General features: G+C 48.5%; 1 protein-coding gene and 1 pseudogene across 1 annotated transcript; one reads left to right on the top strand and one right to left on the bottom strand.

Annotated features, from left to right (window-relative positions):
* Nucleotides 1-1,092: 1,092 nt before the first annotated feature.
* On the bottom strand, nt 1,093-57,295 carry LOC149329009 (steroid hormone receptor ERR1-like). The gene is made up of 9 exons (XM_089560063.1): nt 56,706-57,295; nt 42,333-42,584; nt 39,646-39,840; nt 32,182-32,298; nt 24,715-24,819; nt 22,748-22,918; nt 21,310-21,394; nt 16,228-16,418; nt 1,093-14,042 (listed from the first exon to the last, which is right to left on the bottom strand). The coding sequence occupies exons 2-9, from the start codon at nt 42,574-42,576 to the stop codon at nt 13,663-13,665; spliced, it is 1,488 nt and encodes a 495-aa protein (XP_089416189.1). The 5' UTR covers nt 42,577-42,584; nt 56,706-57,295; the 3' UTR covers nt 1,093-13,662.
* LOC149329010 (uncharacterized) lies at nt 33,782-36,617 on the top strand (annotated as a pseudogene).
* Nucleotides 57,296-109,551: the final 52,256 nt, after the last annotated feature.

Below are 109,551 nucleotides of genomic sequence, written 5' to 3'. Positions count from 1 at the left end.
AAAGGCTGCGCGATCTGGGCCAATCAGAACGGCGTGCGCTGCAGAATGTGTTCCTCCACGCCCCTCACCCCACAACTGGTGGCTCCATCACGGGAAGGAAAGGGCACTTAAGTCCAGCTTCTTCGCACAGGAGACCGGGCCGCATTGAGGAAGGAAAGAACTCACGCGAGGCGGTTATGTCATATTTCTTGAAGCAGGCTCCCCACTGCTCCTCTACTTGCCCACCGCCTCAACGCGCATGCGCAGCAGATGACGCCACTGCACCCAGCTTTACTATTGCCTGCGCCGTCAGGCAAACACTTCCGGATTTTCTTAGCACATTTTCGGCGGACGCCACGTTTACGAAAGGCGGTGCACCACCTCATAGCAAGCCTATGCAGTGCTGTGTTCGTGCGGACTTTTTCTGTCAACCTGTGAATGAAACGCCCACTGTACTGTACTTTCAGAACCTCATCCTGAACTACCTTTTCAGTTGCTGCAGTAATTGTTTAGAAAATAGTCACAACACTGCTCAACTATTTCAGGGACTGTGTTATCTTCCTTGGCCCTAACTGGAGAGAGCTCTTCCTTTCGCAGTGCTGCAAACGACTTGAAGAGATTTTACTCCCTAGATCGAAGACACTCTTCATGGGATTCCCCCAGTCATTGGAGTGTTCTGCTGCAGAAATGCATGTTTTATATATGTAGTATATATATAGTTCTAAGGAAGACCACACCAAGTTCTAAACGTCGACAATAAATGTGTTTGAGAACAATGGAACTTACTTTCCTTTTCATACAAGAAAACCCCAGCAAAAAAAAAGAACTTTTAAAAACACCTTCCCTAGTGGATGATATAAGAATACTTATTCCTTTTCATACAAGAAAACCCAAGCAAAAAAAAAAGAACTTTTAAAAACACCTTCCCTAGTGGATGATATAAGAATACTTACTCCCGTCACTGCAGTATATTCCTCTTTGGGAATTTCGCTAAACCGACAAATTGAAGGGGGAATTTTGTAGCACAATCAAAATGTTTACTCGCCACACGCCACTTCATATCGCAAAGTTTAGGCAAGTCAAAGCGCCCAGTAAAAAACAGCGACCAAGACAAGAAGTATAATATATTTTTTATTTACTTCCAACAGTTTTCTTTCGTCTCTTCCAGTTTCTTATTCTTTCTCTTCCATTTGCTGCACATATCTGACCAATTATTATATAACAACAAACATGTGTCACCGTGACCTGGCGGAACACGCAGGAAACTGCGCGGTTCCCAACAGAAGGGGAAAAAAATAAAGAAAGAAAACTAACTTCGCTGGGCACATACCATCATGCACACTTATGTACACGGCAGGCACTGAAGAAAACAGAACGCACACACACTTTTTTTTCCACCCTCGTTGACAAGACAGCAGCACCCCGCAAGATGCGGCCTACAGGGTGTGGCGACCACACTGATAAATGTGCATTCCTCCTATGCCGCAACATGTGTCTGCGCTAGGCCAAGTATGTGACACCCCCGCAATGTGAAATATGTGCGTACTAAATCACAAAAGGAAACATTTGGACAAAACGAAGCGTAGAGAGAAAAACAATAAAATAAATGGTTCTCAGTAATGGCGACCATAAGGGGCTCTTGTACAAAGAAAAAAATTCTAAACGTCACTGGAACCAACAGACCGTACATGCATAGTGCAATGACGGTCCAACTAGGCCTCGTGTGTACTGAAGTACAGGAAAATTCGGAAAAGAAATTCTCTTCAGTGCAAGGGAACGACGATCAGACGGAGAGACAGAGCAATCCACGCACAACACGGCCGGCAGACGAGGATGCAATTGCCTCCCAGGTTTTCCAGAGACAAAGAGAAATGAAAATGAGAAAAAGAACAAGACTAACTGTGCGGACAGGTACTCAGCTCATTTTCCAAAGGGACACCACTACAATCTCAGCCACCGGGAACTCTGACCTAACCCGCATGCGGCCGACGAAATCTCCGTTTCCTTGTCTTTTTAATAGAGTCCACTAGATCCTCCAGCACCATGCACCCTAGCCGCAGGCAATGCAAGAGCACAGCATTTCGCTGTCGGCAACACCTGAATTCAGTGCGTGTTGCGCAAAACTGACATCGAAGCAAAGAGAGAACTTTTCCACGTGAGAGCACGAGACACAGTGCACGTTTCTTCCCAAGGTGTCCTGCCCACTAACTAATCTTGACTGCATGTACCGCTAACACCGAACGCTAGTCATTTCCTTCTGTGAGGTAGTGCCGCATAAAAGGGTGTTCCGTATTCATCCGTCCGGGTTCTAAAAAACTCCTGCGCAAACTACTGGCTAAACCACCGAACAAAAGGTAGTTTGTTATCACCTGCGTAGCTCGATAAATAATTCAATATTAGAACTTGCTTGGATTGTCAGGGAATTGGCGAAAAACTGCAGTCGTCTGTGCATAGAAGTTTCGTCAAGGTAAGTGGAATAGCCAATTTGACAGCCTGCGCCATCTGGGGAACTGCGAGACCTACCCCAGCTCCTCGCAGGGACATTGATTCGGTCACTGTTTCCCAGATGGCGCCGCTGTCAAATCGGTTATTCCGCTCACCACGACGAAAATTTGCACGCAGACTGCAGTTTTTTACCGATTCCAGACAATCTAGTCAGGTCGCAATTTTGAATTACTTATTGAAAAACATAGACGTCATAACCCACCTTGTGGTCAGTGGTTGAGCCGAAATAGGCCAGTAGTTCTCGCAGGGGAGTTTTTTTAGAACTCGGACAGATAAATACAAAACACACGGCATTTAGTGCCACTGCCGAAGCGGCGAAAGTGCCGCAGCAGGCGACCACCAACAACGACAGCATCAGCAGCTGTAACTTCAGTTTTTTGGCGCAAGCTATTTCACAGGGGGCGCTGACGGCCGTCAGGCTCCTTGAGATCAATTCACTCAGCAGTCCAGAGCGCAAGCGGCGAGCATATTGCCACAACGCGACGAAGAAAAGTTAGGCTCCGCTTTTGGTAGATGACGCCACGTTTGCTCGCTAAGCCTTGCCGACTGAACTACACATGCGACGCGGGAAACTCGTACGGCCTCTCTCTCTCTCTTTCTCACCATGAATGATGCAAACAAATAAAAATTCACACTTCTCTAGCTCATAGGCAAACAAAAAAAAGTAACACAGGGCATGGATTTAACTCTTTCACGGCAGGGGATTTACACGGACTGTGTGCAGAACATGCCACGGCTGTGGTAGCTGCGATATGGCGCACATATCATAAGCGATCAGAAGGCCGCAGCAGCATGCTCCTTGGGCAGCAGCGATCGCGGTAACACACTCGTTTCTAGAGCTCGCATACCACCTATTCAAATGAGTGCGATAAGAATGGCGTGCATGGTTCTCCTTCGACCCTGACGTAACGGATTGCAGAGCATTCGAAATTTCTTAGCAAGCATGCCCTGTTTCTAAATGGCAGTGTAATGAATAAAAATGACGAAGGAAATACATGCGCAGCTTTAGAGGCCAGTCGAACTTCAAATGAACCACAGTCTACGTGCCAATGAATGACTAAGACTGGCCGCTGCACGCATGGTGAAGACTAGTGTAACAAAAAGAGCTTGTCGCATGCAAACACGGCCATGCAGGCTAAATCACAATGTGTGGGAAGAAAGCTGCATACATTGAGCTTGGGAAGCAGCTTGGAAAGCTGCTTTCTGAACCTAAGCAATGTCCAGCCATATGGTGCCAAAGTGATGACGAAAAAGGAAGATGTCTTCACCCGATAAATCCATTTAGCAGGACGCGGTGGCAATGTCATGATTCTGAGGGACAGGTGACAGGTGTTTCCCAATATCTGCTGCTATGTACAATGCATGCTGTCTTGAGAAACAAAATACCTTCATGATAAAAATAAACAGCATGTCCCAGCGTGCGAAACTCTCTCAGAGTGACTGACAAAAGAGGCACGTCAACATCGACAGCGAGAAATGGGACAAGTGAGTGTACAATGCAGTATTGCTATGGAAAATTTTCACAGGACCATGAATGAAAGAAACACAAATGCTTATGGCCTATACTGAGGCAACAAAATTAAAAGAATCATAGCAAGCAAACAACCTTCAACGACTTTAGAAAAAGAAAAAAACCTCCTAGTGCATCAGTGTTTCAAACATCATTTACAAATTAGGACACCTAACACGCTCAACATTACCCAACCTCATCCACCTCGACACAGGCCGCAGACAAATCTATTGCTAATGCTTGCCATGCAAGCTTTGGAGGGTGTCGCACAATTCCAACAGGTGGCCCATGAGACTTGGTGCGAATATGACCACTTCGTGCCCAGCACACTTTAAGAAAATCACGGTCTCGCAACATGCATCCAAGTGACGTTATGACATGTTTCGTTGCTGAGGGTAGTGTGCACCGGTGTGCACCGGTAGTGTGCACCGGGTTGCTGTTGTAGTAATTTGCCTCATCCTCTGGAAATCACACACGCTTGACTCTTACAATGGCTGTACGCCTTAATCTCCTCCTCAGGAGCCAAAGGCATAGCCCATCACAGCTGCCTATCACCACTAAAACGCAAACTGTAAAAAAACTTGCATAGCCAATCACACTGGCCAAGTTTCACACAGGTTTCAAAAATGGAAGTACTACACTCTGTAGACAAGAAGTTCTCCCGTATGGTAGCAAGCATCAAATAAGAGCCACAAACCCATGACCAAAAATTGCAACAAGTACAAGTTTGCTTCTGCCTATCAACACCAATTCCATGCAAATGCGATCACAAATCATTCTCCAAGTGAACACCTGCAGTGAACTAATTGTCATCCATAACCGTTGAAATTTTACACTCCACGATCAGCTTTAGCCAACTGACACATTGTGCAAAGATTGTGAGTCACTCGCTACAAAAACACTACAAGCACAAACCGAACCACGACAGTGAGGTGCAATTCAGAGCCACTAAAGTGAGACACATCACCATCCGTTAGGCTGTAGTCTCCCAGTGCAGTACAACAGCGAATGGCAGTGGACCCCACAATGCTTGCTGTCGGAATCCTTCGGCCGAGCTCAGTGCAACGCCCCATTGCATTTTCTGTCATTCCTTCTCTTATCTGTGTCATCAGCGCAGTAGGCATTCAAGTACAGCAACACATTGACTACGGCGAACAATGTACAATGGCTTCAACTGAACAGGTCGGTCAAGCTCGAAGATGTACATCAACTGTTGCACCACTAATGGAGACAGGTCTGTGGGCCTCTTTTGCCACAACACCTTGTTACTTTAGGAAAAAACACCTCACAAGGGTTGCATTTTGCTGCATGCCTCGACTACTCCCTAGGCAAATTAAAACAATCATAATTCGCCCCAATCTTTGCATGAAATGAATGCTACATAGTATTTTCTTTGAGGAAAGAAACATGGCACTGCCCTTCACAAAGACAGTGAACAATTCGCCAAAAATGCGAACAAAGAAGGTGTTCAGCATTCTCAGCAGTCAACTTTTCTTGGCAGCATACGATTTCATTGTAGAACATCAAAATTCTATGTCTTTTGTTTGGCATAAGTACTGAAACTGAGTTAAAATTTTTAGCACAGAAGACACAGCAGTTTGCAAGAGAGGAGGATTTATCTTTTCCCCATTAGCAGTGCAGCAGCAGGTATACTGAGACATCAGTTATCAGCCCAATGGCCACTAAGACTTCCTCGGACATCTTGTAGACGTCTTGAATGTCCACAGGACGTCTATGGGAGTTTTAATGTCCACTGGGAGGAGCCAACACAAGATACCACTAGTGCAACGGCTCTCTGGAAGCCGCTTGGACACATCCGATCCAGAAAAGCGGGGTGCAGTAAACCTCTACTGATCAACACAAGAATCACGCAGATGGCCTCCACAATCAAAGATAAACCCAGCAAGACTTTTAAGAACCCCAGTTCAGTACTTCACGCGGTATGCGCGGTATGCGAGACCACACAAGCCCACCATATCAGAGACAAGTGATCGATGAGAAAACTTCTGAAACACATGCACAGCAATGAACATCTCGCACATGAACACTGAAAGCATCATGAACATTTAAATATATTCTGAAATCCCTGTTGTCATGCCTGGAAAGGCAGTTTGAAACACCAGCTTGTAGAATCAGTCGTTCACGCTACATGCATTAAACCGTTCAAGGATTATTTGTACTCCATGGTTGATAATATTGCTCTGCCCTATTGCCAGGGTCGGAAAATACTGCCCCGAAAAAAAAAAAAAAAGTCCATTCAAGTTCCCTGGCAGTGCTAAAAATTAGGCTTAAAGCACGTAACTCAAGCCTTCTTACCAGCACAAACAATATGAACAGCTTTTTCGTGTAATACACTGCCCAAAACGCCATCCACCATGACCGCCAAAACCTACAATGTACAACTGCATGTCCAACTATGCTCAAAGATTTTAATGGTAACCTGTATAAATAAAAATTATAACTTCCATAAACGGGGGAAGGCGACTGCTGCACTTGCATTACTTGCTATTCCATTTATTTCTGCAACCAGTTTCACTATATCTTGCAGACATCTTAGAGGTGACTGCTATGAACACTGCAGCACGAATATTTGCACACAACACAACTACCATATTTACTCTCTTAATGAACCACTTTTGTTTTCACATAATGTGACGTCAATTTTGGGTGAGGGTTCATCACACGGAGAAAAAAATTTTGGCAGTTTTTTGTAAGAATTGAAATTTCATATACATCTGTCCATCCATCCGCCAGCCTGTCCGTCTATCAATAGAAGTGCAAGGTTGACAAGTTGGGTCAATCACTCGCATTCGTGTGTAACCGGTGTTTTCCACCGTTAGCTTCAAAAAATGTTTGCTGTTTTGCTGTATCATGGCGCGATCCGACAATTTTGCGAGTCGACCGCAGCTGCAAATCGTGGTGCGATTAAGCGAGCATGCTGAACACTGGCCCTAATGGTCAGATGCGCATTTTTTAAGCGAGGTCAGAAACAGTAAATCCTCAATGACAAAATTTGGGGGGGGGGTGGGTTTATTTATGTGAGTAAATATGGTAATACCTTCCTCTAGTTAAACTGACGGCAGAAATCGGAGTGAGGGTTAACACCAGCATAACATAACTGCCAAGCAGTACAATGACACAAAACCTTCTTCTTGTAACCGCTACATTAAATGTTACACTGATCACCTGCAATGTCAATTTGAGGGTACTTGTGCATCCCATGCGATACAGGGTGCCAGAAGCTTAAGTTTCCCCCTAAGGTTTTCTAGTTTTTTTGCAGTCAAGTTCACAAATGCATGCACAGAAGCATGTCATTCTTTTTTTCCATTTAACCATGACACAGCCAACAGCGATACCTTCCGCCGGCATTTGATTCTGTGTTGGCACCCCTAAGCCTAGAGGAAGAAGCTATTGGCTTTCTTTAAAAAGTGTTTTGCTTGACATGGGGCTGTGATTTAAGTAGACACCAGATGCAGCAACTCTCTTTAGTGTACTAACATTTCTCCTCGTGGAACCCCACCACAAATAAAAGGCCATGCCAGTTTTTAAGGTTCGCCTTACCCGTCTCAAAAGTTAAGCAACTGTTTCCTGAGAAGGCTGCCGAGTGTCAGCCTGTAGAAGCTACCAGTAAAGAATACAAAGAATAAGAGGCTTGAAATTACCCTGGAGCCACAGCTTCCTCTCAATGCGCTGGCTGAGAACCGTCAAAGGTGTGGCTTTGAGTCTAGCTGCTTTTTAACGAGCGATGAAGTTTATGCGAAAAGGCGATTCTGTGTACGAGCACAAACGTCAGATGGCCACCTGTAGTATGCTGTCCTGTGGTGTGAAATCGTGATCGCATGCAGCACATGATAGAGTTCTGATGCAGCCACACACGAGGCGAATGCACATGTGCCCTTGCACAGCTGCACTTGTGGTGCACACACACGTGTATGTGTGCACCTGTGCATGCACAGTTGCACATGTTGCACCTGCACACATACACACACCCATGTATGCATGCATGCATATATGCAGTTTTTTGCATGTGTACATGCACATGTCTGTGTATGCACAGCTGCACATGTGACGCAGCTACATATGCAACACAGCTTCACACGCACCTGTAAATGTGTGCACTTGTGCATGTACAGTTACACATGTTGCACCTGCACACAAACACATACACATTCATGTGTATATGCGTGCATGCATATATGCAGTTTTTTGCATGTGTACATGCACATGTCTGTGTATGCACAGCTGCACATGTCTGTGTATGCACAGCTGCACATGTGACACAGCTACATATGCAACACAGCTTCACACGCACCTGCAAATGTGTGCACTTGTGCATGCACAGTTGCACATGTTGAACCTGCACACAAACACATACACATCCATGTGTATATGCGTGCATACACATATGTAGTTTTTGCATGCATACATGCACATGCGTGTGCATGCACGCTGCACATGTGACACAGCTGCACATGCAATGCAGCTGTACATTCGGAATTGTCCAAACTGCCTCTAGCCTCTGGTGGAAGTGACTGAAGAGCATGTGCACAGCACAACGAAGACGAAGTTCAAAGGGAGAATGTGATGCACAGAAGGCATTGACTTCTGATATCTTTTTTTTGTAAGCGAGCAAATGGAACGAAAGTGCCAATGAAGCAAGGACAGAGAAGAGATGGACAAAATATTCAACGAGGAAACACATGTCCTCGTTTCCTGACGCTAACGGATCTGTGCCATTCCTACCGTACAGAATCTGTAACAAATCCTTAACATTTACCTCAAATTTCGGAGTTGGCAAAATTGTGTTCCTTCTGTTTTCTTTAGACACCGTGTAAGCAGATTGCATCCATTGCTGGAGCCAGCTACTTTTCTTGTCAGATGTGATAGATGTCCAGCAAAAAATAATACAAGAAAAAGATAACTGTGTTGCATTAACTGTTTTTTTTTTCTTCCATGCACTTTGTCAATGTTTAGAAAAATATCAGTTGGAAGTCAGTGCTTTGCAAGTGAAAAAGTCTCCTTTTGCAAGCCTATCTTAGATGTGCTGAACAGCTCCTTCAATACAGACCGCCAATGTGCCCAAACCCACACCTTGTCAACATTGAAGGGGCAAGAGAGTTTCCTTTTACCTCTTTCAGGTTCCATTCGTTATTTTAATTCAAAACATACTACTATTTTGCAAGCACTGCTTGAAATGAACAGTCCAGTCAGTACTTGCCTATACCTGTCCGTATAACCAACACGGAATGTTTATTAATTCTAGCAGTGAAGAAGTTACCTTAACATCTCTTATGTTTCGTGAACTTATATAGCTGACAGTACATAAACCAAATCAGACCTGCCCAGCTATCGTGGTGTTTGTTTAGGAACAATTATCGCTCGAGGATTGCACCTTCAAGGTGGCAGCAAGCTCGCAGAGGCTGTGTGTAGGGATGCCACACTACAGAGACAAACCCAGGGCTCGCAAATTACTAAGAAGGCCAAATGTAGTCTTATTCATGCTTAACTGCACACAAGCCCAGGCCAGTGTTATAAGCCAAAGCGCATCACTGCCAAACGTGACTATCCGTAGCGCCATCTCTTGCAAGCTTTGACAAGCGATGATAATCGGGCTGCCATGCCACAAGATGCACGCTTGGAAGCCATTCCAAGATCTCCAAACTGTGCGCTTCAAAGTATGGTCAGACCACAATAAATCGAGCACAAAGAGGACCGAAGATTTCACTTCGCAAAAACATATCAGTTCAAAAAAAACCAGATGTTCAAATTAAGCAACTTCAAATTAATGAGATTTCACTGTACTTATTACTGGTGGATTGCGCCACACTGTGGGAGGCATGAAAGCTCAGAAACACTGGTTTGTGACAGATGCATTAGATGGCGCCGCATGACGTATTCTACCTGATAGAAGTCGCAACATAAAAGCCCAACAGTCATGGCAGTCAAGCAAGAAGCAAGTTGTGTAAGTACCCCCCTCCCAAACACTAGCAGCAGCCAATGAAAACAACATCTAGTTGTCGACCGTGATGAGTAACCAATTGTTAATGCTCATCTGAATGAAAACCCCTCCCCCCAAGCACTGTCGCACATACAGCCATAACAAAAAGCAGCATGACAACTGACTAACCTAGGATGAATCGCGTCATAAAATGCAAACCTACGCACGTTTTCACAGTCCAAAAGTGCCTTCTCCCGCTAACCAAACCTCCACCTTCACCAAATCCAAAGACTTCCACGATTTGACGCAGGAACAACAAACAATGGGAGGGGAAACAAAAAACAAAGAAAAACGAGCAAAACAATGACAAAAATGCCCTTCCCCCTTCGACGCTTTTCCATGCGCGAAGCGAGAAGAATAGTCAATGCCAAAAGTCTCAACAAGGTCATCAGCCCATTGGCACTCGAAAAGATAGGAAGCATGACTCCCATATTTGTGCTCCATTTTGCAGGGTGACGACATCCGAAGAAGACGGAAAAAAGAACGCTCACTACAGCACAATATGGATTCGCAAAAGACTTGTGAAGAGGCAACAAAGGTCAATAGAAATGCAGAAGAAAATATCAAACAAGGATGTGACAGTCTACAGTGGGGAAAAAAAACAACAATGAACAAAAAAAACTCTGCACTGAAGAAAATGCAAGATGGCTACAACAATAAACATCATGGCTAGGAAAAAAAAAGAGGTAAACAGTCACTCACACGATGAAAAGGGGCAAGGAACTGAAATGCACAGTAAGGTGCAGCGGGTTCACTTCATGGCACACCACAACAGCCAGGCACAAGACACGGCGGTCTTGGTTCAAGTCACGCGTGGCTCGCTGTGATGCTGTACACCGTTCTTCACCCGTTGACGACCCCGTCCGCAGCCACATCAACATCCGCAGTTGTCCGCTTTGGTGTGCAACGTCAGCCAGCTTGGGAACCTCTCCGCAGGGCATCTCGAAAGGAGTCAGTTGCTCACGCCCGACGCTCCTGGCTTCATTAACGCGTCTTCAACCAGAAACGCCGAAGCCAGAATCGCAACAGCAGTTTGCGGCAGCCATCTCGGCATACAGGTGCACAGTATTCGATGGTGTTGCTGCAGAATGTAATGTGTGTCCCACATATCGGCTGTGCTCATTGACAAGCCGACATTCGTACCACCTTTCCTACGATGACCCAATGGTACGCCAACACTTTCGTGACACACAAACGACATCACTTCCCAGCTCCAATGACCCCGTGCTGTCCTGATGCGAGTGAGCAGCACGGCCTTGTGGGTGACCCAACCTTGCCTCTCTCAACCCTCTCCACATGATCACGCACACAGTTTCAAAAACGCGACACACACAGGCACACACACTTTAACTACAACACGTAACAACAATCTGCCTCGGTAACACTAACAGTCAACAAAACAAGGCTTCCGAACCTAAAAACAGTAAGTCGCCCCGGCAACCCCCTCCCCCAAAACACAACATGGCAAACCCGGCCCCATGCTCCACGAGGGCCAGGCCAGGAGCGCGAAAAACAACGCCCACACTGCGAGTCGACTGGCAGTTACTAGACGAACCGGGCAACGCTGCCTCAACGACGATTTATGCGCGCTGCTGAATGTCCACACGTTTCACTGCCTCGCTCTGCAGCAGCACAGGTCTTGCAACTAAACAAGAGGTGGCCCCCACACATTTCTATCCTAGGGCACGTTTCCGTATCCTCGCTAGGTGCTCTCTCTAAAGTGCGGATGCTACGTAGCTGTGTCGAGTGCCCGCCCACAAAGACGTTCTAACAAGCTGTGCTAGAAACAACTGTCGACCTAACGGCTACCCAAGGACATTCGCTACGATCCTCGTCTAGTTTTCAATGGGTAACTGCTGTGAGCTGCTGCTGACAGGTTCACCAGGAGGGCTCTGGTAGCTCCAGATTCAAATGCATTTCGAGGGGCCCGCTCAAGAAATCGAAGCTGAACACAGACCTCTGCATCAGCACATTTCTCCAGCAAGCCAGTCCATACACTCATAAGTCTAGAAGACTTGCGCCACGATGTCGAAAGTCGGGGAATACTTGCAGCGAGATACATGCCTACTTGGCAGGTCATGCTCATCTCAAAAACGGATGGCAAACTGCCACCTCACCAACTACCGCCAGTTGCATGCACCAGCCAGCCAATGTGTCAGCCTGCCTTGCCAAAAAGAGTCAAGTTCTCCAGCTTACTGCAGAAAGCTCAAGTTTTCTTGCGCCTAGCATGTCCTGAAAAATAATTTCAATCTTTGATGACCTGTGGTGTACTGCCAATCTCAACTTGCCTTTCCTAAGAGGAGTGAGGGACTGACTAGTACTGAAGCTTCAGTACCTTTCTATCTACTGCCTCCTAGCAGGCATTTAGATTTCATAGCGAGAGATGATGCTAGCTCGCTTTGCGTTTTTTTCTGCCTGCTAACAAGAACAGCATGCTTATAACAACTTTAGGTAAAGAAAAAAAAAATTTCCCAACAAACTGCAGCATTAAGCAAAACCTACCTCAAACTGCTGCCTTTATGCCAAGTTTTAGCACAAAATACCTAGCTGTATTATTCACAGAATCAATGTCACGCTCAGTACAAGCTATGCCCATCGTTCCTTCTGTCACTAAAATGCCCGGAGCAAGACAGTCCGGTCGACATGCAACAAATTTTTCTGTGGGTAGGCTATGTCGTACTACTTGTATTACTTCTCCAAGGGTTTGCAGCACTGGCATCAGAAATAGCGCAAAGCTGCTGACACCAGATCTGCCAACTAAGCATAAGTCATCCACTACAAGAACTCCCACCAACTAGACAAATGACCGACAAGCGGATTGAATGTGGCACAACCTCCTTGCAGGCGCTCGTCAAGGGGTACCCAGCCAGTACTTACAGCATTTCCTGATGTGACCTCTTCCCGGAGCTTGACGCAATCCTACCAGCCGACCTCCACAATGACGTGGCAAGCTTCTGACGTGGAGCTGGCAGCAACCATGAGCAATCTCTAACTAGAATGCTCCGTGTTACGATACATCCAGACTGAAACTGTGCATCTCTTGTACCACCGTTCCGGCCTCTTCCTTTGTCTAGATCTTGAGCAAGCCGTCGCCGACATCTCGACAGCCAAGGAACCGGCCGATTCCAGGAGCCGCGGACTCAGCAGTTCGGAAACAGCAGCTCAAAGCAGTTGCCCAGAAGCCACTTGACACTGCCTACGAAGCAACACCTCCCTGTCAGCCTCCTCTACCCGCCCCCTCGGAACTAGAACAACTTTCTACAAGCTACCACACAACCTCCCCCTCTCTCTAGGACTGCTGTCTACTCCAGCTCTAACTCCGTAGAGTACTGCAGAAGGTTAACGCTAGCAGAAGCAGCCGACTCGGAGCTCCTTCGAGGCAGCCGTGCACCGAGACAGCATTTCTAACAAGTGGCTCTTCACTTCGGACCCGCGGAATTTGAAACATTATCGCTGTCAAGCCTCGACGAGACCGCAAGAACTCACGGATTCCGAGGCATCGAAGCCGGGGGGGCGCATGGTCTCCAAGCTCGCCTCGCACCCCGGCCATGCCGTCACAATCTGCGGTTACTGCACGGAAGCTAAGGAAGGAACGGGGCCACACGCAACCTCATCAACCTAGCAACACACAAAGCTCCTCCACTAAGAGGGGGGGAGGCAGGGCCCCTCCTCACCGCACCAGCGAGTGCGACTCGAGCATCTCCACAAAGAGCTTGTTCATGGGCACTGTGCCGTCCCGTCGGACACCGTTCCAGAAGCGCCGCACCACTGTGTCCAGCTGCCGGAGCAAGGGTAGGCACAGCAGCAGCTGCCCCGAGTGGGTGGCCACCGCCGACGCGGAGGCTGCTTGCTGCGCGGCTGCACCGTTGGCGCTGTTGGCGGAGCTCGTCGTTGTTGACACGGGCGTTGAGTTGGGCGAGGAGGCCGAGCCCCCGGACGAGGACGACGAGGCTGCGGAAGAGCTGCGCTGCGCGGCCACGCAGTCGTGCAGGCCCTGGAGAACGGCGTCGCGCAGCTTATGCACCGACGAGGCATCCTCCAGGTGGATGTCTGCGGGCGACATGCAAAACAAGAAAAAAGAAAAAGGAATGTTTCGATGCCTTAAAGACTCCCTAAGCTTGGATGCTACAGTCGCATGCAACTTAAGTCTGCAGTGAAGCTCCGCCCACATTCAGCCTCCGCGCACATAATTCCTCCACGACGAAAACGTAGTTCGCTGCCTAAACGTTTCTTGTTACGTAAACAAGAAGTTCTATCACAACAAAAAAATTCCGAGCTCTAGAATTCTGATACAGGGATTGTCTGATATAGTCAAACATTAAAAAGCTGATTTCGTTTACAGTTCCGATTGGTCAGCGTAGTAATACAGGACGCCGCGCACCACGGCCCAGTGTTAGCAACTGCTGTTTTCTTAAGTTGTATCCTACTATAGTAACATCTACAAGTCGTCATCATCATCATCATCATCTGACTATGCCCACTGCAGGGTAAACGCCTCTCCACTCAAGCGTCAATAGTTCTTGTTTTGCTTTTGCGTCAAGGCAGGAAACTGGGCTAGTTGGTCGTTCATTGTTAATTAAAAAGGATATAGTAGGATACAACTTTAAAAAAAAACAGCAGTTGCTAACAATGAGCCACGGTCTGCAGCATTCTTTGTGAAAGCATGAAATCGGCTTTGTAATGTATGACTATATTAAACAAGCGACGTATCAAAACTCTAGAGCTTATAATTTTTTGTGTTGTGCTAAGCTTCTTGCTTAGGTAACAAGAAAAGTTTCAACAACGGACTACTTTTTCCGTCGTGCAGGAACCCAGTGTGGCATTCGTAAATGTGGGTGGAGCTTCACTGCAGACTTAAGTTCTTTTTTTTTTAACATCTCCTTCGGGAAAACGGAGTGCAGCCGATACACCGGTGCGGCCCTTACACGCGTTTATAAGGTAGTTCATTAGTGGCGGAAGCTCGTTACCTCAAAGGCGTTTACTCATGCACCAGTTAATTGGGACAACCCCGGAGAGGGCTATCGCAACTCCCGGCTTTCAGCTGCGCGATACTCGGCAGATCAGAGGCACACCCCCACATGACGTATCCGACGGTAAGGCCGGAGGGTCGGAGAAACCGAAACCGAACATGAGGCCGTATCAGGGGCGTGAGAGCGGTAATCTTAACTTATCTGCGGTAATCTCGAATCACGGTTCACTGTTGTTGCAAGGCTTGCCACCATTCTGGGTTGCGGTGCAACGAAGTGACGCGGTGATCCGGCTAAACTTTATAGTTCTCGTAAATAATAAGCCCTGGGATACGGGAACATCAAAAATGAATCCTCCTTGAGGATCCCTGGCCTGTACCGAGTTACTGGTAGGAGTAATAACTGCGATACAAGCTAGTTTTACGTTCGCAGCCGCGTAGCAGCTGCCGCCTTTGCAGTGCGAGTGACCCGATCTGCTTGCACGCCAGCTCCGCTGCTAAGGCATCGTTGAAATCGATCGTATATATTTCTTTTAATACGAAACAATTAGGTTGTCAGTAAGGCAGCATTATAAGTAGAACATTCATTATATCGTTGGTCAGTTCAAAAGCACCGTCCACTGTGGCTTCGATATGAAACAAGTTAGGCCTAGCGACGACTAGGGAGTACAGAGCGCCGTTGTCTGCCGCGCTCGCGGGCGGCATCATTGCGGTAAGCTCGCGGAATCTGGTGCTGCGAGCGTTCGGAATTTGTCGCCTACTTTAACGATGCGGCAGGGACCGGACATTTTTTGTCATAACGGCGGTAAAATGCATAGCTTGAGCACCACGGGACGTTGCTGTTGTACGCTGTTGCTGCGCCATCGAACGAGACCGAAGGCTGCCTATTTCGATGCGCTGCTCTTGGAACGTGATTTATTTCGAAGAAACTACGTTGTTGAAGTGGGCCAGCCCATGCACTTGTCGCACTCTATCTTCTCGGTTAACGAAGTAAGCCGAGATCACCGAGCTCGGTTCGTGATAACCGCGTTTAGCGGCGTAACCGCGAGTAGCGCGCCCAAGTGACAAGGATAGTCTGACCTGGAACTTGATTGCGTTTTCGGGGCTCAAAAATTTTTGTTAAATATTTACCCTGCGTAATGATCGCACCCCTAAATTTGCGTCAATTTTTTGGAAAAAAAAAAAGTGCGATCATTATGCGAGTAAATACGGTAGTGACCGAAGCTGGACTGCTGAGTCGTAACTCTCCTCTCCGCTGAAAGCACTGACCAGCATTGGTGAGCAGCAGGGCCTTGAGGGCGAGGAACTCCTCGCGCGACACTGAGAGGGCCTCGAGCCGCTTCACCAGGTGGGCTGTGTGTAGGAAGAGCTCCTCCGCTCGGCACTCGGACGCCTGCCGCTCGTCAACCAGCAGGTCCGAGGCAAACATGAGCCGCGTCGGGGGGCTCAGGTGGCAAGACCTGCGTCACGAACCACGCACAGCAGTCAGGGTGCTCTGGTTCTGCTTTGTGGGGGTTCAACATCCCAAAGCGACTCAGGCTGTGAAGTTTGTAGTTGGTGAGAGTTTAAGGTTCCAAAGTGACTCTGGCTATGAAGTTTGTAGTTTGTGGGGTTTAACGTCCCAAAGCATCTCAGGCTATTGGGACGCCGTAGTGAAGGGCTCCGGAAATTTCGACCACCTGGAGCGATGACCCCTCTTATTCTGATCAAGGGACACTTTTTCCTCTCGGCATTCCTTCAAACAGAAAACACTATGCTGCAGGTTGGGCTCGTTCATACACAGCACTCTGTCAATGAACGGAAGACTTACCTCACATACGAAGCATGCCCAATTAAACATCGCCAGCAAAAAGTTTTTCCCTCTGTGCATTTCTTAAAGTATGCTTTTATGCCAGTTTCTTCGAAACACTCAATTAAAGGCCTCTTTACGACTGTTACATAAAACTTAACCGTATTTACTTAAACGTTGCAAGACGATGGATGTAGTGAGAGGGTAACTCCTGCCAGCATGGGACAGTAATACAGTAGAACCTCGTTAATCCGAAGTCCTTTGGACCGCAAGAAAATCTTTGAATTAACCAGGTTTTCACATTATAAAAACAGACGAAAAAATTGGCAGTGGCTTAGCTCAGCTATGCCACGATGTACGTAGCGTGAGCTGTGACGTCACGTGGCTCTGCGCCGGCGGCAGCGGCGAGAGCGCGCGGCGATGGCAAACACGCACAGCGAGGCGCGCCAGCTGTGCGCGTAGTGACATCACTTGCTCCTCGCGCATGTGCACTATGGTCGACGGAGGGAGCACGCGAAACGGCGAGACTGTGGCCAATGTAGCTCACACTACAAAACGAGAAATAAACGTGCTAAACATGGCTGTATCAACACTGCACCTTTATTTCACCTGAAAGACGTTCACTCGAAGTAGTCATCGATGCGTCTTGGCTCAGTAGCTAGTGACACCATAAGTCGCGTCCTCCAGTTGGCTAACAATATGCAGCATTTCGCCGTTATCACCAATGCACTCCATAAAACTGCACAGCATTCACCCACTCAACGAATGCAGCTAAAGCTGGTGCTTGGGTGGACTCAACATCACCTTCATCTTTCTTGGAAGGCCCACTGTCGCATGTCCAAGTCGCCATAAGACGTTTGCACGTCAAATTCGGTGCTCAAATAGTTCACGAAGTTAAATCCGTTGCTCCCACCGCCATTTCTTTCGCCGAAGTCGGTCATGCGTGCACACAATACCTCTCCTTCACCATCCAGTGCACAAATGCCATCAGATACATCATCGGAACCATCATCTTGTTGCTTGGAAAACCCAGCGTGCTTGAAGCAACGCCTAATCATCTCTCCCTCCGCCTGCTTCCAGGCATGCATGATAGGCAAGTGGCACCCAGAAAGTCCACAGAATATTGTTTGTAATCACCATAGCACAACAAGAGTCCTTTCAGCAAATAGCAGCGATAAATCTTCCTCGCTTGCAGAATAACGCCTTGGTCCATAGGCTGCACTACAGCTGTAGGATTCGGGGGCAAGAAGACAAGTCTAACTGCTTTCACGTTCTGGATGTCAGTGTGGGCTGGACAGTTGTCCACAACGAAAACGGCCAGCAGCAGCAAGCTTACGGTCAAGGTTCCTCACCTACTCCTCGAACAGAACTGCCGTCATCCAAGCCTTCTTGTTAATTCTGTACAGCACGTCATCCTAATGAGGTAGCTGCGAATTCTTGAAGCACTGAGGTTTCTCCACATTTCCAATGATCAGCAGAGGGAGTTTCTGACTACTGGTCGTATTCCCGCCAAACAAAATGTTTATCCTGTCCTTGGGTTGTTTATTTCCGGTGACAACCACATCCTTTGAGGGCAAACGTCTTCGTTGCTAGCAGTTTATAGAATAATAGAGCCTCATCCAAGTTGTAAACATCGTCCTCCACGTACTGCTGAAGCAGCAGAGCCAACTTATACTTTTTGCAATGCCGATGTTGTCGAGCACAACAATCTTTGTCTTGTTTCTCAATATCGTCAAAAGGCATTGATAAAGGTGCCTTGTGCTTTTCTGCTGCGCTTTTGGAGCTCCTCGATTTCTCAACCTCCTCAATTTGGGCACACTTTCTGCCAGAGATCCAGAGTTTTGTACTTGGGCATTTTCTTAACACCAAAACCATGCACGTGCTCAAGAACAAAGTAGCCTGCAGAGCACAGAGCATGTCTGGTCGCGGCATACAACAATCAAACGCCACGGCAGCAAAGCTGGACCAGGAAACAGCGGAAACGGAAGCACAAAAATTGTGACCTACAGGCACCTGGTGGTAGCGCTGCCAACTAAAAGCTAGCCTCCAAGACTGGCAGCTGGCGTGACGCGGATCACAGATGTGCACAAAACCTCGGAGGCCATGGTCAAAATCAATGAATTATACGGGTAGGGGAGTGCTGGCTGTTCAAATCATCCAGCAAAATTTGCATGGCAAATGTTTAAACCCGCTCTGTAATGCGAAAGCCCTGAGGGTAAAATAAATGAAATGAAATGAAAAAACCTTTGAATTAAGCTGGATTTGTAATAAACCTAGTTTAAATTGAAGAGGTTTTACCGTACAGATTAATTTACAATGCGAGGAGTGTAAAGTACTCCCTGGATATGTAACATAAAAGCCCACACTTAAAGGCTCCTATAAAACTTAAAAAATTAGTTCAGTCAATTGTCATCAAACCTTCAACAACCAACAACCGTTCCCCGTGCTATACCAACTACTAGTGTGCAAGCTCTGAAGCCATTCATCATGTGAGACTGCGCCAAGTGACGTCCAACAACACAAAAAGACGCCCAAACAAAAGGTGTTCCTGCACACCCCCAGACAACCCAATGAAAGGGTGTTTCTTAAAGGGACAGTGAGGAGAGCTCTATTTATTTATTTATTTATTTATTTATTTATTTCGAATACCCTCAGGGCCCGGGTCGGGCGTTACAGAGGGGAGTGGAATACTCAACATAATTAAGATAAAAGCACAGGCACATATATATATATATATACAAATATATACACATATATATAGGGGTGTCAAAAACAGTGCAAAAATAGTAAGGAACACCAGAAGGTAACAATAAACATCCAAGAATTCAATACAAGTACTACAAGTAAGGAACACCAAAATATAACTGTAGAACACAATACAAGTAGTAATACGGGGGTAAAAAATAAATAAGCAGTGCGTAACGATTAATCAGGAACACCAAAATGAGCTTTTAAGGCATTTTTGAACAATGTAACATCAGTAATAGACACAAGATCTTCGGGAAGGTGGTTCCACTCTGTTATTGAGCGCGGGAGAAATGAATTATGAAAGGTATTCGTGTGGCATGCGAAAGATCCAATTTTATGACGATGGTCCACGCGATGTGACACATAAGAGGGCCGGTGGAGTAAAAGATTGTGAAGTGTGTCGTGGTAGTATATTTTATGGAGCAAACAAAGTCGCTGTATCTGACGTCTCAAGGAGAGTGGAGGTAGGTGTAATGTGTTTTTCATGTTAGTTGTGCTGGCAGTACGATGATAATTACTGAGAATGTAGCGAGCAGACCGATTCTGAAGAGCTTCGATGGTTGTTACCAGATGATCAAGGCCGGGATCCCATACAGAAGCAGCATACTCAAGCTTTGGACGGATAAGTGTTTTATAAAATTGTAATTTAAGAGATGAAGAAATGTTCGCAAAATTACGTTTCAGATAGCCTAGAGATCTGTTAGCGTTGCTAGTTATATAGTTGATGTGCTGTTCCCATGATAATTTGGATGAAAATAAGACGCCCAAGTATTTGTAAGATGTTACCTGTTCAAGCGGGGAATCCTGAAGAATATAAGAAGAAACATTAGAGTTAATTCGAGATACATGCATTAAGTTACACTTGTTAGAGTTAATATTTTTATTTATTATTTATTATTTTTATTAATATTTTTTTATAGCAAAATCCAATAGTTCGGAATTTCATGGCTTTGTTGCCACTTGGCCGGCAGCGAAAGATGCATTTATTTCTAAGAAATTTGGATTTGAAGTTGAAAAGTTTTACCCGCTGCTCTGATGCAAACTTGGGATTCTCTTATGACGACACAGGACTAAGTGATGTGAAACATGGCGTGCACATGACGTATCGCAGACTCCGTGATTTCTGGCGGCCAGCAGTGCGGCCTAGCAGCAGCCGAAAAGAAAGCTACCGCCGGCTGCACGTTGAAAGCATTTATCGGCTATTGCGGCCGTCGCTACCGTCGCTTCGTTCCCGTTTGCACCGCCGTTTTTCCCACGTTACGATGGATGCCGTTCTCGAAGTCGTCAACGAAGTTCTCGCAAATAGACACCTTTAGCATACTGTGTACCTTGTTACCGTTAGCGGAATACCGGGAGCCCGCCTACCGCCGGTGAGCAGGCACTGATTGGTCCCGATGTTGCAGGCACGCGCGTAGCTGCCGGGTACGTGGCACCATTCGGCGACGTCAAGGAGATTTGCGCATGCATTGGCTGCGCCTCAGTGATTTGTAGCTTCTCATGTCCCAGTGCTGCTAGAGCCATTGGTTCTAGCAACACTGTCTTGTCCTATGACGTCATCATGCTTGTACTTGCGAGTTTGGCCTGTGGTGGCGATACCTGTATTCTGGTTCTTGCTCTTTTCTACGTTACAAGAGCTTTGTAGTCACTATGAGTGGCGTTTTTGCAATCAGGAGCTGGTATTCTGTCGATACAAGCCAACTTCAATTTCTCCTCAGTGTCCCTTTAAACACAAAACACACTCCCAAGTAAAGGCGTGTTCCAAACGTGTTCCTGAGACATGTTCTTCAAGCACACTAAGAGAAGGTGTGCCTCACCTGTAGGCCAATGCCAGGGAGAGGATCTCGGCCCAGGTGGTCTGTAGAAGGCGCATCTGGTCGTTGAGCGTCAGGTCAGTGAAGCCTGGATTCCAGCAAAAGGGCAGAGAAATGAAACGGAATCCTTCTTAGCATCATAACCCCTTCAAGAAAGGCAAGGAAAGTGGAGCAGACTTTAAACGAAGGAACAGGAGATTGCTACCCCGGTGCTCTCTGAACTCGCAATCACATCAGACAAAGCAGGATGGCAGCCGTCGAGAGTGACACAACCTTTGTTTAAAATGGCTATCCAAAGACAATGCGAAACAACGGGCAGCAAAAGTGGTTTTACAAGTTTTTCGGTAATGTGGAAAAAGCGCACACTATAAGCCGCATGTTTGCTTTCAGGACGTCTTGCTCTTAATCAGAAACAAACAAGAAAAACACGAAGCAGGAAAGATGCTTCACATTTACGTTACTTTTTGGCAAAAGTCACCTAAAAATGCCTAATGGGCAATTAATAATGCGAAAGCATTAGAAGGCTATGTCGCGTCATCAAAACTTGTCTGCATGATTGTGTCGTCCAATAAAGACAAATGTGCAAAAGTTTGATTGTGTTAGATAGTGCGTGATGAGATCTTGCTCATCACATAGCACCTATGGGGCAGAAACGTTGAGGCTAACAAAGAGGGTTCAGCTTAAGTTAAGAACAACGCAGCGATCTATGGAAAGGAAAATGATAGGTGTAACGTTAAGAGATTGGAAGCGGGCAGAGTGGGTGAGGGAACAAACGCGGGTTAATGACATCCTAGTCGAAATCAAGAGGAAGAAGTGGTCTTGGGCAGGGCATGTAATGCGAAGGCAAGATAACCGGTGGTCCTTAAGGGTAACTGAGTGAATTCCAAGAGAAAGCAAGCGTAGCAGGGGCGGCAAAAAGTTAGGTGGGCGGATAAGATTAAGAAATTTGTGGGAATACGGTGGCCGCAACTGGCGAAGGACAGGGTTGATTGGAGAGACATGGGAGAAGCCTTTGCCCCGCAGTGGGCGCAGTCAGGCTGATGATGATGATGATGAGATCTTGCTGTAGGAAAAAATTTGGTTCATGAGTTTTGTAATTACTTAATTACACGTGAAAATTACAGAAGTGTGTGACGAGAGGCTAGTTGGTAAGACATACTGAAGACATAAAACTACGCAGGAGACAGGACACAGAAAAGATGCAGACAGGACGAGCGTAGACTAACAACTCGCGTTGTTAGTCTACGCTCGTCCTGTCTGCATCTTTTCTGTGTCCTGTCTCCTGCGTAGTTTTATGTCTTCAGTATGAAAATTACACTTGGACGTCAATAGCCATGGACGTCGATATAGTATGTGGACATCTTGCTTTCGCATTGCTCCAATGCGGGTTGCCGCAGTGATCTTAAAGTCTTCTTTTTTCATCTCGTTATTGGTCACCCACCGGGTATCTGCTTGGCCCAGGAGATGGTGGCCACCAGTTCCCGGTCGACCAGCTCGCTCAGGACGCTGACCGTCTTGTAGTGGGTGTCCAGGGGTGGCGACGACGACCCATTGGTGATCGCCAGCAGCGGCTCCGGCTCACAGTGTACCAGCGCCGAGATTATCACATTGTCTGCAGTGATCGTCAGAGATCCACAACGCCATCAGCCACTTGATGCTGAAGTTGCAAAAGATAGCACACGTCCTAGTGACTCGAACAGGCCACAGCATTTTGCGACCCCCACAGACATTTTACGGCTGTTTCCGTTGCCAGCAGGCCTATATTCTGACGTCTTAACGAAGTTTCGCAGGGTCACTGAAACTGTCACTGTATTGCAAAAACGTTTCAGAAAGGTCAGTTCCCGGAGATCACCATTACAATAAGCTGCCTGCCCATTTCCTCCCCTCCACCTCCACTTTGCAGCTGTGCACATGCATGCACTGGCAAGGTACAGATGCTGCCACCAGCACCTTGCCCCTAAGCCTAATAATTATTATTTTGAGGAAAGAAAAACAGAATCTGGTGAGGTTTAACCCTTCTAAACCTAGTTATACAGAACGAAAGTTGTGTTGGGCTTGGTGAGCCAATTCTAATTTAATTCTGATTAGCAGCGGCAGCCTCCGCCGTGCTAGCCATTTGGCCTTTCCCTCCCGGAGATGCTTCAGTTGCTTCGCAAGTCTAGCTTCTCGCTGCTCCTTGTTTTCAGCGGCTCGTTTAGATCGTGTCCTCTGCAGTACACCTTCTCGGTGAGCTATATCGACTGGGTGATCGGTCGCGGCTCGACGACGACGCCAAAGAGTTGACACACTCGGGCCATCGCGCGCCTCATCCACGGCAAAACTGAAGGAGAAACTGCCGACGCAACAACTGTTTCACTCTCTCCTAGTAAAGTGGTATCACAACGGCGAAGCCGGCTAACGCGCGCAGTTGCCCCTCTCCCAGCCTGCCCTCTCCTAATCACGTAGTATCACAGCTGCACAGCCGACGAGTACGCACAAGTGCGTCTCTACTAGGTGAGTCACATGGTTTACCTGTGCTCCGGGGCCTCAAGGTCAAATGCGCATCAAGACTGACCTTGGGAGACGTGGTAATAGAGCTTTCACTCTAAAAAAATTACCAGACGGCTTAGCATGGCTGAGCGCGGAATAACGTGCGGTAGCACTAGTTACACTGGGCGCTTAAGGTCCTTACATGCCAAAGGCATTTGACCTAAAGGTTTTTACCATTAAGGCCTTCTACCTAACGGCCTTTACTCAGAAAGCATTTACCATGAAGCTCCTCACCCTAAAGGCCTTTGCCATAAAGGCATTTGCTCCGAAGGCCTTTACCCTGAAAGCATTTACCTTGAAGGCCTTCACCCAGGTGTACCCTTCACACCTGGCGACCTGCCCACAATCCAGGGGCAGATGGGCTGCCTGCCGCAAAGCACATTTCAGGGACATATGTGCGTATGTATGCCTGTAATCAGAAAATGCGCCTAGTAGAGCTACCACACTAAAAACTCTCAGGATTAGTTACCAGTGTGTAAAATTAGATTCAGCGACAGCTATTTGCTGTGCTGAATATAATCTGTTCATTCTTCTCTGGCAGAGTGCACGTGATGTCAATATGCTGTCACTCAGTGTAGTGCCCTACCATGGCATGGTACAGCGATGTCATGCATGACACCATTGCATGCTGGCCCATCATTGTGGCACTGTGTAACGCCGACAACGTCAACACCAACTCTGCAGAACTGTGCAATATGCCTTTAACAGCTGTCGCTGTATAAGAGGCTCAATGTTGTGAGCCTTCAGCTTCGCAATCAGTGAGGTTAAGCCTTTACGAGGACGGAGCAGCCGCAAGGCCTACACTGTACCACAACAGCCCCGTTCTTCAGCAAGGAAGAAGCAGTATGGCGTTGATGTTCCCTTAATGGATCGACTGACCTTCGAGGGAGACCTTCTTTGGGGTGAGCGCCTGGACATGGTAGGGGCCATCGGTGCTGCGCCGGTACTTCTGGCGGCCACCACGAACCCTGTCTAACCGGACCCCTGCAAAAGGTTGGACAGAGAGGTTTTCAGCTCCAGTCAGTCACTACTACACTCAATAACACAACGCATCACTACTTCACACAATCGACCTTCCTGTTTGTAATGACAGAAACCAGAGGGAGGTTTAAGTACAATGCTCAACAGCCCAACGTATCACTACTTCACAATCGAACTTCCTATCTGCAACGACACAAACCAGAGGGAGGCTGAGGAAGCAAGGATGAGAATGCAATAGTTATTGGCAAATGCAACAAGCTGCGTGCCCTAAAAACATGGTCCCTATAGATTTTTACACAGTGCTGACGTTACCGTTACATGCACTGAAATCTATCAGCGTTGGTTTACTTTGCACACTGAAGTAATGGCCACATTTGTCCGAAACAGAACACAAATTTGATGCTCATATGTGCTTTTGACGCCTGAAACAGTGCACGCTCATGGCAGTTGCAAATCAAGAACACATCCAACAAATTCAGAAAAAATTATGAAACGGTTCAGTTGGCATGTTGTCAAAGGGCAAAACTGAAGATGGAACTGACAGAAGAAAGCAAATAGGGTAAGATACGATGAACAAAAATTGATTTTGTCCACTGTTTCTTTTTGCACAATAACATTAATGCAACGAGGCAAACCTCTGAACATGTTCTGCTGATATATAGGTATAGTTAGGTGAGCAGATGCGATTAATTAACTCTTTCGCTACCGCGCCATAGGCCATCGTTCGCATATGATCGATTCAAATCGCCCGCGCAAAAAAGCTCCTCTTGGAGCGTCGTGGACGTGCTCCGCCATCTAGTTAGCAAGCCTCAACAACAGCTCTTTCGAATGCAGCCTTGGTTTCAGTGTTTTGACATGAGGGGGCGCCGTGAAAAATAAAACTTTGAACAGCCGCAGCAGCGTCAGCCGGAGAAAATGGCGTCCGTATTGCCGCGCGCTCCTCGAAAGCGAAAGTTGACACCGAGCACATCAGCCGGTTTCAGTTTCGTTTTTTGCGACGAAAGCAGCGGTTATTAGTCGGGCAACAATGTACAAACGCCGGATTTCGGTTCCGACAGCGAGACTTCACCTCGGGCGCCTGGAACGTCAGCGCAGTTTGTAATTGATGACAGTGGTTTATTTTTGTGCTTCAGGGTCTTCACAACGTATGGCGAAGACAGTTTGCCAAATGCTCAAGGTCATGTCGCGTTTTTCAGCCAAGACGACGGCTAGGTGTCCATATCGGCACATCGCTGCGGAGCGACGCTCGGAGATTCGCTCGACCTCTCGACTTTTTTTTGATGCTCTTCATGGCGGAAATGATGAAGACCATGTGCGGAAACACTAATAAGTATGCATGGATGAAGATTTTGAGCAAGCAAACATACGCTCAGCGTGACAGCTCATGGGAAGACGTGAATCTGTTCGAGATGCTGATGTTCATTGGAATCATCATATACATTGGAATTGTTGACCTGCCACGACTATATCTCTACTGAAATACCAGAATAATCTATTCTGGCCCTCTGCCATCAAAAATCATTTCTCAAAATTGGTTTTTCGCTTTCTTTGCTTTTTTGAACGTAATGGACCCGGGTCATTCAGTGGCGGCAGCATCTATTGGCGAGACTTGGAAAGTGTCCTGGCTTTCGAACCACATCGATAAAACTTATTTCATCGCTCCTGATGTTTTAGAGCTTGCCTAAAATGCCAAATTTTATCAGCTGGCTTTCAGGGAGCAGCTCATTCAAGAAATCTTCGGGTATGATGAGGGAAAAGAAGTCCACGCCCCCAATCCTCCCATGGAATCCATTCAACACCAACCGAAAAAACTGAAAAAAAAAGAAGAAACTGCAAGCTCGGCTATCAGAGAACAAGGGAGGAACAAAGATAAAACCTTAAGTGAAGCACCTGTCAGTCTACCTCTGCTTCACATCTTCACCCCTGATTGCTCTTCACAGTGGCACCACAGTCATGACCCCTGACTTGACAGGCCATGAAAAGTGCAGTAATTTTTTCTCATAGCTGAAACTGTGAATAATGAGAGCTATAAACATGTGCAACAGTTTGTATATTTCAGTTTTCCTCTAATCAAGTTCTGGCTTAGTGCAGCCGGTAATTTTTGTTTTTCCTATATACTTTTTTTGTGTTTTTAGCAAATTTCACAAATAAATGTTAATTTACTTTTGCACACACAACTATTCTGTTAGTTTCATTCAGAAGTACTATAACTAATAAGCTACAATTTCATGCATTGCAATATGTGCTGGGTGTGTTAGTTCTTGTGAAAAAAATTTTTCTTTCAATACACTCCAAATCGTCCATTTTTCCGTGGTAGCGAAAGAGTTAAGAAGTTTGCGGGGATACGGCGGCCGCAACTGGCAAAGGACAGCGTTAGTTGGAGAGACGTGGGGGAGGCCTTTGCCCTGCAGCGGGAATAGTCATGATGATGATGATGATGATGGGTATTTCTGACTGCTGCAAAGCATGAAATGAGTCATCATTCAAATTGCTAAACACTGGAGCTGGCTAGTGCTGTTAACTGACGCACCTGCACTCCATCTTGCCTTTGCCAAGTTCAGTGTAAGCGAGGTCAAACGTGTGCTCTTACTTCGCCGCTTATCCACCTCAGCAGTCCACATCAGTACTCATCTCAAAGGGGGCATCGAGAGGACAACTCCATGCAACTTTTGTTCTTAGTAAAACTTTAGTGTATGTTTCTTTTGGCTAAGTACATGTTTTGTTGGCACCAAAAGACACACTTATTTCTGAGAAAATTATATTAAAAATTGGGACATTCTTGTCCCCGCCATTCAATTTAAATTCATGACATCAAGACCAAAAATGATTCCATGATAGCCTCTTGAAAGTGAACAACGCTGTAGCCCAGCTTACTGACGTCACCGCAGCTTGCTTTCAAACACGGCGCGTGACGGATATGCCTGTGCTTCGTTTCATGAGCCCTTGACTAGCTTATGAAAGCTCCATTTTTAGTGAAAGCAGCGCGTCTGTCATCAGAACACTGGAACCTATTGGTACAGGCCAACTGCAATTCGTCATCAGTGTCCCTTTATGGAGATAAAAAAAAACAAAGGTACTTCCAGACTTTCTGCACTTTCCTCAGAGCGAACAAGCAAGATTGACAGCTGTACAATCCCAAGCAGCGTTGGTAATTGGCCCAATATTAGAAATGATTGGTGTCACCCTGGTCGTTTGTAGGACTGGTTTTTACCAATACATTTCCAATATTGGGCCAACTAGCTGTGTTGCTGGGGATGCCCACTCATCCATCCACCATCTGAGAGCGCAACTTTACAAAGCATCTTGCCGAGGTCACCCCTGTGCAACCTAGAGAACACTTTCGTCAACTAGCAGGTTAGCATTAGAGTTTCTGGTCATGACTTACGACAATGTCGTCCTCGCTTACCTCCCGAGATAGTCCCACGTCCAGCTACAACTATAAGAGAAAGCAATAAATTGTCACCGATTTCGGAGTGAGAGCGTTCCTGCCACAGGCCCGTGCTCATTTGTATACTGTGCCATTTCCCATTTCACTCCAGTCCATTAATTTACCACTTTCCAAACTTTTGCCGTCGTTCCAGTCCCAGCTTGGCAAAGAGAGAAGACGAATGGAATCATTCCAAATCCGGCAGCGCCAGCAGCCCTCACAGGAGCAAGGCGGCCAACTCTGGTGGCTCGCTGCGACAACAGCAGCAACTAAAACGGGCCCCATCGGTGCTGTTCCAGGAGACAAGGCCAGAAGCATGACAAGTGGCCGCAAACCCCTCAACAGCGATGTACGAAGGGTTAGGAAGAACAAATAAACAAACAGATCGAAAGAGAAGAACCAAAGGCGAGCCTCACGGGACAACAAGATGCATTGAAGCAGCTGAGTCCCCCCCCACCCCCCCCAAACTGTCGCTGAGGGCCAGCGGTTTAAAGCAGGGACCAAAAACGACAAAGGAACGAGCGAGGGGGTGCAAGGAGAGAGGAAGAGAGAGGTAGTATAAGAGGCGGCATCGTTCTGTTTGCGGAACCAACAACCAGCTGCCGAAAAACAAGCTGCTGGCGCTGCGCCAGCTCGAAACCCTTCGAGCCCCCAGCTCATTTCCCTTCTCCCTCCCTGGCACTGCAGGGAGAGAGGGAAAAGGGGAGAGAGTGCAGCAGACACCAACAAACCCTTCCCTCACTGTGCCACAGTGCGTGCGGAGAAGAAGTGGCCCTCGGAAGATGCATCGGTCCCATTCCAAAATCGCAGCTGTTGTCGCTGAGGCTGCAGCAGGTATAAATATTCGGACGGGTTCTCCAAGGCCCACCCCGCCACCTCATCACTTTCCAAGGCAAGTCTCCTCCTCCTCTTCTTCGCACTGCAATGCGTGCAGTTCTCAAGATGGCAGCGGGCTCCTCTTTGGCAAGTCACGAGCCGAAGAGACCTTCCCGTCGGTTGCGAAAGATGTCTGCCGGGCACAAGCTTTTCATCGGCTCTGCCCCGATAGCTTTCCGAGGATATGCACGGAGATGTTTCCTGAAAGGGGTTCTAAACAGATGCAACATCTAAGAGAGCTCCAAATCCTGCCATCAGTGCTGACCCACTGCCTGTTTTCTGCATGACAGGCCGCAAGCAAGACTAAGGTCAGAAGACTATGTTACTCAGCCGTCAGCTTACACACGCTGCTTCCATTACTGAGACCTGCAGTCATAAACTGTGGAAGCACGATAGCAACAGCAAGGCCAAATTCCCTAACAAGACCTTTCACGAAGAGCCAATGGGATCATCCTCAAAACACACGATCATTAGGCAAGATGGGAGCGGCATAAAATGCACCCAGGAATAAGGGAACAGCAAGGTTTAAAGAAGAAAAAGGATAACAGAATGAAAAGAATGAAAAGTTAAGCGCCTGAAAGTGAGAAAACTCTATGAATGCTCCTTGCAAATACAACGCCCCATCTTCTTTCATTGGGCCTTCCTCCCTTGTTTGCATTTGTAATTACATTCTACAAAGTTCTTCTTTCCATCTGACAAACTTGGTGCACTACAGAATGAAGACAGATTACTGGCCAGCGGCCAGGCTGTTCTCACCCATAGAGTTTCTTACTATTACCCAGAGGGAAAGCTGGCGGCGCTGCCCTTCAGCCACCATGGACGCTCAAAGCATCATGGGGCGGTGAGCTACTTGTTGCGGAACAGTCATAGTTTTTCGGGAACATGGAGTGTCACTACTAAGACGTTTCATTCCGAAAACGCTGTTCGTGTGTGTGCGCAGATGACTTTCGCGCGAACGCAGTGTGCAAAAACCATAGCAGTGAAAACGCGACGACATACGACGCCAATAAAAGGTTTTACTCTTCCGAAATTCCATTAAAGAACCTCTTAAAGTATCTAAGCAACAACATTTTTTTTAAAACATATTTACTTTTAAAAGTGCGCCTGTTAAGTACGAAATATTAGTTTTTATAGTGTTCATTACTAGGCCAATAGGAGAGCGAGTCATCTCTTATTTTGGGCAAACTTTGCACTTAAATGCTTTTCTGCTCGTTTGTTGCAATCATTAGACAAGATTTTCAATGTTAGGACATTTGTAGTTATCAAACAGCTTTATTTTTTCATTATTTTTTGGCCAAAAGTTGCAGTTCCGCAACAAGTAGCTCACCGCCCCATGATGCTTTGAGCGCCCATGGTGGCTGAAGTGGTCTCGAGGGGTCGCCATGCAAACTCCCATAGACGGGCCGCCAGCTTTCCCTCTAGGTAATAGTAAGAAACTCTATGGTTCTCCCGGACCCATTTTTTGCATTTTGTTCAGTCGGTCATCTCCGGCTAGCTACTGCATTCCGACATCCTAAAGGCAGCTTCTTTCCCCTTTGTCCTAGACCACAACATACAAGCTTACTCCTAAATGACATGCCCGTGCTTATGTAGGTCACGCCCTGTCTGGACCAGTATATGAACTTGCTTTTAATGGCAGGAAGTGATATAATAGTCACAGGGTTTGTATAATTAGTTTCTGTGATGATTTTGAGCAGAGCCAAGACAAGACTACCCTGCATTGGTGTGCCCTGTTCTTTGCACAACACACAGATGGCGAAGCAGATGCACCTAAGCTCAAGTGCAGTGATGGTCGGGTCGTACAAATGTACAATCACAGTCAAACACTTGAGGAATGCAGATATGCATAAAAAAATTTATTTCCGCAATGCCTCACTAGTCAGTCAGCCAGTATTATTCCAGTGGACAGAGCACACATGTCCCTTTGTGATTCAATGCTTTTCGTTGACCTGCTTTGCATGGAAAGAACTTTTTTTATTTCCTCAAACATTATCCTGAAAACTTTTTTCCATTACTGCACTACACAAGGTCATGTGATTCAGGTAGGGCTGGCCTATGTAAGCCTCAAAAGGCTCATTTACACGAACCCAAAAAGAGTGGGTCTAATCTGCACTGGGCTAAGCAAGGTTGCCCAGACCCAACCAGTGCACATTTTGCATAAACTTCACATTAACGAGTAAGGCCAGAAACACTGTACTCCCAAACATGCAACCGGCTTCTGTTCCTGCTATCACCTGGCAATAAATCGATTCCCATGCGCGAAGATGATTAAGTACAACTTGCTGAGGAAGTCCAGTGATCATGTCTATACACAACCCCATATAAGCAAACTACCTTGACACATCCCAGCAGCTGCCTTTGCTGATCCCCTATTAGGGAGTTTTAGAATAGGGTGACCCTACCAATTAGGGAGCTAGGGCAACAGCGGGGAGCCAGTGGACATGTGCAGGACAATAACCCGAGGGTCGTTACTGTTCTGCGCATGCACACTGGTGTCTTGCTATTTTCCTAGCCTGCCAATTGATAGGGCCACCCTATTCTAAAGCTCCTTATTATTTAAGTCAGCTCTAGAACTGGTACTGCACTTGATAGATGGGCTTAATCCAACCCTAACGAGTTTCCGTAAGTGCGCTCTTAACACTAAGGTGCAGCGTACAGTTATCACTGTCACTCCTTTGCCCTAAAGGTGAAAAGAGAAGTATGGGGGTTTTTATTTTTCTCGTCCGTGCCCTTTTACATCAAAAAAAAGTTGGCAGTGGCTTAGCTCTGCTATGCCAGGATATACGTAGCGTGTGAGCAGTGACGTCACGTGGCTCTGCATCGGCAAACATGCGTGGTGAGGGCAAACGTGCGTGGCGAGGCACGCCAGCTGTGCGCAGTATGGTCGATGGAGGGAGCACGCGAAGCGGCAAGACTGTGGCCAATGTAGTTCATGCTACAAAACATAAATAGTATGCCCCAACTTGGCCAGTCTTCCATCGCTCTGCAGAGGTGACACAAACAACAAGAGGAAGAGAACACTCAGTCCGCTGCATACGGACACGGCCCATCGGGATGCTCACCTTCCTTGAGCATGCCCATCTTGAGGCACTTTTGGAACCGGCAGGCCTGGCACGCCTTGCGCCGCCGCTTGTTGATCTCGCAGTCACTCGACGCGGGACACGTGTACTCGATGTTGCCTGCAGGAGAGGCAGAGCCAAGGAGGAAGCGATTCAGACAACAAGCAGGCTGTGACCGATCTGCGCAAGCCACAGACACACGCACATACAAACCGGCTGCGGTAAATCACGGCCTCCGGGCTAATCTCGCGCCGAGATGCGAGAGATTAGCGGAACGTTGCATGCACGCGGAGGAAAGCGGCCGTAACGCGGGGCCAAGGCCAAACCCAAAGGAAACCAGCCCTGACGCAACTCTGGCTCCGAGCCGGGTTGAACCTGGGGTCCTCCCTGTGACAGCGCGTCAAAACGGCTCATCCTCCAGGTGCCTGGATGCCCCAACAATTCTGTGCAGTTTGTCCACGAGCCACAGTAAGCAGCACAAGCCTAGTGCGGATGAAGACCAAGTTGTTTCAGGAAGGTAAAGTTAACATGATGCAAGGACAATACTATCAGAAAAGGCAGCATTCTTTGCTTTCGAAGCACCTTTGCTAACCACGAAACCTGATGCAGTGAAAGGTCCACAAATATGTGGTCTTTGGACACTTAAAGCTCACCAAGAAGTTCGTTCTTGTGTGCACGAAATTATGATTTCGTGCACACTCTCACTTTTTCCGTCTCTCATCATAGATTTCCTCCAAATTTCTGAATGCATAAATTTTCCTTTTTTTTTTTGTCAGTAGGAAGTAATTGGAGGCATGTCTGGGTAGTCACTGTGTTAAAATTTCATTCCAGATGTTTGGCATTGTTTTCATTGCGGTGGGCATGACAGCGCCAATCAGGGTGCAGGCAAGAAATTGTTGGGAACAATGAACAGCGTGTGCCAGTAAATGTGCCGTGAGTGTCAATGCGTGGAAGCATGAATTGCCGAAAGCATCCGTCAAAGCCATAATGTTTCCAACATCGCTAGCTACCTAATGAACATTTGGTAAATAGGTTCAAACTGAAACAAAGAGTTTGTGTATCTGCTGAAATAAAGAAACAGAAAGCCTTAACACACATGTGAAAAGCAAAGCTGGCATTATACGTCATCAACATTAGTTATCCCAGTTCATTGCCTAAGGAACTCAGAGATCTAAAAACACATGTAAAAAATTCACAGGGACATTAATTGCGTCACGTACTGACAAAGCCTTCACCTCAAGTGATGTCACTTCTGGTCTGGTTACATCACATCCTGTGTGTTGATGTCGTTTCCCTCCAGCCAATAGGAATGCTCCTGTCTGTTAACATCACTCTGCTCCAGCCAATGGGTGAATTTTACGACTGAAGATGCACCTTGGTCCCATGGGGCTGCTACAAAAATTTCTGACGAGCAACGTCTTGAAAACTGCGTTTTCTAACTCAAGAGTCTCCAAGTATTATCCAGGAATGTCAGCATGCCCTGTGCCGTTCAGTACTGTGCACATTTGTCCTCCTGACACACAAAAAAATACTTAGCAGAACTATAACATATATCAGCACCACCTCACCGCAAGTCATCATTGGGCACGGCAGCAACAGCGGCATGCGGATGCATAATCCTTTCGTCTATCTTGTGCAGCTGATTGCCACAACGCTGGTGATATCGACGCCACACCACAACCCTGGCCTCGTGACACAGACCGTACTACTGCAGCCGAGGAACCACTCCTGCTGTTTCCGGCCTGTGACAGCGGTGGTCAACGACACCTTCGGCTACCTACGAGAGACGTCAACGACGCTGTGCATCGACGGGCCCTCCAGCTCTCCCCAGATGGCGCACTGGAGCCCATTCTGCATAAAGCGAGGACAGACCAGCGCGAACATCATTGGGCACGGCAGCAACAGCGGCATGCGGATGCATAATCCTTTCGTCTATCTTGTGCAGCTGATTGCCACAACGCTGGTGATATCGACGCCACACCACAACCCTGGCCTCGTGACACAGACCGTACTACTGCAGCCGAGGAACCACTCCTGCTGTTTCCGGCCTGTGACAGCGGTGGTCAACGACACCTTCGGCTACCTACGAGAGACGTCAACGACGCTGTGCATCGACGGGCCCTCCAGCTCTCCCCAGATGGCGCACTGGAGCCCATTCTGCATAAAGCGAGGACAGACCAGCGCGAACATCATTGGGCACGGCAGCAACAGCGGCATGCGGATGCATAATCCTTTCGTCTATCTTGTGCAGCTGATTGCCACAACGCTGGTGATATCGACGCCACACCACAACCCTGGCCTCGTGACACAGACCGTACTACTGCAGCCGAGGAACCACTCCTGCTGTTTCCGGCCTGTGACAGCGGTGGTCAACGACACCTTCGGCTACCTACGAGAGACGTCAACGACGCTGTGCATCGACGGGCCCTCCAGCTCTCCCCAGATGGCGCACTGGAGCCCATTCTGCATAAAGCGAGGACAGACCAGCGCGAACATCATTGGGCACGGCAGCAACAGCGGCATGCGGATGCATAATCCTTTCGTCTATCTTGTGCAGCTGATTGCCACAACGCTGGTGATATCGACGCCACACCACAACCCTGGCCTCGTGACACAGACCGTACTACTGCAGCCGAGGAACCACTCCTGCTGTTTCCGGCCTGTGACAGCGGTGGTCAACGACACCTTCGGCTACCTACGAGAGACGTCAACGACGCTGTGCATCGACGGGCCCTCCAGCTCTCCCCAGATGGCGCACTGGAGCCCATTCTGCATAAAGCGAGGACAGACCAGCGCGAACATCATTGGGCACGGCGGCAACAGCGGCATGCGGATGCATAATCCTTTCGTCTATCTTGTGCAGGTAAGAAGACGTTACGGCAAATGTTTTCGCTCAAATGATCCGTTTCTTCTTGTGCTGCCGTGCCCAATGCAGCTATGTCCTTTACTGTGTGATCTGGCAATGAATGTGGCGGAATTGCTGTTGTTGGCCGGGGACATCGAGATGAACCCCGGTCCAGATCTCGCTCAGATTTCCAAGCAGCTAGAGGCAATTGCCGGAGACATAAAAAGCATCAAAGAGGAACGACTAGCATCAATTGAAGCTAAATTGGAAAACGTGGCTGCCCTTGACAGAAAAATATTGGACTGCATAGACCAGGTCGCCACCATGCAAAAAGTCGTTGCCTCGCTGGAACTAAAGCTTGATGACTTGGAAAACCGATCGAGGCGGAGTAACCTTTTAGTATACGGCATTACAGAAGATCCTGATGAAAACAGTGAGTTCTTAGAACAGATTTTTAATGAAGACATTGCTAAGGATATCCTTAAAATTCAACCTGTAGCCATTGAACGCATACATAGGTTGGGAAAGCCTTCAGCTGAAAAAAACCAGGCCTGTAATACTAAAACTTCTTGACTATCGCGAAAAGACACTTGTGCTAAAAAACTGTAGTAAACTCAAAGGTAGTGAATATGCGATCAGTGAAGATTTCTCAGCCCGAGTACGTGACGTAAGGAAAAAGTTGTGGACTAGTGCGAAAGCAATGAAAGATTCCGGGGCAAAGGTTGCACTAGTGTTCGATAAAATACGCATAAACGGTGAAATGTTCCACTGGGATGAAGAAAACAACTGCCGAGTACCCGTAAAAGCACAGACAAACGCGACAACTAACTCGTGTCCCGAGACAAACGCGAGTACTAGCCAAAAAAACGAACATGGCAAAGCACCAAACCTACGCCCCCGTCATCCCACAAAACGAAACAGATAACTTTTGCAAATGTAAATGCGCGAAGTATTCTTAATAAACTTGAGTCACTAGAATCTCTTCTTATCGGCCTCGAACCTGACTTCATAGCGATCACAGAAACTTGGCTTACTAACGATATCAATGACAAAGAAATTGCCCCACCAAACTATGCTATCGTCCGAAAAGACAGGTTAACACGTGGAGGAGGTGTGGCTATACTAATAAACAAAAAAATTCCCTTCGCAATGTTACCAGAAGTTGAGGGTGCCGAGGCACTCTTTTGTAAGTTGATATTTGGAAAGAACACTGTCACTGTAGGTTGTGTTTACCACAGTCCTTCGGCAGATCAGCCTGCATTGGTCTCGCTATATGAATATATGCATCAACATGTTCAAAAATCCAGACTGATCCTTCTTGGGGACTTCAACCTACCAGATATAGATTGGCAAAGCATGTCGTATCGCTCCCCGTGTTCTGAAACCCTTTTTGATATTATGCTTAGTTTTGACCTGTTCCAAGTTATCAACGAGCCCACACGTGTTCAAGGTAGTGCATCTAACATTCTTGACCTCATCTTCCTCAGCAATCACTTCGCGATCGATCAAACCAACGTAGCAGTCCTCGATGGCATATCAGATCATAAGCTAACATTGTGCACCACACCCATTCAAGCAACAGCAGCTCGTACTATCTCGACAACTACTTACCCAGACTTCACAAACGCTGATGATTCAAGCATACTTAATTACCTAATTTCGGAGTACGAATCGTTTGAAGAACTCGCTGGTTATCAAGGTACAAATATAGATACGCTGTGGGAAAGCTTCAAGGCCATTGTATCGCACTGCATCAAAAACTTTGTACCATTGAAGACCAAACGAACAAATACACGTAATCCCTGGATAACACGTGATATCATTCACGGGAAACGCAAAGTAAAACGACTAAGGAAATCACTAAAGTCAAAAAATGACTATCAGGTAAAACATAAGCTCACGAACGCCATCCGTGAAATGAAAGCAAAAATTATGGCAGCGAAAACAAACTACTTCTCAGTTACGCTTCCTAATTTTTTAAAACACTCCCCTGGAAAATTTTGGAAATACCTCAGCCCCAAAACACAAAAAGACACCTTCAGTTGCCAAGGACAAAATCAAAACTTCGCAAATTCCTTAAATACATACTTCCAATCTGTGTTCACAGATGACGATGGCCGCACACCGGAGAGTATTCACCGCAATCAAACACCGCTAGACATGCCAACAATAACCGAGACAGGCGTTCTGAACCTACTTTTATCAATAGATACAAAAAAAGCAAATGGTCCTGATAATATTCCAAACACTTTTTTGCAAAGATATGCCGAAGTCAACGCGAAATATTTACATTTAATGTTCAATAAATCTTTATCAACCTGTAGTCTAGCTAATGAATGGAAAATCGCGAAAGTTATTCCTATACACAAAACAGGAGGCAAAGATGACGTTTCAAATTACAGACCAATATCACTAACGTGCACGGTAGGAAAATTATTGGAACACATTATACTAAAGCATATCACCAGTTATGTTGAGCAACATAACATTTTATCGCCTGTTCAACATGGATTTCGAAGGGGACTTTCAACTATCACCCAATTACTCGAACTAACACATGATTTATTCCAGAGCATTGATACCCAAAAGCAAGTTGACTTGATTGCACTTGATTTCTCTAAGGCATTTGACAGAGTAAGCCATAAAAAACTAATTAGCAAACTTAGATCAACTTTAGGTGACGGCCCTATTATCAACTGGATCGAGGACTACTTAACTAACCGATCTCAGTATGTTGTAGTTAACAATGATATTTCTTCTATTGCGCTCGTTACGTCGGGAGTACCCCAAGGATGCGTCCTTGCTCCACTTTTATTTCTCATCTTCATTAATGATCTGCCCTCTAACATACATGTTAAAATTAAACTTTTTGCCGATGACTGCATCCTTTACAACGAAATTAACTCTATAAATGACCACGATGATTTAAACAGCGCCCTTCAAGAAGTGGTAATATGGTGTCACAAATGGCAAATGGAACTGAACATTAAAAAAACAGCCTTCTTATCTGTAACCCGTAAAAAACAAAGGTCCGAATATGTGTACAGCATCAATAACATACCGCTCACCCGAGTTCACGAACACAAATACCTTGGATTAATCATTTCACATGATCTAAGGTGGGAATCACATATTAACAGCATAGTATCATCTGCTTTAAAACGATTGTTCTTCCTTAGAAGACGGCTTCGAGAAGCACCACCGGAGACCAAACTGTTAGCATATAACACATTTATACGATCAGTTCTCGAATATGGAAATACGATTTGGTTTCCCTACACACAACAACTCATTAACAAACTAGAAGGAGTGCAGAGAAAGGCAATTAGATTTATCTTTAACAAATACAGGAGCAGTGATTCACCATCCCAACTACTAAATCAAGCATGTATTCTTACTTTACAGAAACGCGCCCGACTAGCACGACTAAAATTATTGTTCCAATTAGTTCATAACACATTAAACATAGATACTTCGCTATATATATCTGTAGATGAATCCAGACCATCCCGGCATAAGCACCCATTAACCCTTAAAGAGTACGCATTCCGAACCGACTGTTTCAGATATTCATTTTTCCCGCTTGCCATAAAAGAATGGAATAGTTTGAACCCCTCTATTACTACTAATACATCTTTGCAGAAATTTCTAACTTTGGTAGAAGAACAGTTGAGCGATAATTAAATAGATAATTAAATCATAATTATTCAAGTACAACAGACCACTCGTATCACTGCATGTAACAGCATCTTTATGAACATATTACTTACAATGTATAAAATTGCACCCTTTTCTGTGAAAAATATTCTCTCGTTATGTGTTTTATTTTCTGTTATCTGTTTTTTTTCCCATACTCATGTAATTACTTGCAAATAACAGTGTTTTTAATGTATGCCATTCCATTTGTATTCGCTTTGTACCTTCTTACTATATGCCCATCCTGTAAAAATCCCAATGGGATTGACAGTATGTGAAATAAATAAATAAATAAAATCCTGCTATGATATCAGTCTAGATGGCTTGTGATAGAAGAAATAAACGCAGCTATCTTGTTCTGTCACCTCTGCCACCTTATGAGCATTACTCAAGATATGCACATGACTGTGGACTGGGACATTTGTGGTAATAAAGCTACTCTTGAAATGCTTCGAGAACAAGGGCCTTCTAGGGCAGAGGTAGAACTCCATTTCTTTTACAACTAGGCGACACAAGCAAAGAAATTCCCACCATAACTAGAGTAAGGCTACTACCACCTGTATTTTAGCATCAGCACCTCTACAACAGCTTTTCACCTCCAAACAGCATTTGTGGAGTCCTTTTTGGTGCTGACGACACAAGTTTAAATTCAATAGCAGGGACAGGAATGGCAAATATTTTGCTGTGATAGGGGTGGTGATGCATTGCTGCTGCACCGAGTCTTCAAGACAGGCAACAAGTCATGAAATAGCCCCTCAAGACGATACATTTTTGTGCACACGTCGACACATCACCACCCCACTCTTTCATATTTGTTGTCCACTTCGTATCAAGTCAGCAAATCACCACGCCACTGTTTCGCATTTGTTGTCCGCTTCGTATCAAGCCGTACAGGCGGTCGAAACATAAGCAAAGCGCAGCCTCACCCTGGATAGTCCGCTTGAAGAAAGCCTTGCAGGCCTCGCACGAGGCCACCCCGTAGTGGTAGCCCGAAGCCACGTCCCCACACACCAGACACAGCCGCCGCGGAGAGTTGCCTCCACCTCCGCCGCCACCACCACCATGGTGGTTGCTGTTGTTGTGGTGATGCCCCGACGAACCTCGCGTTGAGTGGCCACCACCTGATCAGGAGAGAGCAACGCAAGCTCTCATGAAGACGTCCAGACTAAAAACACTGCAACCTAGCCACACCGTCAAACAACGACTCCTGTCAGCAACTTCAGTCTGAATAGAAGCACCAGAGAAACAAGAAGCATAAATTTGCTGGAACTGATTCCACTGTGTCAAACCACAACACAGGGAGTAAATGCATAATGAAAAGTGAATTCGAGACCTGCAATAAAAGGTAACTGAAGTGCAGTGCTTTTTGGAAATCCACAAGAGGCCCCCTCACGCTCAGATTTACTTGACAACTCCAGGTCAGTCTTTGCACCAGCTGATTTCATCAACAGAGTGAACGAATTTTTGTACTGTTACGTTCACTAACATTGCCATTACCCTGACTAACATATATTTTAAAGGAGCAAAAATTCTTGGAATATAACTAACACTAGTCCTTAAGCGCAGGGCTGCAAGCACAGAGCTTCAAGCACATGAGCTTTAGTGAAACATAAAAGTGTGATGGCTACCAAGTTTGTGACTGAGGTGAAATGAAAATTTCTTTGCGAGGCAAAAGTGGATCGTTTATCCCAATTTGCCTTGCCAGCTCCTCCTGCGTAACTGCTGAACGCACAAAATCTGATCTGAGATTATCTCACGTCATTTCACACATGCGCTCAACAGAGGCAAGTCTCCTAGAATAGTGCTAAGTGACCGGCCAACACTTAATAGTGTACACTACACACGACCGCGTGATGTGACCGCGACGGTGACTCAGTAGTTATGGTGCTCGGCTGCTGACCCGAAAGACCGGGTTCGATCCCAGCCGTGGCGGTCGAATTTCAATGGAGGCAAAATTCTAGAGACCCATGTACTGTGCGATGTCAGTGCACGTTAAAGAACCCCAGGTGGTCGAAATTTCCTGAGCCCTTCACTACGGCGTCCCTCATAGCCTGAATCGCTTTGGGACTTTAAATCCCCATAAACCAAACCAAGCCATCAACTCCTGACGCAATTTTTACAACTGTGGCTGATTAGAAACATTCTCTGGTTTTATTGCCATTATACTTTGCCTATCTGTACAAACAAGTTATGATACTTGCATCTTCAATGCATGCGAGTCATTCTTCACAGTTTTTGCATCCACTTGAAAATGGGTCACTTCAGATAACTCCCCGCTAATTGGGAACGCACATTAGTTTAATATCTTTGCACACTTTTCCACAAGATGTTTTCAATCGGCCCCTTTCTCTGAACTTTTTCTATTGCCCTAGAACGAATAGGCGCGATTCTTACATGTGACCAGTGCAGTGCAAGAGGAGTGCAGGTGCAGTGCAGGTGCAGTAACTCCCTGCTAATTGGGAATGCACGTTAGTTTAACATCTCTGCACACTTTTCCACAAGATGTTTTCAATCGGCCCCTTTCTCTGAACTTTTTCTATTGCCCTAGAACGAATAGGCGCGATTCTTACATGTGACCAGTGCAGTGCAAGAGGAGTGCAGGTGCAGTGCAGGTGCAGTAACTCCCTGCTAATTGGGAATGCACGTTAGTTTAACATCTCTGCACACTTTTCCACAAGATGTTTTCAATCGGCCCCTTTCTCTGAACTTTTTCTATTGCCCTAGAACGAATAGGCGCGATTCTTACATGTGACCAGTGCAGTGCAAGAGGAGTGCAGGTGCAGTGCAGGTGCAGTAACTCCCTGCTAATTGGGAATGCACGTTAGTTTAACATCTCTGCACACTTTTCCACAAGATGTTTTCAATCGGCCCCTTTCTCTGAACTTTTTCTATTGCCCTAGAACGAATAGGCGCGATTCTTACATGTGACCAGTGCAGTGCAAGAGGAGTGCAGGTGCAGTGCAGGTGCAGTAACTCCCTGCTAATTGGGAATGCACGTTAGTTTAACATCTCTGCACACTTTTCCACAAGATGTTTTCAATCGGCCCCTTTCTCTGAACTTTTTCTATTGCCCTAGAACGAATAGGCGCGATTCTTACATGTGACCAGTGCAGTGCAAGAGGAGTGCAGGTGCAGTGCAGGTGCAGTAACTCCCTGCTAATTGGGAATGCACGTTAGTTTAACATCTCTGCACACTTTTCCACAAGATGTTTTCAATCGGCCCCTTTCTCTGAACTTTTTCTATTGCCCTAGAACGAATAGGCGCGATTCTTACATGTGACCAGTGCAGTGCAAGAGGAGTGCAGGTGCAGTGCAGGTGCAGTAACTCCCTGCTAATTGGGAACGCACGTTAGTTTATTATCTTTGCACACTTTTCCACAAGATGCTTTCATGGGCCCCTTTCTCTGAACTTTTTCTACTGCCCTAGGACGAATAGGCGCGATTCTTACATGTGACCAGTGCAGTGCAAGAGGAGTGCAGGTGCAGTGCAGAAGCGGGGCAAGAGCAGTGCCACTGTGCAGCCAGTGGTAACACAGCCCGCCACTCGCATACAACGACCCCTAAATGCAAGGAGAGCCAGTGAGGTGGACAAAGGGGAGGAGGGCACACTCACTGGAGTTGTGTCCCGTGCCCATGGCCGGTGGCGAGGGTGGTGCCTGGTGCGTGACGCTAGTGGTCGAGGAGCAGGAGAACTCCCGGGGGCTCAGTGGGGGCGACAGGCTGGGCGAGTGGCACTGCAGCTTGCTGCTGCTGCTGTGGTGGGGCGCCGCGTCTCCTGGTGACAGGGACGATGAGGACGAGTACATGGTCAGCTCGTACGGCTCCTCCTCCCTCTTCACCAGCCCAGAGGACGCCATCTAGGGCCCTGCACGGTAATCAATCGCCCGTCAACCACACCACAGCCTGCGGCCTCATAACACCAAACCTTGTTTACCACGCACCAAGAGAACATCCAATGATAGCCGATAGCAACGTTGCATACACACTCAAACACACTGCGTCAATCACGGGTGCCCGGTAGCGTGTAGCCCTAGATTCGTATTTCCAGCCCACTTTCCTTCACACGATGGCACACGTCAAGGCTTGAAAAGGAATCCTCGTCAACCGATAAGCGCATCTGTTACCACCTTACATTAGAATGCAACTTGCGTCAGTTACGCACTCAACTAGACACGCAAGAAATGCACTATAATTCTCGTCCTTCACACGATGGCACACGTCAAGGCTTGAAAAGGCATCCTCATGCAACTTTCATCAGTTACGCACGCAACTGGACACCCAAGAAATGTGAAGTAATTCTCGTCCTGGCTGGTGCAAATATTCTACGCTTCAAAACCGTGCGTACAGCCCTCCCACGACCTTGTTAAACCTTGTTAAACTTATGTGTGCTGCTTTATCAAGGCGTCTAAACACAAGACTTGTGAAGCTCTAAAATTCGAAATCTTGCTCAGAAACAATGGCTGTCCCGTGGGCAAGTTCGCTCACAAATAACCTTGGGACACAAATGCAGTGAACTGGTCTTCTCATGCAAAAAAAAAAAAAAATTTTTTGAAACGACACAGCATACAACCTGGCCAGAAAGGCTGTTTTCACAGGAGGAAGGGAAAAGGCCTCTTAACCTGCCAACGTTTTTAATTGTTTCAAGAACGATAAGCCTAGCAAGGTAGTGCCACAGGTCTCAGGAAGTTGATTTATGGTTTTATGGGGCTTAACATCCCAAAGCGAGGGACGCTGTAGCGCGGAGGGCTCTGGATAATTTCAACCACCTGGGGTTCTTTAACATGCATTGACATCGGACAGTACACTTTCACCTCCGTCGAAATGCTACTGCCACAGCTGGGATCAAACCCACGTCTTTCAAGTCAGCAGCTGAGCACCATAATCACTGAGCTATTCCGGCGGCTCTAAGGAAGTTGACTCGGTCGTAGATATAAATCGCTAAGAAAATAGTTTCGACAAGTACGAGCATTACAAGTCCAACAGATCGAGGCTTTTAACCTGCTGGTGCTGCACTACTTGCCTATAAATTAACCATAGCCACATTACCAACTTCCACGTAGGTGAGAACACAACACTGCAAAACTATGAAAACGCCAAATTACTCGATCGATATGAATCAACCAGCGTTCCCGGCTTGAGAAACACTAGGAGAAGTATCAGACATGAAAAGCGAGCAGAATCAACCAGTCTCATCAACCAAACTCATCAAGCAAAGCACAGTAGCACTAGGAAAGCTCGTCACTAGAAAGGCAAAGGTCACAGTGGATAGGCCACTCCGAATTCTCAGGTTCTACGCCTGTCAAATTTCACAAACATGCAAATCCCAACAGAACACCTAGACTCGACGAAAAACCTCTACGAAACACATCTTCACAAATGGCTGCCACTGTACAGCCACAGTGGCCGTGCAACGAAATGCCAAAATGTAGTGATACTATGCAGGAGGAACCCTTCCCAGTGTACCCAAAGCCACAACCTCTGGCTCCCACCCTTTCCTCTTCAGTGAACCTGGAATTCTCGGGGCGCCTTTCTCTCTGTCTTTTTCTTTTTCATTTCTTTGCTCTTTTCGTTTCATCTCCGCAGCGGCCAAATATTCCGCACCACAGAACCGCGACGCGAGTAAGTGAGCCAACCGGCGGGCGGCCTACCCGTACGTACCTCCGAAAAAGAACGCTCAAAACACTCCCGGGGCAGCCGTCGGCAACAAAGAAAGAAAGAAAAATGAAAAAAGCACTTAAGGGGCCGAAAGGGAAGGGGGGGGGGGGGGGGTCGTCTTAGCGGGGCAGCAGAGTGCCGTGCCTGTATATACGCAGAGTTGCGCGTGCGGCTTCGGTTAAAGAAAAACAAAAGAGGCCGAGGCGGCAAACCGTGGAGCTGGGCCAAGGAGTCCCGGTGCGTCAACCGCGCTGCGGCACGCTCCTCGTAAAACGGTGCGCACGGGCGGCCTGCGTCCCCCTTTTTGAGTAACACGCTGCGTAATACGCCGCCACACACACGCTTCCCTCCTTTTTTCGGCCGCGCGCATTGCATAGCCACGCGGAGCTAGCGCACATTGTTTGCCGATATATTTTCTCCCCCCCCCCCTCCCCCGCGGTTAAAAAAAATGGAGGGGACACTTCTCTGCCTTACAGGTATGACGCGACAGCGTATTAGGCTGTAATTAGACACCTTTAGCATACCGTGTACCGTGTTACCGCTACCGGAGTACCAGGAGCCCGCCCACCGGCGGTGAGTACTCGCTGATTGGTCCCGACGCTGCGGGCGCGAGCACAGCTGCCGGATATGTGGCGCCATCTGGCGACGCCAAGGAGATTTGCGCATGCGCATTGGCTGCGCGCAAGCTCTTGGTACTCCGGTAACGGTACCGGTAACACGGTATGCTAAAGGTGTCTATTCTCTGCCTCCATAGGTGGTGCTCCCAACAGTGGGCCTTGTGCGACCCGGGTTGATCTCCCTGAGCGACCAACACCTGCTACGGTAGGCAGTTCGCTCACTATATCCTCCCTATCCAGTGGGCGGGTCGTGATGACGCCGCAAGGTCACGTGACCTCGGTGGCCCGCCTGGCCCCCTAGGTTGCCAGAGCCATGCTCACGACGTTTCGCGGACGCCGACAACGCCGACGTCGGATTTCCTGGACAGCGGGACCTCTTACGCTATCGCGTTGAAATCATTTTTTTCTGAGGAAAGGAAATGGCGCAGTAACTCGCATCACGGCGGACACCTCAACCACACCGTCAGGGAAGGGAGGAAAGTGGAACCGAAAGAGGAAAGGGAGAAAGAGGTGCCGTAGTGGACGGCTCCGGAATAACTTTCGGACACCTGGGGATCTTGGTAAATTGGTTTTTGAGAAAAGGAAATGGCGCAGTATCTGTCTCACATATCTCGGCGGACACCTGAACCGCGCCGTAAGGGAAGGGAGGAAGGTGGGAGTGAAAGAAGAAAGAGAGAAAGGGGTGCCGTAGTGGAGGTCTCCGGAATAACTTTCTAACACCTGGGGATCTTTAATGTGCACTGACGTCGCACAGCACACGGGCGCCTCTTGCGCCTCGCCTCCATCGAAACATATAAAAAGGTTGTGAGGAAAAGGGTACTAGCGCATTAACTGTCTCGCCTCTCGGTGGACGCCTCAACCTTCCCCACTCAACCTCCCCACTCCGTCCTTCTCAGCACCCGACATTGACAGATTCCTATCCTGTTTCACCCACATTCCTCCCAGCAGCGGCGTCTTTTGAGCCCCCTCCTTTTGGCTCTGCAGTGGCTTCGCTTTCCATTCGCCGTTCTACCCAGCAGTTAACTCACTGCGCGTTTTCTCGCTAGCCCTGGATATCCTCACACCCCACGGAGCGCTCCGCTCCAAAGCGAACAGCGCTGCCGACAAGAAAGAAAAGAGAACAATGAAGACAGAAAACAAGCAAGAACGAACGAAACCTAAAAAAGACGGATCCGAACTGCTGACAGGAGTTGGGGACAGAAAGAAAGAAAGAAAGAGAGAGAGAGAAAGAAAGAAAGAAAGAAAGAAAGAAAGAAAGAAAGAAAGAAAGAAAGAAAGAAAGAAAGAAAGAAAGAAAGAAAGAAAGAAAGAAAGAAAGAAAGGGCACGACAAGAGACGTCTACTCGCCTCCACCCGAACCCGGAAGCGAAGACGCACGAGGCCGAGAGGCAAGACGAGCTGCGTTCTGGAGGAGCTAACTCAAAGTGTGCGAGCTTTGTCGGCACTCCTCTCTCTAACACGTGTTCTCTACTGAAATGACCGCGACGCCTCTCTGGCGTCATAGGGAACCGTCGCGAGCACTGGGCCAGTTCAGTGACCAGTTCAACCACGCCAAGAGCTGCAGCTAGTCTGCTTGTATGTGTAAAAAGAAAGCCTTTTTTTATTATCAATGTGTTTGACAAGCGCCGCAGTTTGTACTTAGCGATTCGCAAAACAAACGAAAAAACTCCACCAACACCTGTGCGGGGAGCGCCTGATGACGTCACGCGGTCGGCAAGGTGACGGCGACTTTCACGGTCACGTGACGCGATCCGCTATCATGATCGGCTTCCGCGAGGCACCACAGAGCGTGCGCGGAACGCCGTGGGGGACGCCAGATGGCGCCACGTGCCCATCCGGCTGCGTGCGCGCCCGCCGCGTCACGTGACGGTCACGTGACCGGTGGTCTACGACAGCTCGGCTGTTCTCAGTTAATGCTCACAGTTAATGCTCATTCAATTATTCGGCAAGAATCGAGTAACCTTTAAGTACTTGGAGATACACACCAAACGCTTCATCCAGAAAGCTGTGCGCTGTAAGAAGAGACCACAAACGACTCGATATCCGCAACGGTAGCTTAAGTGGCAAGACGCGCTCTGTGGCAAGTCACCGACCATAGATGTGCACCGTTTATGCGCTATTTATACCCGTGTTTTTCAACCGGCGTGCCACGCGGGTTACACCGACGCCGCAAAATCGAGAAACGTGCCTTTAACAGCTGCCGCTGCAAAACAAACACACAAAAAAGCAACGTTCGGAATAAAGCCGCCAGAAAGAAAAGCTACGACACTATGTGCAACATAGGTACTCGACCGTAGCAGTTGCGAAACTCCCCAGTTACTACCTATCGAAATCCGGCACCATGATTGGTCAAAACGCGGATGTTAGCCGACCGTCACGACGTCTTGCGGGATTCAGATGAACTACACGCCCGGCGCTGTTCAAGGCCCGAGTTCGGTGAAGAAACACACTTCCCGAAGCACCACGTATAAATAGGGTTCTGCATTTTCGAATAAATCGGGAGGAAAAAAAACAACACTCAGCCGTAAAACGTTTCCCAAAGGTCCTATTTTACCAGAATTCCGGAATGGCAGTACCCGACTTTCGCAAGCATTTCGCCACGCGCATGTCTCAAAGGGTGATATCCCCCGACACGACAATATGTGCGACAAAGAACCAAATAAAAACAAAAAAAGCTATAGATTGCTACGCAGATGCTGCGTAGAGAAAATGAAAAACGAACGCCGGGCCAGTTTCAGTTGCCCTGTTTATGACGAGCAACGCCCTCGCTAACACGACCCATCACCCAGAGAGAGAGAGAGAGAGACGGTCCAGAACGAGCCTTCAAAGGAAAAGCATCCGTCACCAGCACAGCGCTCCGAGGACGGGCTTCCTTCGGGGACAGCGGCACATACACACAAGCACGACGTACAGCAGACCGACCAGCCCGAAACCGGCGCAATACAGACGGAGGCGAAGTTCCCAACCCGATGCGCACAGGCGGACGCTGCCGAAAAGGAATCGTCCCGGTGTTCAGTCGGAAAACGAAGCGCTTATCTACCGAAATTCGTCACACAACGAGGTTCCTGCGATTGCTGTAAGGAAGATAACGAAGGAATTCGCTGCAGCTGATGTCCACCGAACAGCCGTCATGCGCGTTCAGAGATAATCGAGACTCTCTTAATGGATACTGGAGAGGGTTTCCAGATACGTTAAGCCGCAACTGACTTCCAAGAAACCGGTGATCACGGAGCCCTTATCGGCCTTGACGTCACGTCTTTGGATCGAGTGGAGGGAGAAAAAAATGCTCCAATTTGAAGTCCAATTTTCTCCGCAATGGACGCGTATTTTGCTCCCGAACAATCATCAACGGAACCGCAAGGTAGGTACGACATAGGCACACCGCACCCTAGGCACACCGTAGGCACACCGTAGGCACACCGTAGGCACACCGTAGGTACACTGTAGGTACACCGTAAGCACACCGTAGGTACAACGTAGGCATAACGTAGTAAAAAAAACAACGATTTTTATCGAGGAAAAAAGTGGATGCAGTTGTATACACAGTGTCCCTTTAAAAGTAGAAGCGCGACGGTAAATTTGCTGCAAAAAAAAAAAAACTGCGAACGCCGAAACCGCGGCTGACGCACGCACATCTCGCAACAACTACGAACTATTGAGCTTCGAGCTACCATGCGACATCGCCGTCGTCCCAGAGATGCTGGCATTGCGTAGTACACGGCGTGTTGCATTGCGTTTCATGACCCACAAACCTGAGCCCCCTAAGCCGTCCTAAAAGGTGTGTGATAACGATTATCATTGGCGGCTTCTCCTTCATAAGTGGAGTGGTGACGTTTCTTAAGCTGCCCCGGGCCGTGATAACCGCCCCGAGACAAAGCAATTACTTCTCTGGTATTGTTGACCCACTTTATAGTCCTCATTATCTACCGTATACTCCCTCCTTCTCCATCGGCAATCGTTGCATTTCCTCTAACTTATTTGTGCACCCTGGAGATTTAAGGTTCTTCAAATGAATAATAAAATTCAACTCCGCTGCTTCATGAGCCTCAATGCTTATCGGATCACCGCACTTGGCTCGAGCATTCAAAATGGAAAGAGGCCGACCGTACACACTATATACCGCCATATGCTAATCATTTCGCTGCATTTGACGCATAAACAGCAAACATTGTTCCCTTCAAACTTTTTCCTTCAATATATGCTGTATTCGAGTGTCCGTCCCTACAAAAGTAAAGCCCTTAGATCAATCAAAAGCAGCGTTTACATGAACCCGACAGCGGCGGGTCGAGTCAGGGGACCGAGATGAGCAATCAGGTCAGCCCAACACGACGACTGCGTGTTTACATGAACTCGATTTTAGCGAGTCGTGACCGCTTCAACTCCAGCGACACCAAGCGTCGAACAGCGCAAGCGGGAGAGGGCAGTGGCAGCCTCCAAGATGGCGGCACGGTACCGCTGTCTCGGAGGCGCAGGAGAAAAGCAGGTTCGCATTTATCCTCTCCCCTCCCGCTAACCCGACTCTTCCCGAATACATGCTTTTAGATAGGCGGGTCACGCGAGTTAACCTACCCCCTGCAGGCGAGTTAACTCGACTCGCTCTGCCGCTTATTTTACACGACCCGACAGCGTTTACATGAACCCGACAACTGGTTTTTTTACTCGACAAGCAAACTCGACTCGACCCCATCGAGTTCATGTAAACAGGCCTAAAGACATTTCACAATCCCGCTTTTGATCGCTTTCCCAGAATGAACGTCAACTTACCGAGCGCTTCCGGTTATCCCACAAATCTTCTCCGGAAGTGAACTATAGCGTATACCCACAGCCGGTTTGCCATACAGCATACCTTATCCTCCGCATTTGTGCCACGTATTTCCACGAACGCCACACTTCGTCCTTCTCCTCAGTAATCACGGGGACGGCGTACGCACCTAGAGACAATCGTTCGAAGTGGCATGCTGTCCAAAGGCGGGCACAGCGTCATCGCGTCGTGCGACCGATTTATCCGCGCGATCGACGATGAACTGGCTGATTTCAGCGGCAAAGCGCAAAGGGGGCACCACAGAGGACTCCGGATTGATTAATTTTTTGACAACCGGCATACCGTGAGCACGCGCTGCTAATGGAACGTTCTACAGCTTAGCGCTCCAAACCGTGCTCCTGGCATTACCGAGCGCAGCTAGCGGCCGACGGTAGCGGTATAATAAGGCGAAAGCCTTGAATGGCTCATACTGTCGTCCGTTAGCAGAGGGTGTCACACGCGTTTAACTCGGGAACTATAAAAGATAGAAGAAAACCAACGGTTGCTTCAGATAGAGGATGAAAAAATGTACATAGAAGCCAAGTTTGATGACTGTAGATTAGTTAGTTAATTAATTATAGGTAAAGATGTCAAAATTGCGTCGAAATAGCGCGGACATCGATATAGCCAAGGGAACGGTGTGACCTCACATCCACCGGAAGTCGTAACGGCATAGTGAAAATTGTCACAGAATGGTCGGAAAAACGTCCAATTTGTGTCAAATTAGATGGAAAAAAATGTGTAATTAAGCGTAATTAACACTTAAGATCCCCGAGAACGGTGCGACGTCGCATCCAACGGAAGTCTTCACGGCACAGTGTCCTCGGCTTTCGCCTCTCAACACTTTAGTTGCCAAAGTGTCCTCGCAATTCTCCAATTACCTCAGAAGCGCGCGTTCAGTTTGTGCCGCTCGTTCGACGCAGTCAATCGCGCCTACGACGTACCGAGCGCAGTGGCGGCACGCGAGCGAGAAGTCTCTCACCGCGCGGGCGTTTGGCGTGTCGTTACGTCAGCGGCTGCGCGCCGCCGTCACGGTGGCTGGCGCACGTCGACTTCCCCGAAATGCGACCACAGCCGGTGGCGCAGCTATCGTTTCCTCTCATTAGGCGCACGTACGTCACCTGCGCAAACATGCGCCAGCTGTGATAAGCGGGGGAAAGCCATAATCAGGCCATGAGCCGAGATGGAACTGAAGGTTTAGAACTAGAGATCTGAACAGAGATTGAAACAACGCGCACAAAGGCGGATAAATGAATAAAGAAAGGAAGACGAAAATTGAGAGAGAAAAAGAGAGAGAGAGAGATGGACTGAAAGGCAGGGAGGTTAACCACGCGATGCCCAGTAGGCTACCCTGCACTTTGTAGAGGGGAAAAACAAAAGGGAAAAATAGAAAAAGAGCGGCAGGTGTCCATCGACCACTATGTCAAGGGGACAGAGGTTGCGCAATAAAAACTTAAAGTTTATAGACGAGAACACAACCCCGAGTCCTTAAAAAAAATTTTGAAAGAACGAAACGACTAAAATAGTTACACCGGCACCTTTCGAGATCGTTGCACGTGACGACGACGTCACACACGGTGCTCCGCGGAAGAGTGATGTTAATTTTTCGAAAGATGCCGGCTTTTTAGTTAAGGAGGCGTTTTCTTCAAATAAAGTCTCGCCAGCGGTCCCTGGGGACCCCAGAAGCGCCAAGACGACTTGGTTAGCCAAAATTTAACAAGTCAGCTTCTTGACTATTAGAGCCAGTCGCCTCATTTCGACCGAGACTTGTATAGCTCGCCATTACTGTATACGTTGGAACGCCCCGCATACACACGTCTCGGCGCTCCGACTTCCGCCCCAAAATATCTGTGCAACCTTCCTCTCCGAAGAGCTCCGGAGAATCGGGTGTCCTTGATAACCGGACCACTGGCGTAACAGCCCCCCTTCAGCGCAATCGTATTAATCGCCACTCTGAAAATTACGCGAGACAGGAGGAAGCAACGCTCAAGGCCAAGTGAATTTCCCAAACACCACGGGTAATCGCTAGGGGTGTGCGAATATTCGAAATTTTCGAATACATTTCGAATATTATATTTTTAGTATTCGTATTCGATTCGAAGTCCAAGTATTCATGTTGTTTCGAATATTCGACACGACGCGAATATTCGGATCCAGCCGAAAAATCTATTGCGAGCACCGGCGTTCATTTCGGTCCGCAAGTCCTATCGACAGAGACATAACAACATGGCGGCGCCCAGAGCAATGCGTAACGTTGGGCCATGCAGTAGCTGACTGCACTGGTGAGCTTCTTTGTGGCTATACCTGCGAAGCTGGTATAGTCAGAGCTGTGCACGAAATACCTCGGAATACGAGCCAGTTCAGTGCCGATTGAGAGGGCATTTTCTGTGCCTGGAGAAGTCGTTTCAGCTAGAAGAAACCTCCTTCTGCCTGACCATGTGGAGCAGCCGGTTTTCCTTCACGACAACATTTTATGTTCATCCCAGCAACGCGCTTTTGTGCTTATGGCAAGCTAGCCTTGATCAATGCCGTGTACCAGCCATCTTCTATGATATTTCCACTCTTCTAAAAACAATGTTCGAGACTTTGATACTTTTTGTGCAGCCACACACACCTTTTGTGCTCATTTCATCACTGATAGTTGAACTGTGATGTTCTTGGGTGCTCAAATAAATGTTTTGTAGTGGTTAAATGCGTCTGTCCTTGATTATTCGATATTCGCTTCGATATTCGGAACCAAGTATTCGTATTCGATTCGTATTCGAAAAATTTGATATTCGCACACCCCTAGTAATCGCCCTTACAAAAAAAAGTTTGACAGTCTATAGAGTGCTATAGACTTCTGTCTATACAGTCTATAGACGGTCTATAGACAGAAGTCTATAGGCAATACAAATGCCATAGACAGTCCATAGACAATCTATACGTTTATGGCCATACACTTTTAGTAGACTGTTGTCTATAGACAGTCTATAGACTACGAATAGACAAAAACAATATCTATAGGAAGTCAATAGAGTCAATAAGAAATCTATAGACTGTCTATAGACCATTTTTATAAGGGCGGCCCGATATTAGAAGCGTATTGGCAATGGCCGGTACTACAAATGACCAGAGTGGAACTATCTATTTGCAATATTGGCCCAATTACTTGTGCTGCCTGGGATTTGCCAGCGTTCCGCGTAATCTTCAGCCTGACAACTTGCACGATGTGTACGGACAGCCTCAGTTCCAACCCACTCTCATCACCATCAGCCTGACTACGCCCACTGCAGGGCAAAGGCCTCTCCAATTAACCCTGTCCTTCACCAGTTGCGGCCACCGTATCCCGTCCCGTAAACTTCTCAATCTCATCCACCCACCGAACTTCCTTCCGCCCCCTGCTATATGAACAACCCAATTAACCCAGCCCACTCTACCCTGCGCCAATATCTGGTCCCGTTCAGTGACTACATTCACGAAAAACCAGTGAAGGAGTCCCTCTAAACTATTACTTCGTTTAGTCATGGTATCCAGGGTTTGAGATCCCGAAGCTGCGTGCAGGATATACGAGCGATGCAGTGACCCAAGCTGCACAGGTAATATCGGCCCAATAGCGGAAACACATTGACAAAGCATGGTCCTACAAAGGGCCAGACTGAAACCATCAATTACCAATATTGGGCCAATTACACCTGTGATGCCTGGGGAGAAATGCAGCCGCCGCGGTCGGGAACCCATGTGTGCCTATATATAGCAGCCGAGCGCGTTAGCACCAAATATACCACTTTTAGTGCATTCGAGAAACGCACTGTGTTCGTAAAAGAATGCTCACCTGTTTGGTCTTCTACGAGGGCACAGTACGCAATAAATATAAATAAAGAAATAAACAATACACGCGCGAATGAAAGTTCTTCCATTCGACTATCGCCCCAACGTCTGGCAAATTGAAAGCAACATCGAAATTCGTTTAGCGTCTACCGACAGAAAACGAAGAAACGACAACATTCCGAATTTCGTCACCCTTTCTATAACAGGCACCAAACGGGAGATTGCAACGAGCTTCGCAGCCGGCACACGATTGCATTGCAAACGGTGAGCGCAAATAGGCATCTGCTTATAACTGAAACCTTGCTGCACGGGGTAGATGGCACAGACACTATACTTTGTAACGTGCGATTTAAAGCATATGTCAAATCAAATCAAATCGTCTTTATTTCTCTCTCAAGGAGAAAAGGGGGTGACGGGTAAAAGCCGCATGACTGCGGCTTGACAAAGCCCGGCCCCCTCTGTCGCAGGGTTTCGCTGCGGTCACTGGCGTTTAGGACACTGAGGCTACCACGCGCCGAACACAGGCGTGTTTATTGTTATCCAACACGAGGAGAAATTCTAGAGGCCCGTGTACTGTGCGATGTCAGTGCACGTTAAAGAACCCCAGGAGGTCGAAATTTCCGGAGCCCTCCACTACGGCGTCTCTCATAGCCTTGGTCGCTTTGGGGCGTTAAACCCCATAAACCAAAACCAAACCAACCAACCTAAAGATTTCTCAGCGTTGCTCTTAAACATATATGTTTAGAAAACGCTTGCGAACCCTGAAAATTGGTTTTTTAGTAAACGAAATGGCGCGCTAACTGTCTCACTTCTCTATGGACACCACAACCGCGCCGTTTAAGGGAGGGAGGCGGGAGAGAGAGGAGGAGGTGCCGTAGTGGAGGGCTCGGGAATAATTTCGACCACCTGGGGATATTTAACACGCACTGATAAAAGCTGACGTTTCTCAATATCATCATCACCATTATCTTGCAGGCGAAATATCACCTCTGGCCTCCCAAATTCTAAGACGCGCTCTCGCCGATCCAACTCGCACAAAAGTGATCTGGGCTCCTGGCCACCAGGGTCTACGAGGCAATGAGGCCGCTGATGCGGCCGCCCGAGCGCTCACACACCGGGCTCCTCATCCTAGCTCTCATGGCTCAGAAGCTCATAAACCGCTTCTGCGGTTCCGCGAAATCCTAATTTATTATTGCGACAGCTACCGTCTCTACCCGGCACCTGCCAAGGGGCTGAGTAAGGCGGAGGAGCGAACTCTGCGGCGCCTGCAGACAGGAACCCTTCTCTGTCCTGCAATAGCAGAACACTTCGATCCGAACACAGATGGGCGCTGCCCGCACTGTGGAGAGATCTGCGATATCTTTCACATGGTGTGGGCATGTACTCAGAATCCTCACCTTCCCCCCTCCCCCACCCCCACCCGAGAGGCATGGGAGACTGCCCTCCTCAACTGCTCTACACTGGAGTCCCAAAGGGCTCTGGTCAAGCGGGCGCGAGACGGGGCCTCGTCATGCGGTGTCCCGGACTAAGGATACCGACCATGCAGCAGGGTTATTTATTTTTTTTTAACCCTCAAGCTCTCTTTGATTAAAGTTTTTCACCACCACCACCTGACTACGCCCACTGCAGGGCGAAGGCCTCTCCAATTAACCCTGTCCTTTGCCAGTTGCGGCCACCCTGTCCCCGCAAACTTCTTAATCTCATCTTCTGTCACCCCCTGCTACGCCTGCCTTCTCTTGGAATCCACTCCGTTACCCTTGAGGACCAGCGGTTATCTTGCCTTCGAATTACATGCTCTGCCCACGCTGTTGTGACCGTACTTCTAGCCACGTGGGCCAGACCAGTAGCAGCCATGAATAATCAACGAGGCCGACAACCCCGCGACGACCATGGGAAGTGGGATGCTTGGAATGCCCCTCCGAGCCTCAGCGGATTAGTGTAGCAAGAATGCCAGGGGCCATTGTCAGCAATAACCCCAGCGAAATTCCTTGATCGGAGGTATTGTCCGGGCGACCACAGAGGAGGCTACGGGCCGGCGCCGGTCACGCTGGCGGATAATTGAAGAATTCTGTGGCCCCGACTCGCGTTCTGGGAAATCGGCGGGGAAGCAAGTTTATTCACCTGCTGGAGGACTTCGGGACATTCCTTTCCCGCAGGGCTGGATGAGGCGGCAACTCCCCCTCTCATCGAACGAACTGCGAGAGAGAGTGGAAAAGCTCGCACCTGCCCAGCCGTGGGCGGTAACAAGAACGTCCTCTTCGGTCCATCGGATTGGACAGTGCTCGTCGACCATTATTCCCCAGCCAGGGATCTGGGGAAACCGGACGATATTTAACTCGGCCGTGAGTGTGGCCGAAAGAAGCCTGCTAGCTCCAGTCGACTACGGTTGACGAAGACGTTCCCCTTCCACTGAGAGCCATTCTCAGTCCTGCTTTGTAAATAATGTAAATAAGTGTATAAAGTTTTCGTTACCTTCCTGTAAACCCAGTCTCCCATACTCCTCGTCCAATCACCGGTCACCGGCCATGCTACTCGGGTCGCAACAACGCCCATTCCTTCCTCTTGGTTTCGACCAGGATGTCATTAACCCTCGTTTGTTCCCTCACCCACTCTGCCCGCTTCCGATCTCTTAACCTTACACCTATCATTTTTCTCCCCGTAGCTCGCTGCGTTGTCCTTAACTTAAGCTAAACCCTCTTTGTTAGCCTCCACGTTTCTGCCCCGTAGGCGAGTACCGGTAAGATGCAGCTGCTGTATATTTTTCTCTTGAGGGATATTGGCAACCTGCCATTCATGATCTCAAGAAGCTGAAAAATCGAGACAGCTATGCAAGCGCCTCTCCCGTAAGAAGCAAGCTGCAGAGCAAATATAGGTATATGCTGTTTATACAGAACCGTGAAAAAAGCCTCATCCTGAAGTTATTCGATTCTTCTGCCCGAAAAGAAACTGCGACCCACTCAACCACGTCTCCACAATCGTCTTAAAGCGTAGCAGAAGGCACAGCTTATCGATCAACAGACATTTGCTAAAAAAAAAATGACTGCAGATACGCAGCAGACCGATAGGACCCAGGAAAACAAAAGTATCCAGCAAAGCATCTCACAAATCTCGAGCAGACGACACCTCCCGCCCGTCGCAGACGGCGACGACGACACTTGACCGGGCATGCGCAGTAGGACGCCTTCGTGAGCGCAGCAGACGAAGCCATGTCGATGACCAAGCGGAGCAGACGACAGTTCACGACGCGCACATCACCGCCACAACCACCACCGTCGAAGTCAGCCCGGTCGGCGCACCGACAGAGGTCTACACTGACGCCTCGAGCGCGGCCCGATCCAGGGGAGGCAAGGACGAACCCGAAACCACCTTCCCAATATTCGGATGGAGAGAGGGGTGTAAGGTTGGCGTCGTCTGGTCCATTGTGCCGAGAAAAACACTTCACCCTTTCCACCCCGCCTTTGCCCCTCGCCCGGGCATAATACACCTGAATGGTGTAACCCTACCGGCCCATCACAGCGCCCCGCGGTCGAACTGCTCGCGTCTCCCATAATATGCGCGGGGTACACAATGCGCGGTGTCGCTTTAAAGGGACGCCGAGGCATTCTTCCGTTCTTCGGCGCCAGCCTTCTCAGCGCTGCGCATGTCAGCGGGAAAGGGATCTTCCGGACCGAAAATTCGGATGGGCGGCGTACCGTCGGCAATTAAACGGGGCGAGTGCAATAATAACAGGCGAGAAAGGTCCTCCCGTTTTTATAATAACGAAGTAATTACTCATTGGCATCCACCCGATCGCAGCCATACGGCTACAAAGGAAAGCTATACAGCTTTCACAGAAACTTCGTAGTTAAAGAAAAATTCGTCCTGGTCCGGGGTTCGAACCCGGGACCACCGCTTCACCGGAGCAGTCGCTCTACCAATTGAGCTAACCGAGACGGCAAGGCGAGAGCGAATTGATCAATAACTCGAAGTGGGAACAGTGTTGGTCAAATTTTTAGGGGAATCCCCCAGGGTGAAGTAAATTTGTAATAATGGAGTAAATACTCATTGACATCCCGTCAATGAGTCCCGTTTTACTCGAAATGAGCTACATACAGCTTTATAAGACAAACAAACATGAAAATGTATTTGGCAACGGCACCCAGCGGACAGACAAACACACAAGGGCTAAATGCGGGAAATGGCCACTGTATATAAGTGCTAGAGTACTAAAAGAGACCGGATCGCTGAAAAAGGAATAGAAAGTTTCTTATACGGATACACCAACAGCGAAGATAGCCAATACGGCTTCCTTTCAAATAAGGAGTCTCAAGAGCTATGACAGAACGTCAGTCACATCGGGCTGCATACACAGCTGCCGGCGACGCCCGTGACGACCGACCTTGCATCAGACGAGGATGAAAATACCGAAAGGTAAACAAAGCCTGGTATGGGAAGCGATTTCGAGCAGTTTATTGTACTTCTTTTTATATCGCCCGCGCTGTCAGTTTGCCAGATGCGCAACTCGAATCGGGAAACGGCAGCAAAACGCGTGCCGTCTGCAACGCGAGACAGGTATTGGGGCATCCCGTTCAAAAACTAGCTCGAACGACGACACGCGCGCCCCCATGCGTCACACAACGTCAACAGAATGACGTCACGCAGTAATTTTCCGAGCTCCGCCGGGGCCTTCGCATATTCCCCGTGGTTCGGGTAAATGGGCGGAGGCAACAAACTTTTGTTTTTTTATTAATACAAACAGAATTCGCCTAAGCGCCGCAAGTAATTTACAATTAAATTTCTCGTCCGGTACACCTTCGTTTCAATAACTAAACGATGGCTTTGACGACACGAATAAAGTTTAGACCACGTGAGGCACACAAAAACTGGGGTAGCACCGTTGCCTTAATAGTTTGCATTGGCTCTGACACCTGTGCGCCCTCAGGTGCCAGAATGACGAGTGAACAAACAGCTACTAACAATGCAGTTGCGTACGCCCCACGTGACCTCAACCGTACACCCGTGACGTCACAGTCATCGCTTGGCTGTTGAAACCGTATACTTGCATTCGACAAGAAATTCAATGGTAAGCTATCAGGGATCGCAGGCAAACAATCCACGTTGATCCATATTTACTAATAACTGACGCACCATTTCAAAATCCAAAAGGGACAATTAACGAAAATGTGGTCTCTCTTATAACGAATTTACTCTCCTGGTCATAGTTTAACAAAGCCCGCAAGAACACACCAAAGCTGGACTCAGGCCTATTAGTTTCTGCGTGTGAAAAATGGCAAAAGCTTCCATGGATATTTATTGATTTGTAACGCAGTGAAAAACAGGAAGCAATCATCGCAGAACAACTTGTGAATATTTAAACAAGTAACTTGTTGCAACACGAATAGATTCGGAGCCCACATCAGGTTAATTCCCAATCCGACCACGAATGCGCAGCACGGCCTATCTCCTGTCTACTCACATCTCTCTAACGGTACTGATATGAACTGCAATGCTAACTTTCCAACCAGGAATGCCGTTGGAAAATGACGATAGTCCTTGTGTTTTTCCCAACTACTATCACTGCCCCACGGAACGTCATGGTTTGTTCGCTCGTCGCCTATCGCAAAAGCATCAGTCATCCGAGAAACGTCCATACACCATCCACTCGTCCTGAAAGCCCTTCAAATTATTTCTTTTTCATCACTGCGAATGACTTACGTCAGGCTGCTCACAGATGTCGTGTCGCACTGCAGTCGCAGCCGGCTCCATTCAGCAAACGAAAAGGACAAACACGCCTCCTGACAGAGCAACTCGTCACGTGAAAGGCAGTTATATCGCATTATGAGGTAATAAAACAATATATATGGCGAAAAAGTGACAGTCGGTCACGTACAGTTGCTGAAATGTAAAAAAAAAGAACACTTATTCCCCGACATTCTAAGCGCCCGCAGCTGCGGACAATCCAACTCAGTATATTTCAATCGGAGTGGAAACTGATATGAAACCGTTTGATGTCTTTGTTGCGCAAAGTTTCGTATTCACAATTTCTCTATCTCGCCCATCTGGCTTGCCTCCCGGGACCTGTACCTGCAACGCGCCCTCGTCACCTTGGCCCATGACCTACTGAACGCCTAACATAAAGGCTGTTAATAAAAAGTGTCACAGCACCACCACCACCCTCATAGGCCGCCGTAATTATTACCGCGCGTCGCTCACGAATGTACTGACAGCTTGACAATTTTTATTTTCCCAGGCTGCCAGCTTTCGGAAGAGGTCCATTTGTGAAGACAGTGACCACCATGATCTGCATAAATTTCGCTTCAGAGCCGCGCAAACGACCGGCAAATCGATCCGGCACTTTGAATGCGTTAATTTAATACATCGACATAAAAAAAAGATGGCACTTCGCTTTCGCTTACAGGGAGTGCGCCGTTTTCAGACCTGTTCATTCCTGCCCACAACCGCGCCACCGAGTGCTTACCTCTTTTTCTCTGCTGCATTTCGACCCCCCCCCCCCCCCCCTCCGCCCTCCCCGCCCCCCATTCCCTCGCAGGCACGCAAACACACTTTTATATATCTGCCAAGGGCCTACCGCGAAGTCTGTCTTTGAGACCGAACTGGCGAATTAGACTGCCGTCTGCCGCTAGCGCTAATCGTACAATGGCAAGACACTAGAAAGAGAAATCGAAACTCTAAAACTACGAAGCATGAGTTCGACCAAACTCAAAGAACGCTTTCAGTACAAAGTCCGACCGCTTTCACTGCCAAGTGTCTAAAACGCCTCTTGCTACTCCATTCCAGTCTTATCAAGAGCCTAGTTGCTTCAATGTGAAGCCGTTGTCGCGCTGAAAACTGGTAACAAGCTAGCGCCCTCTATCTGATGCACTTCAAACTTCTGAGACTACCGCGCGAGAAAGCAGGCAAAAAAAAAATGAAAAGAAGGCAACACCTCCGCTTTTGTTCGATGTTTCCAAGATGTACCACTCCAGAGTCGAAAAAGCTTCTGGTCCTCGAAAAGGAGGTAAAACCCTTGAAAACCGCGGCGCCTTCTTGAAACCGCACTCCAACGGCGCCCAATAATCGACTTTCTCCACAGCTCCAAAGATGGCGGCACGACGCGAACGTTTTTTCCCATGCGGGAGCCGCCCGTCTGCTGCGAGCAGACGACACGGGAGAGAGCCGGAGGAGGGGAAAGCAGACGACAAACAAACCACTCGGCCCCAGAGAGCAGACGGCACAACGCAGACGGCAAGCAGAAAGCAGAAGGGCAGCTCGATTGTTTGTCGGTACCCTGCCCGAATATGTTTAAAACTCCGGAACAAACCTGCCACCACACCGAGCTAAAGCGCAGAAAAAAAAAAATGCACATATGCGGGTCTTATTTACTACCGTCACCGGCTGAAATTCTCACACGCAGCGCTGAGTGCGCAGACGCCGAGGAGTTCGCGCTAAATCGCGCAGCGACAAAGATGGAACGAAAAAAGAAAACAGAAAAGAAAAGCGGAAAAGTTGAGGAATACAAGATCCCTCAAGATCCCGCTAACAGCCCCCTCCCCCCCCCCTTCCCCTCCATCCAACTTCTTAAGGCCAGTGTGCCAAGAAGACAGGAGAGCCCATTTGTAACTGGGTTTTGGGGCCATACCCACCGCACCGCCCCGCCGCCGCGCCACCACCTTGTTCCCTCAGTTCTCCCGTTCTTCGATCCATTTGGCAGGTTATGGACGGGCGATAACATCGCTCCTAAATATGTCGCGCATAAATTACGCCACCTTCCCCCCCTTACTAAAGGAAGACAGAAAGCCAACGCCGCCCCGGCCAACCTTCCTCCTTCACATCCACCTTTCAGGCCCGCCAGCCTCTCCCACTGCTCCAAACACTTTCCCTTATTCCCCCTCCCTCCCTTTCTTTGTATCCACCTGCTAAGAGCTGACGCCGTGAAAAAGCGCCCGAGAGAGACGGCTCGAATCAGCACGGACCGATGCGTCCGCAAAATGGCGGAAGAGGCCCACTTACTGTCCTCTTCCCCTCTCCCCCCTCCCTTTTTTTCCCTTCCCGGGTTTCCCTCCCTTTCCGTCTTGCATTATTAAAGAGGCCTCGGCGCAGGACGCGAAAGTTGGCTCTTGACATCGAATCCATCCACGGCTAAGAAAGGGGGCACAGTCACCGGAAGGTCACATATGCATATATGGGCCACCGACGCTACGCCACTACGCGCCGCTCGAAGCGGTGTGGAAGGCAGCGCCACGGCGCGGCCACGACAATGGACGGGAAAAGAAGCGGACCGCTAGAGCACACACGCGTGAGAGGTCATAACGGTGGTGGTCGGTCGCAGAAAAACGCGGTAAGAGAAAGTGCGCGGGGTACGACAAAATAAAAGCTAGAAAGCGCGGGAAAAAGGGCCGAACCTGGTGGATGCATGGGCGGCCGTAATTTAAAATGCCAAGGTCGCCGAACGGGTACGCGTCGCTCCATAACGGAGTGTCCCCTTTTATCTCTCCCTTCCCACCGCACCCTTCAAGATGGTCGAAAAATTCATGCGCACATTTCACATTTCCGTCTGTTATTATTTAGCTTTTTTTTTCGGGAACACACGAAGCAGAAGACGCTCGCGCCGCCGTCTTCCCATGCAGCCTTCTGCTCTAAGAGAAAATGGCGCCCGGCACTAAGCGCAGCAAACGACATAACGGGGGCGTCGTCTGCTTCGATGTCTACGTCGCCTTATGCACTCCGGGGCGTGTGGGAACAATGCGAGGGGGGAAAAGGAGGGAAGGGAATGTTTAACGCACGCCCTCTCTCGGGCACATACACGGGAAGTCGTTCAGCGATGACAATGAAAAGAACCGTTGTCCGTACTCTGTACGCACACGGTGCTCGGGGCGAGCACTCATCTTCGATGCAAACATGGCTCTGACTGGCTGTTCCGCTCTTTCTATCTGCGGGATGGCTTCGAACGGGAAGGCAGCTTATCTCATGGTTTTTCCCTTTCTCCTTAAAAGAGGTAAGGGCCGCACTTTTGCCCATGACCTGAACCTTCTCCGGCAAGAAAGCGGCGAAGGTGAATTGCCGCGTTATGTAAGGAGGGGACCTCGTTCAAGGATGAGAAAGCCATTCGCTCGACGCCGTATACCTTCCGAGCACGGCAGCAACTCGACACGGCGGACAAGTTATGACCACACATCTGGGCGAACGGAAGCGGGATCTTATTCGGGACTCAGCGCAGAAGAATTGAGTGAATGCCGGCGCCTAATCCGACCAAGGAGTAAGCCACGTTTTATGACCCCAATGTCCTTGCCAGGACCTTGTGGAAGAAGAAAGGTTCCCGGTAGAGCTAATTTACGCCTCCCGAGCTGAGAACTTTCGACTCGTGCATGAAACTGAAAGGTCCATCGGTCGCTAAGAGCGGAAAGGGTTGTAAGCGTCACGTTCTTGCACGAGGATGCTTCGTGGAACAGCAGAGATACTGTCCTGCTCTGCAAATTCTAGCTGGCAATAAAAGGGGGGGGAGACTGACAGTAAGAGTGGCGGTCTGTTGACAAGAAAACAAAAACGGTACGCAGCTGCGCCGTTGCATGAACGAATAAAGAAATTTCAACGCTGACTATACCTCTTCAACACTGAAGCTAGGCCTAACAAGAACATTAACACAATCCAGCTTAGGCCAGGTAATTAAGCGGTAACAGAGGGTCATGGTAGCTAAAAACGAGTCATGCCACATCCTTCCACGTCCCATTTACGCACACAGCTTACGCTGATCCTCGTGTGCCGTATGTTACACGAACATCCCTCCAGCTTTTTCTTCTTTCATTTCACTTTGGTGTCTTCCGAGCTTCGCGTACGTGAGACAGGATCCAGAAGAATGACGCCCACCCTGCGGACTCGCCAGCGAGCGCTTTGTCGTCCGCGACGTCAAATTAGCAAAAAGCCTCAGCAGCAATGGAGAACAGCGTTAGGCGGAACTTTCAGAGGCCAGCGTGTCTCGATGCGCCAAGCGCTAGACTGCCGGGATGGCTTGCTGGGAGGCGCGATCGATACCTGCGCGGGAGGCGTCGGTATATTACCGCTCCTGGAAGGAAGAAGAAAAAAGAGCACGGGACACCACGGTGGCTAATCTCGTTGCAATACGCCTACAGGTTGTGCGCGCGTAGTCTGAAGCTAAGACGGTCCCCGAAAACGCGACTTCTAGCCCCGATTGATCTGCGCGCTCATCGAACCCAAAATTTGTCGGGGGTGTATACGAATCGCCTCCCCACCGCTTGTATATAGCAGTCCGATGAGGTTCTTTCTGATGGTTACTGAATTGTCAAAAGCGCGGCCGATAGCCCGCATGCATGGACGGATGATATCAGAAGCGGTGCTGCGGCGGATGTCATCACACACAACTCATGGGCGCCGACTGTGAAGGTTAGGTACAGGTTTGGTTTGGTTTGTGGGGTTTAACGTCCCAAAGCGACTCAGGCTATGAGAGACGCCGTAGTGAAGGGCTCCGGAAATTTCAACCACCTGGGGTTCTTTAAGGTGGCGGTTCCACTGCCGCCATCTTGCGAGTAGTTCATATTCTGCCACCAGGCTACGACACTGATCCATCACTGAGAAAGTGTCTACCCGTCTTGCCCCCAGCGAACCGAGACTGGTTTTGGTTGAGATGTTGAGATACGTGTCCTGTCCTTTCTTGACCCGTGCACCTGTGCTGCGTGAGGGTTCTTTTGTTGCTGCGCCTGCCTTCAGAGGATTACAAACGAACCATGGCAAGCCCGGCTGCTAGTCCTCGTCGTGCGTGGGGGGAGGTGTTGGCTGGGGTGGTTCCGCATGCTTCTTTCTCTGCCTGTCCCTTGCCAAAGCAAAAGAGAGTGGGGCGAGCCGGGGCAAAGAGGGTACCGTCTTTGTCCAAACGGCGTCAGAGGTGAGGTGATCCTTGTTCGGGATAAGGATGCCAGCACGGGAACAGAGGACCGTTTCCTTCTCTCTCTTGTTTAGCCTTGGCTAAATAGCCGCAGAAAGCTGTACCGTCGATGTTACTATCTGGAGGGCCTCCTTTGAGGGAATGTGCCGTTTCGTTCTTGAGTTTTACGCGACTACACACTTTCCTGTTTTCAATGTCGTGACATATATTAGTGGGAGCAAAGAAAAAGAAAAAAATAATGCTGCCCAGCCCGCATCGCAAAAGGCACAACGTCGACACAGTGGAAACTTGGGAGAGTTAGTGATAACTGTCGACATAATTGCACAGAGCAAATTAGTAAGTAAGCGAAAAGAGGAAGCGGACGCCAAAAATAAGGAAGGTGTGAAATAAAGAAAATTAATTATGTTTATGTCCCATGTATATATTTCTAGCGTTTTTTTTTTTTTCAATGAACCTTATAGTTGAAATCGGTGCCTTTCTTGTGTCCTTCCTTCTGCCCTCGTCTTTTGCGCGTTCAATCACTTCGTCACTGTTGACGCATAGTAATATTAGTAGTAGTCGGAACACTCCTGGTCTAGAGTGTAACCTGCTAACTATAGCGCTGAAAAAAAATATATTTTTTTATCAAATGATATTGCATCTATGATAAGAAAACTATAACAAAGACAGCTATACAATTTAGTCAACGCTCAGCGTATGCCTGTCCAACCTTATAAACTATGGTTGGTAAAGAAAAAGGCAGAGAGAAATGGGCAATTGTCAATTTCTGTTTACCCTTGAGATGAATCGACATTGCGCAAGAGACGTGAAATTGCTATTGAGAGGGTTAGCACCGCAGGGTGTCGGAATGTGTTTACCTCAGAAGCAAATATTCGTCGTACATGCGGCGGCACCTTGCAACCAATTCCGATCAACTTCGACGGAATTTTGCCAAGGCTCACAAAAATGCAGTATACAGATGCATACCATTCACGAGGTGGACTCGAGACTTTTTTATAGACATTGTACGAAGAAGAACGGGGGGGGGGGGGGGGGGCGAGGTGTGCAGGAATGCTGCCAAAAAAAAGGGGTCGGCTACAAAGCGATAGTTCTGTAGGCACTTAGGGCGACCCCCTCCCCTCTCTCGTTTGGACCCTCAACTGCGTGCTCTTATTCATTTTAGACGTACGTCTTTCTTGTATCCAGTTTGCATCATTAGGTTGCTTATTCCCTCCAGAATTTTCCATCGCGTGTTGAAATGTATATCTTTCTAACCTTGCGTCGATTTGCCTCGATTTGGTTGGGTCAAAGATTGAAAAAGTGCGCCCGCGTATGTGTGTGTGTATGCGTGCGTGTCCACGCGCGCGTACCTGGAAACTGTAGGAACAGCTGCTATTTTCACACCGTCTATTGTCAGGAAACTATAGCCTCGTTTACATGAACCCGACTTCGGCGGGTCGAGCCAGGAGATCGAGTTGAGCAAGGTCAGCCCAACTTGACTGCATGTTTACATGAACTCGATTTTAGCGAGTCGCGACCGGTTCAACAGCAGCGGCACCAAGCGTCGAACGGCGCAGCGGGAAAGGGCAGTGGCAGCCGGGAAGATTGCGGCATGCACGGCTGCCTCGCAGGCGCTACGGCGCAAGCGAATAACAGGTTCGCATTTATCACCCCTCCTTCCACTAACCCTACTCAGACCGGTTTACGTGCTGTCTGCTGTTGGGGTCGAGTGAGTCAACCCACCCCCTGCAGCGGAGTTGACTGGACTCGCTCCCTCGACTCCCGGACCCGACTCGTTTACATGAACCCAGTAACCGGTTTTCAGCTCAAATCCTCCACTCAACCCGTCATGTAAACACCGCTTATAACGTGCTTGTAATCATTTTCCGAGAATTCCTTTTCCTGCGGCGCTAGTCTACCCCGCCTGCAGGAGGGGCGCGCAGCAAGGGGAGGGGGCGGTCCTTTGTGCCAGTTCCCGAAAAGGGGACTTACAACAAAAGAACGAAGCGGCACACGCAACTCAGACGGAGCTCTCCAGCCAATCACGTCGATTTGTGTGGCTGTGCATGCAGCCAAGTCTGCGAAAGAGAACGAAGGAGTCGGCGCTTTGTCCCCGTGTCGCCGACGGTGGATGTCCTTTGTTCGGGATAAGGCTAAAAGAATAATAACGCAAAAAGAAAGGAAGAGATTTTGCTGCCCCGGCATCCGCCATCGTCTCTAGGAGCACCTGAGCAGGAGCAGGGGAAAAGACAGGGAGAAAGGCGAAGGTACTAGTAGGTGTGGTGTCCCTGTTAATTGTCTCAGCTGCACTGGCCACTAAAGGGGGAGGGGGGGGAGAGGGCTGGGCTGCCCACCTTTCGCATAGATCCGCGCGAGAGCGTCTTTTTCGCAAAAGCGCTGAATGCTACAGGTGGGGTCATATTCGGCAACAGACGGTCGTGGCAGCTTCAGTCTCCACTGCTGTCGCGGCGCACCTGTGGTGACCGAACAGAAAACTGTTCGGTCGGCGCGCTTGGCTGGGCGGTCTCCTTTGATGGGCATGTGCTGCTTCGTTCTTGAGTTGTACCCGACTTATATACCACATGGATTCATTTCAGCGGTGGAACATGGCGCCCTCTGAACCACGGCATTCGTTTGAAAGAAGTGCGAGTCTAGTTCAGGAAAACTGCACCTGCTCCATGGTTAGTGCTGAAATAGTGCAGCTGCAGCCGCCATGGAAGCAGATGATGGTTTGCGGGTTGTGATAAACGGCGGAGACTCAAGTAACTTTCACTCCTAGACAAGCTAGAACGCTGCTCGAGTTCTCCAAAGAAACGGATCGAGGCTGGTTCATGGCAACATGTTATTGTGATGTGCGGTTTGCACATTTCTTCATGAGATACGAGAGGTTGGCTGCCGCTGATGTAGGCTGTAAACAGCTGGCTCCAATTCATTGGCATCGCAAAGGCTAGCGACGACCAGGCCTGCACTCGACCATCCGTTTTGGAAGCAGACAGTGCCAAACTGCGCTCAAAGTGCCGGAACTAGCGGTACACACCCGCCGCACCGCCGCTGCCGCAGAACTTTGCCGAACTGGTGCATTGAGTGCAGGCGAATCGAGCGCTCTCCAACTTCCCCTCCACAGCGCTAGCCGGAACAACGAACAACCGGCAGCACGAAGCGAAAGCCTGTCTCTTCCCTTTCCTGTCGCTTTAGCAATGCCAAAGCTGTCCTCGAAAAATAATACGACGCCCAGAATGCGTTTCGTAGCGTCAGGTGAAAAAAATTGGCAGTGGCTTAGCTCTGCTAGGCCTGGATATACGTAGCGTCAAGTGATCCGGTGTTTCGGCCGCACGTTTCGCCTTGGCTGCTCGACGGCAAACTGCCAGGCGACAACCTCGGGATCGGAAGAATTTACATTTTCCAGTCTTCTGCGCCGTTTGGCAGCGGCTCGACTCTCCTTAGCTTACCAGAGCTTACATGTTGAGCGCGACCGTCATTTCTCCGCGCACCCTCCTCGCGCATGCGCAGTAGCGCGCGGCGCAACTGTCGTAAACACGAGGTCACGCGTCGGCGAGGAGCGCACGCCGGCGGCGCCGACAGCGAGGAGCTCGCACCGGCGGACCTGCGCCTCTCGTGACGTCACGCGGTTCTCGCGCTGCGCATAACAGACGGCGCACACTCGCGCAAAAGTCGGCTCTGACCCGCGTAGTGTGGCTTTACTAGCTTTACGCTACAAAACAATCCAGCAAAGCAATATGGCGGAAATCTGCTTGGAAGTTCGACACACACTACATAGGGCAAAATCGAGGGAAACGTGCGAACATCGTAGAGGTATCCTTCCCTCTCGTGAACACCTCCTGATTGTCAAATGTTTAGCAGCGCCACACTCGTTATTTTTTTGAACTGTGATTATTTAGTACACGTGCATGTGTGTAGATGGCGCTACTTACTAAATTTATCTACAATTATCGCATGTCGCTGCGTTATTGCTATTATTGTTTGTATTCTGCGGACTTTGTTCTTGGCAATTGTTACAAGTTGATTAAAGGAATGAGAGACCGACATTTTAAGAGTATATTTGCCAGAAAAAAAGAAGCCGCGGAACGTTTCAAGAGCTTGTGTCCTTCATGAGGAGAACAAAAAAGGTAGCTAAAATCAACTAGACATTGCGCATTCCCCAAAAGCCGTAGAGTAAAGGCGATGCTTAGCCGCGTAGAGCGAAGTATTAAGTTTCTTCACGCAAAATCTCAAAACTGCCACGCGCTGGTTACCTGAACAATTTTGCATTCCGTTTTTAACTATTTCGAAAGAACGCTAATTGTGATCAGGAATAACTTTTAAACTAAACAAGGCAGACGGATGAAATTTTCAGAATGGAAGGGCGATTAGACGATCTCAAACTGTACAAAAAGGCGCCGCAATGAAATGCATATCCCAAAAGTTATTGCAGATTACATTGTTCTGTTTTCTATGCTTTTCAAACATGTGTGGCTAATAAACTAATCTATACACGTACTTCTAAATGCTTAAATATGTTTATTAGCATCTGATCTCAAAGTATCTCGAAAGATATTTCTCTAGGTGCAAGAGGTTTTTCACAATTTTGCATTTCCTGAGACAAGTTGAGCTCAACTGCCAGTTTTTATCTTTGCGTTTTCTTTTACAGTTGAAACAAATTTGCAGCTACCGTTAAACAAAATACACCTTTTGAAAGCAGAGAAAAGTAGCTTTTCGGAGATATCTGAACCATATTTATGAAGCGAACGAGCGAGGTACAGTCGACGTACAAATATCACCAAAAATGGTTCCCGCTCACCGTCAGAGTGGGACCGCCACCTTAACGCGCACTGACATTGCACAGCACACGGGCCTCTAGAATTTCGCCTCCATAGAAATTCGACCGCCGCGGCTGGGATCGAACCCGCGTCTTTCGGGTCAGTAGCCGAGCACCATAACCACTCAGCCACCACGGCGGGCTGAAGGTCAGGTATACCTTCCGCAGACGGTCTGCTGAACGCCGCGCCTGAATTTTATAAAAGTTCAAGCTGACTGAACGAGTCAGCATGAAGTCAGTATAACCGTGACTGTGAAAGTAACGATGCGCCAAGGTCTAGTCCATGAATGCAGTAAACATAAACCAGATGAACACAGGACAAAACAAGGCGAGCACTGACTCAAGACCAACACAAAACCTTACTCGCGAAAAACTAAACAAAAGAGTTTGCACACCCACCACGCTAAAAAAACGATAAATATACAAATCATGCACGAAATTGGTGACGGAAAATGGTACTACACCTTTCAAACTTTCCAGGTAAGCATTCTTCGAAAAGGAAAAGGATATAAAGGACGCTGCGCTGCCATTTTTACGCAGCTGTCGCAAATAGCCCGTACAAAAGTCTAGAAATAAGTCCCCCACGTGAAACGGTCCCGGTCCCGCTGTATGTAGTACGCACACTACAGAGCCTCCCGAGTAGAATTAGGCGCACGCCAGTTTCTTCCCCAAGGTCTGGCAGCGACACCTGCATACCAGGGAGCCCTCATAACGAGCCCACATACACACACAACAGGAATGAAAAACCGTACGTGCCTCCCACCTGGACGAGTATACATCGCACTCACGCCGCTGTCGGCTAATCGTGGAAGCTCCGCACAAGCACCCCTCGTTGACGTGGACCCCGAGTCCTGAAGCAACCAAAGCGACTTGGTACAAAAAGACACCCTACGCTCAGTCGACGTCGATTGGAATGCCCCCCGAGCTTTGCGGCGCCAATTCCAACGACAGAGGCATGACACGCGGGTACTATTACTACGCGCGTGCGGGTGCCTCCGCGTCGGTGCTGAGACGCACATGCTGGAAGCTCCGGACTGGGAGCCGCGCCAGCGCGGCACACCTCCGCGGAGACGGAGAGAAACATGTGACAAAAGCGTACGCACGCGTGAGAAGCTGGAGCCAGTCAGCCACAGCCTTTGTTCCAAACAATCCGCTGACGAACCTGTCTCGACGTCTGGAAATGTTGTTTGCTCCGCGACGATATATACACTTCGTGCCCGCACGCTTGGACTTGATGGTTTCCGTGCCCGTTAATTATAGGGTGCGCGGTATTTACAAGGCCAATTCCTCGGCAGTATTCTAACGTCCGCTAAAGCCTCGACAGAGCACCAGTTTACTCCGGTAGGCGTCGATAGAAGGCTGCATGTAATGCTATTCGTGTGAACCTTGAAGACGAGATACTGAAGCCAGAGTGATGCAAAACTATCGGAAAACTGACTATCGATAGTATCGATAGTTTTTTTTAAACTATCGATAGTGTAAAAAACTATAGATAGTGCTACTATCGATAGACTATCATCGATAGTAATACTATCGATAGTGTTGCTATCGACAGTACTACTACCGATAGTACCGCTATCGATAGCAAGACTATCGATAGTGAAACTGTCGATGGTAAGACTATTGATAGCACCAATATTGATATTATGCATTTGTTGGCCAGCGATATAACCAAAGCATTTACGATACCTGATTGGAGGTCTCCGGGTAAACTTCGATCAGTCTTTAACGTGCAGTGGGACAGTTCGGAAAAATACGTGGAACTGCGGCCGATGACAGAACAAACAGCACAAGTTGTGCTGGCTTGCTGACGCAACCGCTGCAGAAATATTTTTCGCATACATGCTTCGCAACTAGGACATTCGCACGCGAACATTTTATCCAGCAGTTTTACGTAGGGAACGTCTGCAGAGCTCGGTGACTCGTACATTGCAAAAACGGGCGAGCCCTGCCAGTTATTCATACCATCACCTCCATGCCACACACCCGGGAAACCAAGTTTAGGATGCAGTGGGTACGCGTGGTTGATTTTATGGTATCGATAGTACTATATATAACAAGTAGTATCGACCCGGCTATAGATAGTACCATCGATAGTACTATGGATACTACTATCGATAGTAGTACTATCAATAGTTTTGCATCACTAGAAGCCAGACCAAGAAGACAGCCTTCAGAGAACACGTGGGGTTCTATATAAGATTAGTACACGAATATGAAGACATACTCCGTAAAATACACGGGCTCCTCGTTTCTGCAGAGGCAAACAATAACAGCAGCAACGTGGGGCTACTAAGGTAGCTGCCGTTCTCACTTACACGCATACATTCCTGCGTAATACGTTTGGTATAGTATAGTTAGTTTAGTATACCAATATTTCTCTGAGTAGCAGAAGCTCGCGGTGGCCCTACAGATGTCCAGGATTTGGAAACATCTAGAGCACTGTGAAGAGGTAGCCATATTTGCGCTGGGCGTTGTATACGCTTCATTATAATGCCTCGTGAACATCGACGAGACACACTGCGTGACGCATACGTCATAATGAGCACAAAAGCACAGCTGGACAGAAGCCCCTCGTAAACAATTCAAAGCGCTGTGGTACTCCTTCAGGCGGCACTGAACCTGTTGGCAAGTGTGTAGGGATACTTAAAAGCTACAGACAACTCAGCAACCCTCCCCCCCCCCCCCCCCCCCCCCCCTCCGGCTTCCAACAAGCCCAACGATTATCACCTAACCACATCAGTAAACTATCGAGAGGGCCCTCTCACAGGCACAGGCCTACTGCCGGATCAATCTCAATTTATTTTTGCCATCACGGCATAAATGGTGGCATTATTTTCAGCTAGAAGGTCAACGCTGCCCTTTCCAGCTGCGACACAGCGAACGACTCCACCCATCACAGAAAACAAAAGAAACGAATTACCTACCCACCGACCAAACACCGACCGGTAACCCGACAAACCCGGTGAACTGCCTCACCACCTTTCCGCCGGGCGCGGACCTCGGCCCAATTCCTCTGTCCGACAAACCGAGGTCGTCCCTAACATCGCCCGCGATTTTGACTCGTCCCAAAGACGACTTCGAAAGACGAATAATCGAGGAAGCGGAGAAAAAAAAAAAAACACCAGCAAAGTGGACCGACGCGAACACAGAGCACACAAACAAACGCTAGACAGAACCCGGACGCCGACGCACTGCAGGCAAATCGCCACTGTCGGGCATCGAGAAATACGGCAAAAAAAAAAAAAAAAAGCCGAGCGAAAGGAGCGCGACACCAGAAGCAGTACGTAACAAGAGAAAAATATATATATACACACGCTAGAGAAACGGAGAGATGCGAAAGAGAGAGTGAAGCCGAAGGGGAGTAAGCAGGAGACGAAGAGAGGGGAGGGGGCAACGGTCTTCTCTGGGTCAAGGCCAGGCGCCGCTAAATTTAGCGGAAGACGCGCGCGCGCAACGGCTCTGCACAAGCGGCGGCAGCAGCAGCAGCAATACCATCGCGGCGGCAAAACCAGGCCGGTTGGGTCGCCGCGTTCGCTTTGTAGATTTGCGGGCTTTGCACCGCTTTCCTCCCCTAATGCAGCCCTGTCTACGGAGGAGGAGGAGAGAGAGGGTAGAGAGGCAGGGAAGGGAGAGGGGGGTCGGGCGAAATACGTAACGGCCGCGCGGAAGGGGAGGAGGTCGCAGACAGGAAAAGAAGAAAAATCTGGAGGAGACGGGGTAAAAATGCCACCGGAACGCTGGCGCGCGCCGGAGAGCTTCGGACTGCCGGCACGCCCCGACACCGCTGTGACGCGCCAGTAAATCTCCCTGGGGCGGAGCAGGAGGCGCGCCTGAGGTTAGTTTATTTTATTTTTAGAGATATAAAATGGATATACGGCCGCCTCAGAATCGAAATAATGGAGTCGGCTTCTCACTTAGGAACTATATAAACGAGGGCGGCAAAGCAAAGAGAAAGAAAAAAGAACCGCGTGAAGCCTTCACAAAAAGCGCATGAATTTAGCAGCCGTGCACTGTCTATGAAACGCTCCTGCCTTGCACCCATCGTTCTCTTGTTCCATTCCCTTCTTTCCTTCCTTGGCATCTTCATACAGTTCTCTAGCTTTCCACCCATTCCTTTCTTTTCTTTCACTGACACTTTCAATTGTTCGTCCCTTCTTTTTTTTTCTTTCCCTCTCTCTTTCCTTCCTTCTTTATTTCTTCCCTTATTCGTCCCTCCATTCTGCCATTCTGACAGACGTGGCCCGGAGGTAGTATGAGGTATCTGTTCGACACAGCACGAATGTTACGCGGGCAGGAAAAAAAAGAAAAAAAAGATAAGATAGGACGAATGCGCGCTGCTCAGCTCAAAACAAAAGAGAAAAACTGCGGATCTCCGCACCAGAGGCAGATTTAAATCAGAAAACACGGAGAAGGAAAGGAGGGGGGGGGGGGGTAGAAGAAAGCAAGCAAATTTCGATGGGGAAAACCACATTCGCTTCAACTTCAAACTAGACTCGAGCAACCGTATAGTCAACAAGAGCCCAATTTCCAGGAATTCTCCGACGCGTTTACAGGCTACGCAGAAATGGCGACGTGGAAGTGTGCCAAATCGGCGGCCGCATCCACACACGTTAAGTACCAGAGCGTTTGCGTTTCCATACTTCAGCCGCGATCCGCTTCGCCGCACAGCCACTGGGCCGTGCGCTACCGGAGCTGATCTCGGAGGCCATGACTAGGCATGTGCAGTTCGTCTCGAGGGCGCTAGATGGCATCAGGCGCCGGCCATACGTAGTGCTCCTGTATAGGAACACTAGCCATATGAACTTCGCGAAAGCCTGCAGAGTCCGGACCAATGAGCGCCTGTGCACTGACGGCGTGCGGAAGCGGGTCGCGCTACGCCTGATATCTCTATTAACCAACACGGTTGTCCGCCGCGGTACTCAGTTAACCGCAGCATTCTGGTGACAAGAACGAGGTCGCGGGTTCGATTCCGGGAGACGTTTGGATGGTCATGAAACGCCGAAACTAAATAAAAAAAAAGTGTCGGTCGTTGTTTCACACCCCAAGCAGTCGAAATTAAACTGAAGCCCTCCACTAAGACAATTAATCCGGAGACCATACACTACAACGTCCTTTATAAACCGAATTTCTGGCACGCAAATATCCGTAACTTTTTTCTTTTTTTTTTTAAGACATGTGAAGCCAGACTGGTGCTGACTTACTCTCCTGCCTTTTATTCTTATTATTCCCTATACCGTCCTATGTTCCTGAAAGGCCCAAATAGTGTAGGCTAGAAAGCGCTATAAAAATGATATTCTACTGTTAAGAAAAACAAAACAAAAAGCACACATATGAAACTGTCCCCAATTCATGTCTGGCGCTTGATTCTCTCGTAGTTGCTGATGTGCCACACAGCCCAACATAACCAACCACCAAACAAACCACACGCCACGCGTTTTCAGTAAAAAAAAAAAAACCCTTCGTTACCTGAAGCAGCCCTCGAAATATCTTCCGATTACCTCATTCGGGCTGCGTGCCCGGAAAAAAAAAAAAATAGTTTACCAAGCCGCGGTTTACTAACTTGGCGCGCGTCAAAACAGCACGTCGTTGGGTCGTTAGCCGGCTTTTCCTTTCCTCCTTTCCACACAGCCAACAACTCGAAAAAACACCGAAGCGACCAACTTTTTTTCCCCCATTTCATTTGTTTTTTTTTTTTTCCCCCGTTCTGTCTCCTCGTTTCGCGTCGTCTCTCTCGGCGAAGAAAGACGGGACAGTACTACGCCACAGAACCCTAAGGGTGCGAGTCGCCTTCCAAACCCAAAAGACCCAACCAAGCGTTTCCCGGGCCTCCCACAGTAGCGGTCTCGGAGGCCGCCATTTTATTTATACACGGCCCGCGGAAGGCCGCATATATGTCCGCGACACGCGCTGCTTATTTATAAATGCGCGCCCCTCACTATCCCCCTCTCCCCTCCGCCTCTCACGAACCCCGCTCCCCTCGACCTCTCCCGAACCCTCTTTCCCCCTGGCGTCTCCGCCTTGTGAGGGCTGGCAGCATGCGCAAGGCAGGCAGGACAGGACAACGCGTCGGTGTCTATGTGAGTGTGTGCGTGTGTACTATATATAACACACTCCCACCAGAACGAGCCAAAGGGGTGGGGGGAGGGGGGAAGCAAGAAGACCCAGTTTCTCGCTTTGCACGCCTGCTTGGGCGAGCCAGCGCGGCGGGGACAATTAGCGAGTTTTCGCTATCGGTTACATCGTTCCGCCCGTTGCGCGGGTAGGGCTTTTAATTCGGGCACGCGCTTTTCGAGAGGCGCGCTGCTAACCATGCTCTCGCCGGGCATGCTTCAACTCGTTACTCCCGTGATGACGCCCATAGGCACGCCCACAGTGTCTATATAGGCACTTTTAGTTTGGAAGTTTCGAGTGGGCTTTGTTAATGCGAAAGCGTTACTTGGCTATGTCGACGATTTCGTTGCCCGCAAAACTTGTCGGCAGCGATTTCTCTGTTCGTGTGTGTGTTAAGCGAAAAGGAATGATTGTGTGTGATAAGAGGATGATGTGAGGATGATTCGCGTCAAAATCTGGTCGATGTGGAGTAATTAATTAATTACAGCCAAAAATATAACTTACATCTTCAAATAGTATCGGACGTCGATAAAATGGGAGTACGTGAAAACAGTACTAGACGTCAAAATTGCGGGCGGGAAACGTAACCACGTGAGAGAGGATGACAAAATGTCGTTGTGCACCAAATCTGATTGATCTGGAGTAATAAATTAATTATGGGGCGAAGAAAAGAGAGGCGACGAGTGCCAAGGAGGCACAAATGCTTTCGCATCCTCCCACGGTTGGTCGCCACAGTGACCTCTGGCGTTTTAAGGCGGAAGCCTTTTAACTGCTCACACTGTCGCCCGTTCACAAAGCGTGTCACACGCGTTTAACTCGGGAACTAAAAAGAATAGAAGAAAAGCAATGGTTGCTCCAGACAGAGGAAGAAAAAAAAAATGAACCTACAAGCCATGTTTGATGACTGTAGAGTAATTAGTTAATAATTTGTAGTCAAAAATGTCAAAAACTGCGTCGAAATAGCGAAGACGTCTAGCCACGGGAACGGTGTGACTTCACATCCACCGGACGTCGTCAAGACATAGTGTCCTCGGCTTCCGCCTCCTATGCCTCTCCACACTTTAGTTGCCAAAGTGTCCTCGCAATTTTTTTGCCTTTTGGCAACGGCTTACCCGTGACGCGCAGTGAGCTCTACATTCAAGCTGGCGACGTGAATGCGCATCTCGAATGAAAAATCCAGAGTGCAAAAGGGAAGAAGGCCCTCATTTTGACTCCTGTTATATCCTTCAATCCAGAGTTTCCCGTCAGGCTCGAATTCATCCGAACCCCACCGCTCCTATAGCCACAGCGCCTCGGACACTGCACCTAATTGGAGAGACGTATACGCGCTCCCAACGAGCGAATGGAACATGACCGATCTCGAATCCGACCCCCCTCCGGTCGCATCGAGCGATTATATACAGGGGCGAGATTTATCTCTCATATTCCTTCCTCCTCTCTTCTTTCCCGTCGGTATAGACGCTTTACAGCGGCGTATCATGGGGGCTGCCATCTTTGATCACGTGATCACGCCGCCATTACTAGCCTCCTGACCGCTCGGCGCGCGCCTCGTCGCGACGGCTGCGGCGTCTGATGGTTCGGTTCCGACAGGCAGTGTTTCGGCTGATGCGGTTGTAAAGGAGTGGCAAGACGACACTGTGGTTGGTCCGAAGCTTCGAAGGACATGTGAAAACCCTAATTGTTCATTTTAGGCGTGAAAACGTGATCGGGCTTCATGCCGCGAAGAGCCGCTGAGCTCTCCGCCTGTTCGAGGCAACGGGTGGATCGCCTGAATGCCGCTGAAGGCTTTGCTTAATATTTTTTTATTGTTATTATCTAAAACAGCAAGGTTTAATGACCCTGCGGCTGCGCAGGTTGTTGTCGTATTGTGTACATGCATGCGGAGACTGCTCTAAAACGCTCACATGCGCTTTGTGTACGCATTTGTTTACAACGTGTTAAAGGTGCTGAGGAAGCCTAAAATATTTTCTGTTGGTTTGCTAAACAAAGGAAGGCGACAAAAATAAGTAAACAAACAAATGTTACCCAATCATGTAAGCAGTACCATGCATCAAGCAGCCTTCACAAGTTTGCATGAAATCGTTTACAAATATTCCGCGATATAATTGTTATAACGCGCTCATGGCAGAGCGCTCACAACACGAAGTTCATTATTATGTCAGCCTCACATAGTATAAAATTGTGGTACGCTCCATGCTCGATATGTGGACATGAAAATGCTAGAGGTCTCGCTGGTTGTAAGTAATCAGCCGGAGTCACTTCTAGTGACCGTCTCGCATGGACCGCGAGGAAGTGACAACCGCAGAGCACAGAAGCCGTAACACAAATGCTTTATTCCGATTGTGGTCCACAAAAACCGCGCTACTTGGAGCGAAGTTCAACAGTAGCACCAAGGCGGTGTGTAATACGCGAACTGACGGTAAGCGTTGTCCGCTCGCACAGCTATGCACTGCACAATATGCACTAGCGGCATAGGAGCGTAAGTCGTTTTTTTTTTTTTGTGACGTATCGGTGGCGGGACGGCTTGTTCATGCGGCTATGTTGCGCACTTACCCTCGCAGATTTTCCAAGATCGAGACCTTTCATTCTATATTCGCTGTCTAGCGCTGGCGAACGTGTCTGTTGCGTTCACCCGTTCGGAAAGGGTGGATGTCCAACGGGCGCGAACAGGGGCAGTACGTCCTTGTGCAGTTCGGTTCCGTGAAGCTCGCAAACGATCGCATCCCGCCCCTTTAAATGTTTGTCGCACTTCTAGCAACCCACAACAGAGCATCTATTTTCTCTTTCCGCATTTCCACTGCTGCGTCGAGGCATACACGCCGGCGACTTACGAGGCAAGTAATGACGCCGTGTTCCGAGCGCACCCGTGGCGCCATCTGGTCTCAAACGGAAGAACTGCGCTCTGTAAACGGTCTATATTATATACGAGACGGGACCGAACGGACGGCGCGCACACAGGCCTTCCATCGATCTCATCGGCGACGTCGCGGTAGAGAAGGGGGGGGGGGGGGGGGGGGTCGCTATATCATGTGGACGGCGTGTCTTTGCTTAATTCCTTTCGTCTTTCTTTTTTATTCTTTTCCACGCCGAAGGAAAGGTGCAGCTGCTGCGCCGGCCACAACTGACCGCGCCCAAGCGGCGTCGCCTTTCGCTTGCTGCCCTCGCAACGGGGCAACGTGAAAAAATACTGGAAAAGCGTTCCTTTTGCACCGCGCACGCGTATTCCTGCCTTCTTGAGACCTTGGAGTGTCTCAATATAACTGGAGGGAAAGCTGATATGCCGATCCACCTCACCAACCATGGAGAGGCGAAGGAATGCCGTGGTTTCTTACTTGGCTCGCCCGTACAAAAATTTTTAGACAGTCAATAAACTGTCTATAGACTTCCGTCTATAAACTCTGCAGACTCGCTATAGACAAATCCTAGAGAACAGTCTATAGGCGATACAAATCCTATAGACAGTCTATAGACAAGCTGTAGATCTATGGCCATACACTTTTAGTAGACTTTTGTTTATAGACTATGAATAGACAAAATGAAATATCTATAGGAAGGCAATAGAGAGTCTATAGATGTCTACAGACAGTCTATAGACCACTTTTATAAGGGGCTAGAGTAGGGCATAAAACGTGGATTCAGCCGTAATAAAAAAAAATACGACTCTTCTCGAGGAGGCAAACCTCGAAGAAATGCTGTGAAAGTTTCCATGCCGGCCTAATTACACCCAACTTTCACTGGTGCTAAATGTATCGAAGGAGTGAAAAACGTGGTACTGATCTGCGCACAGGGGAGAGCATCGCGGCGCAACTATCTATACCAATTTCGAGGTGCAATCATCCCAACACTGTGTAGCCAAGCCAAGCACAAAACACCGTCTTCACGGCATTCCCGAGATGGATGAAGTGTTGAGTAAGAAATTCGCACAGACAGCGACGAGTGCGGGCGGCGATGATTGGCCGGCGCTGTCCGCGCGTCACAGTGGCGAAGGAACCAGCCAATCAACAATCGACTTCACGAGCATCCTCTCCGGACGTCGAAAGCTTAGGCAGTACACCGGCAATACGAACAAAACTGGACGCTGCCTTCAACTGCAGTGAGTAAGCTGCTGATCGAAGCAGAGAGGGAACCCGCTATCGACTTCTGAGTGCGCGGACATATACGTATTTCCTCGCCACGAGGGCGCGCTACAGCCGAAATACATTACACTCTATCGGCAATATACAGCTCGCCCTTCGTAAGGTTTTTTTTTTTCTCTCACTTTTTCTTCTCTTTCTCCCCTCAGCTAGAGAGCGGGAAAAAAAGAAAAGACGCTCCTGATAAAACCCGAGAGCTGCCGACAAATTCGGTTACGTGCTGGATCATTTATACAGCCGTTAACGCGCCTTCCAATACAAACAGTCGGAAGGGCTGTTAAAAAGAACTAGAAGGAAAACTGCCCGCCTTCCAAAAAACAACGGAAGAAAAACGGGGGCGGAAGAATTACGGCGCACGGGCAAGGGATACGAATTTGCTCTCTACTTCGAGAATTTAAAAAAAGAAAAAAGTCTGCGTATGTGGGGGAGGGCAGATCGACCTTGTAAGCCACGCGACTGCGCTTGGCAGGGACGGGATATATAATTAAAACTTCGCCGTTAAAAAATTTTCTCCAATTACCACAGCACGAAGGCGTACCGAGGTTCCGTTATAGTTAATATACCTTGGGACCTACTCTATATATTTTACTTTGCATTAAAGATAATAAACTTCGATTACAAACAAACAGCACACCTATACGGGTCAACGGGCTCTACGGCATACCATGGACCTATTGCGCACCCTATCGCCGTGGCAGGTATACATCAGCACTGTTCGTGCCCGACGGACTTTGAAACTTGCAAGAAGCAACCTCAATGATCGGTAACCACGCCGATCCCAACCTAGAAATGCAACCTAACCCCTTAGGAACACGTATACAAGGTGTGCAATGAATGTGGAACAAGCACTCCCTCCGTCAACGCATTCCAAGAGCTATCAGGGTGGGTGGGCCAAGCTATACCGGTGCCCTGAGCGAGCGGACAAGTGGCCGGGTATTTTTAAACGCCCCACCATCTCTTCCAGCGGGACGGGGTCGTCGCGGGGTCTCACACGCGCTCCTCGTTCATTCAATACGCGACCGCCTATACGGGCTGGTAACACCGGCGAGGGAATCCGGCGAAAATAATTAAAAATAAAGTGGCGAGGAAACCGAGACCACCACCGCCCGTATACTATAGGAAGTGGCCGTCGATTGGACACACTAACTTCCGACAGCGTCGATTGGTAGGAGCCCCGAACGCAGAGGTGACAGCCTGCCATCATCATCATCAGCCTGACTACACCCACTGCAGGGCTAAGGCCTCTCCCATGTCTCCGTGCTTTGCCACTTCCGGCCACAGTATCCCCGCAAATTTCTCAATCTCATCCGCCCACCTAACCTTCGGCCGCCCCCTGCTACGTTTGCCTTCTCTCGGAATCCACTCCGTTACCCTTGAAGGGAAGCTGAAACGGTTTTTTGAGAATTCGAGGTTATTCAAGAATTTGAATCTATCAAGCATCTAGATAAAGCATGCAAAGTATTTTTGCACTAGCATTTAAAATGGTGACATAATAGTCGATAAAAACCGCGACGATGTTTAGGCTTCTCCTCACTACGTTGGAGGAGTGCGGGGAAACTCGGCAGTGACGTCATTGTTGCCGAAATTTCAGATGTCCGCTGCTTACGCCTGCATGCTGCTGTGCGTCGTCAGATGGCGCCAAACAATGCATCGTGAGCTTCACCTTCGATGGCGTCGGTTTTCTTCCATGGAATAACCGTTTCTTCGCTGGAAACGTAGTGCCGTCATGCGTGACGTCATTATCTGGGCCTCTGCCGTCGCTGTGCACTTCAAAGAAGCCTGAACGCCGAACGACGACTATATTCGGCGATTACGCCATTTGAAGAGCTAGAGCAAAAAGATTTCGCAGGATTTACTTGCTCGTTTCGCACATTCGGCAACCTTAAATTCATCAAATTCTAGAACCGCTTCAGTTGCCCTTTAAAGACCAGCGGTTATCTTGCCGTCGCATTACACGCCCTGCCCAAGCCCACTTCTTCCTCTTGATTTCCAGGTAGTCAAAACTAACGAGAAAGCCTTTGATTATATATGGTGTCTCCCATAGCCCTCGTGTATATAGCTCCGGGTGTTAAATCTGACACCCCATATGCCAATACTTTAATCGCGAAGAGTAATAAAAGTTTGTACGCGAACAAAAAACCCCTTCATCTCGAACAGGTGCAGGGAACAGGTACACCCCAAGTAAAGCTGCTATGCGTAAACCGTACGTGTTGGCCGGCTGCCCCAAGGATAAACATAACACCGGAGCAGCTGTTCCTGCGTGTAGGCACGACTCGCAGCTGCTTTCTTTCTTTTTTTATTTTGTTTTTTCCCCCAACGAGCCGCATTTGCAATCCAAACCCGACGCGTTTAATTCGCTTCGTGAAATCGCGGTTAGCAGCGAGACGCTACGAAAAAAAAAATTAATAAAACAGCAGAGCACGACGTCGGCTCTATAGGCTGAAATGCCAGGTCACATCGCGACAATGCATGGATCTAAGGCCGACAAAGCCGCGATCTGCGCTGTTAATTCCGAAGACTATGCCGCCAGAGAAGCCAGCTCGCGCAATGCGTCTAGAGCTTATTTCCGCGTTCATTATTGCCATTGATTGCCATTATTGCCTTGATTTCCCATATGCAAACGCAAACGTTCATCTGCAGTCCGTTTCATCATACAAATACTTAGGCGTCACGCTGTGTAACAACTTATCATTGGCTACACACGTTACTAACATCATTTCCTCGGCTAATAAAACTCTCGGATTCTTACGACGTCATCTTCGCCACGCCCCACAACAGGTAAAATTACTAGCATATAAATCTCTTGTCAGGTCAAAGTTAGATTACGCATCGCCAGTTTGGAACCCTCATCAAGTTTAACTTATCAATGCGCTCGAGTCACTTCAAAACAGAGCAGCCAGATTCATTCATTCCTCCTATTCGTACGACATCAGTGTGACATCTTTAAAAGCGGAGTCCAGTTTAGCGTCCCTTTCACTTCGTCGTCGTATTTCTAGCCTCTGCCTATACCATAAATTTTTCCATAGCTCGCTGCGCTGCGCTCCCTACATTGCCCCGCCAGCCGGCATATCCCACCACAGTCGTCATCCTTTCCAAGTGTTTCGCCCACGTGCCCGTACTGTTACCTGTGCCGCTTCTTTTTTTTTCACCGTGTTTCTGTAGACTGGAACGACCTCTCCAATGACATCGCTACCATCTCGTGCCCATCCATATTCACCGAAGCTGATACCAATCTTTCTTCAACATAACACTTGTTCAATTGACTGTTTTGTACCCGCCCCTTATGTAATACCCCCAGTGGGCTTTAAGGTATTAAAACGAAATGAAATTAATGCGAAAGCATTTCTTGGCTCGTCAGTGAAGAGGACAGGATGTGTCGGTCATCCAGTAAGAGTGCAATCATAATAATAACTCGTTTATTTCCATCAATTATTGGGGAAACTGGGGATAAAAGCCGCTCGACAACAAGCGAATTGACTGAAGCCCGCAGCCTCCCTACAAAGCAGGCAGCGATGGAACGACAACAACAAAAAAAAAAACTTGCAGAAAGCACAACATTCAAAATTAATGCACGTACACTTGATAGTCACAAGAGGTAGACATAACAAAAGGCAAGATAACACTTTTAGTTGTTACTGTAAGCAAGGATTGTTAATGAAATGTTTTCGTAGGGATGATTTGTAATTATTAATAATGACTGAATTGACATTGAAATGACTGAATCACTAAATAGAATAATAATTAATAAGACAATTTTTTCGCTAATTAATCCCCAGCAGTTTACGACAATGAAATACTAGCAATTCCTCGAGAATTGAACGAACAATCAAAGTACTGGAATTAATGATTGTAAAGCTAATTAATATGATGAATGAATTAAACCCAACAGTTGTTTAAATTATTTCAAAATACATAATAACTAATTCAATTCCTTTTATTTCCTTTTTCAGAGGAGGAGACAGGACAAAAAGCCGTGACAACGGCTTGACGCAGGTCCTGCCCCTTTACAAATTGGCAGACATACAGATACTTTTATGGCACAAGTGTTTGACAGGTCAACAAAAAAAAAATAAATAAATAAACGAACACACAAGTATTAGCAACCCTTGAGCAGTCACTCAACACACAGCAAGTTTCGGAAATGAATGCGAATAGACGTAAACAGTAGTCATCAAAAACGTTAATTAGGAAAGGCTAAAAACATCCTACACACTTCACATAGGTAGAGACGATAGAAATAACTTAACGTTAGAATTCGGGTTAGAAAAAAGATCGAACCACTCTTGCTCCAAACGATTTAACAAAGAGGGGAGCGTGTATGACAAAGATTCTTTGCAGTAGCTCGCTCGCGGTGTGGGCACATTCCACTTTTCGCTATGACGGATACGGTGACAAGATTCGTCATAATGAAATAACTGGTAATTAATAAGCGCGCAACTGATCAATTGATAGATTCATTAAATAATTACTAGTGACGATTAATTACATTGCTAAGAAAAAAGAGGAGGCAACGGAACTCGCAATGCTTTCGAACTTCCGCACGTATGGGGACCGCACGTATGGGGACTTAAGTGCACCTTTAATCCTTTTTTTTTTCTCGCTCGCAGTAATGCGACGAGTAAGTAGATAAAGTCGTCAACGTGAAGCGGTTAACAGGAAAACGGCAGCCCTGAAAGCGCGAAAGAAACAGCAGAGGAATTAAAGGCACCGCAGCCGTTCGTTGCATGAGCCGTGCGAAGCGACCGGCGGTTCATTTCTTTCTTTTCTTTTTTTATTTCTTCATTCTCAGCAGTTATTTTTCACTTCTCTTTCTTCCATTCCTGCTCCGCACGACAGGCATGTCTGATCCTAGAGGGCGCCTGTACATGCGTGTACACACCCGCGGTGGAAAGTTCGTGGAACGTTTAATTTGAGCGAATCAAAAGAAATAAAAAAAAAACATACAGCTGCTGGCTCTTGAAAAACTTTTCAGACCACTGCGGCGACCCGCATTGAAGCAATGCGAAAGCAAAACGTCCAAGTGCTAAATCGACGTCCGTGGCTGTTCTGACGTCCATTTACTATATCGACGTCCAACGCTATTTTGACGTCAAAGCGTTTTTTTTTTTCGCGTTTAATTACAGGACTAACTAAATCCTCACGAAGCAAATTTTTCCAACGGCAACATTTTATCACACATTATATCTTGCACAATCACACTTTCACACATTTATCTTCAGAGAACGACGTAATCGTGCGGACAAAATTGAGGGCACTTTTCGCTGAGGCGACAAGAGCCGTATAATGCTCTCGCAGTAATAATCCACGAAGGAAGGCGACATTGTATACGGTCGTTCCTTTGGCAATAAGAGTTCAATCACTACGCCGCCGACCGCGACTTCTCGTTCGACCAGAGAGAAAGTTCAGGTCACGTGAGACCAGGAAAAAAAATTACATAATAGCTATACAGCTTGCCGCCCTACCATAAGCTTGCCGTGCCGGTTAGCTCAATTGGTAGAGCGACTGCTCCGGTGAAGCGGTGGTCCTGGGTTCGAACCCCGGACCAGGAACTTTAACTACGAAGTTTCTGAGAAAGCTGTATAGCTTTCCTTTGTAGCCGTATGACTGCGCTTGGGTGGATGTCAATGAGCAATTACTCCCTTTTTTACAAATCTACTCCACCTTGAGGGATTCCCCTAAACATTTGGTCAGCTATACAGCGTGTTTCACCTAAGACTGCGCAATTTTCAAAAAAATAGTCTTGGAAAAATAGGTGTGGGCAGCTGTAGTTTACGACATACATCCCGCCATGATGTCCAAGCAGGAGGCAAATACAGTTTGAAACAACGAATACTATAACGTCGGCACAAATGTAGGCTCTTTCCTCGTTGGCGTTGCATAACCCTCCTCGCAGCGCCGCCCCTCCTCCTCCGCTCTAAGAGTGTATTTCCCATCGTCGTATTTTCCCGTTTTCGTTTGTTTACTGTATGTTTCTATTGCACTGATCTGTGCACCTTGTTTGAATTATTCGTAGCGGCGACTTGGGTTTCCCAGCGTTGAACCTGCACTGACACTGCGAAACCGTTGCCACGTTCAGGAATTGCCGGATAAGTGTTGTATTCGGCATTCGAGGGAAAGGGCAAGAAATCAGTTTATGTTCTGAGCGCATGCAGCGCGAATTAAACAAACTAGATGCAGCATCACTATTCTCTCTGTAGACTTTTTCAGAGCTGTATTCATTCCTTCTAGGACAGTGGCAAGCAGTAGGTGAACTGCACACGAATTTATTTTCCTCTGGTGCAAAGTAAGGAGTGCAAACATTATAAGGAAACCCAAGTTGCCGCTACGAATAATTAAAACAAGTTGCACAGATCAGTACACTAGAAACATCCAGTAAGCAAACGAAAACGGAAAGATACGAGGAACACACTATTAAAGCGGAGGAGGAGGGGCGGCGCTGCGAGGAGGGTTATGCAACGCCAACGAGGAAAGAGCCACAAACCCAAACACGAATAATCGTTTACCGCACACATCGGAGAAAAAAAAATAAAAGTAACAATAGAATACAGAAGGACACTGGATTCGTGTCGCGTTTCGAATAATGTTAGCTCCAGTGCCGTCGGACTGCATCCAACTTTCTGCGAATCGAAATGGAAAGACTCGACTCAGTGGTGGCAGCTCCAAGCCGCCACACTCCCCTCGTGTTTACGTTGACCAGCTTAAAAAGCCCACCGCGGATGCCAAGCAGCTGAGAGAGGACAGGTAATTAACCCACTCGAAAATAGCGAAGCACGGAAGTGCCACAAATTAAAAGAACAAAAATCATCGCGGGAAACAACATCAACAAGTGAGCAACCAGACAGAGCAGGCTGTAAGGCAACGCCTGACGGGCCTAACTATATACGAGCGTGGCTGTCAAGAATTGCAAAACTCTTAACGCGACTGGCTCGGAACGAGCGATACGCATCTTGTCAGCGCGTTTCGAGGAGCCGGCGAAGAACATCATCCTGGCCGTTCTCCAACGCGCGGTCGCGCGCTGCCTGACGTAATGTTGAAACGAGAGAACCTGACATATCCACCATGAAGAATTTTTTTTTTTAATATATACCGAGTACCTACTGAGTCAGGGGAAAAAAAAACAGTAGTAGCAGTAACAATAAGAAGAAAAATTCAAGACTTGCTCGCTTGTAGGCATCGACCGGGCTAGCTTCGTGGCACAGCGACACTAAAAAGAAAACATCCTTTTCGTCTTCTGCCGGAGTGAAGCACCATGTTGACGGGAACGTGGCGCCATCTGGCGGCGCGCGCCACGCTAAATGTATCTATCTATTACGCGAAAGCATCAGGTAGAGTTCCTGTATACAGTAACTCTAGCATAAGGAACCTCGTCGGGCCATCTGGCGGTGACGCCGTATGTAGTGTAGCACTGATGAAGTCATCAAAGACATGTGATGGCATGCCATGACAAGCATCGTGTCATATGAGTCGCCATAACTGAGCGAGCGTGACGTCGTATACCACGTGACGTCATAAAACAGGAAGTGACGACTGGAAGAGACGTCACCAAAACCGGAAGTGCTCCGACGACTCGACGGGCTCCTTGCTCTATCGCAAGCCGGAGTATAGGCGCCAAGGCGTCCTAAAATTATTCTGCATCACCACGCTCTGCTATTCCGAGCGTGAAATTTAACCCGTCTACTTTGGCTTTCTCTGCACTGTCAAAACCAGCAATGAAAACAGCTACAAGAATTCTTTTTTTTTTTTACACTACAGAACACAAAGCGTCGTCCGTATTGCCCCTTCCTTCACATCGGCACCGCCGCGCCTAGCATAGATGAATGAATGGCAATCATGAAACGACTGAGGAGAGCGACCACTAATCTCAACAGTTATATATAAGCGCCACACCTCCGGAAGCGTTTCCATCCTAGCGGCGAAAGGGTGAACTACGATGTGCGCGCTAGTGCGGTGCCGTCTGTGCAGGTCTTGAGTTCAGTAGGTCTTGGGATGAACGACATAGCGTGTGTTACTATACACAACGCACCACAACACATCCAAAGTGTTAAGGACACCAAAGTGTTCGAAATTAATCCAAGCACACTCCTCTAAGAAATACCACGTACAGACATCAGCGTTACTTCGGCGCGAGCTAATCTATCCATCAATACATCAATCAATCAGTGAAGTCAATCAATCAGCGAAGTGACGTGGACTTTTTTTTTCCCAGCACAAGGAGGGAACAGGGCATTTTCCGCGAAATCAAGCAAAAAAAAAAGAAAAAGAAAACAGTCCAGATCCACAGCTGTCCGCGCCACCAAATGAACCGACGGGGAAGGAACGTCGCCCCGACAGCGCATCGCGCGGGAATAAAGACAAAAAGCAATAGTAAAAAAAGGGAAAGAATACAGGACAACTCGGCCGGAACCGGAAAAGCAAAGCGGGAAAAAGATGGACAGCCTATAGGGCGAAAGGTGTCCGGGCAGCGAGCCCCGCGGACCGCGACTTTGACCCAGTTTCTTTGCGTTCGGGTGTGGAGAGGAGGAGGCGGAATGCGGGGCTGTCACTTATACCTCTCTCCCTCTTTCTCTCTTTCACTCTCTCCTTCCTTCAGCAACGTCACATGTCGTAAGGGCGCGCGCCCCGCCCTGTCGTTTTCTCCTCCCTCCAAGGAGTGATGGCCCAGAGGGGTGTTGGATGGGCCCGGGAAAGGAGGGAGGGGAAAGGGTCGCACAGGCGTGACCTTTACGAAACGAACGGCCCGGTAACACACGACGCCTACACGGCCAGGTGAAGACCCGCGTAGAAAGAAGCATAACGACCCCCGTTATTTGCCGGTTAGTTCTAAACGTGAGGCCTGCAGAACATCGGTCCGGTTCCCCCCCCCCCCCCCTCCGTTAATCGGAATACGTAGTCTTTGTCAAAAGTTTAGAGCCCAGGGGGTTTACTTCTTAGCCTTGCAGTGGGAGTCCTGAAGCATTCTGGGAAGTCCTACCCATTAAGGAGGCAGAACCAGAAATCTTCTCACCCAGAGGAAATTTGGAGTGCTGGAGATGCATCACGAACCAGACAGTGTGCTTCAGAAGCAAACCCCCTGGGCTCCAAACTTTTGAGAAAGGCTGTACTTCTCAAGTCAAGATAGAGACCAACAAATTTTTGCAGCTCTAGGTTCAACGGTTCCTTTTGAAGGATCTCCCATCTTCTTGCGCCACCTGATACAGCTCCCTATTTGGGAAGTTGACTCCGATGCTTGACTCTAGCCTAAAAATTGTGAGGACACTCTGGCAACTAAAGTGTTGAGAGGCGAAAGCCGAGGACACTATGCCGTGACGACTTCCGGTGGATGTGGACGTCACACCGTTCCCGACGCTATACCTATACCCAAATTATACATCTTTCGGGGATCTTAAGAGTTAATTACGCTTAATTACACATTTTTCATCTAATTTGACACAAATTCGACGTTTTTCCGACCATTCTGCGGCAATTTTCACTATGCCGTGACGACTTCCGGTGGATGTGACGTCACACCATTCCCGTGGCTATGTCGACGTCCGCGCTATTTTCGTCGCAATTTTGACATTTGTGACTGTAATTAATTAACCAATTACTCTACAGTCATGAAACAAGGCTTCTACGTTCATTTTTTCCTCCTTCATCTGAAGCAACCGTTCGTTTTCTCCTACCTTTTTTAGTTCCCGAGTTAACACGAGTTAAACGCTGCCAAAGGTGCGACACCCTCTGCTAACGGGCGACAGCATGACCCATTAAAGGCTTCCGCCTTAAAACCATCGAACCCCATTTACAGTGTCTCGTGAGAAACCGGGCCAGTACGTAGAGCGCGTAGGGGACGACGACGATGATGACGTGCTGTGACACTCTAAACAAAAAGGCGTGGAAAGGGAATAATCTGCACTCCCTTTTACAAAAGGGAGATTGCGCCCTTTCTACACCCATACAGGCGTATTCGTGCTTAGAGTGTGACAGTGCAGGGCCAACGGCGGCTCACCGCCGAGTATACGAAGAGCGTTTTTCCCTCAACCCAACACCGACCGAGCGTGCACTGGGTTCCTACGGGACTTCGCGCAGCGCCGAAAGCGGTCCGCAGAGAGACAAGGCAGAGGCCCCCAACTAGGGCGCCGTAATGAAGAGGTATTCTGGGCGCGTCGATGAGGGAGTCGCCCAGCGGCCAATTACGCTGCACGGCGAGGAAGTTGGAGAAGGGAGCAGCCATCGGCCGCAACTCATCACGCGAGGCATCGCAAGAAGCAAAGCCGCCCCCCCCCCCCCCCCCCCCCCCCGCGCGCGCACACCTCGGCCACAGTGCCGCAGCCAACTGAAGCCGGCTCTCGGCACACATGTGCCACTGTTATGTACGAAAGTGGTCCAATATTGGAAATGTATGGGCAAAGGCTGGGCCTACCGAGGACCAGAGGATACCATCAATTTCTAATATTGGGCCAATATCCTGCGCTGCTAGCTGGCTCTTTCAGCAAATACCCTCAACGTTTTGTTTTTGTTTTTAATTAACGCGCTTCTCGGGGTACAAAGATGGCTGTTACGACATGGTGATATACCTGTGCTGGTGGACGTCAAAAAAAAAAAAGACGTCAATCCTGTTCACTGGTAAGCTGGTCAACTAAATTCTCACAGCAAAACTTTGTGACCATTTAGGCGTCAAGTTAGGCGCCAAGTTGTAATCACACATTTTAGCTCAGTTTTTAGACATTCAAACACGTAAATGCGCGCGACTCTGCGGTTCAATACATTCCGGCCACCTATAGTGCGTCATTCGAAAGCCAGGCAGCTTGGAAGCGCCCACAGCAACACCCACAAATTACGTCATCAAGTGGCGCAGGAGACACCCACTGACCAGAATAAGCATTCACATCGAAACCTGACCGTATAAACCAGGCGGCCGAAAAACAATTCCAAAGGATCGCGTTTCTTATATCAGCAAACTTTCGACCGTTACAAGCAGGCACACACCAACACAAGCGAGATAAAGGGGGAATGCTACGTTTAATAGGTTCAGGGCGCCTTATCGAGCCCTCGTGAAGAGGAAAAAAGAAGGCCCGGAGGCTGTGTAATTCGCCCAGCAGCAGCAATCTTTTTGAGTGAGCAACCCACGACAGGAAGCGTTTGTTGGAACGCATCGCAGCTTGGAACGCTATCCCCGACCAGTTAGTTCCTTGTTCGCAGCTACGGCGGAACGCAACCCTTGTCGCACGAGGAGCCTCAAACAATGGGGATACCTCGGCAAACAGTGGCGGCGGCGCCGTGCGATTCAACGAGAATCCAATATTTCCGAATCTCTGTAGATAACGTGCCACAGCGAAAACGAGAAATAACACGACGACAAGGGAATTGAGAGGACAAAATTGCTCACGGTCGAGTCAAACCATGGCAAACACTCGTTTCAAAATGAGCGCGGAGGTAATACAATGATCATTTCGTATCAGTTTTTAGAATTTCGAAAACGCGGTTATAACCCTCGGCGCTGTGGATCGACAAAATCCGGTTATCTTAACCAATTACGTACACTAGAGGGGCTGTTTTCCCTGCATGGTTTGCGAATGCGCATGAATTTGGCACGATGTCAGCAAAACCTGTCGGGCCGCAGCACCGAGTGTTATCGTGTTTTCGAAATTCTTAAAACTGATAGGACTATTGCTAATGACCAACTACAAATCTGTAATTGCAGCCGGTCGGCTAACTGGTTTATGGGAGTTCGACGTCCCAAAGCGACTCAGGCTATGTCAATCAAACTTTTTGTTTCACAAATTAGCACTCACCAAACACATTTCAATCTATTTCGAACTTTATTTTATCTCATTTGCTTATTTTCCCCCTATTTTGCCGTCCACAATTGTTTTCCCGTCCTCTCAATACATCGACGTCCGCGCTATTTCGATGGTTTTTCGGCATTTCTGGCTCTAATTAATTAACTATGCATGCTATCGACATCAAATTTTTTGCGTATCATCCTCACATCATCCTCCATCGATTACAGCCATTCCTTTGATCCTAGGTCTTCTGATAAAGCCACAACCGCTGCCGACACGTTTTGATGACACTAATACTACATGGGCTCCTTTCATAGGTGCCCCGCCGCGGTGGCTCAGTGGTTACGGCACTCGGCTGCTGGCCCGAAGGACGCGGGTTCGATCCCGGCCGCGGCGGTTGAATTTCTTTGGAGGAGAATTTCTAGAGGCCCGTGTGCTGTGCGATGTCAGTGCACGTTAAAGAGCCCCAGGTGGTCGAAATTTCCGGAGCCCTTCACTACGGCGTCCCTCATAGACTGAGCCGCTCGGGGACGTTAAAGCCCCATAAACCAAACAAAACCAAAACCTTTCATAGGTGGAACCCACGCTACACAGAGGCAGCCGTGGTTAACCAGTGTAATAGCGATAGAGGTAACGGATGCGCAGTGCGTGTGAGCGTCGCAACAATTAAACGCCGACCCACGAGTGCCAATTGGTCAACGCGAGTGATTGACGTAATCAGTTGCGAGATAAGTTGCAACTGCCCACCGCTCGGCAGATAGCTGAAGGGGCTACTCCAGACGCACATCTACAGAGGCCGTGTGTTTTGTAAGCGGAAGATGCCGATGGAACCGCTCCGTTAGCGCGCCCGGTCGGCCGACATCATCCCGCCAGCTTATCTGGCACGGTAACGGCGGCGATAACGCGTCAACGATGAGGCCTCTCCCGCGGGGGGGCCTATCTCAAACGCATTCGCCGTTTGCTCATCGCAACCGGCGTCACGCGAGACAGAAAAAAAAATGATAGCGATAAGAGAGCCTTGACCCATTATCAGCCAGCCAGGTGTGACGTCAGTGACCACACGCGTTTTTTTCCTTTCTCTCTTTCTTAGTGCACGCCGAAACCAGTACCCCAGAAACCTCGTAGCGCTTTTGCATGCAGACGATACAGGTTTTTTTTAATGAAAACGCTATAGCTGGTAATTCACGACAGCTAGGAATACAGCATAGCGCAAATTAATGGCAACGAGAAATGGCGATGCACTGCAGCACTGGCACGATGACGTCACCGATTAACTTTCTTTTTTTTAACCCGATAGCTTTCAAGATTCCCACTGTCCAAAAATTTCGGTGTCGCCGTTGTCGGCATTGTGAGCGAAAAATCACAAGCATGACTCAGCAGGTGGTCCTTCGAGAGCAACCTCGGAGGCAGGCGGGCCACATAGGTCACGTGACCTTGTGATGTCATCAGAACCTGCCCACCGTGGCAGGTGTGAATTAGGTTAACGATTGGTCGCTGCGGAAGAGGACCCTGGGCCCGCACAATTACCCCACCGGTGGCAGCACCTGCCATTCCAGTGCAGTGGCGCACCGATTAACCGCTGCACCACTGCGCCAGGAGGGGTAAGAGGACTCCCGCGGATCTTCTCAATGTAAAGTAGAGAATGAGCTTCTGCATACATGGAAATTAACCCACTATTCTATCGCGTCATACCCTGAAGACGGAGCTCAAGTGTCCCCTTCATTTTTATTTAGCATACCGGAGACAACGCGGACAGGCGGGGTCACTGCACGTGGGCTGGAGGCATCCGGTAGAGAGGTATACGAGGGGGTACCCAAAAGAAACCGGACTTATTTTTGTTTGAACTTATTTGTTGACATTTTAAGCACAGACCTTCAATCTCCTTCGAAGTATTCCCCACTTGCAATGATACGCTTGTCAAATCTGTCATTCCATTTTTCAAAACATTCTTTAAATTCATCTTTTGTGATGCTTGACAGTGCCTCCGTCGTTTTTCTCTTCACCTCAGCCACATCAGCGAAACGCTTTCCATTCACCTATTTTTTCATTCTAGGAAACAAAGAAAGTAGCACGGGGCAAGGTCGGGAGGGTATGAGGGTTGAGAAATAGGGGTCATGCCATTTTTGGTCCAAAATTGTCGTAGAGACAGGGCTGTGTGAGCAGGGGCATTGCCATGATGGAAAAACCAGTCACGCGACCGCCACAAATCTGGCCGCTTCCACCACACACTGTTGCCCAATCTTTTCAAAACATCCAAGTAGAAAGCCTGGCTAACTGTCTGACCCTGCGGAACAAATTCTCAATGGACGACTCCTCTCACGTCGAAAAAACAAATCAGCATTCTTTTGAGGTTTGGTTTCACCTGACGAGCTTTCTTGAGGCGAGGTGAATTTGAAGTTTTCCATTGGCATGATTGTTGCTTTGATTAAGGATTCGATTCAGGAACACTTGAGTTGTCCCCATAGCATCCTCCTTGTACGTCTTTCTTAATATTTCAGGAGTTTCCATTCAACTTTTTCCGAGCAAGAATCAGAATTTCACCGGCGCACGCTGTTCACGAAAATCAGCCATTGCAAAAACGACACTCACACAAAACAGTCGTCACTCTAAAACTCTGCCTAAACTAGTCTGACCTTCTTCAGCGACGGCACTCGGCTTACTGACTCTGGAATGTTAGTTCTATGCGCTCCTAGCGGGAAAACGCGGTACCACAGAAGCTTTGGCGACCAAAAAATTTAGTCCGGTTTCTTTTGGGTACCCCCTCGTACGTCTCCGCTAATACTTCTCCGGTATGCTAAAAACGTCTGATGTGTTTGTGCACGTCGCTGGTGCTATCGATAGGAATTCCTGACTGCTGTGAATGGCAAAAATGTTGCTTCTTTCCTGTATTAAAGCTCTAATGTTCTGATGCTTCAAGTCACCTGAAGGAAAGGTATTACTTGTCCCCGAGAAACAGAATGAGCAAAACTTTGATCAGTTGCAGGTGATCCTCGGAATTCCCCCCCCCCCCCCCCCCTTCCACTACCCTCATCAAACTTCGACGCAGAATTATCGAGTGCGAGCAAAGCGTTCCCTTTAATACCGTCCGCGCCTGTATTCTGTATATGTACCCATACAGTTCGTTTTACAGAAGAACGTGACCAGCACCACCGAGTGCGCCGACCGAGCAACTCGCACGTCGGATTACATCAGGAGTTACACACCACACGTTGCCGCATCTCTCTATCGCATGCCTACACTCCTCTTCCTCTTTATCGCAAGCCCCGCTTCGAGGCGAAACGCGGCATCCTCTCGCACCGCGGCCACGTACTACCACAGACCCACCGACAACAGCACGGAAGACCTGCTGCGCCGGCCAGCTCGACGGCGGAGATAAGAACGATTGCAACGTGCAACCAGTTGTTGTTTACTCGTCCGCGCAGTGTGGATGAGGAGGAAGGGCGGCGATAAGCCGACGGCGCAGAAAAGCGGGCCAGCCACACACACACACACGCACACTTCGCCGATGAGTGCGTGTCCGACATTGTTTGTTCTACAGCCGGTGCTTTCGCCTCGCAAACACTCCACGCTGCAAAGCACACAGCACCCGCGCGCTGTTGCACGGAAACACCTGGCTACGAGTGAGGATATGAGTGACGCCGTAGTGAAGGGCTCCGAAAATTTCGACCACCTGGGGATCTTTCACGTGCACTGACATCGCACAGTACACGGGCCTCTAGAATTTCGCCTCCATCGAAATTCGGCCGCCGCGGCCGGGGTCGAACCCGCGTCTTTCGGTTCAGCAGCCGAGCACCATAACCACTGATCCACCGCGGCGGCAGAAAAAAAAAAAGTAATTCCGTCCACGCGTTTCTTTATTCCCAAGTCAGCAAGGTTGTCGAAAGCACGCTAGCATCTCGAGCCCAACGCGATCGACCAGGTATTCCCTTTAAACCCGAAACAAACTTTAAACCTGAGGCGCTCCTTTTGCAACTGCGCGCTCATCGCCAACTCGTTCCCTCGGGGTTGCTCGAGCGCGATGCACGCCATCTGTTCGCCGACTTCTCGGGTTTTCCTGCTCTCTTATCGTTCCGTTTTTAAACGCACGCAAAGCAGCCCGCCCCGATGTGCAACATAACAGTCCGGGAAATCACCATGACAATGGGCTCACAACGGGACCCCCCCTCCCTTCGCCGGCACCCTCCCTTCCACCGCCCGTTCCGTCTCCGCATCTCCTCTGTATCAAATCCGACACACGCATGCGCACAAGCAAACAACGACGCCACGAACATTCACCTGCCCCCCCCCCCCCCCCCCCCCCCCCCCCCCTACACCAAACCATGCACAAACATGCACGCACATCATACATAGCGGGGTCGAGATACGAAGGGGGAACAAGGATGAATTTGTCACGCGCAACAATGCCTACCGGAGGATCCAGGGATCCCGCGGCGACCCCCCCCCCCCCCTTTCCAAATCGCCTCGGACGACGCGCGCACCCGCGACAACCGCGTTTTTTTTTCTATTATTATTTTTCACTCCAGACGCCTGGAGCGCCTCAAAAGCGGTACCACACGTCAAAACGCGCGCGCGTTTCACATATCGCGCGTATAAAATAGGGCGCGGACGTGTACAACACGCGTCTCAGAATTGTCCGTGTACACCACCCTCCAGCGTATAGCGGTTCCCTCTGCGCTTTTCTGCAGTTTCACGAAGTCTTACACATTGGCTGACACGGGAAGACACGGCACGGCGGTCGGGTCGAAGATGGATTGAGAAACGTCAGCAGGCGACAAGCGCTGTTTTCTTCCTTTCTTAGTTTCTTTTTACGACACCAGGCGTCGTGTAAATCGCGTACATATACGAGTATAACAAAGAAAAGGTACAGAAGACCGCGTGCGCGCGCCCTGCGGCACCGTAGCGTTCGCGTCATTCGCACGGCGGCGTCGAATCGGGCCGGACGGTGAGAGCAGCACAAAGGCTTACTTCTTTTTTTTTTTTTTTCTCTCGGATCGATTATCGCCACGCCGTTCGTGCGACGCGCGTCATTACGCCACTGTGGCACTGTCAAGTGTGAAAAGGCCACGATCGAAGGCGAAATGCGACGATTCGAAATCCGTGCGTGTGAGCGCGAATAAAAGGCGGGACGTACAAGCTGTCACTCACTTATTCTGCTGCGCTACAACCCTTCGCCGGAGGATAAAAAGAGGGCGGGAAAGATGGAGGGGGAGGAGGTTAACGAGGATGGGTAGAGGTAATGCGGATCGCATGTTCGTCGCCAAACGCAACGCAAACGTACGAAAGAGACGCCTTATCCGAGCATACGGAATATGCGGGAAAGTACGTGGTTGTTACAAAAGCCAGAAACAGGCCGCGAAGCGACTGACGCAAGCCTGGAGTTGCGGACACCAGCCGACCACGGCAAGAAATAGTCGTCGCATTCTAACGTCCGCTATCTATCCAGGCATCATCTCGAATTCGCCATGTTCTATGTCCCTGTGGATAGGTTTAAAGACAGAGCGTCTATCTGTGAACCTTAGCCAGTACGTCGATTTTAATGATAAAACGCCATCATGCAGTGTTCTATAACCACCAGAAAATACTGGTTATAGGCAAGCCCCCCCCCCCCCCCCCCACACACACACACACATACACAATGTTTTTAATCAACGCATCTGCACGAGTTGTGAAAACTAACGCATCAACTTTGGAGTACTTCATCGCGACATCCGACACTATTCACACCCGTAAGAGAGTATCCTACACGGCTCCTAAAATTAAACAAAAAGACAAAGAGAAAGGTAACTGAAATAAGTCAAATCAAACGGTGGAGGACCAGGGAAAAAAAAGTACAGAAATGAGAAATCGAAAGTTTTTGGCAAGTTTTTTTTTTTTTTTTTTTCAAACCAGAATATCGGCTACAAAGCGCCGTGGAAAGGTACAAAAGTGACGCGATTCGAAGCCCTGGGATTTTTTTTTTTTTTTTTTTTTTCAGGGAAGTAAGGGGAGGGGGGGGGGGGGGGGCTGAGATCGAACCGCGGCGGCCAGAGAAGAGCCACTCGAAAGAGCGGTTTCCAAGGAACCGTAGTGCAGGGAGACAACGGTAGAAACATCGATTACTGCAGGCGCCGTTATCGCCGACAGCATACACGCCGGCTATCGCCCCCCCCACTCCACGGATCTCCACTGACCCGTGTGGACAAGTGATTTGGACTGTTTCCTCGGATGTCTTCCATCGTATACGGCCTGCTTCGTTCTACGCTTTGTTCGGAATTGCACGGCCAGGACGTGAAGTTCACCTGGACCAAGCTTGACGTAAACCAATCACGTGATGTGACAAAGCTTTCTGCTATTAACAGGGGCGCATGTAACGCATTCCACTGAGATTTAATTAATGGCTGCAGGGTGGCCTTTTTATTTTTTGTAAAGGCAACAGATCCGGAAACGCGACACCCCAGCAGGGAAGAAATCGTACAAGCACTGACGTGGTGTTGTAGGGAGGATTTTCCAGTCTACACAAGGCAAACTACTTCAATTCCTACACTTAAAAGAAAAAAAAACTAAAGCCTCTGAAGCAAAACGCATCTCTCTTAGTTTGCGTCTCCTTCAGCCCCCTGAACACCTCAAGAGCTAACCCAAAAGGCACGACAGTGCCCCGGGGGGGGGGCTCGGAAATTAATACGTCACGGAAAAACAGGAGAGAAAAAAAATCGCTCGTGAACGATGAAAATCAAAGGCTGTAAAGAAGCCTGCGACTCGAATCGCTCAGGAACAACTGGAAGAGCCGGAACGAAACACGTTTCTGGCCACACAAGCTACACGAAAGATAGGAACACCGGACCATATGTGCGCTGGGCAGCGCGCAAAAATTGTAATGAGAAAAAATTGAAGGGGACACTTAAAGGTGCACTGAAGAGGATTGTGAAATTGTCTCTTTGCCGAGGGAACTCGATCTACACGTTCCTAGCATTCTTAGAAACTGCAACTTATTGACCTGTATGGCCGATTTCCCTAATTAAATCGAATTAACGTCCGGCTCCCGCCCTTTTTTTTAATTCTGCCTCGTACGATGGGCGGAGTCGACCAACGCGTGAAGTTCCTTTCAGCCAGCTCCGTGGAGGCTTTGCTTTCGCTTTTGTTTTTTAGGTTTCCATGAATAAATAGTTTCATTCGCAAATAATATAGCCACAAAATAAGCCCGCAGAAAAAAAAATACGCGCTGACTATTTGCTACTACGGACTACTACGTATTACTCCGCCGATGGCAGAGCGGCAAGCCGCCACGGGACTGGGTGAAAGGCACTCCGCGCGTTGGTCGACTCCGCCCACCGTACGAGGGAGAATTAAAAAAAAAAAAGGCGGGAGCCGGACTTTAATTCGATTTAATTAGGGAAATCGGCCATACAGGGCAACAAGTTGCAGTTTCTAACAATGCTGGGAACGTGTAGATCGATTTCCCGCGGCAAAAAGACGAGTTCAGATTCCTCTTCAGTGCACCTTTAAGCTTCGCCTCAAGGGTATGACGAGATAGCGTAATGGGTTAATTCCGATATACGCGGAATTGGTCATTCTCTCTACTTTACACTCACAGATCCCTGGGAGTCCCCATACCACTGCTGGCGCAGCGGTGCAGCGGTTAACTGGTGCGCCACTGCCCTGCGATGGCAGGTGCTCCCAGCGGTGGGCCTTGTGCGGCCCCGGGTCGCTCCTCCCGAGTGACCAATCGTTAATTTAACTGCCACCTGCCGCGGTGGGCAGGCAGGCTGTGATGACGCCACAAGGTCACCTGACCTATAGGTGGCGCGCCTGCCTTTCTAAAGAGAGAGAGAGGTAAAAAGGGAGTAAAGTTGTCCTCTGGCGCACTCCCTGTTATGAAAGGGAGCGCGCTAGAGGACAACTTTACTCCGCTTATTAAGGTAAAGGGGCCCATAAACACAATCTTAGTTAACTGTTTTGCCTGTTGATTGCATACAGTGAGTTACAATGGTGCTATTAGCGTCGGTAATACCGCGTACATTCCGTTTTTTAATATCTTAATGTCCTCCCAAAAACAACTTCATGGCTCTGATGGTGTCGCCACACAGTGGCGGGTTTTTAGCAGCGGATATGACATCACCTGGCGCGAGCTTGATGATCGGACAAACAGTAAATATACTGCAAATTGTGTGAATATATAGAGACACATTTTGTCACCTGTCTGCGTTTTATACTATATCAACAAAAACTTGTTTGTCTTAGATAAAAGCCCTGCAAAGCAAGTAAAATAAAAATACACCACCAGGGGCGCTCTGGCATGGAAACAACGCTGCCAGTCTCACAGAGAGCAGGCAACCATGGAGTACAAACTTCCGCGACGTGCACTGGCTGGCTGTTTTGATTGGTTGCGCCAGGTGCCGTCATTGAGAGAGCGAAATAGGAGCGGGAAGCCCCGCCAAAATCGAGTTGAGGGCAGCGTTTTGTTTGCTTGTATTTTCAAATTTCTTCACTGAATAACTCCCGTTCCTGTGCATCGATTCCTGTAATTCTTTTTAAATCAGCATCTGTGTGACATAAAGACCCCACCTGAAGTATAGCCGGTATCCCCCCAAGCAGTGTTTCGCAGCTCCTTTAATGGCTCATACTGTCGTCTGTCCGTTAACAAAGCGTGTCAGACGCGTTTAACTCGGGAACTAAAAAAGATAGAAGAAAAGCGTATGTTGCTTCAGACAGAGTTTGAAAAAATGAACCCGGAAGCCAAGTTTGATGACTGTAGATTAATTAGTTAATTAATTATAGGCAAAAATGTCTAAATTGCGTCGAAGTAGCGCGGACGTCGATATAGCCACGGGAACGGTGTGACGTCACATCCACCGGAAGTCGTCACGGCATAGCGAAAATTGCCGCAGAATGGTCGGAAAAACGTCAGATTTGTGTCAGATTAGATAGAAAATTGTGTAATTAAGCGTAATTAACACTTAATAAGGAGCCCGAAAGATGTATATAATCTGGGTATCGATATAGCCACGGGAAGGGTGTGACGTCCACAACCACCGGAAGTCGCCACGGCATAGTGTCCTCGGCTTTCGCCTCTAACACTTTAGTTGCCAAAGCGTCCTCGCAATTTTATTTTTACTCCCCTATAGGCGTACTTTCGTTAACAGTGTAGGTTGATTCTCTGGGGATTTTTTTTTTTTTTTTTTTGTGTATGTGGATTTTTCGCTCACCGTCAATGACGCCGGATTTTCTGCAACACCAGCTCCTTAACGCCGTCCCGTTAAAAGGCAGAAGAGGGGGGGGGGGGGGGGGGGGGGGAGTTGGAAGAAATGGTCGAGCCCTGCACGGGCCGCCGTAGCATTCACTCGCACTCAGCAGAGGATGAGACGAAGACGTCTCCGAGTAATTTCGCTGCCGCATTCAGAGCAGCTATAGCTGTCCGCTCATAGTATAGTCCCCAGACTCTCGCCCGTACCACTCTGAACCGGCGAGAAAAGAGGCTGCGCGAAGGAAGGGAGCGGTTGCCATGGAAACGGAAACCATGTGCGCAGTAAATAATAAGCCAGACCGGGAGCGAACATGCGCGGCGATGTGACGCGACCGGCATTCTTCCGGGTTGCGGCGGTATTATGAACGTGACGAGTGCACTCTGCCGAGCCGCCGCGCTCATATTCGGGCCCTAGCAAAGGAATTACTTGGGGCGCGAACATTCCTCGCCGCACGGAGGCCATGTCATATTCGGGACGCCTCTCAGAATCTGTCCACCTTCGTCGTATACGTCGTCAGGAGCCCCGGAAAGTGCCTGCGTGTCTTCTTTTCAACATCTTCTTTACACTCAGACAGGGATGCCTTTTTTCTAAGGCGAAAGCCTTTAATGCCTCATACTGTCGTTAGCAGACGCGTCGGCAGCCGTGTCGGCAGATCTGTCCGCCTTTCGGCGTCACTGCTTAAAAAGAAACTGCGCCGAGGGTGGGAATCGAACCAGGACCTCAGGCATTTGAAGCGGAGACGCTACCACTACGCCACGAAGGCTGAAGGTTCGAGCATGAATAAAGGCGCATCTAGTGAATGCATGGGTTTCATAAATAAAATAAAAGGAATAAAGTCAAGAAGAGGAAAAGTAAGAAATAAAAAGAAGAAAATAAACGAAAATAAAAATAAGATATGGAATAAAAATAAAAACAAGAAAATAAACGAAAATAAAAATAAGATATGGAATAAAAATAAAAACAATAAAAATAAAAGGAACAAAAACAAAATATGAACAATAAAAAGTAAATACAAACAAACAGTGCGCCAGGAAACGCTTTCACCTTGCAGCACTTTAGAGAGCCAAAGTGCCCCCTGAATTTTTTATTATATGAGCAAGATAGAAGAGGTTGGTTTCACCAATTCATAGAAACCACTTGGTCTGACGGTATACACAGTTCAACGTAACACAAGCAGTGCACAACATATATCAGCCCCGCCGCGGTGGCTCAGTGGTTATGGTGCTCGGCTGCTGACCCGAAAGACGCGGGTTCGATCCCGGCCGCGGCGGCTGAATTTCGATGGGGGCGAAATTCTAGAGGCCCGTGTGCTGTGCGATGTCAGTGCACGTTGAAGAACCCCAGGTGGTCGAAATTTCCGGAGCCCTTCACTACGGCGTCCCTCATAGCCTGAGTCGCTTTGGGACGTTAAACCCCAATAAACCAAACCAAACAACATATATCAGGAGGAGTAATATCTGTGCGTTTTACGGCGCTCGACTGGCGCCAGGAAAAAAAATTTCTTTTCGGATAAGCGGAAGTGGACGGTGGTCGTGGTCACGAATCCCTCGAGGCCGATAAAAATAGCCGTAAAAAAAAACTCAACTTTCCAACTCCCTCTCTTTCCTGCCGCTTCCTTTAACCCCTTCTCTCAGCATCGGATCCAAAGGTCGCGGGTTCGAACCCGGCCGCGGTGACCATATTTCGATGGACGCGAAATACAATCACGGCCGCGCGCTGTTAAGAGAAACCCGGCAGGTGGTCGAAATTAACCCGGAGCCCTCCACTACGGTGTCCCTCGGTACACGATGTGTCGCCTCGGTGCGTTAAAATCCACAATCGATTTATTAACCCCGCCGCCGCGATGGCTCAGTCCTTACGGCGCTCGGTTGCTGACCGGAAAGACGCGGGTTCGATCTCGGCCGCGGCGGTCGAATTTCGATGAAGGCGAAATTCTAGAAGCGCACGTGTACTGTGCGATGTCAGTGCACGTTAAAGAACCCCAGGTGGTGGAAATTTCCGGAGCCCTTCACTACGGCGTCCCTCATAGCCCCAGTCGCCTTGGGACGTTAAACCCCCATAAACAAAACCAATTTATTATCCTCTTCACCACGTGCAGCGCATTACTGGTTGACCTCCAAGTGCCTTTCATTTCTTCTTTCTCTCTATCCCCTCTCCCCATTAAAGGGCGTCGCCAAATCTATCTTCCCCGAAACGCCGTTCTTGGCTGGCTGTTTTGGGACAGCAGGCCACCTTTTTTTTTTTTTTTTTCAATAAAGCTCTGCTCTAATATACACTCCATGCGCAGCATGCCTTGCCCCCATATGTACAGTCTTTGTCAAAGGTATACAGACCAAGGAGCTTTGCTTCCAAGCCCTGTAGCGGGGCTCTTTAGCATATCTGACAGTGAGTATGCAGGAGGAGCCACACTGCAGGGCTCACAAGCAGACCCATTGGCCAGTATACTTTTGACAAAGACTGTACGTACAACGCATGCAACATGAATTCACAAACAGGAACACACCATATATGCCATAATCGGGGTTTCAGCGAGATGACCGATTGACGCGTCTCCATATAGTGCATTTCTTGGGAACCTACACGTAGAAACGCGAACCACACCGCCCACAGCTGCTCGCTGCATGTGAACGTAGTAACCGGTTACGAACATACCACGGGAGATAGGTAACACATGACAATAGACAGTTTTAGCTGTGCGTCCGCAAGGGCTTAGCGTACGCAAGGAGATTGCGGGGACCTTAGTGCGCATGCGCAGAACGCAAGCGCGATCCGTGCGTCTTGCGTACGTACGCAAGCCAGCGGACTTTGCGTTGCGTTGCTTGCGTGGTTAACGTGGCAACATGGTGGCGCCCTGCACGCCCGCTTCGGACCAAATACTGCATCGCCGGTGCATTTTTCGACGCGATAGCTAGCTCTAAACGGTTGTATTCACTTTTATTTTGTGCATTCTCATCCCTCCGCAACGATATATGTGACAAATAGTAATCGTTTTTTAGATAAATCCAAGAATTTCTTGATGTTAAGCCTAACTATCTACGGCGTACGCTGTCGTCATAGCAACGACCTGCGGTAAAGTACTTCTCCAACTTTGCGCGAGAATTTATATTTTCATTTGATTCAATTGATTTACATTAAAAAAGAAACAAAGCCTTCGAATACAACCACCACTGCCATTAATAAAAGCGGAAAAAGTTTCCTCAGCACACAGTTCAGGAGCTTTGACTTGCTGTCGCTAGATGGCGCCACCATACCCTACGCTTACCGGGCGCTACGCTAGCCACTCCCAACTAAAATCATAGTGGGTAAAGCCCCGTTACGACGTACGCCCCGAAACACCACGAAGAAAAAGGTTAAACAGAACAAGGTGTTGCGACGTTAAGCGACAACAGGCAGTGATTCACACCAGGAAAAATGATTGCTTGCCTTAGCCGTTTACGCGCTCATATCGCAACCAAAACACGTACGGAGAAGAGCTCGAGTCAAGGTAGACGCTCCGGCATTACGCCTCACAACGAAAACCGGAACCACTCCGTATAGGTTTGCTGGCCACGACGAACAGTTCTGGCTAGTTGTCTTCCACGGCCTCACTGTATACGCCTGTAGCCGTACAAAATCGGCGCTAGTAAATACATTCGACTCACTGTAGTACATGAATTCAGAACCGATCCCGAAAAGTCTACTAGAATCATGCGAAGCATCGAATTCAACGGGAGCTTTTGAAGGTTTATTAAAACGAATTACAAATGAGTTGTAAGTGTCATAGAAAAAGTTAGTACAGTAGGAGGTCCCAAAGTGAAAACTGTCTGGGGGACCTCCCATCAGGACTTCATAAGAAAAGTGCACAAGTTTGGCAGGGGAGCTGGAACATAAGTATACAATAAAGTTATAACCTATTAGTGTAATCTGCGGCAATGAATAAGTTATACAATAGTTAGCGAGCATAATTTAACAAAAAAGGCATAAAACAGCAAAGCATAAGAGCAAGAGAAAGAACACAAAAAGACATCAGATAACAACGGGCATTGAATAAATGCAGATATAAAGAGGCGGAGAAAAAAAAAGGTTCCAGATGAGTAACAATATGACCGTTTGCTGTGAGAGTGGGGAACAGAAAATAAGATTAAGGCAACCTTAAGCATGGCATGAAGCTGAATGGGTTGATAAGAGATGTTTTGATAAGAGATGTAACTAACTCGATGTTCACAGGACCAAAACTCGTTTGAATTAAGCGATATCCACATGAGCAAGATTCCAATGCGTATAGCCACTGTATGCCGACCTCGAATAATGTCTCTCTGCCTCTGTCCCTGCAACTTCTATGTCTCTACAACTGTGCGTGCTGCTGAGTGCCTTTTTTGCGCCAGGCCTCATCGGCGACTCCGGAAGTTTATTTCGAGTGCTGGCGAGGGAGCTATAAAATTCGATCTGGACGCCAGCTATGGGAAGCGGAGGAAAGCTGCCAAACCTCCCTTCAGTTCCCGACAGTCTTGCTTTTGTCGTTTCGGGTTTCCGCATGGCGTGCATCTGGTTCGTGGAACTCCGTGCAAGGAGCACAACTAAACTCCGACGAAGAGGTACTCTTTAGAGAGCTGTTTTACCGAAGTGCCCTTTCGCTGTCGGGGGGAGTTAAAGGGACTATGCAACGAATTAAAAGTCGCTCGTAAATGTTTTCAATGCTTAGAAATGATGCTAAGAAGCATTCACACCAAGTATGAGCTTTCGGGACTGAGCCGGCAATTTACTATGAATTTTTAAAAACCGTGTTTTTTTTTTTAATGCGCGGGCCGATTGGTGTCTTCGTAGTGACCGATTTTGAAACTAAAATCGGGAAAATAGACGTCACTACTCCCGTGACGTCGCCAGGCCGCCACACGCTGTCATTCGCTGGAACCACTGCAGCCACGACGTCACGGGCACACTTCCGGTAGCCGTGAAAATCGTCTGCTCGTGCCGCCACGCGACCCGCTCGGGCAAGCGCGAGCCAGGGCATTGCCTTCGCGCATATGTTTTCAATTTACCTCTGCCGCCTCTTTCTGTCGGGAGTTCGGGAGCCACTCGCAGCGCCTTTGTCGCAATGACAGGCAAAGAAATCCGACGCGCGCCGCAATCCAGGAAGGCGGAGAGAGACCGGAGAGACGCTGCCGACGCTGCTGCTGGGGTGCTGGGTGCGACAACCGGAAGTCGCAAACCGAACGCAAGCGAATGACGTAATCATGGGCGCGACCCAGTCCCAGAGCTGTTTTCTTTATTCTTTTTTTGGTGCCCCGCGCGTACGAGTTGAGGGGGGAGAGGAGGAGCGTAATTTTTAATCGCCTATAACTTCGTTGTTCCTGATGCTAGCTCAAAAATTCTTGCGCTGGGGTGACGAGTGATGGATTGCCTATCTCCCGTCTGCTTTATGTCATATTAATCAATTTATTGCATAGTCCCTTTAAGGGCCATGGCACACAGCGCCCTCTGACAGGCATACGGGCATGTACAGAGACAGAAAGGGAAGAGTGAGGATCTTATCCAGAAAAGGCGAAGAGCATGCCGCCTTTTTTTCATATATAGTGCAGTAAGGGAAAGGGTGCATATATAAAGAGAAATGAGGCACGGAGTAGGGATATGAAGGCCACAAAGGTCGCACGCGGGAAGTGAGCGGCCCGCGTCGCAACCTGTGGCGCCATCTGGACTCCCCCACGACGCGAAGCAGCAGCTGACTGTAGTTAAACCATTCTGGGGCTGCAAGCGATTTGCTAAGGCCACTGTCACGTGATTTTTTATGATTATTTTTTCATTCCCCTCAGCGGTGCAAGCACGCAGGTGTTTTAGCGTCCACCAGTACAGCGTTTGGCTCTCCAATAAATCGGGTTGCCGCCGATGCGGTGATCGCAAACATCCATACTGCGGACGCAGGGACGGAGTGATAGACTGCGCTCGGCTTCCGCAGCCGCCTATATAAACTATATATACCGTATATACTGTAAGCGAACGAAAGGCTTGCCGCGCTCGATAAATCGTTTGACCTTAATTCGGGGCCACACATGGGAGGCGAGCAAAGAGGGAGGGGGATATAAATAAAATGATTACTATTTCGGCCCCTTTTTTCCTTTTTTTTTTTCGATCGACAGCTCTGTGGTATCGAGTAGCGAGGAAATATAAGTCTGGAGGGAAGGAAAAATGAACCCAGAACGGGATGTGTATATATATATATATATATATATATATATATATATATATATATATATATATATATATATATATATGTGGTTTGGTTTATGGGGTTTAACGTCCCAAAGCAACTAAGGCTATGAGAGAGGCCGTAGTGGAGGGCTCCGGAAATTTCGACCACCTGGGGTTCTTTAGCGTGCACTGACATCACACAGTACACGGGCCTCAAGAATTTCTCCTCCCAAGAAATTCAACCGCCGCGGTGGCTCGACGGTTTATGGTGCTCGGGTCAGCAGCCGAGCACCATAACCACTGAGCCACCGCGGCGGCATATATATATATATATATATATATATATATATATATATATATATATATATATATATATATATATATATGTGAGAGAAGCCAACAGCCACAGAAACCAAAGGACACAGGGGATTTTTTTTTTAGATTAATTTGTTTATTTTGTGGTGTTGATGAATTTAGAATATTACTGAATATGTTATCGCTTAAGCTAATTGATTGGAAAAGCAGAAGAAAAAACAACCACATGCCGCCGGTGGGATCCGAACCCACGACCTCCGAAATACGCGTCCGGTGCTCTACCTCTGAGCTACGGCGACCGCTGTCAAATCTTCTGCTTTCGGGAGTATTTATGTTTACAAATAGCCTAACCTTGAGAATGTTCATCAGCGCCACCCACGTTCATAAGCGGCGGACGTGGAACGTCCTGAGTTACCGCTGGTGTGACGTAGAACGTCATCAAACGGCGAGGGTGGAAGCTGTGTGAGAACCCTCTTATGCTTCCTATATATATATATATTATATATATATACACACACACTAACAAAAGAGACACCAATCACATTTTGTTTGCGAACGAATCGGGGCCACTTCAGCCCGCGCGCTACGCAGAAGAGAGAAAAGAAATAACGACGAAGTAAGGAAATAATAATACTGCCTCGTTTCTCCCAGCTCAGTGGACCACAGCGCACGCGATACGGGTGTGTGTGTGTGTAGATAATCGCCACGCTACATACGTTACGGGGCCAGCGCGCCCGTGTATACAGTGTGCTATTTGTATGTGCACGCAGTGAACTCACACAGGGCGCACTGTGACCAGGCAACCGCGAGTAAGAATCGCGGGGCACGCCATACAAATACGCGCGCGGTTATGTACACACTACGGAGTGTACGAACAGTAGGTCAGCACGGCCTTGACAGCGATAATCACGCCCGCTAAATGGATGACGCAGGGTATACATGTAAAGAGCACTAAAAAAGAGAGAAAGGGGAGGGGGGGGGGGGGAGTGCGGAATAGAGAAAGCAAGAAATCACGGGCAGCAACGTTTTTCATCGTTAGCGTGCGTGCCCTCCAATGACTGTCGCCGTTCCGGAAGCATGGAATTATACGGAGTCGACTGTTATAGTTCCGTGCAGTGCCGTGGGAGCTCGGAATATTGAAAATAAACAGAAAAACTGACGGTGCTTATTGATTTCGGCCACGTGATGAGCTTAAAAATAACGACCAACCGCTTGAGACGGGTACGTGCTAAGCTGCGTCTCTACATGCCACCGTTTTGTTTTGTTTTTTAGCATTCGTCAAAAATTTATCACAATGTCTGGGCCACAAACCATCGCCACAAACCATCGTCATTGTCGGCATTATGGCTATCAGTGGCAATTAGGTACTCGTCACAACGCTGCGCCGGACTGCTAGTGCTCATTTGTGAAGCCAAGCTCTGGCAGCAAGCGCGCGTTTCATGCCTACAGACACACCCATCGCAGTATGGAAGAGAAAGTACTGCATCAGCACTTACCGCTTGCGCTCGCGACCGAGAGATAATAAAAAAAAAAAACACGTTTCCTCAGTTCGATGTATCATATACGCTGGACGCACCTGCGTATATGAAACCTAATCACCCCGCCGTCGCCTTGGCCGTGGACGGTCAGTGCCTCCGCGATATCTGACGGCGTCGCTTTCTCCCAACAACGGCAACCAATGTACCGTCACCCCACAAAGAGAGAAAAGTGAGGATTCATAATCCAATTTCTGTCTCGTGCTGTTTATGTTTCAGCAGCCGACTGATGACTGTGACGTCAAAGTATGTTTGCAGGTCACGTGACGCATGAAAAAAAATGCAATGTAATCGCTGCTTCTACAGTCAATGTCATTCCGGCTCCTGAGCAAGGCTGGCTTCAGCAGTGCAGTGAATTAAATTGAGGAAGCAGCTATTATACAGAGACGTTTTTCCATGCCCCATGTGACGTATAACCACTCTTTGACGTCACAGCCATCGTTCGGCTGTTGAAACAAACCGAAACAGTATGAGGAGGATACCACATGGTCATTCGTGTACAAAATGGTGTGTTCTATGCTCATTTAGCTGTCTATGCTCCTTTAACGGCGCGAAGCCTTGGCCGAAGAACGCCAAGGTTAGCGAGTTTTCGGACTAAACGTTTCTCTCTCTCTCACACCAGCGCAGAAGCAAATCCGGCCACGGGAACATCTGCACCCACACAAAAACGACCGGGCACCCTGAGTCACATACGACGGGACAGCGCCACAACAGCACACGATTGAGACCGACATTCAAACCACTACAGGCCACCAGTGGAGGGTAGCTATTGTAATGGAGGGTTGTAGTGCGGCGTCAGCCGCCAACAGCGCATGCGTAGGTGACAGCAGGGCCATGGCCTCCGAGATCGCCCAAAAGGCATCCGAGATCACCCGCGAGCGCTCTGGAGGTGATCTCGGAGGCCGTGGCAGGGCCCTGGTACGCCCGAGCACAGAGCAGGCACACGCCCGGCCCCTCAAACGGGACCATCTATACGTATGCACTGCAGACGGCTGACTTACAGCGGAGTGCGCTAAACACCACGCTAAAACCC

This window comes from Amblyomma mixtum, chromosome 9, assembly GCF_055824585.1.
Source record: "Amblyomma mixtum isolate Tamu chromosome 9, ASM5582458v1, whole genome shotgun sequence".
NCBI classification, from domain to species: Eukaryota; Metazoa; Arthropoda; class Arachnida; order Ixodida; family Ixodidae; genus Amblyomma; species Amblyomma mixtum.
Note: the sequence above shows the minus strand (reverse complement) of the source record. Positions and strands in the feature narration are given on the sequence as shown.

Bases quoted from the DNA above. Each gene is read 5' to 3' on its own strand.
- LOC149329009 (XM_089560063.1), bottom strand. From the start codon at position 42,576: ATGGCGTCCTCTGGGCTGGTGAAGAGGGAGGAGGAGCCGTACGAGCTG. The intron at 32,299-39,645 runs GTGAGGCTGCGC...CCTCTCCTGCAG, and splicing joins CTTCAAGCGGACTATCCAGG to GCAACATCGAGTACACGTGT. The intron at 22,919-24,714 runs GTCAGTCGATCC...CGATCACTGCAG, and splicing joins AAAGAAGGTCTCCCTCGAAG to ACAATGTGATAATCTCGGCG.